The following is a 144,179-nucleotide window of genomic DNA, read 5'->3' on the forward strand; positions in this document are numbered from 1 at the left end:
TCCTGGGCAATGATATGCTCTCCTTGGGCATGTTCCAAGTAAGACAACTTCTGCAAGTGTCCACAGACTCCTCTATCTCCATAAGCTGACCTGGGCTAGAAAAATGACTTACTGTGAATTTGTCTTGAATTTCATGAGCAGAATGGTCTGTTGTATTTTTTAGATCTTTGTGAAAGAGATTTGATGCAGGAACTAGATGATAGTACTTCTTTCTGCTACTCTGACATGCTCAAGATAGCTTTCAAAACAACTGATCAATGAGCCAATATTTTCTGTTATGTTGGCATTCATTATCAACCTTAGACCATTCTAGGTTTTAGTGTTCTTGCACTATGCTTATAATATCCTAATATCCTTATTTACATTTTATATACATGTTTCATTTAATCTGAATCTGTTAATGAATGTCTTGTTCAGGCACACTGATTTCTTTAGATTATATAATTTCCTCCTCATTGAAATATATACATATATATGTATATATTATATATACATATGAACTTCAAGACATATGGTTTGAACTTTTACTCTCTTTTGGCATTATCTTCTCCTGCAGAATATGATATTAGATTATGATACTGAATCTTCTCTCTTCCCCCTCTGTACAAAACACAGGCTTATTAATGGGAACAAATTTAAAACACTATCTGAATCACACAAGTCAGATTAATAGAACTAGAAACAATGTATAAATAATGTAAAAATCTCTGGGACAAAAAGGCCCCAGGTACCCGAACCTGCCTCCAACCTAGCTCTGCCTAAAAAAACCACAAACTCACCAATACCTGAAATCCGTAGCTATTAGCTGTGTAATCTCTTCTGTTTTTGTCCGGAGGTCAAATATCAGCTGCTCCTCTAATTGGCTGCCTTCCTTCCTTTCCTATTTCTCTCAGAAGCCTCTGTAACTGTCTCTTTAACTGTATCCAACTGAATCTAACTGACTCCCCCACAAGAAGGGAAGGGGCAGTTCTTAGCCATGCTGAGTCTCCAATTGGTTCAGCACATCCACTTGGGCTGTCCCCATTATAATCTTGCCAGACCAGTTACTTAGTTTCAATAAATGTTCTCTGTGGTCAGAGTTCCTCTTGTGTGTTCAATTATCTCCCAAATTACACACCCAAGTTTAATTTTTTTAGTCTGACCATAATAAATCAAAGATAGGGTTATGAAAACCCCACATCACAATTAATTCTTGACAATGTGAATTTGATTTCCCCCTTTCTGGACTATGGTAGGTTTTGCTCTCCTCTTATTCGATGTTGGATGATCTCTTTTTTTCATTTTGATACTCTTCTGAATAAGATATTTCCATTAGTCAGGCAGTATTTTCAGATTGAAATTCTGAAAAAAGAATAATAATATATAAACTTTTATTTATAAACCAACTCTAGCAGTTTAGGAAGAAAGACTAATAACTGCAGCTGTGTTGATAGACTAGTCTACCTTGTGAAAGATGCTATCAAACATTTGATTATATGGCACTTGTACTGCTCTGGCATGAACAAAAGCCATGATGTTGTTGAAATGCACTGTTTTTAAACTCTTCTGAAATAACTGTTTAAAAATTGTAGAAAATTGGCAGTCTGTTGCTAGCAATTATCTGATCAAAGTAACAAATAATTTCTAGAAGAAAGAAAATACTTTGCAAAAGGCTTATGGAACATTGAACAGTATGCATGCATGTATGCTTATATTTATTATTATTATTACCCAGCATTTATATAGCACCTACTATGTTCCGGGTACCATCCTATATACTTTATGAATATTATCTCATTTGATTCTCACAACAGCCCTGGCACTTACTAAATGCTATAAATATTAGCTCTTCCTCCTCCCCCTCCTCTTCCTCTTTCTCTTCCTCTTTTTCCTTGTTCTACTCCACCTGTTCTTTCTCTTATTATTTTCTTATTAAACACATCTTAAATTACTTACACTTCCAGGAAAATTACACACATTGATAATAATACCATGAAAAACTTTCTTGTAACTATCTACAGGACCTTCAGTGGTTTATGAAAGCTACTTGGAGAAATACTCTTCTAGTTCATATGAAGATCAACAAACTCTTATTCTTGAGTGACACTAGTCAGATTTAGCAGTGATTGTGGGTAATGCTTTTATCATAAAAGTTAATAAGGTAACTGAGAGAAGTGGAAGAAAGGGCAAAAGAGAAAAAAGGAGGAAAGGTCTCAGTTCTATTACTTTTATTACATTATGAAAATTTGGACAAATTACTTTATCTCTTAAAGCCTCTGTTTCCTAATATGTAAAATGAGGGATGGACTACATGGTTTCTTAGAACACTTTACGTTTTAATATTCTTTAATTCTTTGGAGTCTAGTGATAGTTAACTGCCTTTATCATAAAGTAGACAATTCTATTTTTGGAGACTCCAAGTATTGGGACATTCTTTCCTTATATGGAACACCTTATTTCATCTCTCACCTCAGACACATGTTAACTATATGACCCTAAACAAGTTATTTAACCTCTCTGACCTTCAGTTTCCTCATATGGAAAATGAAAATAATCATACTTGGCTGTCATATATATGTTGTTAAGATTAAATCAAATAAAGTGAGCTCTGGAACTCACAACACAGTTGCTCCAAGATTAAATAAGAGTGTATGCAAATCACATAAAAAACTTTGTAGTATCTCTCAATTATTATGAGCAGAAGTCTACCTCTGTAATTTCAGTATATTAGTCTAGTCTTGTAATGTGGGAGTGCAAAATAAATTTAAAGGATTTCCCACATGGACAAGAATTCTTAAAAAAAAATCCATAGGAAATAGCAACAAGATTTTGCTGATTTGATTCAGCAATTTGACAATTCTGGATGGGAGCATTGTGGTGTTGGGACTCCATTGTGTAGTAACAGCTTTTATAAAATAAAGTGTCTCCAATTCATTTTTGTTTGTTTAAGATTATAAAGGTTTTTTCTCACATCCTTTATAAATAATAATAATAATAATAATAAAATTTCAGTTTAATTAATTACTTACTTTAAAATATTTTATAATACCTTCCTGTCACTTTAAAATACTTTAGAAGTATTCCTTAATATATAAACAATGGATAAAGTAATCATATATTGTTAAGATATATTTGAAAAGTTTGTGTGATGACTCAGATTCACAACAATTTAGGTTTGTGGTCTAGAGTTTTAAAGGCCCAAGTTCCTGTCTTGGAACTTAGGCAACCTATGAATGGCACCTGATTATGTCTTCATTTAGACACACAAAAAAACAAAAAACAAAACAAAATAAAACAAAACCTCAACCAAAGAGCTGGGAGGTTATAATCACAATTCTGCCCTAGGAACAATTACCCTCTTTTGCGTAGCTCCCCAAGCCATTCCACCCTTTCATTCTGCAAAGGAACACAAAGAAATGAAAATGACGGTGTTAATCACAGATATTTATGAGAAATAAGAATAGATCAGTCAGCTGCAATCTTTAACAGAATTAAATATGTGTATATATGTTTGTATATATGTATATATGTCTTTGTATATCTGTGTGTATACACACACATATACATGTATGCTTCAAAACAGGTGCCAGTAACATCTATCTCAAGCAAGTTTGAGTATAAGGACTACTACATCTTCTTTGGTGTACTCCACCCCATGCTCCAGCCACTTGAGCAAGCATTTGTGACTTAAGATGAAGTAATCTTATACCTTTATGCATAAGCTTCTTCCTTCCCACTCTCTGGAGGCAGGATGGGTTTGAGGAGAGAAATTTCCAATGTTGATACCACTGCCATTGTCTCTACAAAGAATGGCCATATGGGAGGAAGCACCACCATCTTCTCTTCTCTTCTTGGCATGGTATCTTCTCAAGAATGATCCTTAAAACTCCATCTATGGCAGAAAATTCTGCCTTCAGCTCCTGATTTCACATGATCATCCTCTATTCCTGAGCTTGGAAGATAAACAATTCCAAAGGTCTTTAACAACTTAGTCTATTTGGCAAAACAGCTAAGGGCTATTAGCTTGTTAAATGATTTTTGAATTATTTTTTACCCTTAGGGTCAAAGGAATTTAGGAAATTAAAAAAGTCAAACTCAAGACAAAAAAAATCAATTTATTTTCATAGTCAAGAATTGTAGCTTTCATTGTATATGACAAGCCTTTTCCATCTCAAATTGAATTTGGATTTAATAGGCTTGCAAAATAATATGGCTAATAAAGATCATGTTGGATTTTCCCCCTCTAGTAATAGAAAAGAGAAGTTGGTACTATTTTATTATTGGTAAAGATGTATGTGGCTGGGGTGAGGGGGTAGCTAGGTGGCAAAGTGGGTAAAAGAACGGGCCCTGGATTCAGGATGACCTGAGTTCAAATCCGCCCTCAGACAGTTGACACTTAAAAGCTGTGTGACCCTGGGCAAGTCACTTAACCCTCATTGCCCCATAAAAAAATGTATGTGGCAATGTGATATATTGAGGAAAGTCATTGGATTTAGGAAATCATAAGACATTTTTATGTCGTGACTCATACTATGGTCTTGCATAAGACACTTAAGACAATGCAGATTTTCTTTTGCTTCCACAGTGTGATTTTTAGGACAATCATTTTGCAAACTAACACACTAAATGAATAAGCATGGAATCTAACCATTGGTAGGAAGTTGAGAGGACATCTAGGATCATATATTTAGAGTTGTTAGGCATTTTAGAGGTCTTTTGGTAGAATCCCTTATTTTACCAGTGTAGGAAACTGTTGCCCAGAGATGCCCAATATTCTCCCCAGAAGTAAATAAAATTGGTAAAGTCAAAAGTGAACTCATCTTTAGAAGACCATGTGGTCACTGATCTTATATTTTGAGGAGCTAAATTTGAATTACAACTTTCTCACCAATTATCTGATAATCTTGGGCAAATAAATTATCTGAGCCTCAGTTTCATCATTTTTTAAAAGGGCACGGTTTATTTGCACAGACTGTTTCCCTTGTTTTGAATAGGCTGGCCACAACTATCTGAATACTCTTCCTTTTAAAGTTCAACTCAAGTGCTACCTCCCAAAGGAAATATTTGCTCCTCCAAGCTGAAAAATCTCTCCTTAATTGGTTTTTCCTAGTAGAACTTGTCTCTACTATTTTCTACATTGCATTATACTTATCTGTATAGAGCAGAATGTAAACTCTTTGAAGTCAAGGACTGCACATTTTTAAAAATTTCATATTTTCACTGTCTATACTATACCTTATACAACAGTTAATAAATGTTAATGCTAATTACTTTACAAAAGATAATCATAGTACCTTCTGGAAAGAACTTTAGAGATGATCTAATTCAACACCTATTTTAATTTTATTTTTAAAAAAATTATTTTGACACAATATAAACTTCAATGAACTGATAGTTAAACTGCCCAAAAGTAACATCTGAAATACAATTAAACAAATATGGAGTAAAAAAAAAACTGCTTTCAAATGAGTATACAAAGAACTTGCCTTTTGCTATTTTATTTCTTGTTAAACAAAAGGAAAAGTGTCTACTTTAGCATAAGTTAGTATCTGCATTGTTTATTGTATCTCATCTGAGTTTTGTTAAGGTTTAAGCATTTGTAGTCATTGTGTACATCAGTGTTTCAGATTTGCTTCTTTATTTTTTTACTCTATCTCTTCATGTAAGTCCTTTCCCTTCCCTGAAGTTTTATAGAGAAGGAAACTGAGTATGTTCTTATCCCATTGATCACATTTAGGATTATAGGGTTATACATTTAGAGTTGGAAGGAGCCTTGGAGATCATGCATTCTTGCTCCCTCCTTTTACAAATGAGGGGACTAAGGCTAAGGGAGTTTAAGTAACTTTTCCAAGGTCACACTGGCAGTAAACATCAGAAATGTGATTTGCACCCAGGTCCTCTCACTTGAGAGCCAGCATTCTCTCCATTAAATGCCACTTTGTAGACCAATTTAATTTTAAACTTTTTAGTTTGATTTGTTTGGATTTTGAGATTGAGTTTAGATTTAGCTCTCTTTAAGAGAAATTTGCACAGGATATAGTATATATAAAACAAAACTTGTTAGGCAGCATTTTCTATAAATATCTTGGAACAATGTTAAATGCAAATATCTAAATAGGATACAATATCTAAAAATGTTTGCAAATCCAACTTTCCTCTCAAGCTTCTGTAAAAATCTCCAAAGAAATTTTATTATAGATTTTCAGATTTAGAGTAAGAAGGGAACCTAGAAATCATCTTTCTGGCTCAACCTCTTTTTTGAGAGGTTAAAGAGCTTACTTAAGTAACCAACCTTGAATTTGTGCTTGTCCTAGAACACTGTGACAATGTTCTACTCTTCTCCTCCAATTTCTATGGTAAATCTTCCATATTGAGAGAAATATAATAATGTTTGGGAAAATATGTGCAGAGCGACCTGATTATCATCTTTGAGATCTTGAGGAACAATGCTATTTATTCCTATATTTTATCCATATTGTTTTTATTTATTTATTTATTTATTTTTGGTGGGGCAGTGAGGGTTAAGTGACTTGCCCAGGGTCACACAGCTAGTAAGTGTCAAGGGTCTGAAGCCAGATTTGAACTCAGGTCCTCCAGAATGCAGGGCCAGTGCTTTATCCACTGTGCCATCAAGCTGTCCCCTATCCATATTGTTTTAATAGACTATGTGGTACAATGTGTTATGTCTTCTTAAGAACACATAATGGGAACTAGAAAAGACCTGGTGACATTTAAAAAATATAATTTGGTTTGTCTACAGCTGCATTTTAGCCTTGCTATTGCAAGCTAGGCACACAGATGGTTAGATTTCAATAAATTATTTGAAATATATCTAAAACCAAATGATTGATATTCAGAAATATATTATGTCCATAATATCAAGGTGGTCAAGCATTCTGGCCAGAGTTTGGTCTGGTAAACTTGAGGAAATCATGGATTATAGCAGGAAACAGAAATATGCTTTGTCTGGTAGTTTTTGTCCCTAATTTCCCCTTAACCATGTAGATAACTCTGCCCTTATTAATCTTTCTTCCTTTTATTTTATGCCCATCAATAGATGGCTAATGATAAAGTCATGGAAGAAGATTTATAATGAATACCAATGGTACTGTAGGGGAGTGTTAGCAAGGCAGCTCACTGCAATATTGGGGCAAGGAAGGAGACCAACACTTAACAGAGCAGGATTTATTTAACAGCAACGAATTAAAAAAACACAAACAGGATCAGTAGGATCAAGGGAAAGGAAATAAAATGGGGAAAGGGAAATAATACCACCTGAATCACACCACCGCCCAGGAATCAGCTTAGAACTCACAGCAGTGTCCTGTCGCCTTCCAGCTTCAAGCTAGAATGGCGAAAAACCTCCCTTCTTCCCAGCAGACCTCAGGCTGACCACACATAGCCCCAAGCCAATTGGCTGGAAGCTCTGACTGACAGTCACATGACTGTACTCACTAGGCTTCCAGTCATTATAATTTTGTTAGGCCCATGTAGGCGTAGGCAAGTGGTGATGACATGAAGTGCTAGCGCCATGGCGACTGCTACAACCAGTGGGTGGAGCACCATGCAGTTTGCAGAGGCACTGCGTCTGAGCCCCAGGCCAGTGCATGCACTGGGGTTTTTAAAATTCTAGCCAAAAGATGGGGTCATAAAAACCTCAAATAACAATTAATTCTATACATTACCTAAAGGAAGAACCTGATTAATAGTCAAAGCTTATAGGAACATGTTATCCAAAAAAATCACTTTAATTCTTATACAACAAATGTTTTCAGATTGTCTCAGTGCTTTTTATTCTATATGCTATTTAAAATTAGAAAAAAATGTCTTTAACCTTACCTTTAAGTTCTTTCTCCTTAATAATACCTCATTTAATATGTAATCATAGAGGAATAGATCTTCAGATTTAGTGGTAAAATATGTTCCTTTTAAAGGTTATAAATCAGGAAATCCTGTAAATATGGTACTATACCATATTGACTTAAAAGAAAGGAAGCAGCTGAGGATGGGACATTTGCATGTCTTCTATTTATCTTCTTCATATTATTCTTCTCCTCCAAGCAGAGAAAGGTTACCTGGGTTGCTTAACATTTAGAGAGCTTTGGACTTGGAGTCAGGATAACATGTTTGAATCCTGACTGAGAAACTAAATGTGTGGACTCAGTTTTCTCACTTGTAAAATGGGAATAATTATAATAGTTATCTCAGGGGATTTGCTGTGAGGATCATATTGATGAGTTATATAAAGCACTTTGTAAACCTTTGACAGCAATATAAGTGGTAATTAATATAGAACAATATTGCTCTTGACTGTGGAAAGTAAGCTGAGTTAAGGAAACCTTAGATGGCTATTTGTGACTTTGCTCTCTTGTTCCAACAAGCTGCAAGAGCTTTTTTTCAGAACCCTATACACTGCTACATAGGCAAAATTCCAAACTCTATGCAGTTTCATTGTGATACTCTCTTCTCCCCAATTCCTCATTTTGATTTTTTCTACTCCATATCCTCTGTCTTTCACACCCAGTGCATTCATTATTCTCTCACTCTCCAAAGTTCCCCTCTTCACACATGTAGCTTGAAGAATTGGTAAAGGGTTGATTATAGAGAATTCTTAACCTCAAAGCAGGAAAGAATTTTTTTTTTTTTAGTGAGGCAATTGGGTTTAAGTGACTTGCCCAGGGCCACACAGCTAGTAAGTGTTAAGTGTCTGAGGCTGGATTTGAAATCAGGTATTCCTGACTCCAGGGCTGGTGCTCTATCCACTGCACCACCTAGCTACCCCGGAAAGAATTTTTAAGATAAGGAAATCAAGTGTCTATGGAGGTAGGGTGTCTTGCTAGTGGTTTTAAAGTTAACAAGGTCAGGCCTCAGATCCACACATATTGATTTGAATCTCACTGAATACTAATATGGTTCTTATTTCAAGTACCAATGTTGCTCTTTTTAATCTCTTTTCATGATATAAGCAAAAGGGTTATCCATTAAAAAAAACCCTTAATAAATGCAGAATTAACTAAATTCCTAAGGAAAAAACTAGGAACAAAATCTATCAGGCAAAACTATGCCCTATTTCCTAATTTAATTTTCATTTGCCCGTAGCCCCACACACCAAACTTTGACAATAATGCCTGAGCCATTTTGATCTTACAGGAATTTATAATATCCCATTTTTCTTGACAATTGACACAGTTCCCATTTTAGTGTTGTTAATCTTAATTACAGGTTCTGATTTTCCTCCTTTCTTTGCAGAGGTCAGAGTTTTTGGGTATGGAACATTGTACATGACATTGGGATTGTTTGGTATTTAATCATTTTAATAAACATTTTTCCCCTACTCTTTTTATTTTTAAGAGATGACTTGCTGAGAGGATAGATATAGTGGGAGAGTGGGAGATGTTAATGATGTAAAAATATATTCATTATTTTTCAAAACAGTAAGCTTATTAACCCAAAGGAAGACAGAGGGACTATGTGTACTATAGACCTCTCTTCTTAATTTCTATATTCTTCCCAATATTTTTTTTTCCCTTGCACAGGGCAATGAGGGTTAAGTGACTTGCCCAGGGTCACATAGCTAGTGTCAAGTATTTGAGGCCGGATTTGAACTCAGGTCCTCCTGAATCCAGGGCCGGTGCTTTATCCACTGTGCCACCTAGCTGGTCCCCCCAACATCTTCTCTCAAATCCAGTCTTAAAATGAAATACATGAAATTGATGTTTTCCTTATTCATTCAAATTTCACAATTAATTAAGCTCAGAATTTGTCAGGGACCATATGGAACATTTAGTATTTTGCTAAGACATGTGCTCTGCTGCTATTATGGATCTTACAGACTTGTAGGGGATCACACCTAGAAACATAATGTAATTCAGACTAATACATGACAATTGTATTAAAGAGTTATAAAACAAAATTTAAGAAATTTTTAAAAATGAAAAGTCTTTATGGTGGTGGATTAGACATAAAAGGATGAGTTAGGAATTCAGCTGCTGAAACATGGAGACTAGCCTATTTCAGGCACATGGTATAGCAGAAATGAAGATATGGTGACTGAAGAAGCCAGGGCATAGTCATAGGAAGTTCTAGTCGGGGCCTTGTGTATATAACATAACAGAACACCAACACATATGTAGGCTATGGAACTGATTATAGAACCTACTTCACCCCTAAACACTGGGAATTAAGTTCCTTACAAACCCAGTGTTATTTTAAATTCTGGTCATATGCTGAAAATTGAAATAACTCATACCTTTTCAAAATGTTATTGAGATCAAGAAAACTGATTTGGAAATTCAGATTAAATAATGGGTCAATATAAACATTTGCTTAAACTGAAAATTGGTTAAGTAATTAGTATTATGTTAAAAAAGAATTTATGTTTGATAGTTGTTGATTTTTAAGTCTCACTTGATTATAAATATTGTGAATAACATTTTTTAAATATGAAGATTATAACTAAAATACAACCAAACTTCCACAAGTGGCAATTATAAGTATATTTATAGGAACTTTTTAATCTATAAACTCAACCATTTAACCAAACAATCAAATGACAAGATTGTGCCAAGTACTCTGGCACAGAAATAATATGGTTTTTTCCTCAAGGAATATATATTCTGCTCAGAGAAAACAGCATGCTCACATTCATGTTAAAAGAATGGAAACAGAAAACTGTGAAGGAAAAACATAGTATGGATTGTAGTCCTAAGGAAAGAGATTGTTTGATTTTTCTTGATTTTGTTAAGTCATATGGGATACATTGCAAGATTAGTATATAGGTTGTGCTCTTGATGACCTGTTTAAAAACAAGCACAAGGGGCAACTAGGTGGTGCAGTGGATAGAGCACTGGACCTGGAGTCAGGAGGACCTGAGTTCAAATTCAGCCTCAGACACTTAACACTTACTAGCTGTGTGACCCTGGGCAAGTCACTTAACCCCAATTGCCTCAATAAAAAAACTCCAACAACAACAAAACAACAACAACAACAACAAAAACCAAGCACAAAACCTGATTGATACTTCTGTGATTAATTACATATGTGTTGCTTGAAATGCTAATAACTCAGTCTCATTATTTCTGTGATATAAATTTTATAGCCCTCAAGTAAGTTTGCCACTTCCATGGTACCACCTAAAAAGGAAAATTGTGTAGTGGAAAGAGAATAAGATTTGAACACTGAAACTTAAGTCACAGAACACGGTTCAAATACTAGTTCAACTATTCTCTGTATGACTTTGAAAAGTTAACCAATCTTGCCTAGGCCTCAGTGTCCTTATCTATAAAATGACAGGGTTGAAGTTGATTATTTTTATGATCCCTTCCTACCCTAAAGCCATGATATTATGTATTTGTGGACTTCAGATATTATGCTTTGAGCTACTGTAATGGTATTTCTATGTACTCGTAGTACAGTGTGTATTAAATTAATTTTAACTGAATATTTATCTGAGTTGTAAAGTAAATTGAAAAATACATTTAATCATCTTATTATGTAATTATTTTCTCTGTGATTTTTCCCATTAATAATTTTAATATTCAATTTATTAATATATATGTTTATGACATATATTCGAATGATTTTTGGTTAGCTCAGGTAAAGTACTAAACAAAACAAACAAGTATTCTTTCACCTTGTGAATGACCTTTACATTTATAGAAGCTTATTTGATTTGTGCTTAGTTCTGTCTTGGCAGTTCCAAGACATATATTCCTTCTTTTTCATGATTCCTTAGGCTCAAAATTACTGTAAGATTTTTATGGTCACACTGACTTTTGAGAAATCAGGTCAGTTTGGAAGGTGATTTGGGAATTCAAATCCCCTTGAATCCAGAGTTTCAGGGCCATCCTGGGCCAAAGAATTCAACTTCTGTAAGCAAATTTACTGGAACCAAACATAATGTCCCACCTCCTTTGAACAAAGGATGACCCATAATTTATTTGTACAGTACAGGATTGCAGAGGACTAGATAAGTTCATAAAAAGGGAAGTCTACCTCTATAAATTTACTAACATTTAACAAAACTGCCACAAATTAGTGAGTGAATAAGATCAATGCCCCACATAATTTTCTATCAAGCTCATGTTTTTGATGTTGTAGTGTCAGTAAAGCATTGATTTCAAGTCGTATTACTATTACAAGTGAGAACACATTTATATTTGCATGAATATAAATTTCATTTAGTAGACTTACAAGTTCTCTTTAGAAATTTTTCAATCCCTGGCATTGGAAGTACAATTGTTAGTCCTTATGTGAATAAGTATCTATATGAGTTACCATGTCCAAAGGAAATATAAATATATAATAACACATATATTTATGTGCACACATGCATACATGTTTACACATACCCTTGTATATGTATAGGTATGTATATATTCATGTGTAAGTATATGAAGTATTTTTATGACCTTTTAAAATAGTCCTATAACTTATCATCATGTATAACATGCTTGGGTGTGTTTGGTCATATTGTTTTAATCATAGTTTTGATACCTAAAGAACTATCACTCTTTTTACAGCCTTGAATCTAGTACTGCAAATGACAGGAAAGGTGTTATATATTGCTCTCTGTTTCTTGCAATGCAAGGATTAGGAGAATCAATTTATGTCCTTGGCTCACTCCATTACTTGTTCCAAAGGTTAGTAAACATTATGAATGGGTATCACAATTGAATTTTCCATCGATAACTTAAGACACTGAACCATATGTTAAAATGAATAGTTGGAGTTTCCTTACAATGGCCACATAATCCCATTAGTTCTTTGAAGATATATTATAGATAGGAAATATAAATACAAAACCACACAGCACTATATTGTCTTCAAATGCCATTGTAGTTCATTCTTCTGAAGGACCACTAAAGTCAACCAGAATGCTTTTAGCTGTAAAATGCTGGCCTTATACAATGATTTAATTTTTTTTGGATATACTCTGAATTATCTTGACTTCGAGTCACTGTTATAGAAATGCAGGTAGTAGAACTTCAGGATTGTTCCAAAGAGATACATATACACATATCACATAATCTGGTTTTGTAAAAATGGTATCAGAATGACTGTCAGGATATGTGAAACTATGTCAAATTAAATGTTTCTGGGCCAATCACTTAACTTTTTAGATTCTCTCTTTTTTCTCAGCTGAAAAATTACTTGCATTAGAGGATATCTATAGTTTTCTTCTCACATTCTGTAATGCATTTAAAATATTTTTATAAGATTTTGTTATAAATTCAAGTGTTATAGTGGGATATATTGTTGTTAAGAAGATGATGTTGTTAAGAGCACAATTAAATATGCCATGAGCCACATACACTAAATTCAAAACTACATGGAATTGGTTTTTGACACAGAGACCTCTGTGTTCTTTTAGCAGATTATGAAGCAATATCTGGAATGATAAAATTTGTGGGTGCTTTTAGGTTGATGCAATAGCCAAATTGAACACTGGACCACTTGTAAAGAAAAAAAATCTACTTGAACCATATTGGTTTTCATGTTTGGATTCTCAGTGACTAACAAAGTAACTTTTTAAGTTCAGTTATTATTTAATAAAACATGCTTCTATAGTTGTAGAAAAATATCCTTTGACTAGTATTGTGTAATACTTAAGACTTTTCTGTCTTTTACCTCCTATGTCTAAAATGTTTTGTTTTGCTACTGTTAGTTTTTTTAAACTTCTGTAGATAAAGGAATTGAGAAGACATATGTTTGCTTCACACTCAGTGTTGAATAAGGTCTGTGTTACTCTATGAAAGGCCCCCCCCCCCCGTTTTGTTGAAACAAAGAATTTTCTTCCGTTGTATAAAATCCTGTATTGTTCGAGATAACATTTCTGGTTAATGGGTTCTAATTCTGGACATGGAAGTATTATTCCAGTGCAATGCTACAATGCTCCTAAACAGCAATCCAGTTAACCAAGGGAAAATGTCATAACAATTAGAATTCTAGGACCAAGGAGAAAAAAAAGGCAAAGAGTTACATAATACCTTGATGAAATCTTGAAAATCAAATGATCAGAGACTATTATTTATCTAATTTTAAAATCTCCAAATATTCTTTTGTTAGTTTATTGTTCAATCATTTCAGTTGTATATGACTGTTGTGACCCAATTTGGGGCTTTTCTTGGCAAAGACACTGGAGTACTTTGCTATTCCTTCACCAGCTCATTTTAAAGATGAGTAAATTGAGGCAACCAGGGTTAAGTTACTTGCCCAGGATCACAGAGCTAGTAAGCGTCTGAGGCTGAATTTGAACCCAAGTTAAGTCTTCCTCACTATAGGCCTGACACTCTATACACTGAACCACCTAGTTGCTCTTTTTTGTCACTTTAGAAATGATAAATGCTATAATAAGAATAGAAAACCCTAAAAGCATATTCTTCTATTATATAATCTCTCTTGGGGTAGGAAAAAGTAAGGTAGGATTGAAGAAAATGTAGTCACATTTGAAATATCACTCATTATCTATAGTATCTGGAAATTAATATCTGTATTAAATCTTAAAGTGTTATTTTGTGAAATTAAAATTATTTTCACATTTACAAAAGCAATAGGAGATTCTGAGATAATCTTTTTATCACTTTTGAATAATTCTTCTTCTAAATTTTTATTTTTTCCTTGAGTTTTTTACCTGTTGACCTACTATTTCTGAATTCCGATATGAAGCAATTATTTGATAGTTGATCATGCATAGTCAATAATATATAATGTATTAAGATGAATGTCTATGATAGCCTTTTTCAGTTTGAGAAAAGTGTTTAAGTTTATTCTTTATATAACAGCATGGCATTTCTTGTCATATTTGATTTTTATTCCTTTCTAATTTTGTTTGACTAGACATAGAACATTATTGTAAATCACACTGCTTCTATTCTCACAGTATCTTGTCTATGGTAAATTGAACTAATTATAATTACATCAGGAGAAGCTTTATAACCTGCCTAAATTTTGTACTTATTCTTTAATAAACAGGCCTAGGTATTCATAGGTATTAGAACGTTTTTTTTTTTTCGGGACAATGAATGTTAAGTGATTTGCCCAGTGTCACACAGCTAGTGTTAAGTGTCTAAGGTCGGATTTGAACTCAGGTCTTCCTGAATCCAGAGCCAGGGCTTTAATCCACTGTGCTACCTAGCTTCCCCAGCACATGTTTTATAATTATGATATTGTTTGTATTTTGGAAAAATGATTCTATATTAGTCCTTGTTAATCTTATAACTTGGGAATTTTGTAATTTTTCTAAATCAACAACTGAGAATTAGTTCCTGGTAGGAAATACAATTTATACATACATTACAATAATGAATAAAATAAAATGAGTAAATTTGTTTATGTCATGGACTGATTTTTGATTATTAAAACCCATAAAAGTACAAACAAGATGCTCATTAGTTAAAATTTAGTCCCTGTATTTAACACAGCCCAGATTCAATTTTAGACAGAATACTATCATCATATCCTTCTTTTTATCCTGCATTCCCTTAAAGCTGGGCTCTTATGTTTTGATTTATGTACATATATGTTTGCAGTTATTTGGAAATATTTGTAAGTAATAGCATGCATCTATGTTCTGCTTTGGAAATAATCATAGATTCCACCATCATCTCAGTAAATCCTGAAACACTGGTATATTTCTCTCTGATGTTGCTGATATAGTACCTCGCATAATGGTCATGTCATTTCAGTTTATTTTCTATTTCATTTGGACATGATTCTTTAAAATTCAATTCAAGTTTTGTTTATAATTGTGAAATTAAAATATTTTATTAGGGTATAAACTACTAAAATATGTAATTCATCACAATTTTTTACAAAAAGTTTTCTTATCACAAAATAATGATTTAATATTTACATAGCCCTATTGCTGAAAAGAACTAATTGTTTACTGAAAATTTTGTTTCAATACTATAGTTTATTTTCTTTTTAATTCACATTCAAATAGACTCTTTTTTCATTGACATACTTTGAGTACCTTGACTAGTGCATTAGGCAATTTTTTGGTGAGATTTATTTAGTAAGTCACATAGGGAGTATGAAATGTCATTCTTGTTATTGAAACAAATGTATTTTCTCCCTCAATGGCAAATTTAGATTAGATTTTAAACAAAGTAAATAGCATTATGGTTCACTATGAACAGCTGTATTTATTCAGCTGAAACAAAAATAATTTTTCATTTCAGTGGTTGCTATTAGGTGTTCCTTCAGAACATTTATTTCATACAATTTTTCTAAGGAATCATTGCTTGAAATAAATTAGATTCTTCCCTCTAAGCCTTATCTACAATAGTTTTCAACGTAGATATGTGCAAAAGACAAACATGCAAGATACATGGGCAAGTTTTTGCTGACCTATACAGTACCTTCATCATAATAGGTCATATTTTTAGCTCCTCTATTTTTGACAAATAGCCTTGCTCTAAAAAGCTTTGTCCGTGGTGCTGAAATCTCCCATGATATATGAGCATGTCTCACTGATAAATTCTAATGTCACCCTATGTATGATGGTGATTCATCAGGTTGTAAAATGTGTGTTCAAGAAACACATTGAATTTGGAAGGTTCAAATTCAGAATGTTTTAAAATTAACGCTCTTTTTCTTTTCTCTCTTAAAGGAATTATCAGTTAATATCCAGATTACCAGAAATAAATAAGGTTTAATTAGAGACTATAATTCTCTCAATAATTCAATTCAGCCTGATTTCATAAATACTAATTATCTACTTTGTGTAAGTCATTGCATCAGAACCTGGGAGGTAAGGAAGGCAAATGTCCACTAATGACAGATACAATTACAGAAGTTCTATTCTGTAAATGTTTACAGGCCAATGATATTTTGATGGTATGCAGTAATTTGCTGTTATAATATTAAACAATTGTTTATGAGTGGGTATAGAAATAACTAACACAGAAACCTTGTAACTTTGCACAGCTAAGAGAAATTTTTTTCATCATTCTAGTCCATGTTAGGTATGTGGCAAAGATGTACATATTTTTGGTACATGAAAAAAGTGTAAAAGAAGTGAATTTTTTTTCTTGCAGCTAAATTATAATTTTTTCTATATGAAATGACCTATAATTAATCAGATTTTAAAAATACTTAACAACTCTCAAAGTTGCCCCCACATAAATACCTTTTCCATATTATTTTAATTACAGAAATACTTTGCATTGCTAACTACTTTAATCTAAATTGGCCATTTTGGTATTACTAAAGTTTTTTTGTACAAATTATTTAAAGTTTGAACAGAACAGAGGAATACTTGTTTTCCATTCATACTCCCATCAGGAAAGATTATATTTAAAAGCAAGTATTTTGGAATAAGAAATGTCAACATCTATCAGCTGTGTTTTAAAATGTAGTCTTGCTTTTTTTTTAACATCACAGAATAGGAAAGTATTTCACCAAGTTATATGTGAAAACATGCCAAATTATTAACCTAATTGTGCCTTCTTGTGACATTTAATCATAATATGGGTCTGGGTTAACAATAACATGTGGAAAATATTTTTGAGAAAAATAACTTTGAAAAATATCTTGTTAAAATTTGGCAGAAATTTCTGCAAAGCAAAACCCCTAAAATTGAGATACAAATAAATGTTAAATTTAATATTTCCTTTAATTCAGGTATTTTGTTTACATTGTCTGAGTCCAGTAATTAAATCTAGTCTTCAAGCTGCTGTGTGCGGAAAGGAAAAAAAATAACTCTGCAACAACACTATAAATACAAAACTCCCTCATGTATTTTCCCCTATATTCATAGTATAAAATTCTGTGTTTCTATTTTATAGAAGTATAAAAAATTACTTACAAAATATATTTTTACATATGAGGTGTAATTAAACAGCCCATTAAAAATTTTTCCCCTCGGAATTCAGAACTCCATTGTAACAGAATGATTTTTCAAATCCGCCGTTAAAATAATTATTTTTGTCAGATAGTATCTCTCAGAAATTGTTTTTATTTAGAAACAAAACAAGACAAAAGCAATTGATTTTGATCCAAAATGTATTTTTCCTCATAAAAAAGTTTCACATACTCACTGTGTCTATTCTACATAATTTGTCCATTTTGCTATACCATGTGCCAATTCAAGTTTATCTGGTCACTGCAAAAACTCGTGGCTAATATGTGTAATGAAACACAGGAGGAGGTATTGCTCAGTTCAACTACTCTTACATACTTAAAAAAAATACAGAAAATGTTCTTGTTCACTTGAGCTGTATTCCAGACAGAAAAGTCAAATGAAAGGTCTAGAAAGTGAAGTTGTTTTATTTGGTTGCCACTGTACCCTTTGAAGTCAGTTAATTAAAATACTTTTTTTTTAAATGCTGAACTCATACATGTTTCCATTTGTCAGCAGCAGCACTGATGAAGTCTAGACTTCTTTCTAAAGAATAGTATTTCTGTCCCTTTTATTTAGCACAACTGTAGTCTTGTGCTTTTCTTCACAGAAAGTAAGTTCTTTTTTTTTTTAAACCACCATTTTTAAGACATATTTGTTGGAACACCTATGACAGTTGCTTTTACTTCAAGTGCTGTGCTTTTCTCTTTTCTTGCATCCCAAAGGCTGATTAGAGGAGGATAAAGCTCAAATGCTGGCTTCTGTAGGTAATTCCGTACATAGCTGTGTCCAGCATCACAGTTCATCTCCTGAGAGATGCAGCTGAAAAGACATATCACACTGATTACCCCCAGAAGACCTCCTATGCAAGCAATGAATGCTGTTATGTTATTCCTTTCATAACCTTTCTGGTCAAGATCCAATCCTTTTGTGGTGACATTAATACACTGTTTTTTATTTTGCTGGTAGATAGTGGGGATATCAACGCAAATTTTATATTCAGTTGACGGATTCAGATGTGTGAGATTATATACCTTGATATCAGATGGTATCCGAGCACTTTGGGCAGCGTGAGAATTTTCAGTTTTAACAAAAGCAGTCCATTTAACACTGGACTTAAGAATTTTAGAATTTGCTTTCCAAGATACCAGAACTGAATTAGACTGAACATCTTTTATCTTAATATTCAAAGATCCATTATTATCCTGGGGGAAAGAACCATCAACTTTGATCATAATTGACTTTAAGTCAGCACCAACCAGGTTAGTTGCTATGCAAGTATATAAGCCACCTTCCTTCGGAGTTATGTCACTTATGTCTAATGTACCTTCTGAATGGACATAAAACTTGTCAGAAAGAGTATTAGGCAAGAGCTTGTGGCCTGATGGTGTGATCCAATAGATTTCAGGCTCTGGCTCTGCTGTAGCTCTGCAGTGTAATGAAACATAGCTCCCAGCTTCTAAATCCAGATTAGAAGGAAAACTTTCAGGTGCAATCAGAGGGAGACAAATTTCCATCATTTCCCTGAAATGTACTTGCCGAACATTCTGACCCTGAAATTCAGGAGGGTCCACACAAAGCAGTGAATCAGGCTCCATTAATCGAATGTTGGTTTTATTCATATTGATCCAGCGTATAACACAGTCACACCTGATAGGATTGCTGTGTATGCTGATTTCTTTGAGGTTAGGCAGGGACTCAATGGTTCCATGGTACAGGGCACTGAGGGCATTACTGTTGAGCATGAGTGATTCAAGTTTGGGTAGTCTGTAGAATGCATTTGGATGTATGTATGATAATCTAGGGTTGTTAGTAGCTTCTATTTTTCTTAGATCTGGTAAATTGTCAATAGCAAGACTATCTATAGAAATCAATTCAGGCATGTTATTTATCCCCAACTCTTTTAGATGCAACATGTTGCTAAAATCTCCTCTTCGTATTCTATTAATAGGATTCTTATTTAGATCCAAAAATTTGAGGTTAATTACCTTTTGAAGAGCCTCATGGGGCACTTTAACAAATCTGTTATCATAGAATGAGATACTTTCTAAATTGTCCAGGCCAACCAATGCATTATCTGGTATTTCAGTGAGGTTTATGCTAGCTATAACGAGGCTGCGCAAATTGATAAGTGGCTTAAAGTTCATATCTTTGATTCTGATGATTGGATTTTCTCCAATCATGAGAATCTCTAGATTCGGAATAGCTTCAAACCACTTACTGTTGATCATCTGCAATCTATTTGAATTGAGATGAAGTCGGAGAAGATTATGTAGACCAATAAAGGCTCCCGGTGAAATGGTAGAAAGGAAGTTGTGATTAATATAGAGTTCTTGTAAATTGTTTAGCCTGGACAGACATTTTTCAGGTAGCTCAGTAAGTTTATTTTCCTCCAGGTAGATGGAAAGAAGCTGAGGCATCCTTCTTATATTAATGTTGGTGACTGAGGATAGGTTGTTTTGTGATAAGTCCAGGCCAGTAAGGTTCACTGGAAAGTCTACTGAGTTTTCAATTTTTGCAATATTGTTGGTCTGTAGCAGTAGGATCTGTGTGTCAGCAGGCAATCTGTCCGGGAAATTAAAAAGACCTAAATCATTACAATCCACTGTGAGAGCCTCCATATAAATGGATCTTGGTGTAAACCAAGGTCTGATTTCACATGTACATGATGGTGGGCAATCCACTTTTTTATCTATAGCTTGTACCAATGCAGTGAGAGCTAGGCCAAGTAGCACCTGAATTTTGAGTGGCATGTCCTTCATCTTAGCTCTCAGTCTTCAGAAATACAATGAACCTTTAAACATTCCAAAGCAGCTGCTATTAAGTTCAATAAGATCTGATTGATAAGGAAAATGCCTGCATTTGTCAAATGATAAATACCAAAGAAATATAACGTTTGTCTTCCTGGAAAAAGGTGTCAAAGTTGCAAATGCATTGTCCAAAAATCCCACGCATATTGGAGAACAGAAGGTCACTATTGCCTTGATGAGATAAAATTGATAATTTTTGTGAGGATGGAGTATGTATAGATGATCATTGGAGATTAAGCTATTCATTTATTTAGGAGTGATAATTTCATATCCCATGCTTGATTAGTGTCTGCAATAATGGCAGCATAACCTACAATTTAAGCAAAGGAAATAATTAGTATAAAACGGCATAATAGATTTTAATTAATTTAGGTACCATTGAAAATTGTCATTATTATTTTTAAATGATTGCTCCCCCTCCCAAGCTTGCCATTGCTACTTTGTGGTTCTTGAAATCTTTTCTTCCTCTTTAAAGTTCACATTTTTTTTTTTTTTTTTGGTTTCTACTGCTCTTACTGCACTTTCATATTCTGTTTTCTAGAGGCAAAGTGTGGAACAGGAAGTCTTTGACTCTAAGTCAGCAGATGATTTGCAATCTTAACATTCCCAAGTTACTTCTCATAGTACCCTGGAGAAGTCATTCACTTCCCTTAGCCTCAGTTTCCTCATCTATAAATAGACATAATAGTAATAATAATACACTGCCTACCCTGCAGGGTTATTTATTGTGGAGAAAAATTAAAATAAACTTCAAATAATTTATAATTGAATGTAGAAATATGAGATATGTTGACGATGATGTTTATATAAATATCTTACGTTTGTTACTAGATTATTCTACTTCTGGAAGATAGGTACTATAAAGAAAAAATTTCTAATTTATTTTTCTACCATTCTCAGGAATTACCTCATAAGCTCTGGAATTTTATTGCATTTAGTATATATTTATTACTGTAGATGCAGATTGCCATAATGTATAAAGGATCAGTCTACAAGTCAGAAGGGAGGGGCTCAAGTTCTGTCACAAATACATACTACCCCTATTATCCCTGTGACCATGGGTAACCCATTTCAACTCTCAGTGACCCAAGCAAACCTCTGTGATTATAAATTACAAATATTTCTGCACTGGTGTAGTGAATTTCCATATCAGAGTCCTTTGCCCAGTGCAAGCCTTCAGATATATGTGTGTATGTAAGTATGCATATACATATATTTGTTTGCATATATATGTACATACACACATCTCTATCTACTGTTCATCTGCCTGCCTATCTATCTATCTATCTATCTATCTATCTATCTATCTATCTATCTATCTATCTATCTATCTATCTATCTATCATTATCTATCTAGAGATATACATATACTCAAAACATTGACTAAATGTTAAATGAATAAATACCTCATTTTGCACATATTAGACTATCATGTCTAAATGTTTGGACTTCATGAGCCTTTGAATACTTAGTAGTTAAAAGGTACTAACTATTCAAAAATTCCTACCACTGATTTTTTTCTGTCACCTATCTTCTTTACAATTACCTTCAGTGAATATGACCTTATCTTTTCAGAATTTAGCCTTGAAAGAAAAAAAAATGCTTACTATTTTTATTATATCCACATTTATTTATCTTTTCCAGTGAAACTGACATTTTTTCTCTTTATCACACAGATTTCCCATCTGCTGTCACTGTGCCTTTGTACCTGATGTCCTCCATACCTGTAACGTTTCCTTTCTCACCTCCAAGACTTAGAATCAAAAGTTTGAATCAAGCACCATAATTTACAAAACATCTTTCTTTCTTTCTTTTTTTTTTTACAAAAGATCTTTCTTGATCCCCCATCTAATAGTGCTTTCTCCACAGTGAAAGAACCTCATGTTCACTTTTTGTGTGTATATGTATGCATACATATGTATAGATAAGTAGACGATAAATAATATACTTATATGTATGCATGTTGTTTACTTAATAAAATGCTCATGCCTTGAGGGTAAGGACTATTTTATTTTTGTCTTTGTAATCACAGTGTCTTGTTAAGTTCACATACTGGATTCTTAATAAATGGTGGCTTGGTTGATTTCTATGCTAAAGGAATAAAAGTAAATAATCCTTTCAATAGAAAGTACAAAGCACAGTGCCTGGCACATAGTAAAAATTAATACATGTTAATTTACTGGCTATAATTAAATAATCCTATTCTCCTTCAAGTCAGCTTGCCAAACTCTAATGTCATTCTCTTAAGGGATGCCAGAGTTGTTCAGAGTCATATTTGTTCAGTGAACAAGCAATATTGACCTTCAGTTGGTTTTTCTATTGTTTTTTCCACAGCCCTACTTCTAGAAGATGTTTGTTATGTAGTATTTTGGATAATTACACCTAACATTTACATAGCAGATTTCTATTTACAAAGCTTTCTTAAATCTGTTGTCTTGATTGTATCATCACAACCATCATCTGATATTTTTAATCTCCTTTTATAGATGAGGAAACTGAGGCTAAGCCATTTTAAGTGACTTGCCTATGTTCACCTGATATAAGAATCTGAGGCAGTATTTGAACTCAGATATTTGTTATTCCACGTTTAGTTCTCTAAAAACTATATCACATGATGCTATCTCACTTCTTCCCAAGTATTGAAGTTCTACCTTTATGCACATGGTTCCCACTTTCATTTAATTTAATACTATAAATCCTGACCTCTCTTCTAAACTCCAGAGTCAATCTCTAGCTATCTATAGGACAATACTTAATACCTCCTGCTACCTCAAACTCAAAATATCTCATCACCTTTGTTCCCTAGGCTGATTTCCCAATTTATTTGTGGCTCCATTAGTCGTTCTGTGACCTATGTTTATAACTTTGTGGTTCATGTTTTTGTCCTTTCCTCCTCCATCTCTCTTATCTAAATTCCTTAAGTCCTGTCAATTCCACCTTTACAAAAACCTCTTTTTCACCATTCTCTTCAGGATTTCCCCTGCTATCATTACAATGCACACACGCATCACTATGCTCCTTATCTTGCCCCCTCATCCAAATTCCTGTTTTTATGTTCTACCCTAGCCCTCTAACACAACCTGTGTAGCATTCCCAGATTAATATTTTTTACATAAATTTGTTTTGATCACTCCTCCACTCAAAAGTCTTCACAGTCTTCCCTCATTTACTAAGTATATCCAAATTCCTTTATCTAAAATTCAAATTCCTCTACATTGTTCTGGCACCTGGCCTTTCCTTTTGAAGACTTACCTCATTTTACTCCATGCATAAGATGTAGTTCTACTTTGTCCCAATGAATGTCTTTTTTCATGTTGCTCCCCAGGGCTGAAATATCCACTCTTCCCTTCTTTATCTGCCCACATGTTAAAGTACAGCTGAAATGCCACCTGATCTCTGAAACCCTTCTCAACCCTACATTCCTACCCCCTCACATTTTCTTTCATACTTCACATAATCCTTGGGTTGCACCATCCCTAAGAAACACACACATCATGTAATAGTGACGATCATTACTATTTGTGCATTTTTTTTTTCTCTTGGATAGATGTGTCAAATCATTTTACTTGTTCTGAATGATTTCCAAAGCAAAAATTCAGTATAACCTCAGACTGTTTTATTTTTACCCAAAGATGACTTGTATTCTCTTAGTTATTAGCAATGAGCAAATGCTTTTATTATGTAAATCAAACATACATATATGCTGCTTCTTTGAATGAACACTCATGTCTTTATAACAGAAACATGAGTAAACTGACAGACAGAGCTATGATTTCTATAGATGTTACTTTAAAAAACAAACAACTTTTTTGAGACATGCTATTTTTAATCAATCACACAACTAACAATTTTTGCTTCAACTAAACAACTTCCAAATCATTTTTGTAGTAATGATGAGATATTTAATTGCAAAGTCTGTCTTGAAATAATGATCTTAAGAAATCCCATTTTACTATATGCCTTTTCTCTTTTTTCTCCTTTTGAAACCATTGTGGTGATGTAAGACTGCATAATTACTTTATTGATATTGATAAATAAATTTTAAAATGTGGCTACTATGGATGGACAAACACACTATTCTTTTGTTTGTTTTGTTTTGTTTTGTTTTTTTCAGGGCAGTGATGGTTAAGTGACTTGCCCAGGGTCACACAGCTAGTAAGTGTCAAGTGTCTGAGGCTGGCTTTGAACTCAGGTCCTCCTGAATCCAGGGCCAGTGCTTTATCCACTGCGCTAGCTGCCCAAACACACTATTTTTAACTTAAAAGAAACATCTTAAACTTATGTTACTGTGTCTCTAGAAATAGGTTGATAAATAGATAGAGGTCTTTGTTGTACTTTTACTATGGGCCAGGTACTGTGCTAAGTGCTGGGAGTACAATTATAAACAAGCAAGGAAATCCCTGCATTCAAAAAGCTTCCATTCTTATAAGAAAAAAAGAACACATAAAGAGGAATTTATTCCTTTAAATATTTCTGACATATAAAAGGGAAGTTTGAGGGGAGAAATGAGTCTTTGTGCTGTGGCATGGCTTGAAGTTATCAGGAAGTGACTTTATAAGCTTTGTCCCCTATAAGATAAAGCAAAAGTTGACCTATGAGAGCCAAGGGACCTAGGGGAAAATCAAGGGTTCCGCTGGGGAAGATATTTTCCAAGCAAAGGTAACATAAGTGGAGTGGACCAGGAAGATAGGCCTAGGTTTCATTCTTGTCCATCATCAATCACTAGCTCTATATCTTTAAATGGGCTTGTGATTTCATTGGCATAGGGCTTCTCACAGGAGACCAAACCCTTTTTTCCTCATCAGCAGATATTCTTTGAGAGTTGCCTGAGGTTTAGTGACTTGTCTAGTATCAAAGAGAGAGAGAGGCAAGACTTAAAATTGAGTATTCCTGCTTGAGATTGGCATTTATTTTACTATCCCATGCTGTACTTTCTTTTCTTTTCTTCTTCTTCTTTTTTTTTTGTGAGGCAATTGGGGTTAAGTGAGTTGCCTAGGGTCAAACAGCTAGTAAGCGTCAAGTGTCTGAGGCCAGATTTGAACTCACGTCCTCCTGAATCCAGGGCCAATGCTTTATCCACTGTGCCACCTAGCTGCCCCCACATGCTGTACTTTCACAAAGATTTAAATCCTATATAGGCTGAAATAGTGTTGTTTATTGTTGGGCTGTTGGGCAGCTACATGGTGCAGTGGATAGAGTGCCAGTCCGGGAGTCAGGAAGCCCTGAATTCAAATCTGGGCTTAAACACTTACAAGCTATGTGACCCTGACCAAGTAAATTAATCCTATTTCCCTCAGTTTACTCATATGTAAAATGGGGTAGAGAAGAAAATGACAAACCACTCCAGTATCTTTGCCAAGAAAATACTAAATGAAGCGAAGAGTTAGACACAACTACTTGACAAAACAATGACATAGGCTGAACTAGCATTAGATCTTCCCATTGTCCTTTGTTAGTTGTCAGTGCAATTTTATCAGTAAGAGTAACTAATGAGTTCCAGATAACTACCGTTTTAGACTTGCAATAAATGCAATATTGAATTATAATTGCTGCAGTTAGGAAGGAAAGAATATTGAGGTTCCTTGGTCAGTTTCATTATCTACTTAATTTGACTGAATCTTGTGCCTGATTATGCCTGACATACTTATTAAAAATTTCAAGTTTTTCCTTTATGCTTGTTTAAAATAATTTTTATCTCCATATTGTTAGCATAAAACTAAACTAATTTAATTTAAAATATTTCCTGTCACAGTGATAGACATATAATATGTATTCTCATCTTTCTCCAATTTATGTGTACTAACTATATGTATAGAATGTATAAATTTGCATTAAATTGCTAAAGTCCATATTAAGGTAGTGAACAAAAATATTAAAGAAACAGCCAACACAGCATAAATCCTTGCACATAGTAGGTGCTTGTCAAATGTTTATTGATTGATTATTGATTCAAAATGCATTTTTATGAAAATGGTTAGGATTAATAAGAGAAAATAAAGATGAAAGAAATTCTAATTCATCATTCAAGGAAAAAATGCTTGATTTGAAGAAAAATGCACTGGTACTAGAAAGTTTAATCTTCATCAAACTATTATAAGACTGACCAATGATTAATTTTTTCATAAGGGAGAGTATGAAATTTGTAATCAGAAGTCTTGGGTTCCAGTACTCTCTGCTAGCTTTGTAACCTTGGGGGCATACCTTTTCTTTTCTGTGCTTAAATTCCTTAATTGTGAAATAATAGCAGATACAGGATCATAGATGGAAGAAACCACAAAGGTCATTTAGTTCAATTCTCACATTTTATTTTATTTTATTTTGATTCTGGATTTGAACCCTGAATCCAGGGCTGGTGCTTTATTCACTGTGCCACCTAGCTGCCACCCCAATTCTCACATTTTATAGAAGAGGAACCTAAGGCCTAGAGAGGTTAAAAGTTTTATTGTAGGTTTCAGATATAGAAGCAATAGAGAGAAAAACATAAATAAACCCAAGGCCATCTCTAATTTCCTTTCATTAAAATAAGAAATGTTTAAACAAAGCACTTAAAAATGCATCATTTTATCCCCACAAGAACCCCTTTAAGGGAGTTGATGAAAGATATTATACTTATTTTACATGTTGGTTGTGTGATTTGCTCATGATCACATTGCTAGTCAATGCTGAAGTTGAGATTCAAACTCATATGTCTCCAGTTGTTTTTTTTTTTAAAGAGACCTCATTACTCTTTTCTGCCATATCTTTCTTGTAAAATTAGGGATCCGTACTAGATAGCAGCAAGGTTCCTTCCAGCTCTATTATTCTATCAGCATAATTTATTTTGCAGAGAGACTGCTATATCTTCCTTCATGGGAGACAAATGAGAACAAAACAAAACAATGTATGATGTCCTTTTAGCATTTCTTTGGCAAATGTTGTAGTTGTTTATTGTTTCTGGCAGGTCTAGTAGACAATTTTTCCTTTCATTCATTTGCTTGTTTTACATATTTTTTATTATAATCTTGATACTATTTATATAGTTAGGTGCCAATAGCCATTTCATTTTCAACTAATCTGAGTTAGAAAATGTCTACAAGTAAGTAAATAACAAAGATCTCTAAACCAATGATGATCTAATGAGGTTCATTTCCCTGTAGTCTGTTGGAAGAAATCCCCAGCATAAAAAACATTATTGAAGGCTAGTTTGAAATTTAGCATTATTTATTGTAATACTGATTATTTCATGGTCCCTGACAAGATTAGTAATCTCTATCACTAAAAGATTATTTGAAAGGAGTCAACCTCAAAAGTAGTCAGAAGGCAAAACTATTCTTTATTTCCTCTACTGGATTTGTATGTCTCATCTAGATTGTAAAGTCTATGAAAAAGAGAACTGTGCTTGCTGCTAACTCCATAGTTTCTTTAGTATTATATGAAGACGTATTGTGGACCCTCAGCAAGTCACTTAACCCCAATTGCCTTAAAACATCTGGGGCCATCTCCAGTCCTCTTGATATATATACATACACACACTGGACTCACATGGCTCTGGAGGAGAGAGTGACGTTGGTGAACTTGCAGACCCCTCCTTCACTTAAATCCAATTTAGTACAAGTCATGACATCACTGTGATGTCATAGTCCTCTTTGAGAATGAAGGACAAACACCACCACCACCAATGAATATGTTTATATTCATTCAAATAATATTTATAAATGACAACTTAGATGTAAAAGTATTCCTGAAATGAGTTAAATGTGCTTTGGTGTTATGTTACCTTTTTTAGATTTTACAGTAGAAAAATTATAGACAATAGTGTATTTAGCCCTTTTTAAATGCCTACTTTTTTGTGCTCCTTTTGGACCAAATGTGTTTCTGTCTCTTCTTTTTATTTTGTTTAGTTTGGAAGTTCCTTAATATCTGGAACCATTTCTGGTAGGACTTAGGGTCAGATACAAACAAGTTACCCTACAAATATCTCTTGATTAATATTTTCATTACATGGAAATCCTTATTGTTTATAGCATGGGTTTCAAAGGGTCTATGGATAGATGTTAAGGATTCCATTAACTTGGCTGGGGAAAAAGCACTTTTAAATTTTCACTAACCCTTGGTTTCTTCCATAGCCTATGTATTTGATGCATTTAAAAACATTATTCTGAGAAGAGGTCCATATGTTTCACCAGACTGCTAAAGGCATCCATGACACAAAAATTTTTAATAATTCCTGGCTTGAAAGAATGCCACATTATCTCAAGTTTTCATAGTTACTATTTGTTTAACAGGGTTGGTAATTATGACCTCATACTTAATAGTTGGAAGAAGAATGCAGGAAAAGCTGACTGAGAAGAGCTTTCCAGGGCATTCCAGGAAAGCAACTTGGAATGCATTACATATATCCATTGTTTATGAGATAATATGTATTTTCTAAAATGTGACTTTTCTTAGCAGATCAGTTTGGATTTTACTCATAGAACCTCAGAGTACTGATTATTTTTTCTACTTTGTAGATTAACTTTCAGCCCCCAAGATGAAGAAACAATTTAGGCACTCCAGAATAAAAAAAAAATCATTTTCATTATAAAAAATAATAGATTGGGGTTTTGTACTCAGTATCTTGTGACACTTTTCATGTTAAGTTTTCCTTAAGTTATAGAAATGTCATAATTATTACAAAATTTTATTTTGGAGTAGAATGTTATTAGTTATTACTTCACTGGGGTGCCTGTCCATATTTTTGCAAAGTGTGCATTATATATTAAGAGAAATTTAAAACACAAATGCAGTCTGGTAAATCTGTCATTCAAGTTCTTGTGTCTTTAGATGAAATGATTATTTAAAATCTCTATCATTTGTATTAACATAGCAAAATGAAGCATGGTGATTTTTTAAAGGCCAAAATAAATTTCCTCTTAAAAGTTGAAATGAAAAAAAAAATTAAAAAGAAAGTTGAAATGTTAAAATGTAAAATAGTCAGTTGATTTTTTTTACCTGAAATTAAAGTTTTTAGGAAGGAATTATTATTTAAAGAAACAATGAGGGGCAGCTAGGTGGCATAGTGGATAAAGCAGCAGCCCTGGATTCAAGAGGACTTGAGTTCAAATCTGGCCTCAGACACTTGACACTTACTAGCTGTGTGACCCTGGACAAATCGCTAAACTCCCATTGCCCCACCAAACAAAAACAAACAAAAACAAACAAAAAATGAAATAAGGAGGACCTGAATTCAAATTCAGCCTCAGAAACCCTGGGCAAACCACTTAACCCCAATCGCCTCCAAAAAAACAAAACAAAACAAAAAAAGAAATAAAAAAGAAACAACGAGGGCAGGCAAGATCAAAAATCAAAGAAAGGATGAGAAAAAGTAGATGAGAATTTAATGAAAATAAATACATGTCAGCAGGTTGTCACATCTCCTAAATCAACTAATTTTGAATGATCTGGTTCTCTTCACTTGCTAGATCCTATATACACTATTTCAAAAGCTCCTGTTACTCTTTTCTCTTATTTTCAAAGTCAAATGGTGTTTTCATGTCATAGTAAAATAAATATCTAATTAGATTTTGATGAAAGGTCAGGAAGCCAATGTTGGTGAATTATCTACTGTTATTTATATTATTCAGTGGGCTGAGTAAATGATTTCTACAAATCAGACTGAGCAACAACATAATTGTCACATAAATGATTGTTTTTTTCAAAAATATTATGTATTCCTATAAAATTTTAAGTATTACTCCAAATCCATTTTGCAATTTAAATCACCCTACAAACAACAATAGCTACATCCTGAACTTTGGAAATACTTGGCAAGTAAAGTGAATACCTTTTGATTTAAAAGTTCCAAATACACTAATAGGAAATTCAGAGGAACAAAGGGAAACCAGAAGAATTCATTTTGTTCATTCAGAACAATATATTTAAAAATTGTTAAATCTTCCACAGAGTATATAGTAAAATAATTTTCATTTACATGTAGAGTAGATTAGATGATGAATTTTCTTCATGTTCTATTAAATAGGATTTTCTCCTTTTGATCTTTTAAATAGATAGCTAAGATTTTTTTTGTCTTTTACTATTGTGGTGTAAAAAATGCCTAATGGAATGGAACAAGAAAAGTAACTGTTCACTGATTTAGACTTGATTAGATAATGTAACATGTCTTTAGATGTTATCTATTTGCACAAATCTTACTGAATTTGAAGTCTTTGGGTAAATTACTAAAGTTCTTTTAAATCTGATGTGTGTGTGTGTGTGTGTGTGTGTGTGTGTGTGTGAGAGAGAGAGAGAGAGAGAGAGAGAGAGAGAGAGAGAGAGAGAGAGAAGAGAGAAAGTTAGAGAGGCAGAGAGCACATACCACATTTAATTGCTTTTACTAATGTGCTCTGAGCTACTTTGTATTTTGCAACCATAAAAGCACTAGTTTTCTTACAAACAGTGCCCAGTTTCATTTGATTTGGTCTCTTTTAATTGCACTCCTACAATGGGTCAACTCACCAAGGGGCATCACCATATTTAGGGGTTGATGTTGCCTACGGAATATGAATACCCTCAACATTGTTTCTCATCACTGGAGTAACGGGCATCTAAGAACAGAATCAGAAAGACAAAAAGGGAAAAATACATCAGATTTTGGCAATCTTTCTTTTTCCACTTCAGTGGTCAGACAGTGATAAAAGTGGAAATGTAGCAGTTACCCTGCAGTGGGCCCTACTGGCAAAAGGGAAAAGAGTTCACTTTACAAGGACCAATTTAGAGGTGGAAGTACTTTCAAAACACAGCTGCTCCTACAAAGCTGCCTTTCAGATTTGTTCATAGAAGAACAGTCTCTTAATTTCTGCTATCGCAATCATTTCAGAACTTTTTCTGGAAAATGGCCCTGACCACAATGTTGAGTGGAAAAAAAGAAGAAAAAGGCATTTTATATATTTATTTTTTATCTCTGCCTTTGTGTGTATCACACAAAACATTATGAAGCATTTATGAAGTTTTAAACATTTCAGAATAAAAATAACAAGGTAGAAAGTTTTGTCATATATTTTATTTCTTGTCACCAGTAAAACATGTTCAGTTAAATCCCCATTTTTAATAATGGTTAATTTTCTTTCTTTGTTTGTCTTATGACTTATTGAGCACATAGGATGAGAATTTAGACCTTTAATACATTTTCAAGCTTAGAAAATCTCTGGATAAAGGACATACTCTACTTGTTCATATAATACTCATTCTCTTTCCTATATGCTTTGTCCGCAAATATTTTACTCAAGATGCCAATGCAGAGCCTTCAGAACTTCAAAATTGTAGCTGCTTCTTCTGTTACTACTTTGAATGACATGCCACCAGGGAAGAAATTATGAGGAAGGGGAAATTACAGAAATATTCTGTATTTTCTTTTTAAAATGAAAATAGGGAGACATGAGAGGAATGAATAGAGGGATAGTAGTATACTATTAAAATGTATGCACTTTTATTAAACTATCTCCTTTCCATTGATTGAAACCTTGCCTCATAGATTAGCAACAACTAGTTTTCCATAAACTGTTATTTTCAGTTGCTAGGCCCTATAATATTAATTCAGTAGATACAATTGTCCTCCTTCTGAGTTTTGGAGGCATCTGATTCATAGGACCATGTAGTTAGGGATGGAAGGAATATCTAAATCAATCTCTTCATTTTTAAAGTGGTGAAACTGAGGCCTACAGAATTTGTCACACAAGATCACATTGACTTAGTAAGTGGCATGGGGAGTGTTCAAAGTGCAGATCTCTTAATCTGAATCTAGTACATTTTCCACTGTATTAAAAATCAAAATATTGAGGCAGCTAGGTGGTGCAGTGGATAAAGCACCAGCCTTGGATTCAGGAGTACCTGAGTTCAAATCCAGCCTCAGACACTTGACAGTTACTAGCTGTGTGACCCTGGGCAAGTCACTTAACCCCCATTGCCCCACAAAAAAGGAAAAAAAAAGTAGTATTAAATGATGGCACACATTTAAGGCAATATTAGTTAATTTTCATGACCTATTAAAATGCATTTATTATATACTATTCAATAGTCACACTGGTGGACATAGTGTATAAAATTTAGCAGCCAAGGGACGAATATTTATATGTCTTCATTGAGCATCAGGTTAATTTTCTAAGACATTTTAAATATATTGAAAATACAACTAATACCACTAAATCTGTCATTTCCATCCAAGTAGGTTTTATACAGGTAAAATTTGAAAGATATATTTTCCTTAGAGTTTGCAAGATCTATTTTTTTTTCAGTATGTCTATTAGCTGCATAAGACTATTCAGTGACATAAGACATGGTTTAAAAGGATGGAATAGTTTCTCTAATTCATATGTCTATTTTTATTTTGTGAATTTCTCACTATATCTTTTCTTTCTCCTTTTTGGCTCCCAGACACAGAATTTGCCTGAGGGAGAGCCAAAGGCTTGAAATGTTTTATATGAGAGGAAGACAAGATAAAGTCTCACATTAGAGGCCATTGCAGGAAAACAATATTAGAAATTCTCTTATACTGAATGCCTGATACTTGTAGATATTCTAATTTTCTAAAAACAAAAATTATTTCTAGGAACAGTTCAATATAAAAGTTACTATGGGAAATATTGTTTCCTTCTGATTAAAGAGAATTATTTTTTAGTTCTCTCAACCAGCAATGATTCAAATGTTCCTATGTCATCTTTCCCAGTCTTTGGAATAAATGAATTAAAAGGCTGAGAAAATGAAGTAGGCAAAGAAAACAGTAGAATCAACTTCAGTGCTTAAAATTCTAGTGTTCTTATACTTTTTCACCATCAAATCTAAGCAACTAGGGGGAATATCAGCACATTCTGTCACAGAATTTATATCTGTGAAGAATATTACAGATTATTTGGTCAGCACCCTCATTTTATAAAGGAAATGAGGTCCACAGATATTGCAGAGCTGATTAGGGGTAGGATTGGGACTAAAACATAGGTCATAATTTATTCACCACACTTTGTGATATTCTAGGGATAGGAAATATTTTTTTTTCCTTCAAAAATCAGTGGAAAAGAGATATGCTAATTGGCTTAAGTTCGATGACTAATGAAGACAAGGAGTTGCCATGACTACATTAAGAAGCTCAATTTTCTTCTCTAGCAAATTACTATCTGAATTCATTTGTGTAAAAAATTTGAATTTACTTTTACCATTATCTGATTTTATATTCCCTTGTTGTAAGAGTCAGGCTTTCTTTTCTAGCATAATTGAAGGTTTCATATCCCTTGGGTATGGTTGACCATTTGAATGTATGCCATGACATAATAGTTGTAACAAATGGGTCTACTTGAAGACCATTTCCTTTTTCCCGGATATTAAACCCAGGAGAAATCCATATTTCTTTTACTCCTTAAGTTCTTTTTTTTTCTTTTTCTTGTGGGGCAATGGGGGTTAAGTGACTTGCCGAAGGTCACATAGCTAGTAAGTGTCAAATGTCTGAGGCCAGATTTGAATTCAAGTCCTCCTGAATCCAGGGTCAGTGCTTTATCCACTGTCATCTACCTGCCCCTTATTCCTAAGTTCTAATTCATTTTTAAAATTTGAATTTATTATTCTTAAGATCTTTGTGTAGACTTTAAAAAATACTCTGACAGGTATGATTCTTTAATGGTGAAAAATTAAAAACTGGAAATTTAAAAGAAAATAATCTAAACCAAAATTGATAAAAGAACCATAAAATCAGATACCTGATTCCTCAATTTATTAATATGTATCTTACCCTCTCTCTAGTCTCATGTAGTAAAAACACTTGGAACATTGCATTTTAATCATGTAATTTGAATGATTAAAGCATTTATAATACCTTTTGGTTAGTTATATGCAATTATTCTGGTAAAACTAACCTTGTTTATGGTCCTTTTTATATACAGTAAAATAAAGGATAAATTTTTTAGCTATCTAGATAATTGTCACTTTAATAAATATGAAACAAAATCTACCATGGAGCATAAATTGTTGGGACTAACTGGTTTCTTTGGTCAAGTTGATTAAAGTGCTGTCAGTAGAGACTAGTATCTAATTTTGCTAGGTTTTTCTGTTTTTGCAAACAAATAATAAAAATACTTGTCTACATTACAAGCTTAATTCTCAACAGAGTACTTTTGACAACAAATTAAATATTTGATGAATTTTATTTCCTGTTATTTATAGTGTACTTTTGTGTAAAAAGTTAGTTGAAGACCTGATTGTTTTAGGGTGTCCTCCCTCTTGTGGATTTACAGGATGGCATAGGCAAGAGTTTGGATATGCAGGGATGGATCTAAGTCTGCATTGTTAGAGTTCACAGTCATGAGGTCATAGGTCTGTTAGCCAATTAGAGAGTCACTCCAGAGACAGGTAGAGAGACTGGAACAACCCTAGAAGTCCTTAACAAATGGCACACTTTGGCTCCACCTTAATGTCAAACCTAAACTCATTAGATCACCCGAGAATTGAATGAACATGTAAACCACCTATGGAGGTTTAGGACTATTTTAGGACATTCTCCAGTTTTTATATAATATTCCATCCCTGGATCCACCATAGGTTGGGTTTATAGTAGTTCTGAACCTGGGCTGAAAACAAAATGCCCCCTCTTCTCAGGGAGGTATACAAAGTACTTTCCATCTATCATCTCATTTGATTCTTACAATTGTTTTGTGAAGTAGGACCTAGTATTATTCTAATTTTAAAGGTGAGAAAATAAAAGCTAAGAGGCCAAGTGACGTCCCAGGGATCATATAACTAGTCAGGACCTGAGGCAGAATTAGAACTCCGGTCTTCCACTGAATCTAGCAATCTACCCACCATCCTCACTACACCCTTAGGATGCAGAAATAATATTAGTTTGAGATTGAGCTCACAGTATTTTGTATTAGAAAGAAAGCTTTGGGATAAGAGAAAGAAGCAGCAAGTTGGAAACTCAGGGAAGTTAATAGCAAAATCACTATGTGACTTTAGGATGGGCCATGAAAACTCTGAGTCTTCATTGCCCCATCTCCAAAATGAAGGCATCATCTCACTTAGCGATTTCTGAAGTCAAGCAAAAAGCCTATATTAAATGCTTTAGCAAGGTATTATTTTAGCATTTGTGGATATAAATACAAGGAACAGAAACCCTCTTACTCCAAGGACCTAAGGATGAGCTGCTGCTCATCTCCTGATGGGAGAGAGAAGAGGTGCGCATACATATTTATATACACATATGTAAACACATGTATGTGTTTAGGTATATGTATACATATACAAATATACATATTCATGTGTATATGGTGCACAAACACATATATGAGGTAATTTGTTAGGGAGGGAACCAACAGTTGGGTGAATCAGGAAGGGTTTCACATAGGTCCATTCAAGGTCTAACATTATGAAATATAATTTGCATAAATTAATAAAAGAAGGCACATAAAACAGCCTACAATTTATTAAAGTATATTGTTTTATTTTAATTTTCATTTGTTTGTTCTCTTCACTGTACAGATTACTTATACTGAGATTTGGAAGATAGATAGATAGACAGATAGATATGCCCACAGAAATGTATATATGCAATAAAAGGATATTTGCCTTTAAAGAAAGCATTATTGATCTGGGTTCAGTAGTAAATTTCAAGATTGTGAACTTGGATGATTTTTAATAAAATCTTTATTACAATAAAACTGACTTCCTTTAAAACCCCTCTTTATTTTATTCCATGTATCTTAAAGTATTATTCTGAGAAGGTGTCCCTGGGTTTTGTTCTAGGAGACATGCAAAAATGTTAAAAATCCTTGCTTTAAAGATCCTCTTAATCTCTGTTGTTTTTTTTTCAGCCTTCTAGAACTGATAGCTTTTTTCCTTTCATTAACTTAATGCAGTTTTATATTTTTATGCAAAATATCCTCTCTCTTTTTCTTTTCCCACTTCTCTTCCTTTATCCTTACCATCTTCCTTCTTTTCAATTTTCTTTTTTCCCCTTTTTAAAAATGAAAGTATTTTATTATTTTCTAGTTACATGTAAAGATAGCTTTCAGCATTTGTTTACATAAGATTTCCAATTTCAAATTTTTCTTCCTCCCTCCCCTCCCTTCCTCCCTCCTTCAGACAGCAGGCAATCCAATATAGGTTATAGATATAAATATAGATATAGATACATACACACATACACATATACATATACATAACAACATTAAACATATTTCTGCAATTTTCCTCTAGCTCTCTCTGAACCTCTTGGAGCCTCAGGTTTCTAAATATCTTCAAAAGGAGGTTCTTAGCCTAGATTACATCTTTGGTACCTTATACTGTTCAGCCTTAGATCTTGTGTTTTTGTGGACCTTTCCAAAGCATTGTTGTATGAAACAGTATGGCATAGTGAATGGAAAGTCAGATTTGAAATCGGGAAGAACTCAGTTTTGCTTTTGATGCACACTGGTTTGGTGATCATGAACAAGTCACGTCACCTCTTGATGCTGTAGACATCTTTCTATGACTAACAGTTTCAGAGAGGGCGTTAACCTCTATTGACAAAGGGGGTTTCCCATATTAATGAAGTCACATTCCCCTCTTTGTTGTGCTACCCTGGGGAAAGACATGCTTGAGATGTTAAGGTGCTACATAAATGTCTGTTGTTATTATTGACATTATCATGACATATTTTATCTGAATAAGAAGAAAACTGAAAGGTGAGAAATGAAATAGATCACGTCCAAATTTTAGATAGGCAAAAATTATTAATTTTAGAAATAATAGCTCATTTTCGAATACTTTGCCCAGTTGACAAAATGCTGTCTTTACAACAGTTCTGTAGCATCAATAGAGATGACATCATGTGTCTAGTTTAGGAGCAGCTTCAACCTCTTTCTTGGTTGCTGACTCCACTATTTTGGGTGGGGGTTGGGAATGGAGGGAGGAAGAGAAATTGGAACACAAAGTTTTAAAAGTTTTATGTTAAAATTTCTTTTTACATATATTTTTGAAAATAAAATTCTATTCAAAGCAAAAATAAATAAATAAAAGGGTTATATTGCCATAATCCATGAGAGAAAACAGATTTGGATTTCTAACATAAGATATTTATAACTTCGTGGTATTTACAAAAAAAGTTGCATAATTTGCACAGTAGAAATTATTCAATTATAATTGTCTTTGTAGAGAGAGGAAAGTGGAAGTCCAGATCTTGGCAATGTTTCACATCAGTTGGAGTGATTTCTGCATGCTTATGAATTACCAGCTTGGGGGTAGGCTGTCATTTTTAATTATGAAAAGCATTTTGATTTGTATTTCTTTTTAATTATAGTTTTTGCTCAACTGAGCACTTCATTAATGACATTACGCGTAAAGTTGATTTTTGTACATGATTAGCAAAACAAATGATATTTCCAAACCGAACTTGTCCTTCCATGCTTATATGTTGTCTCTGAGTGAATATACTAATGCTAAATGTAATAGGGAATACTAACTGTCATGATAGCATTATAGCAGCTTATTCAACTTGAATCCAGAAGCCAATGGATTGTAATTGCATGATTCACTTGTTTTTACTTTCTTTCATTTTTTGCTTGTTATTTACTATTTTTACAGTGCCAACCATTAGCCATCTGTTGCAGGGTACAAAAAAAATAAGTATTCATTCACTGTTTTTATTTTTTAACACTGGCTTATCCTATATGTAAATGAAACCATTTTGTTTTTCAAATGGGGAAATAGAGGCACATTGGATAGTTTAAGTTATAAGAGATATATAGGTTAAATTGGGAATGATGTCTCCTTTTTAGTATCTAGCATATGGCACTATAGGGCAAGGGAAAGAGAATGGCTTCTATGTCACAGCTTTGCTACTAGCATGTGATCTGAGGCAAAGTCATATCATCTCTCTGCTTCTCAGTTTTCTTAGCTGTAAATTCAATCAGGCTTATGATATCCAAAGTGCCTTCCAGTTTTAAAATGTAATTATTCTATTATTCTGTAATTAATTTGAAAAAAGGAAACACAAATAAATAAATTTGTGTACCAAAGATTTATTTTTGAGTACAAATTTTGATGTGTCCAAAAGCATATTGCCAATATGGCTTCAAAGATTTTCTATCCATTGTCATGTACATTGCTTATTGTGACAGCTAACATGCTTTGCACATGTCAGGGCACAATATTGACAGATATAGACATTTGCCACTGAGCTATAATTCCTAAATGAAGAATCATTAATATCTTATTTACTTGCACAAATTCATGGAAGTTATGAAGATTTTTTAGAACATTCATCTGCTAGGGTAAGATTTGATATGTTACAAAGTCCTACATTTAGATGTATGAATAGCTGATTCATATGGCAAAATCAGTGTGCATATTTTTGTCTAATTTGGATCATAGTCAGGAACATGATTTCTAAGGCCATATATTTGATAAATCTTTTAAAAGTTTTTCTGTAATTACTTGTTGTTTATTCATTGGCTTATTTTTTCTTCTTTCTTTTTCTTTCTTCACTGATTTAGCTACATAATAGTTTGTAATTGGAAAAATAAACCCTGTATTAAGAGGAATTGTAGACTGAAATATTGTATCTTTCCTAAATCAAAGGTTGTTGGTTAATTCTAATTTTTAATGGGAGAAAAGTACATTTGAACATCTGATTAGGCATAAGTAAAACACAATACTTTGTATACAGAGTCACAATAGATATGTCACCTTCAATCGATGTCCTCCCATACCAACATTAGTCTTTTTTTAAAAATTGCTTTCTATCCCATTTCTTGATTAAAAAAAAAAAACCTGCCAGTGTGCCAATTTACAAAGTTCAGATCACATCTTGCGAACAATAATTTGGAAATTCATGTCTCACACATACCTAACCTGAGTCATAAGGCATTTCTGGTGGTATACCACTTTGAGGGAAATAACTAAATAATTTTAAGTTCTTATTTTTCACTCCACATTTTCTTCTCAGGCAAATGCCCAGCATCTTTGAGAACACAATGCACCTTCATCTTGTAGTTAAAAGAAAGTAATGCCAATTTAACAGCAACACTGACAAAATAAAATTTCCAGATGAGCTACATGTCAAAGTTTGCCATGTGTTTCATAGATTTCACAAGTAGGAGTCACCACAGAAAGTAGGGTAGTTTTAATAGACTATATGGCAGAAAAATATTATAGGAAAAATGTATCTTTTCATTTATTAGTTCCCCCTAGTAAATACTTTCTTATCACTAACTGGAAAGATATTTTTTTATGAAACAAAAATTGTATCTCAGTACAGAGAGCATTGAAAAGGTCTTCATATTTGAACTCTTGATTGAGTAGTTCTGTTCATTAGAACAAAAAGTTATTGGCTTTTGAAGAAGATAAGGAAGCCCCTTGACAAGAGTCTATTGATGTACTATTGATATAGGGCTAAAGAAATATTTTAGTTATAATATTATTACTGAGAACTAGAAATTCCATCTGAGAAGAGTATTATTTTAACAAGATGGAGTAGATGGTTTCTGAACTGTTCCTTTCTGTTTTGCACATACTACTAATTTGGTATATGGTTATAAAATAAAATACTGTTACTAACAAGTATATTTTCCATTTATTTTTATTAAGGATCAGAAAATTTAAAATAGCTATTTAAATTAGGTTAAGTACGAATGCATCGGAATTCTAATCAAATAAGTTCATTTGGTCAAAGAATCTATTTGAATGTAAAATTTTAACAATTCCATGGAAAGATCACATTTTCTATGTAATAAGGATTTCTACTATCAATTATATTCAAATATTTAACATTCCAATATTCTGTGACATATTTATATGTATGTGGATATATTAAAATCTTGTTATGGTTAAATTACTCTTCAAAGAAGACCTGCTTTTTCTCATAATACTCTTAAATTACACATGCAAATATTTTCTTTGACAAAATGAACTTATTTTAATTATGATTCTAAGGGCATTTATATTTAACCTAGTGAAAATACCTCTTTTTATAGTTCTGACCCTTAGTTGAAAATAGGGGGAAAATATTCCTGAGAGTAAGTAGAAATTATCAAGATCAGAGAGGGATATGATCATAAAAAAATGTTCTCCTGTATAGTTTTATAATTTCCCACTCTATCTGGCATCTGAGCAGCTGGGTTCTAGTTTCTTCTTCAACTTGCTATCTTTGTGACTTTAGCCAAGTCATTTAACTTCTCTAGGCCATACTTCCTTCACTTCTAAAATGAGGTGATTGGACTACATGACTATCAAGATGTCTTCTAGTTCTAAATCTAAGATCTTATTAAAACATGCAACCACTCTTCAATTTTCACTTGAAAATGATGATTAACTTTGACCCAAACTGATGATATTTTCTGTATTCCCTACCAAAAATATACCTAGCAACTGCTTCCATACTTAATTTTCCATGCTTTAATGTCATATTTTTATATTAGAGGCTATGAGTCTTGTCATCTCCCTCAACACGAATATGGTTAAGCATATGTCATAGAGGCTATACAGAAAGCTTTAAAATTGAATTACAATAAAAATCCTACTGATACACCTAAAATATATTACGAAACTGTATTTATGGTATTCCTAAATGTCACATAACACCCTGGGGGAAGTTTTGGGGTTTTGCAAAATTTGCAAAATTAATATCTGTAAAATCTTATTAAAACTTTTGGTGACACACTTATCCTGATTTTCCTAAAGGATGATTTGATTGGGAAGACCCAGCTAGGTGGCATAATGGATAGAGTCCTGGACCTATAGTCATGAAGATATGAGTTCAAAATTGACCTTAGGCACTTAACAGCTGTGAGACACTGGGCAAATCACTGAACCTCTGCCTGTGTGATGGGTATAATAATAGCACTACTTTCCCCAGAATTCTTTTGAGGGGCAAATGAGATAATATTTGTTAACCACTCAGTTCAGTAACTGACATATAGTCAGGACGTAAAGCATCCTTATCTTTATGTATCTGGGGAATCTGAGGACTAAAATTTCCTAGATAATTCAATGGATTTGGAAATTGAAATTTTGTTTTCAAATTTCAACTCTGTTAGTTGTTTTGTGGCCTTGGAGAAAATGTTTAACTTTTCTTGATTTCAATTTCCTCACTTATAATATGAAGGGATTAGGGCACATCTAAATTACTAACTTGGGGTTTGCAAATTTGTCTGCGAAAATATTTTAAACTCTATTTAAATATGATTGGTTTCCTTTGTAATTCTGAATTTTTATCTTGTGTATTTAAAAACATGATTCTAAAACTGCTCAAAGGTCCATCTATCTCTCTGTCTCTGTCTGGCTGGCTGGCTCTCTCTCACACACAAACATACACACACATACTCACACAAAAGCACATACATACATAAAAGATAGATTAGGTGATCTCAAAGGTACTTCTAGCTTTAAGTTGCAGGATCCTACAATTGGCCTGTTTTATTATCAATTCTACTTAATTTAGATTCCACTATACCATTCAGGTATTGCAGTATACCTAGCTAATCAATACTTTGGGAATTCTAGAGAGGCAATAGAGTGTAGGACATACAGATCTAGCCTTAGAATCAGGGCATCTTGGGTTCAAGTTTCACCTCTGAAGTAGACTGGCTGTCTGACCCAAATCATTTAAGTGTCCTAGGCAACTAAGTGTATAAGTTGCTAAGCATGTATCATCAATTAATAGTGGTATATTGAGTATCCTTAGAAGTCCTTTACCTTGATGAAATTACAAATATGATTAAAATGAAAAAATAATGGGAGCAGCTAGTTCACCTGCCCTGGAGTCAAGAGGATCTGAGTTCGAATTTGACCTCAGATACTTGACACTAACTAGCTATGTGACGCTAAGCAAGTCACTTAATCCTGATTGCCTTGAAAACAAATAAACAAACAAAAATTTTTAAAAATGAACAAAAGAAAAAATGCAAGGGTTTTTTTGGGTTGTTAAATAGAAGGCAAGTTAAATAGAAAGCAGATTATAAGAATCAGGAAGAAAAGGACAAGTTAGAAGTAGGGATGGAGATTAAAAAATAAAGCATAATGCATATTTCTCTATGAATTAGAGAAAGCAAAGCAGCTGAGATGCTGCATTGTAAGTGGCCCTAGAATTAAGGATACTTTAGCTGTACTATTTAAAAACTATTTTAATTGCAAATTTCTGCACATTTAGTTGACTTACATTAATTTGATCTGAGTTCATCAGTAAGGCAAAATGAAACAAATTGACCAATTTTTAGTCAGGTCTTTTTTATTTCTTAAGCTAATAAAGGCTAATCCTCCCTTTCCCCCAAGGGAAAAAAAATGTAGAACTTTGGGTTTTTTTCCTCCAAAAAAACAAAGATGGAGCCTGGAAAATTAGGAGTAGACTATGAATCATTCTAAATAGTATTAACCATAGTTATTTCTATAATTGAGGGGCTGGAGGAGAGTACTTTTTGAATGTACTTTGGATTTTTAACTTTCTAGAACCTAGATTCATAGTGGGTTCAACTATAACACACTGTATTATTGTACTGGAAACAATTTAATGTAAGAAATAACTTTCATCCTTCAAAGAAAATTTTCCTTATTAATTTGAACATTATAAAAATAAAAAGAATTCTAGGTCAAGCAAATATAAAGGACTCTCTTAACAACAGGGTCACAATACAATTTAAATCATTTTTTCTTGCACATCCCACATCAAGTATAAAATAGCTAGAGTTTCCCAATGAGAATATGAAGGACTCACTTGCCTTTTTATAACTCAAGCCCAATTCTTAAGTGAACATTTCTCATTTTATCCATAAAAACACATTTCAATTCTATCCAGTGAGGCTGCTATTGCATTATGCAAAAGTCGGAACTTCTCCTAGCTTAAGCAGATAGTAACATATTCCTTAAATTATCTCTAGGCTGAATTTATAATAAGGAATTCTCCCCAACAGGTTACATGGCACCTAGTTGTCACCTAGTAAAGCTTCACAATATGAGGTGAAAACTAGGAACCTAGGTGAAAAGAGAGTGCAAATTCACAACTCAGTTTGAAAGAATTCTTACTTCTCACCCTAGATTGAGAATTCGCTTTCTGGAGGCTTCCCCTTTAGCCAAGTAGAATCTCCAGAAAAATCTTGGAATGGCATGTATCCAAAACCTCATTGTGCCAGCTGTTGTAAAATAGCCCAGAGCTTATTTTAATGTTTGCAAGAACTTACATTTTCTTATTAGCCTTCAATGAGAAATTCAGAAAAAAATTAAAAGTTTGGCTGCTTTTTAATAAATGATAGAAGATGTCTTTTTTGCTTTTGTTAGATGCTCATATACTGAACATAATATGTACATTTTATCATTCTTGGAATAACTGCATGTGTCCCTCCAAATGTTGAAAATACTATGAAGACCTCAATGTTTTTATTCATTTCTTACTCTCTAATTCTTATGTTAAGTAAGGCAACTCACTAGGTTCCTTTTACTGAAATACATTGCATGTCTGCATACATGCAGAAGTCATCTTGAAACCTTCAGTTTATGAAAAAAAAACTGAATTATAACTTTTGCTCTTTTTAATTTTCTAAACAGTTTTGGATATGGAATTAAAGTAATTAACAACACTATGATGTGCATTCTGTCTGAGAATCTGCTTTCTCTCAAATAGCCAAATATTGGCTTTATTTTAAGGAGTTTTCAGTAACAAAGATATTTATGCATCTTGAGATTGAAAATGATGGTGTCTGTCATCAGCATATGGATGGGTTGGGATTTAGACAGATTCTCAGAGAAAATACATACACACAGTTACTTGGCACTTTTGATCTATCATTTTGATTTGAGAACACTCACCTCAAAAACACAGAAATGACCTTGTTTCCTTGTTCATGCTTTCCCCTAGTCGCCCTGTTTCTGCAAATTAATCTCCACCACTCATTTTCTCATCTAGAGTTTAGACTCATTTCAGATTCCAATTTAGTCCCTAGAAAAGGAAAATCGATGGAACTAGAGCTTCAATGTTCATCACCAAGCTGACCTTGTAACCACAACCACAACCACAACCACAACAACAATTGGAATTAATGGGATTATGTCTCTCTATCTCCAAGATGGTCTTTCTCTAACCTTGGAATAATAATAACAATAATACCAATAAAGTTACTTTCCCAAGATCAAATGATTATTAAATGCCTGAGGCTACATTTGAACTCAGGTCTTCCTGACTGCAGGCCAAACACTCCATCTGCTGTGCCAGATGGCTGTACTCTGGTTCTTGCTTTGTTTCTTATTATCAAACCCTGCCTTATATCCTAGTTCCATTAAATGGGTCCCTTATTCCCCCTCCCATGTCTGAGTCTAATTCTGAATAGTTTTGATTTCATCTATTCCTTGTGCCAGACATCCCTGGTATAACCTCTTGACTGTGACTTTTTCCTGTTGCTTACTGTTCAGACCTTCATTTATCATTCCTGTTTCTCTTTGATTCCCTGCAATATCATTCCTATTGTTTCTACCTTAAGACATATATAGTCCTGAGAATTGATCATTACCAACGATAGAAAAAAGCAACTGCTTTCTTACATTGCTAGGTCCTTGAAATAACAATATGACCTTTCAAGGAAAACATTATTGTTTTCTCACACCTTTGTCCATGTGGAAGAGCTGTTTGCAGGTGAAATGATGTTAAGGTCTATGACGGCAATCCAAAGCACTGTCATCTTACCTCCTTTAATTTACCCAAAGTCAGACTCTGATATCTTAATGCATAATGGTGTGACCTTGGATTCTTGAAAGCTACACCAGCATAGCATAAGCTCTGCTAGGTTCATGCTTAAAAAAAGACTGGAGTATAGTCCCAGTAATAAACAGTCTGCTTTATGAGGATGGCCTAAGTACAGAGAGCCTTACCACTATTAGTTGGCCACCTGGTGATGAATTCTTTTTCAGGGGAATCCATGAAACAATCTAACTAAAATGGCCTTCATTTTTCTGACCTCCTTCCATTTCTTCAGTGACATTGGCGGAGTAGTGAAAAAGAAAACATAGTTTATTAAAAATCAAAAATTTTATACTATCTGTAAACTATAATTTCATGATTTGAAGCCAAAGTATAATAACCTTATTTAATGTCCACTGAGTAGTTATAATGTTGAAGGAATGGATATTATTGCTATAAATGAAACCAAAAAAAGCTCTGATTCAAATCACCATGCACTTTGATACTCAACAATTTCAGTGTGCAGGTGAGACTATACAAAGATAATGAGAAATATATTAGAAAATATGGGTAAGGAAAAATCAGGGAGACCAAAATCTTTTAGAAGCCTCATGATTTACATTATAAACATTTACTTAAAATGAACTGGTAAGCACTAGATAGGGTGAGTATCAAGTTACATATATATTACATATTAACCTATAAGAAAGGATTTATCATTATGTAATTCTTGTAGCAATTGTTTTTGCACAATACAACACTGAATAGTTAGAGAATACAGAAACAAACATATTTGCAAAAATAGAAGAATAGTAAAGAGAAAAAATATGGCATGCATTTGAAACAACTCAATTTTGTATTATTTAGATGAATTATAATTAGTAACAATGGTTAGTGTACAACAGAAATAGCAGTAAAAGGGACATCAAAAGTAAGGAACCATTTAGCTAGCTAAGCAGAGAGAGACAGTAGCAAAAGGTGACTAATTTAAAATATGCACTTGTTTGTCATATTTTAAGGAGGATGATGAATTATTATAAGCAGTATCACCTCATAAAGCAAAGAGAATCAGTAGAAGATAAAAACAATTTTAAGAAAGCTTAGCAAAAGATCCAAATTAACCCTTTCATCCTGGAGGCATTTGAAAATAATCATTGGAAAAAAGGATAATGAAAAAATGAAAAATGAAAAAAAGAAAATATCTGTATGATAAGATATTCTCACAGTCAAGGGCAACAGCATCACCACACTTGAATTCTAATTTCAGAGTTTGAGACATGCTTATGGGAGACATATACATGACACTAAAAAGAAATAACAGGAAAAAAGCAGTTGAATTGGACCAAATGTAGATAGGAGTGATCCATTTTGGAGTTGATACTTTTATGAGAGTGTCGCTAGATTCACAACTTTTCTGAGGGAGAAAAGATACCAAAGGCACAGAGAAAATTTTGTACTTAATAAATGCCAAAAAAAAAGGTGCATGTGAGGACAATTATCATTGGTGCTTAGATGCCTGTTTTTTCAGCTATACCAAACAATAATGAGGCTCATCTACAAAACAATTAAGGACATCCTCAATGAAAGTGTGAAAGATGCAGGATTTTGGAACTGAGATTCTACAGTGGACCAAATAGTTGTAATTTAACCATTGCTTGAAAGATGTGGCAAATATCATATTCTGTTGTGTATATATTTCAATTGGCTATGAAAAAAGGCATTTGATAGAACAAAGCCTGTCATTAATAAGGTGTTTCTTATCAGTAATCAAAATCACTTAAGATTCCTCTTTTTTTAATCTATCATCTATCTATCTTTGAAATACACATATTCATTGATCTTCTTTTCATAATCATAAAGCAAAGCATAAGACACAGAAAAGCATGTTCACCACTGTTATAGAGATCTAGTGCAGAGTAAACATTGAAGGGCTCTTCTATGGATAATCTGCCCAACCTGAGGCTCATTAGTACATACCATGATATGGATATCATCAGAACTCAGAACATTGTAGAGTTTCCTAGAACAAAAAAAAAGATTCATAACTACTCAAAAAATCTTGGCTTGCCTGCCCAGGTAAAGACCACTTAGATAAAGTATGTTTTTGTCCATTAGTTAGTGTGAACAACCTATGGAACTTGTTTATTAGTATGTATATTTGGGAAAGAGGCATGTTGTATTGGACATAGTTAAGCAGAAGGAGAACAGAATGAATTTCCTCTCTATATTTTAATATAAATATTCTTTTGGGGTTGCTGTATGGTTAAAAGCCTTCTAATAAAAATATATGTTGAGGAACTTAAAGTGAATATTGTATAAGAAGAAGGGGGAGGGGGCAGCTAGGTGGTGCTGTGGATAGAGCACTGGCCCTGGATTCTGGAGGACCTGAGTTCAAATCCAGCCTCAGACACTTGACACTTACTAGCTGTGTGACTCTGGGCAAGTCACTTAACCCTCATTGCCCTTCAAAAAAAGCAAAAAAGAAGAAGAAGGAGAAGGAGAAGAAGAAGGAGGAGGAGGAGAAGAAGAGAAGTAGATGACGATGACAATTGCATTCAAGGTTGAAATGAGCAGGGTGCACCTTAAACCAGTAAGGAACTTCCAGGAATAGTAGTGAAAGATGTCATGAAGAAAGTGTATGATAGGAAGAGAGGGTAGACTAACCACTCAGTAAGAGAAAGGCATTGCAAGTGGTAAGCCTTTCTCAGGATGATAGAAGGAAATAAGAGAGAAGGTTGGAAAAAAGAAGAAAGGAAGGAGGAAGGGAAGGATGAAAGTTTGAGGAAAGGAAGGAGGGAAGGAAATAGGGAAGAGCAGTGGGGGTGAAGGAAGGAGGTAGAGAAGAAAGAGAGAAAGAAAAGGAAAAAAGATACCATGTTCTAGGCACTAGGCTAAGCACTTTACAATTTTAACTCATTTGATCCTCAAAATTACCCTGGGAGGTAGTGACTATTATACTCATGTTATGGTTGATGGAACTGAGGAAGACAGTGGTTTTGTGACTTGCCCAAAGTAACACAGCTAGTAAGTATCAATGTCCAGTTTTGAATTCAGGTCTTCTGATTCCAGGGCTGGCATTCTATCCACTGTGCCACTTAAAGCAAGTAAGACCTTCAGGAAAATTAGATGGAGCCCATATAATGAGCTTATCAGAGGACATGTACAAGAACTGTACAAAATGGGCAAGCACAAATGGGTTTTGATCTGTGTTGTTGGAGGAAACATTTATATCAATGAGTTCCTAGAGGTATTTAAGTAAATGATCTATTTGGCCTGATTCTTTCCTTTTCCAAAAGGGTAAGAATTGAAGCTACCTAGGATAGAACATTACATTTGGGCTTCTTGTGAAAGAGAGAACTAGATTTTCCTTCCACCTCTTTGTGAACTTAGAGGCCAATGACATGTGATCAAAGTCTGCCTCTGCCATATTGCTGGCCTTTTGAGGATTTCTTTTCCATATCTGTAAAACAGAAGTTTTGAACATGATGACCTCTAAAATGTTTGCCATTGTGATAACACCCTATGGTTCAGACATTTATGTCAAATATCTGGATTATTACTGGGGCATCCTAAATGTTCTTTTTACTAGTGTCTCTTTCCCATTTATCCTACATCATGCAACCAGACAAAGCTGCCTGAAAGCCCCGCAACTCAACATATTCCCCTGCTCAGAACCTTTATTTTTTCCCTTTTGCTTATAGTTGAAAATCCAGGCTCTTTAGATCTCTATAACCTAGTCTTTATAACTATCAACCTTAACTTGCATTCCTCTTTAGCAAATATTCTTTGCAAAATGTCTAAATTTTTAAAATGTTAGAATTGGGAAGTACCATAAAAATGATCTAGTCTAGGCTAAATCTTTGAGAAATGTAGGGGCGACTAGGTGGCACAGTGGATAAAGCACTCGCCCTGGATTCAGGAGTACCTGTATTCAAATCCAGCCTCAAACACTTAACAATTACTAGCTGTGTGATCCTGGACTTAACCCCAATTGCCTTACAAAAAAAACAAACAAAAAAATCAAAAACAAATCTTTGAGAAATGTAGAAAAAGAGGCTTAGAGAAATAATATGACTTACCTAAATTTAAAGAGTTAAGTCACTGAGAGAGGTGACAACAGAACTCAGATCTCTGAATGATGGACCAGTTGTATTTTCAATATATCATATTGACCTTTATGATATTCAACATTGATTTATGACATTTTGATATAAAATTAAGTTTCTACTATATCAAAAGAAATGTATCATGATGAAACAGTGAGTCCTCCCAGAGTTAGAGCTAAGTTCAAGTCTTACCTCTTGGTACTAGCTGTACCACCTTGGACAAGTCACTTAAACTTCAAATATTCCAGTTAAAGTTTTAAGACTATAATTGCAGAACCATTTTTTTATATGTGCCAGTGGAGAATTTCCTTGCCAGGAGTTCCCTATATGAATAATATCATAGGTCTGGAACCTCCTCCAGCTCCTCCAAATTTCAAAGCATTCTTAATATAAAGGTTTGAGCTGAACATGGAAGGAAGGTAAATATTTCCTTAATCCAGGCTTATCTATATGGGATGCTATGATATAGTAGAAAAGATCTGAACTTGGAGGTAGAAACTTTGATGGTTCAATAAATGCATTTTGAATATTTATTTATGTAACCTTGTCTCTAATATGCTTTAGAAAATAATAAATACTACTACTCTCACCAAAAGCACTTTTAAATTAACGAAAGTATGTTGTTATGTATTTAATAAACAAGGAAACATTTAGAAAATAGTAAAACCTATTTAGGGCAACAGCAGTTGAGTTTTCCCCTGTATCTTCCTTTAGATGTTGTACATATATACTTTTTCAAGGTTTTATTTGTTACATCTGTGCACTTGATTTTTATATTGCTATTTTAATCTCCAAATTCTCCACAGAAATTTAATCTCACATTTCAAACTCTCTGCTTAATATTTCCACTTGGATGACTTGCCTGCAGCTCAAACCCAAGATGTTCAATGTTAGACTCATTATCTTTCCCCTAAAAACTTGCCCTTCTACCTATTTCTCATGGTAACATCACCATACAACCAGTTACTCAGGCCTGTAACATTATAGTTACCACTGTCTCCTCCTCTTTCCCAGTCGACATACTTTAGGAGTTGCCAAGTCCTGTTCATTCTGCCTTTGCAAAATCTCTACCATCTCTCCCTTCCTTCTTTCAGCTCTGCCATTCACTTTTACATCTCTTCTTACTTCTGTTACTGTCAGAGCCTTCTTGTCTTGATTTCCTTTTCAATCCATCATTCAAATCATTGGTGAATTAAAAACCTTCAGTGGCTCCATATTGCATCATAATAAATAAAATATAAACCCTTGATACTGACATTCATTGTCCTCTGCAATTTGGCTTAAATCTCCCTTTCTAGCCTTATCTCTCATTGCTCCTCTTTGCAGGGTCTACTCAGATCTACCATACTTCCCTAAGTTCCTTATAATTTTCCTTCCTTCTTCTATGTGTATTCCCTCAGTTACAACATCCTTCATGCTTAAAACAGATTTCCCTATTCCATCTTGATTTTCATCTGGTGTAAGTCTCATAAGCATGTGTATTTGTAAGTGGGAGGGCAGACCTATAATTTCATCTTCATTTATGCAAACTTCTTCTACTGATGCAGAATAGCAATTTAGTAGTAATTTAGAGACTTGCCTTAGAAGTTGCTTGGAGTAATAAAGGGGTTGTGATAGGTATGTATGCATATATGTATATATGTATGTATGCATGTTTGTGTTTGTAGATGTGTACATGTGCATGTATATACATGTGTAGATATGTGTATATATGTGTATGTGTGTATAAGTATAGGTATAGGAATAGGTATATGTATAGGTATAGGTATACACACAAATATAAACCCAGTCAACTAGCATTAAAAAAAACCAAAAAAACCTTCCTATGTGTCAGGCACTTCACTTACCACTAAGAATATAAAGAAAGACAATGAACAAACCCTGCCACTCCCCAAAAAACCCAAACACATCTCTGCTCTTAAAGAGCTCAGGCTCTAATGAAGGTGATAACATATAAACATCTGTATAAGTTGGGATACAGGGTAAATTGGGTATGATATAGAGGGAAGGGATTAAGATTATGTAATACTGAGAAAGGTTTCCTACAGGTGGTGAGATTTGGGCTGAGACGAAGAAATCAGGGCAGCTTAAAACTACAGAAAGAAAAAAATGGAATATGTTTCTTTGAAGTCAGGAATTATGCATCCTCTGACATTGGGTAATATAGAAGAAAGGAGGTACTTAAAATTTTTTTAAATGTTATTAGAAACGAGAACATATATAGATTGAATCTTTATTTCAGGTCACAAGAAAATGCTATTTAATTCTATAAACGTTTTTTTTTTATTGTGAATTGTAACAAAATTATTACATATAACAAGTAAGTTAATGTGCCATCCACATCATTAGTACTTTTGGACTTGTTGATGAATGCTAGATATGAATTCTTATGGATAGACTATTGAATCAATACATAAACTTGGCAAACCAAGGAAAGAAATATTTGCTATCTGGGGACTACAGAACTGTGACAAACATCCACTTTAAAATAACAGCATGGTTAAAAATCCAATAATAAATATGGATTATTCTCAAGAAAATCATAAAAGTAACTCCATGCAATCTCTTCCTTATGAGACAGACTTAAATAAATCTGCTGTGGTGGAACTAATGAAGATATGACCTCTCTGCCCATCCTAGTGTGCACCTTTCCACTTTAAGATAAGCTTTGTCAGTTGCTGTTTAAAGATATGATCTGAAGAATGGATTATATTAGGTAAGGACTTGAGTCCTAAGTTTACTTTAAAAAAAACCTTATATCATTTCTTTTGGAAAATGGTTATACATAGAAGAGAGTATAAAACTGATGGTGTTTTAGAAATGTTGGTCTTAACACAAATTCCTGTTGAAAGAATGCAATGTCATTTTTCTCCCCAGATGTAAGATGAAAGAAATCTGACCAACAAGGTAATTAAACCGTAAGCTTCTTTGAGAAAAGTTCTGGAGAAAAAATTGGCATGCTTTACTAATCGACAGTGGAAACTTAATGCAGTGTTCAGTTCTTATCAGTGTCTAGAGAGCACTGAGGTCTCCACATTTGGTGTGGATGGAGGTCTGACCTTGCTTGTTTCTAGCTGAATTATGCTGTTGGAGAGAAGCCCAATGGTGTTGAAATGGAAAGCAATCATTGCTACAACAATCTGTGAGATTGAATTTAGAAGGGCCTGAGTGCTAGCATGGAGGAATGAATTTTCTAGAAAATATGAGATTGAAGGAAGTTTGTTTATCACTGTTACCTTATAAATAATCTCTCCTTGACAAAGTCCTTGAAACCTAATACTGGGTTGGGGGTAAGGAATGAGGGCAGGAAAAATGAATGTAAGCAAAAATTGTAGGGTTTTATGTTTTATACTCTGAGGCTGGGCAATATTGCTAGCCCTGATATTCGTCTTGTGAAACCAAAGGATGAGATGAAAGTAAAATGCTTGGCTCAAAGCTTTGAACTGGGTTTAGGAGATTTTATGGTCCCAAACTAATTGTATTATCTGCAGGAATGGAAGTCCAGAATATGAGTCAAAGCTTTGAAGTGGACAACAGAGTGTTGTCAATAAATCTTTGGGAGTTCATTATTATCCAACAAAATTATTGCTCACTAGCTCTGAAATAACAAATCTGTGGCCTTGACATTTAATCAGAGGAAGAAACACATTTATTGAATCTCATATTCAAAATGATTACTTTAGTAACTCACCAATTAAAGCATGCTATTCCCCCCTTCTCTCTCCAACAAAGTCAAATTCAAAATGCATATTATCTTTCATTTAACTTTTTTTTCTTATTCACATGCTATTGTCATTTCTTGCAAATACAGACTGAGATTTTAATGTTCTAACACGAGGATTCCAAGGACCAATAAATATTCACTAGAAACATATATCTTGCAATCATGTGATTTTATATGCATATATGCACATATATGACATAAGTGATTTGTGTGTCTCACATATAATTTATAAACATCCATATATGTGTACACATACATATATGAGAGTAATGTGAATGAGTAGAATATTGGAGTTATCCATGTTTCTTTCAGTTAATTTATTCAGTAAACATTTCTGAAATACTTGCTATTTACAAGGCACCCTGCTAGAGGCTGGATGTATAAAGACCGAACTTAAATAATCGTCACTGGTCAAAAAATTAACTTTCTACTTGGTCGAATTCGACATGTACAAAGTCAATATAAAATAAATTCAAAGTAATTTTGTATATGTGAGAAATTATTAACAATTTGGGGCATCCAAAACGGCCTCATTTCATAGGTGGAAGTGAGTGAAGTCTTGAAGGAAACTCAAGATCCTAAGAGGTGGAAAGTAAGAGGACTGGCATTCCAGGTGCAGGGTAGAGCATACGCAAAAGCACAGAGAGAGACAGGAAATGGAATTACATGTATAGGGAACAACAAGTAATTCACTTTGGCTGAAATGGAGAGTACACAACGATGGGGATAATAGGGAAGTAACCAAAACTTCTTTACTCATATTCACAGAATGATTTTTTTATATTAATTATTTATAAAAAAGAATTTTCAAAAGAAAACCCTACTTGTTCTAGGCCTCACTTTATGGTTATATTTGTTTATATATATATATATATAGATAGATAGATATAGATATAGATATATAGATATATACATATATCTATATCTATAGATAGATAGATAGATAGATAGATAGATAGATAGATAGATAGATAGATAGATAATTCACTTCCATGAGGCATTTAAAATGACTAAACTACTTTAACCAAAAAACCCCCAACTTTTGTGTTCTGTGTTTAAAAGTACCAGTAAAATGGCGCAGTGGTTAAGCACCGGCTCTGGATTCAGGAGTACTTGAGTTCAAATCCAGCCTCAGACACTTGACACTTACTAGCTGTGTGACCCTGGGCAAGTCACTTAACCCCCATTGCCTGAAGAAAAAAAAAAGTACCAGTAAAAAGCCAAAAACAAAAAACAAAAACCCTAAACCTTTCCTTTCCGTGTTTTACCCATAGAGAATAATTGCATGTAAGTATTATCTATTCAGCAGAACTGCAAATCACAGAGTAGTTTAACTTTGCCTTTACTTGTTTAATGGAAACTTTGATTGTTTTACTAGGATTTATATCTAGAGTAATTGTTTTGCATTTTAATATAGAAAGAAGTAGATTGAATAAATGCATAGCATATTAGAAATACTATTAAGCAAATGATTCTACGTGGAACTGTTGAATGAATGTTTTGCTTTTGTGTTCTAACAAAACACAAATTTTCCCCAATTATTTTAGAATTGATTGCCCTATATTGTTGCCTAAGGAAATGCCAAAAAAAAATCTATGTGTGTTAATTCCATTTCTTTAGTATGATTAAATTGAACAGCAGATTAATTGTGTTCACAAGAGGTGAGGAGGCACTTCTTCTTAAACCAAGACTTGAGGGAATATTTATTTATACTCTGAATATATTGGATTTTTGCACATTGACATTTATTATTTATGTTATCTATCTATCTATCCATCCATCCATCCATCCATCTACCCACCCATCCATCTATCTATATCTCATGTATCTGTTTCAAGTTTTGATCTGGGGAACTATGGCCTATTTTCATTGACTGATTAGAGAAGGAAGACATCTTAGACATACGTGAGACAACAAAGTGAAATTAAAAGAAATGATAGGTGGGGGCAGCTAGATGGCACAGTGGATAGAGCACCGGCCCTGGAGTCAGGAGTACCTGAGTTCAAATCCGACCTCAGATACTTAACACTTACTAGCTGTGTGACCCTGGGCAAGTCACTTAACCCCAATTGCCTCATTAAAAAAAAATTTAAAAATTAAAAAAAAAAAGAAATGATAGGATTTGGAGTCCTGGGGCCAAGGGGAAAATCCTAAATCTGCCACTTACCCTGGGAAGGAACCAGACATGACTGAGCCTCACTTTTCCCATTGATAAAATGAGAGGGTTGGATTTGACATCTCAGGCCCTTTCCAGCACTAAATCTATGAGCCTGTAATAATTTGATAGCAGGCTCTCTGAGGTTCCTGAAAGGAAGATGAGGCCCACTGAGGTTTGCTCAGGGTAACATAGCTAGTTCTTGGAGGTCTAGGACCAAAATTAAGAAGTTCTCTCTTCAGACTCAGAGTTCTTCCTAAGTGTTTTTGTTGTTGTTTATTTTTTGTTTTTCTTTTATAATCTTTTAAAACCAGACCTGGCATTTCATGTGCAAAGAGGGCGCCTGGTAATGAATTTGCTTCAATTGAAGTATATGGACACTTTCTTAGTAACTTTTTCATTACTCTTTGTAGCAGCAACATTCTCCCACACACAGGCCTGCAATCTCAGTTTCATCCACTCATAAAACTCCTACCCTAGTTCATTCCCAAATCCATTTTTAATTGGACTACTATTCTAACTGTACTCTTACTGGTCTTCCTGACTCAAGCCTCTTTCCATTCCAATCCTTCTTCCACTCATTTAGAATTCTTTGCTCACTCACCATGTCTCAGTTTCACTGGTTTCCTTCAAACCCCATCTTCTGCAGCACACTTTTCCTGGGCACTGCAGCGGCTTCTGCCATCCACTTTAAGATCACTACACAGGACAAATTTCCTAAGCATGTATTGACATAATATCTCCCCCATTAGAATGTATACTGCTTGAGATCAGAGCCTGGGGTTTCATTGTTTTATTTGCTTCTGGTATGGGGGCCTTTATTTGTATACCAGTGTTTAGTATGATGTATAGCAGGTAGTAAGCTTAATAAAGTCTTATTGATTGACTGACAATATTTAAAGAGTTGCCTAGAGCAGTGAGAGTCTAAGTGATGTGTAGGAGGTCACACACCTGTTATCTGTCACAGGCATAACGTGAATCCAGGTCTTACTGGATCTGTAGCCAATTCCCCATACACTGTGAAAAAATATCCAGCCCATTTTTGTTAAATTTCTTATGCACAGTGTACCCGTGAAAAGACATTGAATGGAAGATAAGGTTGTTGTTTTTTAATTTTAAATTAGTAATAACATTCAATTATGATTTCATTATATCAATAATGGTAGTAAGTAGAATATTTACCAAAAAGGGGGGGGGTAATTTCCCCCCCATGGAATTTTTTTAACATCTAGGAAAGAACAGAAATTTGGTCTCTTTGAAAAATAATTTAGCTTTTAAATGATCTTTGCATACTTGACTCATCTATAGACTATCTATAGACTATTTTATATTCAAATCTGAAAACTTTTCTAACTATATGTTGCTCCAAATATTTTTTTACTCACAAAGTAATTCACTTACATCATTTCACTTTCCCTCAGCATTCACAAGAAGTATTGGTTGAATGTTTTGTTTCCCTTCTTATATGATATATTTCAAACAAAAGGTCAATAGAATTTTTTTTTAATCTGTCATCTATCTACCTATCTCAGACCTATGACTTTATTGATACAGGAACTCTTGGTATGGTAACTTCCTCTACTACTACTACAGATCAGCAACTCATCTCCAACCCATCTCCTTTGAATGTTACTCAAGGCCACTGAGAGATTAAATGATTTGCTCATGTTCACACAGTATTTTGGAAGGAAGGCTGGAAGTCAGCTTTTCCTAAATCCAAGACTGCTCCTATATCTTCCTCTCTTCCTCCTGTGCCATGTTACCTCTTTAGTGCATTAAATAATTTTCCTCAAGTGACAAAGATATTAACAATGTGAAATTTATCTGTTGATATCCAGCCCCATGTTCTTTCTAATTGACTATGTTATCAGCTACTGTGGGATGTAGGGCTCCTTACAAATTGGATTTATTTTCAAACATAATTATTAAAATCTCAATTGCACTTTTAGCAATAGTTTTCTGGTTTTTTTTTAGTGTTTTCAGTGTTCAACTGTGTGTGTGTGTGTATATGTGTGTGTGTGTGTGTGTGTGTGTGTGTGTGTGTGTAATGGTGGTAGAGTGGGCAAGCATGGCATATCTTAAAAAAAAAAACAAAAAACGCAAACCCTGGACTCATTGAGCATCAAAATTATTGGGTTTTATTCTGGACAAGGGGAAAATTCACTTAGATAAGAAGTTGATGAAAAACAATGTGAATGTATAATTAAAGGCAATGTTTACATCAGATGCATCAGATACCTGTGTCTTCATTTCATTTGCGGCAGCATGGATCTTTCCTCTATTTTTTTTTCTTTTTTCCATTTTAGACAAATTGTTGGGATGCATAATATAAATGGAAAGGACATCAAAAGGAAAAAAGAAAGACACTTTTAAAGCTATGAGAAAATAAAACCACTGTCATGAGATCTGTTCTCCTGGGGTGGGAGGAACAATAAAAATGCATGCTGTATTTGTCTCTTAAAAGGCGCTTTGTGTGTGTGTGTGTGTGTGTTTCTCCCCCAGCAAGCTAAGTAACACGTGGCCGTTGCTACGGAAACCCATTTTTGTGATTTGCAGAATAAGAGAGTAAACCAGATGTAAATTGTCAGTCAATAAGTTACTGTTGTCATGGAAAATGTTAACATATGCAGCCTAATTTGATCAATTTGTATACTTCTATAATGGATAGCACTCATCTCCTGTTTTCAGTAGACTGTCCTGGATAACGATTCTATACTCCAATGTTACATATTTCTGAAGTTATCTGGGCTAATCGCCAGTCCATGGAAGGGTTGGTTGAAAATAAAGGTTAGTGATATAATTTTGTGAGTTTGGGGAATAATATTGTTTTTTAAGAACTTACGACAAAGAATAAAATTCAAGCTTATATAGGGATTCACATAAAAGAATTGGTTGCATATTAATTCTGTAGCACATAATTGTAAGGTAAAGAGGTTATAACATATTCTAGTCTTTTATGAAGCTATTTGTTCAATCTAAAACAAGAAATCTTTGTGAACACACTTTCTTACAATTTGATCAGTAGTTATTATCTGCAATATGTTGAAAATCCATTTGTAGAACTCCTCAAAGACAAGAACAATCTATTCCTCTTCCATTTCTTCCATCTATTAGCTCTTACTAAAACCTGGCTTCCCCCTCATGACACAGTCTCCCTGGCTATCCTTTCCAGTACTGGCTGTGCCTTCATTCATTATCCTTGGCTCACTGGTTAAGGGGAGTTGGAATAATCTTTGCTCCTTATTGAAACTTCCACGTTTTTTCCCCTTCCTCCATAGTTCAGTAACCATTCTTCCTTTGAAGTTCATGATATTTATATCTAACACCCAAACAAAATCTCAGTAGGTCCCAAGTCACTCTCCTTCCTTCTTCAAAAAGTTTGACACCTGGCTTACACTTTTCATATCCTCCCCAACTCCAGCACTTATGCTAGGGGACTTCAACATACATATTGATTCTCTCTCAAATATCCTAACCACTCAGTCCCTCAACCTACTCACCTACCATCAATTATTCCTCCACCAACCTCAACTGCACACAATGATGGCCATAGCCATGATCTTGCCATCACCCACAAATGAACCACCTCCATGTTCAAGAATTTTAAAATCCCCTTATCTGACCATAATGTTTGACTTTTCACTTCTCCCTTGACCCCTCAATTCTCTCCCAAATGAACTCACCTATACTAGCCACTCTTTTCTTCCCATCTTGACTCCTTGGTGATCCAATTCAAGTGGACACTTTCCTCTTCTTTGAATCCCTAGGCCCTATCATATTGCCTATTATGCCCAGTCAAACCTCAGCCTTAAATCACTCCTCCCATTCATTGCTTTTGCAGGATTTTTCGGAACAAAGGTGGAGAAAATTACCCAACCATTCTGACTAGGTCCAGAACAAATTTATGTTATATAACTTCAACTGTGTCCTCCTTACCACTAGGAAAAACAGTCTATATCTCTCTAATCAATTCACTATCCTACTCTCCAGATCAGCTCTTCCAAACTTTTTTTTTTTTTTTTTTTTAGTGAGGCAGTTGGGGTTAAGTGACTTGCCCAGGGTCACACAGCTAGTAAGTGTTAAGTGTCTAAGGCCGGATTTGAACTCAGGTACTCCTGAGTCCAGGGCCGGTGCTCTATCCACTGCGCCATCTAGCTGCCCCACTTCCAAACTTTTTAACCCTCCATAAACCTCCATTGGTTTCCCCTCCCTCCGTGCTCTAAGTTGAGAACCTTGCCTCATATTTTACAGAAAAAATTGAGATCATTCACCATTCACCATTCATCATTCACCTTTCCCTTTTCCTTGTCTCCTATCTCTCAGGTGCCTTCTGCTCCTTTCTCAGCCTTCACCTGTCTTACATGATAAAGTAGCCTTTCTCCTTACCAAAGCTCATCTCTCCACTTGTTCAAGTGATCCCATCCTATCCCATCCCATCCCACCTCCTCCAACAAACTGCCCTCTCTGTCATCCCCACTCTTTCACTTATTTTTAATTTCTCCTTCTCTACTGGCTCATTTCCTACTACTTACAAACATGCACACCTCTCCTCTATCCTGAAAATACCCTTGCTGCTTCCTTCCAACCCTTTTAACTATCATTATATATCTCTTCCACCCTTTGTAGCTAAACTCCTCAAAATGACCTTTTGCAACAGATATCTTTAATTTCTTTACTCTTTCTTCTTAATGCTTTATAATCTGGCTTCTGACTTTACCAAACACATTCTCTCCAAAGTTACTAGTGATATCTTAGTTGCTAAATCCAGTGGCCTTTTCTTAATCCTCAATCTTCTTGACTTCTCTGTAGCTTTTGACACTGTTGTGCACTCCTCCCTTCTCTCTATGTTTCTCGTCACTATTCTCTCCTGATTTTCCTCCTACCTATCTGAGTATTCCTTTTTTGTCTCCTTTGCTGCCCTCTCCTCCAGGCCATGAACTCTTTTTTTTTTCTTTTCTTTCTTTCTTTCTTTTTTTTTTTTTAGTGAGGCAATTGGGGTTAAGTGACTTGCCCAGGGTCACACAGCTAGCAAGTGTCTGAGGCCTGATTTGAACTCAGGTCCTCCTGACTCCAGGGCCGGTGCTCTATCCACTGTGCCACCTAGCTGCCCCAAGGCCATGAACTCTTAACTGTAGGGATCCATCAGGGTTCTCTCCTGGGCCTTTTTCTACTTCTATGTCACTTCACTTAGTGATTTCCTCATATCTCATGGATTTATTCAGTATCTGTATGGGGATGATTTTCAAATCTATTTTTCTTGACCAAATTTCTCTGCTGATCTTTAATCTCACATTTCCAATTGCCTTTCAGATATATCAAACCAGATGTCTAGTAGATATATGAAACTCATTATGTCTAAAACAGAATTCCCCTAAACTCTCTCCCCACTCCCTGCTCACTTTCCCTTTACAACAAAACAATGACACCCTCTTAATCTCCCAAATTCATAACCTAGGTGTCATCTTCTAGTCCTCAATCTCTCAGCCCTTATAGCCAAGCTTTTGCAAAGGCCTGCCTATTTCTTGAATATCTTGAATTTCTTCAATATCTCTTGAATATGCCCTCATCTTCTCTGACATCTTCACCACTCTCTGTGTGCATGTATACACAACAAGAAAAAATATCTGAGAGAAAATAATAGTATTATGTTGCTATTAATGATTAAATCCATGATAGACTTAAAATTACATCAAATGAACTTTGAGTCATTTGCTAAATATGGTGTCCCAGACATCTTAGTATGGTTTGACTCTTTGCTATTAAAACTTAAAACATCACTAAGACTTTTTGGACACAATATGTATATGTAGGTGGAGGTGGAAGATAACAGACTATGCAAATGATTGCTAAATTTTACAGGAACTCTGGGAGTTAAAGAGAAATTTTCTTTCTGTCTAAAAGGAGGCTTAAGGTAGCATATTTGTTAGGATTAAATGAGATAATATATGTAAAGAACTTTCTGAATTTGAGAGCCCTTTATAAATGTTAGCTATTCTTCCTGTTATTATTATTTTTATTCTAGTAAAAAGAATCACAAAAAAGTTGGGTTTTAAAAGTCTCATTTGAACAGAAGACATTCTGGAAATAGAGGTTATTCCCTTTTCTGAAAAAAGATGTGCTTCAATAGTTTAAAAGTTGCATCTGCATTGAAAGGTCATGTGTCTGATTCTGAACTTTCCTTTTCCCACATCTGAGTTGCTATTTCCAACTCTAAAAATGGGAAGGAGGGAGCACAGAAGGGAAGTTGACAAGTCAAACTCATCCACAGACCATAAGTGTTACTACAGACTTCAGATTCTGTTTACAGAAGGGGTAATTGAGATGAAGCTAATATGAAGGGGCATAAATTGTGATGGATCACTTGGGGAAGATGATAGAAGTGGCTACTACTAAGCAGGGAAAATTGGGATATATCAGTTTTTCTAAATGAGATAATGTATATAAATACTTTGCAGACCTTTAAAGTATCATTCAAACACCTTTATTCTTCCAATACCAGATTTTCCTGTTGCAAAAATCAGGTTGCCAAAAATAAATATTTGTAATAGGATGCTTGTATGTTTAATTCTAATTTTTTTGTAAAATTATATACATTTTTTTGCTTTTCCTTCTAAAGCATATAATTGTATCTGTTTTATTTCTCCCCCATTTATCCTGTCTCTCCATGTCTATTTATACCTTTCCACATATCTTCCTTTCCCTTCCTGTCCTCTTTTCTCTGAATCTGTAACTATGTGTAGTACCCTAAAGTCAGGGTCCAGAAATGACTGTCCAGTTTGAGGAAGAGAAATGACAAAAGTGAAGAGATAGGGTATAAATGCTAGTGATTCTTTTCACAAACAAACATTTGTATTAATTTATTTGCTTGATAATATGAATTTTTGTTAATTTAACAAGGATCATTAAGTGTAATATAGTATGTAATTAAATGTAACTTTATAGGCATGAGCATTATCATTATTTCATGTTTTTATCTAGGAGGAAGAAAGGCAAAATTTTTCCAGAGCTCAGATAGATGGGGGTGATGAAGGCAGGGGCTTAGGATAAGGCAGATTATAGCATGGAAGGTAGCATGTAAATTTTTTTCTTTGGGAAAGTGAAAACTTTTTGATTAAGAAAAATGTACTATTAGTATTATTAATGATTTTACATGTCTAACTAAGGTAGAAGTGCACTATTATAGGCAATGCCAATTGAGACATGTTTTGTGTTTTAAAGGAAAGAATAAAGTCTTGATGTGTGTGGGGGGAGTGTGGGGGTGGGCAGGGGGAGAGGAATGGTTGCAATCTGAAGCTATGGTTTGATTATATAGGGAATTCCCAGTGAAGAAATTCCCCTTACCAATGAAGATTAGAACCTGTTCTGAAACTTAGTTTTAGAGAAATTAGGGGAAGGAGACCTGAAAGGAGGTGAGGAACTTGGGAGGTTAAATATCTTTTCCATTCACACAGTCTTTACATATCAAAGGTAGGACTTAAAACCAGATCTTTTTGATTCAGAAGCTCCTCAGTAATCATTATGCAACAGTACACCTCATAAAGAATTTTGAAGGGACTTTTTAAGCTATACATTGCCTTTAGATTAATGGAAAAAATGAAATAAAGGAGAGAAAGTAATTTATGTTTTTAATAAAATCTATGAAAATTTTGGTCTATGCGACGACCTTGGGCAAATTAATTAAACTTTCATTATCTCAGGCAATTCTCTGGACATCCCTCACCTCACAAAAAAGAAGTTAAAAATTAGTCAATATCAGTGAACTTTTCATGAAAATTAGAATATGTGATGTCACTTTTAAAAAGTTATCAATTTAGAGTCACAATATATAATGTTCTTTAGCAGCTTCCTCTCTGTCATTGTGCATTAAAATTGGAAAAACACTAATAACTCTAATCTTAGCAAGTTGTATTTACAATAGGATTTGTAAGTGAATATTAAAAGAATTTCACCACAAGTTTAACACAAATGTGGATGAGTCAGTCCCTCAGCCATTCTTCCTTAAACCTTTTTGTTAAGGTGCCTTAAAGGGTTTTTTGGCCCAGGACTGAATCATCTCATATTTGTATTAATCCAGAATCACAGAAATTGCTTGTCTAGCAGTTTTGTGAGGTTAGCAGTGATATCGCATTTACATTTCTGCTTTGAAAAATATTTAAAATCTGCTATTTCCAAATCTGCTTTCTTTTCAGTTGTAATACTTTATTCATTTTTTTTAGTTTATAATCTTTTGGTAAAAGTCACCTTCAAGCACAAAACATTAAAAAACACTTTGATCCTAAGTAATTAATATGCATGATGCTTAACAGCAACAACAAACATATTACTTTAAATAAACTGCCAATTTATAAAGCTACACCTTGAAATGTGACTGGATGATCACATTTGGCAAGAGCCCAGGAAGTTGGGTCTTTGCCAAATCACTGCAGTCAGGGAGTTATGTAAATGAGAACCCTTTATCTAAAATACCCTGTCTTTATTCCCAACCAGTTGAATTTTGAAACTGTCATCTGTTCTTAACTGTTAGTATGGTACTTAGACAAAAAGGTGGTCTGGCAGGTGGGCTATACCATCTAGTCTGCATAAACTGGTCTGGTCTATAGTCAAGAGAGTATATGAAATAATCTCAAAGATCTTTTTCCCTGGGAAAAAACTGTATCCATGCATTCCTAACATCTTGAATTATTGGATTACTTGGGAATGGGCATATTTTTAGGCCTAGGATTTAAAGGTTAAAGGGATCTTAGAAATCATCTTATCCAACCTCCTCCTCATTCCATAGATGAGAGGAAACTGAGGTCCATGGATGATTAGTGACTTGTCCCAGTAGTAATCTAATATATTTTAATGAGCTCTGTGCCATACTCAGACCTCAGTTAAATTTCTACATTCTCTATCAGCTATTGTTTCTGTGTGGTCTTTCTAGGGACTCCTATATTAAATAAAAATCACAAATCTAGAGCTGGAAGAGATTTCTCAGGCCATCTTGTCTAACCCCCTTATTTTAAAAATGAAGAAACTTAGAGGAAAGTTAAGTGACTTGCCCAAGGTCATACAGGTAGTATGAGAGGCAGGATTTGAACCTAGGTCTTCTGATCCTAGTGTCAGTGTTTTTTTTTTCTTGCAATACCTTAAAGTTACAGCTGTGTGAGACATATGTATTATATCTTTTTATAAGGGAAATACCTTTCAGGAGCAGATAGCATTCATGGACTCACCAATCAACTCAAATATCAGTAGAATGCCAGAAGGAAAAAAAAAAGATTCTGTGTTTTTTGAAATTTGTGAAATATACTCCAGAAATCAGTTGTAAGAGAATACCCTCATCTTATTAAAGCATTTAAAAAGGATCATCATAAATGCCTCTTATCTGAATTGACTCAACCAGGTTCCTTTCACACAGAAATCTTGATAGAGTGCTTGTATGCATTGATGAAATTAGAAAAGGATAACTAATAGTAGAATGTATATTTTTGTAATTTCCTCTTTAAAATATAGACTTGATTGGCAGATAAATTTACATAAACAAGGGGTGTTAGTAATTTGAATTTCCAAACTGAGATGCATCATAAAATTTATATCCAAGATAAATATTTCGCTGGAAAAATACCAAAGAATGAAACAATTAAAGGAGGAAAAATTTTTAAAGAAAAACAACTTGAACCTTTCATCTGTAAAAGTAATACTAAACTGCATTCTGGCATTAACAATCACATGTAGTTATAAATGCTGAAACCTCATTAGTAAAATATGTTTGATGTTAGTGATAAATTTAGTACCTTTTACAACCTGTAGTCAATTACACCTGTCAAGACAGTGATAGGATAATTTGATAGCTATATTTAATATGTGAGGAAACTTTGGACTAATGACAACTGCTTCCAAGTAGATACTCCATTTCTCTTTCCATGAACATGAATGAATAAAAAAATGTATTTATTAAATACTTATTAGGTAGAAAGACACTGCACTAAGCACTGAAAATAGAAAAAACAAAAGAGAAACAATTTCTGACCTCAAGGCATTTGCATTCTAATAAGGGGAGACTACACATATAAGGGAATGATAGATAAGGAAATGTGTTTTTGCTTTCCTAGAGAGAGGGATAGACAGTATGGAGTTAGGGCAGTAAATTCACAGAGTAGTTCCAGAAGCAATAAAAATGTGCATTTAACTACATTTCATCTTTCTACCCCCAACACAATAAATTCCAGTGGCTCCCTAGTACCTCTAGGATCAACTGTAAACACTTTAGCAGTTTAAGTGCTTTACATGGTATCCCTTCCAGTCTTCTTGCACATTACCCCCCTTTCTACTCACTGTACAAAGCCATCAATACTGTCCTCCATGATATATCTCACACATCATGTCTCACGTCTCAGTGTTTTGCATTAACTGTCTCTTCCTCCCCTCCTTGCCTATAAAGCACCCCTTCTTCACTTCCACTACTAGGAATCCCTGGTTTTCCTCATGACTCAATTTAATCACCATTTGCTCTACCAAGCCTTTCTTTGTCCTATACCACCCCCTGGGTGATAGTGCCCTCCACTCCCATTCTGCCTTGTATTTTGTTTATGTTCTGAACTGATCAGTATTAATATGTATATGTGTGTGTGTGTGTGTGTGTGTGTGTGTGTGTAGTACTTTCCTTCAACAAAAAAACTTTTATTTACATTTTTTCATAATCTAAGTGATGAAAGTGAGGGATAATGGAGAAAGCCTCTTTTCTGATATACTCAAATAGTAGCACAACTGCTTGTTAGAATAAGTCCCACTTGAGTAAACAAGGGAAACATTGGCATTTAACGACTCCTTTTAATATTCTTCAGAATGAAGATACTTAAATCTATCATAGCTAAAGACTTTTATTTCTATAAATAGAAAGTGTGTGTGTGTGTGTGTGCGCACACGTGTGAGAGAGCGAGAGAATGAGAGAACGAGCTTTTTGAGTGAGGAAAAGAGATAGTCTAGTCTAGAGTAAATTAACTATTTCTATGGCATAGGATTCCCTCTTAATACTATGAACTTAAGCAGTATGAAATAGTAGATAGAGAGATGACCTTGGAATGAGGATGACCTGGGTTCAAATCTTTCCTCTGAAACTTAGTAAGTCTGTTACCTACTACATCATTTAATCTCTCTGAGTTTGAAAGTTAAATGGCTTGTTGAGAGCCATAATAAAGGCCTCCTTAGCCCCCTTGCAAGTGGAAATCTATGATCCTAGGACTTAATAAAAACCATAACTTGGACACTTCTTTTAGTTGACATTTTGACAGAGTCTATGATTTCCAGAATGCATATATTCTCTCCACAGATATAAATTATAGTCCCTCAATGGCTTAACAATGTGTGTTGCTTAAGACTTTTTTGGTCATTCATTTCCTAAGTAAGAATATTACACCACATTACACTTAAATTGTTGCTGGTCAAGTGCTACAGTCTATTTATGCTCATTATACATTTTTTCATTGCTCTTGAAATTTTTGAAACTTTAATTGTGAGATTATGGTTTTCCATTGAATAGTGTTTTTATTGTTTCCAAAGTAAAACAAACAAAAAACAAGCCCTATCTTTAATACTAATATTCTCTCAGTATGACATAAGATACCAAAGCTCCATGATCAAAGTTTCTTCATGTTTGGTCTCTGAACTTTTTTTTCTTCAATGTTTTATAATGATTTCAATATAAATGATTTCCTTTTAAATCCTATGTATTTTATTTTATTTCTTTAAAAACATGATTATGAAGATGAGGGAGGAAAGACATTAAACACATAGAGCTCCTGACACAATTACCCCCCAAACAGCAATAAAACAAGCCCTGGAGCAGCAAAACCCACAAAAAAAGCCTGAGATTATTTTCCAGATTAAACAGGGCTATACTGGGCTGTGAGCAGAGTCCAACCCCCTGATTGAGCTGGCACAGACTCCAAACACCCTGCACCAGAGAAACTTACCCCTAGCCTCCAAATCAACTCCAAAGCAGGTGTTATCTTCTGGAACTAAGCTTGAAGTCAGGTGAGAGGGCTGAACTGCTGGCCCAGGGTATGGAAAATACAGAGGTGTCTATAGGACCAGAGGAGGAATTTGGCTATCCCACCCCAGCAGGGAACCAGGAAGAAATCTTGAGCAGAGGGAGGCCCAGGTCTGGGAAGGGTGCAGGCCTGTTGAAACTAAGAACCACCTCAGTACTCTCCTGGCTGGTTAACTAACAACTTGGCTTGAGGTTACCTTCAGGATAGAGAAGAGACCAGGCAAGAGAAAAACCTGCCCTCCCTCAAGCCGAAACTCCTGAGACCCTCTAAAGCTTTGAACAGTATAGCTTGGAAGTAGGGCCCCACTGTAAGAGGGAGTTAAAAGTCAAGAAAAAAATGGCAAGATGAGCAAACAAAGAAAGTCAAGAACAATAGAAAGTTTCTTTAGCAACAAGGAAGATTGAGGCATACCCTCAGAAGAGGATAGCAACCTCAGGACCCCTACATCCAAAGCTTCCAAGAAAAAATATGAATTAGTCTCAGGCCATGGAAGCACTCAAAAGGGACTTTGAAGAGAAAGTAGAAGAGATAGAAGGAAGATTTAGAGAGGTAGAGGGAAAAATGAAAAGAGAAATGAGAGCAATGCAGGAGAGCTATGAGAAAAAGGTCATCAGCTTACAAAGCCAAATGGAAAAGGAGATAAAAAAGCTGTCTGTTGAAAATTATTGCATAAGAACTAGGATTGAACAAATGGAAGCTAGTGACTTTATGAGAAACCAAGACACAGTAAAGCAAATCCAAATGAATAAAAAATAGAGGGCAATATGAAATATCTCCTTGAAAAAAACAACTGACCTAGAAAATATATCTGGGAGAGATAATTTGAAAATCACTGGACTACCTGAAAACTGTGATGAAATAATGAGATTTAACAGATACTCAAAGACCCACCTGGAGATTAATCTAGACTGATTGAATCAAGTGAGAGTGATTAACTGCTGATTAGTCTACTTCAAGTTAACTGGATTGTAATCACACCTTGAGAACAAATTCAGAACCAATGGATTTGGATGATGCCAACCAATCAGTTTGAAGCAGTGTGTAAGGACCACCTCTGTTCCAGACCTATAAAAAGCTTCCACAGTCAGTTTCCGAGAAAGAGTACATGATTGAAGCAGGTGTGTGGCAGAGGATTGAGGAAGAACCAGACTAGGCTGGAACTCTAGGCTAAATAGGTTTTTTTCTTAACTTTCTGAACTCCATGGGAATATCTGTATGTTTTCATAAATGTTTAATGCCCAAGGAGTGGTGCTAAAGCTTCTAATTTAAGGCGACCATAATTTAGATTTTAAACTTCACAAAACCATGACAAAAATAAGAGTATACATAGCATCTTCCAAGAGATTGTCAGGGCAAATTGCCCTGATATTCTAGAAGCAGAAGGCAAAATAGAAATTGAAAGAATCCAACAATCACTTCCTAAAAGAGATCCCAAAAAGAAAACCTCCAGGAATATTATAGCCAAATTCCAGAGTTCCCAGTTCAAGGAGAAAATATTGCAAGAAACTAGAAAAAAGGAATTCAAATACTATGGAGCTACCATAAGGATAAAACAAGATCTAGCAGCATCTACATTAAAGTACTGGAGGGCATGGGTTATGATAATCCAGAGAGCAAAGGAACTGGGACTACAGTCAAGAATCACGTACCCAGCAAAACTTGTATAATATTTCAGAGGAAAAAAATGGGACTTCAGTGAAAAAGAAGACTTTCAGTCATTTGTGAGGAAAAGATAAGAACTGAATAGAAAATTCGACTTTCAAATACAAGACCCTGGAGAAGCATAAAAAGGTAAACAGGAAAAATAATTCATGGGGTATATTAAAAGATTAAACTGTTTGCATTCCTACATGGGAAGATAATATTTTGAACTCATAAAAACTTTCTCAGTAAGCAATTCACAGAGGACACAGGTCTGAACTGAATATGAAGGGATCATATCTGTAAAGCATTTATGTTTTGTTCTTTGTGGGGCAAACAGGGTGAGGTGTCTTATGTCTGGAGTGAGATTTGGGCTCAAGGCTTCCTGGGTCCAGGGCTGGTGCTTTGTCCACTATGCCACCTAAGCTAACCTATGAGGACATCTATAAAAGAGGGTTGAGGGGTAGGAGGAATAGACTGGGGGAGGGGAAAGCGGAAAGGTGGACTGGGGATAGATAGTTCACATGAAGGTAATAAGAAAAAAAGCTTATGGAGGGGAGGGGAAGAAAGGAAGGAGTGGGGGAATGGGTGAACCTTACTATCATCAGAAGTGGCTCAAAGATGGAATAACATATATACTCAAGTAGGTATAGTAATATAATTTTGCCCTGAGGGAAGGTGAGAGGGAAGAAAAATAAGGAGGGGGAGAGAAGAGGGTAAGGAGGGAAGGGCAGATAGGAGGAGAGAGCAGTAAAAAGCAAAACACTTTTGAGGAAGGTGAAGATGTTCTGCATAACTACACAAATATGACATATTGAATTGCTTGATTTCATAGGGAGGGTTGAGGAGGGAGGTAGGAAGAAAAATTTAGAACACAGAATTAGCTCAAAGACCTTAATCTCATCAGAGTGGGCTCAAGGAGAGAATAACATTCACATTCAATTGGGAGGAGTGAGCTATTTAACCCTACAGGAAAGTAGGGGGGGGTAAGAGGATAAGGAGGGAAGGGTGGAAGAAGGGAGGGCTGAGCAGGGGAGGGCGCAGTCAGAAGTAAAACACTTTTGAGGAGGAAAAGGGCAAAAGAAGATAGAACATAGACTAAATACCATGGGAAGGAAATAGGATGAAGGGAAATAGTTATGATGATTGACTATAATGGCAAAATGTATGGTACATACTTTGTTTGGCTAATGTGAAGAAAATTCTTTGTCAAGTTTAAGGTACTATATAAAAGTTATGATGAACAGGATGCTATCAGAAAAGCCTGCAAAGACCTACATGAACTGAAGCAGAGTGAAATGCACTGTATACAAAATAAAAGCAATAGTGTTACATGATCTGCTGGGAGGCATGTGGTTATTTCCAGCAAGGCAATGGATCCAATATAACCCTGAAGGACTTATGAAAATTGCAACCCATCTACAGAGAAAGAACTGATGGCATCTGAAAACAGATTGAAACACATTTAAAATTTTTTTCTTTGACAATTCCTTAATCTGAAGGGTTTTTTTAAACCTGTTTTCTCTAACAACCTAGCTAATATGGAGATGTTTTCCATGACTATGCATCTATAACTTATATTGAATCCCTTGAGTTCTTGGGGGTGGGGGATGGGAAGGGAGGGAGGAAGAAAAGTTGGAACACAACATTTCAAAAAATTGATGTCAAAATTTGTTTTTTACATATATTTTGGAAAATAAAATTCTTAACAGAAAAAACCCAAACCAAAACAAAAACCAAAGCCATGATTACAAGAAGGGTTACCAGACTGCCTAAGGAGTTCATGATACAGAAAATGTCAAGAACCCCAATTACAATTATTTCAATAGAATGTTTTCATAAAAGTTGTTGAGGGCCATGATAAGTTATTGCAGAGCTCTCTACAATTTTGAAATTAAAACCTTGTCTTTACAATTTTGCTAAAGTGGTGCTAAGCAATATATTTGTCACAAGTTTAATTCTAATAGGAGACAGAAAACTAACTCAAGGTACACATTTCTAGCATTTCCTTTTCTGTCTAGAATCTCTACTAATTTCTGGGATTGCAAAAATTGTGATCTATTCTCATTAATAATTGTACTTTAATTCATTAACTTGGTTAATGAGGTATATAGCCTATGTGAACTACCGCTACCCAAGAATCTTGATAAATTTCCATTATCCTAGATCCTGGGCAAAGCTTCGACATTTGAGACATTCAGAAATTGTTGAAACCGATAGACACATTAAAGGGATAGGGGAAGTTTAGGAAAAACCTAGCTTCTTCATCTCACACCCAGAATCAAAAAATATTTAAGTAGGTTTTTACATTGTTTATTAGAGTAATTCAACTCTGGTGACCGACATTTTTATTAAAATTGAATGCTTAGCTAAATAGTTGATTTAATGAAATGCAGACCTTATTTTTATACACACTATTGCAGGATACTCATGGTGAAAGAAAACAAAAACCTATAAACATCAGTCTTTTCCCTGTGTGCTAGAAAGAGTTATATTTCTTTACCTATGAGATGGACTTCTGGATTTACAATAGATATTTTCTACCTGCATTATATGCTCTATGTAGATTCAAAAATCTGTTGGACTATTTAAAATAGGGGAATATCCATTGATAATTAGAATTCTTTCTTGTATTGCTAGTTGCATTACTTTTCTATGATTTTTATTAATTAAATTTCATACAGAATGATTAGCATATAAGGTAGTCCATGTAAATTTTCTTATAACTACTGAGTAGTTTAAAGTTTAATTTTGTAGGTATTAATCACTATAATCATAAGGAATGTCTAGTAAATCATATAGCCGCAACATTAGTGCATTGAATGGGTTGTATTTTAGAGAAAAAAAAGAAAACAGAATTATCACCAAATTTATTCTTAAAGGGCTAGTTATCTAATCCAAGAAATAGCAAAAACATCAAATGAAATGCAAAAATACACAAATATTTGTATCTATATTTAATATTGTATGCTAGCTTTTAAATCGCTGAATTAAATCAATACTTAATTTTTAATGGATTCATTACTTGAAATAAAGAAGCAATATCTTAAGCATGAAAAGGAAACTAATATGGGTTTATAGACCTAAAGCTGCTCTCTTTTTTTTTTCCATTACACAAGAGTCCAGTGATTTTTTTTACCCTAGTTCCTCATTCAGATTTTTCTCATGTAGTATAGCTCCATTGATGGCCTTTTAAGGATGTTGCTAACCTGGGAACCCTCAAATTCAGCAAACAGCTAGTGTATAAAACTGCTGTTTATTTAAATCCTGGCTTAGACAACTGAGACTTCTAGGATACTCCCATTAAGGAAAAAAAAAAACACTGGAAATTAAAAAAAAATTTTTTTTCTTGCAATTTATAAAATAAAGGGATTAGAGTAGATGATTCTCTAAGGCCCTTTCTACCTCTAACGTTCTTTGATATTTGTAGGTAGTAACTCTAAAATTGTGTGATTGTGTGGCTAGTTGTCAAATCCTCTATTTTCCAGTTTTGCCCATGATGTGTAAATTATACTATATGGATGTTAATTGTACTGTAATATGAATAAGTACTATAAAGGATGAAAAAAAAACCTTTGAATTACAATAGTTATAGGTAGAATCTTTACATTTACTGAAATGACAGACCTGATCCTAAGTATGTTTGACTTAAAAGATGAGTTATATTCCTCGTGAATTCTCTATTTAAAGCTAGAAGCTTATTAACATTGAGCCGACTTGGTGTTCCTCACTGAGGAATTAAGATCCTGATAAAAGTAGGATGAAATACTGTCATCAATTTCCTCCTCTGTTTAAAAGAAAATGCATGACTAGAGAAGGGTATAGCCAAAGTAACTGAGCTTGTTAAGGGGAATGAAAATGGAGACCTATGAGTTAAACTATATATTATGCTTTCGTATCAGTGATTATACTGCATGATTTCAAGTAAAGCAGAATGTTGAATTTGTCTTTTCTTGATGGGAAATGGTGAAAGGAAGAGCATATAAGCTGCCAGTTCAGAGAGTCACTTGTGAAGGGACTGTAAAAATTGTTTTGTCAGTTAATCAAGTGGAGAATAATACTGAAGTTTCTTTTAGATTTAGCTTTCTATAGAACTAAGAACTAAGTTAGAAGGATAGAAGTAGAGGGGAATGCACTAGAATTCATCATCTCCATCTCAAAAAAAAAAAAGGAATCGAATGAAGGAAGTTTGAATTCAAATTTCTATTATACTGTAAACTGGATTATATATGTGTATATTACCTTGATATGAATAGAATGATTGTCCCACATGACATTTAAATAATCAGTGGCTTCATTTATTCACTTTTTTCATTCATGATCATCATGGGGACATGAGGAAAGAAAAAGGCCATGGATCACTGTCTCCTGTGTCACTTCCTCCATAAAGCAATTGACCAATATGTATGATATGCCCTAAGGTATAAGTTCTTTGCTTATATTAACTCAGTTAAGTATGCCAAATGATTTTATTTAACAAGCAAAATATGAAAATATTCAGACAAAAATGGAAGTTCTTTGAATTAGGAAATTGTCAGGTTTCTCATTAAAATAAAACAGTTGAGTAATGAAGCACTAAGTTGTCAGAAACATCACTGTTTAAAAAAAAAGTTGGGGAGAGGGCTGTATCACTTCATGGTATGCAGTAAAAATATGAGCCATGTTTGATATTAAAAAGTGTGGGTGACAAAGTACAGATATAGGGAGTAGTATAAACTTTATGTTTGGTAGGTGAATCAGTTCAGTCATTCATAAAACAAATTTTCTTGTCAGATAAGTGCTATTTAGTCTTATATAATAGTATGGTACTTTATGTTCAGAGGCCTTTCATTCAAGCACTGCTAGGAATAGAACTCAGAACACTAAATTGTGTTCAATATTAGACTTGATTCCCTCTTCCTGTATCTTACATGGTGGTAACATTTTGCCTTTTCTTTGACTACATTTTATGAATTGTGTTGCAGAATTGCAAGCTAGACTGAATCCTGTTTTAGCTCTTTTCCTTGTTCTTGGTGCCTGAGGCAAATACAATGTAATAGGATCCACCCCTTTGCCTTTCAGAAATCAAAATATCATGTCTTTGGTTGTGTATTAAACTCCCACCCTATAACGATTTAAATTCCTATAAAGAGAAAACATGGTGATTGCAGTGTTCTAAAAATACTGAATACCCATGTTTAAGATTTGTTCTGTATACATGACTATTGTAGCAATTGAGGAAATTGATTGAGTTTGGAGTAGATGGAGTTGAGATGGAGTAGATGGTTTAGATTCCTAACATTGTTAACAAATTATGGTAAGTTTAATTTCCCTAGGACTTCTCTTTCTAACCAATTAAAGAGGTCTATTTTTAAAGTCAATGATGAAGAATCTCAGAGAATATTAAGACCAATGTGAATCACAAAGCCGAATATATCTATTATCTACTTATTTATTTCATTAAATTTTTGATATTATAGTTTTCTCTGAAAAGTAAGCTTCAGATGAAATGGAAATTTAATTTCAAGCTTCTAGACCTGAAAAGTATAACTTCTGTTTGCATGTACACAGATTTCATGAAACTAGATTTTATTCCAGTAGAAGTTAAAAATATATATATGTATGGCTATATCTACCAATTTTAAGAAAATAACCAAGGACCAAAGTGCAAAAAAACCCAAAAACCAAACAAAACAAAAAAACAACCAAATTAATTCTCTGTGATCACAATGTAATTTTTTAGAACTATCATAATATAGTGAATAGCAAGCTAGCCCTCTGAACCAGGAAGATCTTGGTTCAGTCTCATCTCTGAAACATGATGGCTTTGTGGACTTCAGAAAGGCACTTAGTCTCTTAGTGATATAGCCCAGTAGTGTCAAACTCAAATAGATAACAGGGCCATTAATTGGTATATAAGGATCACCGTGATCCACAATGTACTTTTAAAATGCAATATTATCAGTATTTTATTGTATTTTAATTTATTTTGTGAAATATTTCCAAATTATATTTGCTTCAGGCTTCATTCAGGATTCTCTTGAACTACATTTTTGACATTTCTATTCTTTGCGACTATATACCAAGCTATGTTGGCAGAAGGAGTTTCCTCTCCCTGGAATTCCTTATACCAATTAAATCACCAATGCCAGTACCTATCATAGTCTAGTTACCTACTACAGGAAAAATAACTCAAAAGTACTATACTCTTTGGGAATTTATGAATCTTCAGAAAACTGTAGGAACATTATAAAAGGTCATCAATGAGTTTGTCACATGCTAATAGGCTAATGTGGCTGTGGTCAGTGAACTTGATCTCTGATAATGTGTCTCATATAATATATCACCTATGCCTTTTTTTAAAAGATTCAGATCTCAGCTACTCAGTTATCCAGAGGATAATTTTGTAGATGTTCAGCTATCTGTCTCACTCTATGATAAAAGCCTATAATGTAGCCAGCAAGCATTTTAAGAATCTGCTGGTTATTATGATACAAAGTTGTAAAAATTGTAATTATTTTATGCTATCACTGACATATTGTAGGTACTTCAAAAGCCTTGTTGACTCAGTGGGTTCATTCCCTACCTCACCCTTTTTATGAACCAAAGAGTTGGTTATCCCAAAACTGCCTAATCTAATTAAAAATCAAAACATGTGCTTGTATTTTAGAACATGTTTTTAGTGATTGCCCTTTATTTTTCCATATCATAGCTGTTATTGATATGAAAACAGTACCCCTTCCTCCCCTTTTCAGGTAACTCTTAGAATAAAATGAATTTTGAAGTGATTTTGCTCACAGTATTTTAGGCTCCCCCAAGCCTTAACATATGTATTTTTCTCCTCAAGGAAGCCTAAGTAGCAAGGCTATAACTATGTAGCTGTTGTCCTTCCACTGTTTGTTTGGTGCCTCCAGGATTCTTGAATATATAGATCACAATTTTTCACCAATGAGTTTGGTGTGCCCCTGGGTCTAAACCACGAGAGGTTTTTTGCTCTCCATTTAAATTAATCTGACCTATATTTGATTATGTATTTACCAGATTGGTAAGTGCCAGAAAAAAAAAAAACAGTAGCAAAACAAACACACGAACAAACAAAACAACCAACATGAGCAAGTAGAAAATTTTGTGTTATTCATCTTTTTTTTTCCCCATTAAGAGTAGTTATAGGCTAAATTCTCAATAAAAATGTTTTCAGGCTGACTTTTCCCTATGGTTTCATAGAACTCTAGCAAGAAGGGATCTTAAAGACTATCTAAGAAAACTTTCTCTTTTTACAGATAAGGAAACTGAGACCCAGACAGTTTGAGGGACTTATTTAAGGTCATATAGTAAGTACATGGAATAACAGCTCTTATTTCCAGTTATTATCATTAATTGTCATTTTTGTCAAGTTAGGTCTGACTTAACATGACCCCATGAATGGTGTCCCTGTGGTTTTCTTGGCAAAGATCCTAGAGTATTTTGCCATTTTCTTCTCCAGTGTGTCCCCAGTTTACAGATGAAGAGTTGAAATGATCAGGATTAAGTGACCTGCTCACAGTCACACGACTAGTAAGTGTCTGAGGTCAAATTTGAACTCAGATCTTCCTGACTCCAGGCTCAGTGCTCTATCCACTACACTGCCTAGTTTCCCTATTATCATTAATACTTTAAGAAAATTGGAACAAAGTTCCTCTGACTATAGGTTCGTTGCTTAATTGTGCCTATTAAAATGCTATTTTAAAACATTTCTTTTTTGTCCAGATGCGATTTCTTTTTTTGGTATTGGGAACTTCTTATGAATAAATTCCCTCTACCAATGCAGATGGACATGGATTTCAGCAACTTGGAGGTTAGATATTTGCCTGGGACATTGATAGATCAAAGGACTTCACCAGGACCATACAGGCAGTATATGTGAAGCCCAGTATTTCCTGATTCTGAAGCCAGATTTCTAACTTTTGTTCCATTTTCTTTATCTAAACAGAAAAAAAGAACTTAATTCTGAGTAATACATTTATGATAATGATAATAGGTAACATTTACACAGTGCTTTGAGGTTTGAAAAATCCTTTCCTTATACTTTCTAATTTGATCTAAATTATAATGGTTAGTAACTAAACAACATGTAATTTAATGAATTTTTTTGTTGTTCCCATCTTATATCACAACATCTATGTTCATTATCAGTTTTATGTGGTTTATATTTTTATTGCTACACTATGAAATAAACTCATGCCTATAATTGAAAAATGTCTTTATATTAAAAAAGGCCTTTCTTCCAAATTATGCCATGCCAGGTGGAGATTGTAGAAATATATTTTTAAAATCTGCAAAGATATGGAAAGCCATAAGAAAACTGGTAGTAAGCAATACATTTCTTGTTGTTTTCTAGCACTCAAACTTATACAAAATCCCTCTGTAACAATAGCTTTTTATTGTCTTATTAATGAAGGTTAAATTACAAGCAGTTGAGTATTGATATTGGCTTATTTATGGAAGGACTGTGTGGCCTTTAACATGTGGACTTCTGTGAAATTAGACAAAACTAGTGTGGAAGAAAGTGATGAGATCAAACATTATCACCACAACTGGAAAAAGAGCTCCGATCTCAAAATGGTAGCTCAGTAGTTTCTAATTTGAATAGCTATGACTCGGGTGCCTTTCAAATGGCAAAACTCTAATTTTCTTAAAGTATTAATAAAAATAATTGTTGCCATGGAAATAATGTTCTAAAGTCTGCAAAACTGTTTACATACTTTATTTCAATGTAAGGGAACATAGGTAAATATTTGATTCTACACTTGACAGATATGTTGGAGACCCTGTGGGACTTTATGTAATTTGTGAAATGAGATAACTTGCTATTGAATTTATGCTTTTTATAGTTCTCATATATTAGGGTACTTTTTTCCTTGAGTTTTTTGGAAGTTTACTCCAATTTTTTGGAATCTACATAGACTTTAAAAATGAGTTATTTTGTTTTAGCTTGACATTCAAATACTGGGGAGATAGTATAGTATAATAGAAAGAGCTTTTGGATCTGAGATCAGAAGACAATGGCTATAGCTAATTAGATTTGCAACTACAAATAAATCATTGGTCCTTTCTGGGAACCAGTCCTCCAATGTAAAATGTGAGAGGTGAACTTGAGAATTTTCAAGGTGCCATTCAGTTTAAAGATGCAGAGATCCCATTAATATATCTTTGGTTTTAATTTATTCACATTGAAATTGTCCAGGGTATATTTTTCAAAATGCCTTTAAAAAGGCAACTCTCATCCTAACTTTAGAAGATGAATTACAATAACAGCAAGCAAGTGTTTACAAACTTGTCAAATATGCAAAATCACTGCATTGCAAGGAACGCATTGTCTTTCTTCACAAAGGCTTGTGTTTAGTAATATTTCATCCAGTATCATAACAATACTTTCATGACCTCTCAGAATAATCTGCTAACTGATTTCATATTATATTGCAATACCTTCCTACCCCCCCTAAATAAAATTAATTTTTTAATTGTTCTTTTCAACTTTCCCCACATCCTTTTATTTGTCTGATTTCTTATTGCCAATGTAAAGATTATCTGTTTTAAAAATTTTTGGCCAAAAGAACGACTCTTATTTAACTCATTACTTCCTGGGGCCAACAATAGATAAACCTTTGTTTGTGTTAAAGCTAAAGCAGGTGTGTTTGTGTGTGTGTGTGTGTGTGTGTGTGTGTCTGTCTGTCTGTCTGTCTGTTAGGGGTGTAGATGTTAAGGAAGCTTTCTGACAGATCTCTTTTCAGTTGCCACACTGTCAACTTTTCCCAAGTCATCTTTGCAGAAGCACCATTATAGTAGTTTATAGAATTTCTCACTGATAGCATTCATGAAATGCATATATCTCCTGGTGTTTATTTTCTTTATTTAGTTTAATGTACCATGGAGTGTGACACAAGAATGATTGAACTATTAGAATCAGGTTTAGGTAGCCCATTTTAAAATACTACTTGATTGCACAGTGTATTTCTAGATTGAAAGGAAGCACATTGTTTTAAATTGGTCATTAGGGACATCCTTACTGAGCCACGAAGGGAGGAACTCATTCTCCACTAAATCTTTCATTTTCCATTAATGATATTATTTAAGTTCATAACCAATACTATACTTTTTTCAAGGTAATCTTTATAATCTAATTTTTCAATAATAATATGTTAAGTTGTTGTTTTTGAGCTTTTTAATGAAATATGTGCATTTAATAATCAGCATTCATACAGCAGGCAGATACCTGCTGGGCATCCCAAGTTTGGCCCTTTTGTTATATGTTCTCATGTTGGCATGCAAAGCAGGTTCTAGGATTTATTAGGAAACTACCCACATAGCCAAAATACCCACATAGTGTGTACTTGGCATTCTAACCAGGCTTGTGGCTTGTGATGTACCCTGAAAGGTTGGTCCTTTGAAGACTGCTATCAAGATAGGCAATCGTTGTGTTTTTCCCTTTTTTTCTTTCTTTCATCATTAAACTATTGGGGGAGATGATGGAGAAGTCTAGCCTTCCTTATCATTTGGCATTGTCATGGGCAGACAAAACACCCTTGCTCACCACAGCAAACCAAGTATGGAGGTTTCTGAAGTTATATGAATTTTTTAGAATCCATCCACCAGGCACATCATTGTGGCACTCAGTGGTACATGAAATATATATAGTAGTGTTACTCAAGATCGAAAGAGAGCAGAGATTTTTGCCATTCTTAAGTGCCACAGATTATAATCCTGAAGCAGGTTTGGGAAACATACGTTAGTAATACTTGGGGGTGAACATTTTGCTTGAAAAGTTTATTCATAACTGTGCCCCAAAGCTGTCCAAAACAGTCTAGAATCAATACTGCAGTGCTACACATTGTACAGGACTTTCCAAGCAGAAGGTTGCAGGTCTACTCAAAAGGGGTGGGTGTTTGTTGAACCAAATATCAGGACTGCTCTGTGGCTAAAGCAATAGTTTTAATGAATAAGAAAACAGCGAGTAGAGTACATTTTCTCTCAGATAATAAATCATGTTGTTTTTAAAACAGATTGCACGTAGCATTTGAAGCTGAGCAACTAAGCTTGCCAGTATCAAGAGCTAATGCTTCAGCACCTTTCATTTTTCACTGTGAGCAGGAAGCCTCTTCTTAAGCTCATTCATTTTCCAGAGGGAAAATCGAAGACAGTGGCATATTGTCAGAGCTGCTTTATTGTCGTCATTTACAAAGGTCACCTGAATTAATTGACTTCTTACCTTACCTAGTGTAAAGTGCCTCAGTTTTTGACACATTTGTGGGAAAGTGGCAGGCTTTGAGAAGAAACTGTCCATCAGGTTTTCCTTCTGTTGCAAAGGAATACAAATTCCAAAATTCCAATTGTAAAAACAAGCCATTTCTTTTCTATAAAGCATTTTCCTTTGACTGTTTAGTGAATTGAACATAATGGGTGGGTAAGGAAATGGGGGAATAGAAGAAGAACTCCAGGAGGCCAAATTTCAATGCTTAGCTTATTGTCTATAGAGGGTCCATAAAAGGAGTAGTGAGTATTTCTGCAAGATCCTAAATTTGTCCTGTCTATTTGAAAACATGCATTAAATAGTTAGGTGCCCTTTGCAGGGTTGAAAAGTATCAATTAGCCAAGCATTGTATTTCATGAATCATTCTTACAGGGCTGTTGACAGACTTGACTGAGCATGGTTTTGGTCTCAGGGGCATTGCTTCTGAAATTAGAGAGGGTAAATAGAAGACACCAAGTATTGCTTATAGCTAACTACTTCAGTGTTTTGGTATTGAGTGGTGATTTTTGAATACTCACTTCTTCCTTTCCTCCTACTCTCCATCTCCTTTTCCTCTCCCTCCCCCACTCCCCACCTCCCACCCCCCCAGAAAAGAAGAAGGTTGTGTTCTCATACAACATGCCTCTTGGGGGTGGGGGAAAGGCATATTGGTTTTGTTTCGAATAAATACATTTAGAATAGCATTGAGCCTCCCAGCTTGGTTTGAGCCAGGGGAATATAATAACAGTTGGTTGGAACAGTCTTTTCAAATAGGAAATGTATCAGAGAGCCAACCTGCTGTGACCCTGTTAATTACCAAAGAAGATGAGAACTCTTCTGGTTCATGGGATCCTTTTTACCTAGGCTGTACAGTTCCAGCTGCATTAGCAATCAGACATTCTCACTGTCCCTTCTGACAGAGAAGGGATTTTATTAAAGGGAAGTCATTTACCACAATTCTTAAGATATAGCCTGGCAGAAATTCAATAACTGATTATGATATGCTCATTCATCCTCTGTGCTCAGTGGTTTGGGGTCCTGACATATAACAGCATTTGCCTTAATCCACCTATGGTTCGGTTGGGGGGGGTGGATAGTGGGGGGTCCCACTTGATTTTTTGTTGTTATCGTTTACCAGACAGTTATTGTGTAGTTTGTTTATTATATTAAGTACATGAAGGAAAAAATCCTTTCCTTCCTTTATCATCGCCTTTCCCCCTTTCCCTCTTAGATCCTTTGATGGTCTTTCAAGCTTGTATAATGCATGTTGGAGAATTCCACAAGCACCACTAGACAAAAAAGGGGGAGGGGGAAAGGAAGTGTTGAATTTTTATTTTTCTTTAAAAGTAAAATTTGAGATTAAAGCCTATTAAGATGCAATCAAGGAGAAAATGCCAACAGGAGGTTTGAAGCACAAAACCAAGTACCAAATGAATGATAAACGACACGTATTAATATATATCTATTTTTTAAAAAAGCAAAGCAAAGCGAAACAAAACGAAAAAACTTACCCTGCAAATGCAGTTTCTGGGTAGTAGATGACTTCTTGTATCTCTGGACCGTGGATTCCTTAGTTCCTTAGATGTGATAATCACAGAGTTGCAGTCTTCCCTGGGTGTGAAAAGGTGCATATGTATATGTGTAGACGGAGCATAAACAAATAGACACTGCATGCATAGACATGTATATATAGTCCTATCTGTGTATCCTACAACATGAAGGAAAGCAGCAGACTGCACTTGAGATCCCGGGTTTTTGCCAGCCGCTCTCTTTGCCTCTCTGTCAGACTGGCGGATGCTTGCGATCCAGGAAAGAGAGATGCTGCTAGCTCCTTTTACTTCCCCTTGTTTCCATGGTGGTTAGTGGTGCATCGTTCACCCGATCAGTTGTCACACTGACATGGTGCTGCCTGCTCAGCGGTCATTAATAACTGAACACCCTCCACTCCCCAGAGAGGAGCCAATCGCTTCAGAGTGCCAAGATGTAGCACTCGCAGCTGCTCGAGTCTGGTTGGCTGCAGCAGCCTGTCTGTTATATGACACTGCTGCTTAGGGCACAAATAAATGAAACCGGCTTACATATTTTTTTTCCTGGGTATCATTTGCCTTCTTCCCCTTTTTGCACGGGGGCTTTTGGGCAAGTTTTCTATTAAAAAAAAAGTTGTCAGTCATGGAGACGCTGGATTCCAGTTCTGAAATAGGAAAAACATATTTACCAAGATTCCAAAACAGAACGAACACCTCATAGATACAGTGCCTGAGCACCTCTCTCTGAAGTTCAACAAAGGATGATCTGATTCAACAAAAACAGCTTGAAGCTGTCTTGGTGACATTTGGTTCTTTACTTACCCTACTTAATGTAGCACAGGTATTTTCTTGTCAGTGCTCTGTTTTGATTTTTTTGTTTGTTTGTTTGCTTGTTTTTACTTTTTTGGACATTGCCCTTTCCTATAGAGGTTGACTGACTCACATAATCCATTTTATATTTCCTAGTCCTTGATTCACACCACTGACATATATTAAGGAAGAAGAATAATATAATTTTAAAACCTTGATTTCTGATTGTATCTGCCAGGTTCCACCTCTCTGGTATAACGAACTTGTCAATTGTAACTCTGTGTGTGTGTGTGTGTGTGTGTGTGTGTGTGTTTAGAATGCAGGCTCTAGTACTAGCAAATATCACAAATCTAAAAATATATGATTGTTATTCCTATGAATTTATTTTATACATACTGGAAAATTCAGTAGATCATAAAAACTGCTCTTAAATTTTAGGCAAGTTTAGAAAACATTTCTCATTTGAATAGGAAAAAATATATGGAAGTTTAACACTACATTTTTTCTGACAGATTTCCTGAAAAATAGACAATCATAATTAGGAGACTTTTTAAAAAATATGGTTGGTTTGTCAGAAAAAAAAAACATCCTGTAGAGAAGAATAGAATGTGAAAATCAGTTTATCAACAGGTTAAAAGCATACTGAATTCATAATCCCATCCCTAGTTTAGGAAGGCTACCCTCTAGTGGACTAAAAAGAAAAAAAATATTTACGTTTCCCCCCCAGGTTTGTTTTTTAGACATCATTTGATTTATAATAAGCTGAACATTTTTTTTAAATTTTGGAAATGACACAGTTCACTGTGGTTTTGGAAAGCTGAAAAAACTCATAAAGCACTGGTATTATTTTTAAAATCCATTTGTGCTTTTAAAAAACAACAAAAAAGCAAAACTTACAAAAGTGCTTATGTGTATATGCAGTCATGAAAATGATGCACACATTTTCAAATAATCTAGCCTTTGAATAAAAATGACCTTGCTATGAAAGTAGGCATTATATTACTTACTCTCACATGTAATAGATTATACTACAGTAATTGCCTTTTGCTGTCACGTCAGTTGTTATACAGAAAAATGAACAAAGCTTTGAAAAATGTTATTTATAAGTAGTTTAGCGTTTCATGTACTTTGAGTGGGTGGTCTTTTTTCTCCTACCTTCAGCCCATCCATATGCTTTATAATGCCAGTGGTTTCACAAATGTGCTTATTTTTTCTTTCCATATAATTGAAGTAATATGATATACTAGAATGAATAGTGGATTTGGAGTCAAAATACCCAGGTATAAATTGTAGCTCCATTGCCAAGGGGAACTTGTGCCAGCCACTTACCATCTGTGGACCTTAGTTTCCTTATCTGTAAAAAGAAAGGATAGACTTATAATGGTAATCTCTAAGTAGTTTTTTTTTCTCTTAGTCCTATGACTAAACCTATATCCTATAAAAGAATAAGGTTCAACAGTGGAGAGTGATAATATAATTTGGTAAATAAGTTTTAGTTTCTATCATTGGTGCTTAGTGATTTAATTTTGGTTTATTGGTATTGCATATATAATTGATAAACACAACAATTAGACAAATTAACACGCACTTACATAATTCTAATAAGTTGTGATAATCAAATGGATGTATGATTTCATTCTTGATTTATAGATGAAACTAAGAAACATACTTGATATGTAAACTTGAACGTTATGTTTGAAAAATCAAAGAGAAATATTTTAATTTCAAGTTTCATTTGTATCAAGGAATGTTTTATGTACACTGTTTTCCAGGAACTAATTTTAATTTGGTCATTAAATTACAATTGAAGATTAAAATTATGTAGAGTCTTTCCTTCTGTTGTCTGCAGATTTTGCAACTGGACATTTAAAAGCATTTATGAGAAACTTATGTTTTGCAATACATTTAGTAAATCTATGCTGTCCTGTTACCTATGACATTAGGAGATAAGTATCAATAGATTAAAGGATAAAGTAATCACTCAAAATGCAGAAAACAAAACAATATTTCTCCCTCCCTCTCCCTCCTCCTCCCCTCTCTCTGTCTCTCTGTCTCTCCCTCTCTCCCTCTCTCCCTCCCTCTTCTCCCTCTCCCCTCCCTCTCCCCCTCCCCTTTCTCTCTCTCTCTCTCTCTCTCTCTCTCTCTCTCTCTCTCTCTCTCTCAAATCTCCTTTATCTATGGTTGTCCTTTGGTAACAGCATCTTTATTAAAATCTAATCAGCATTTATAACCATCTTTTCAAGTGACTGCAACAGTACGTTGGTTCAACCACTGAAAAGAAAGAAAGCAAGAAATACACTTTATTCCTTCTTTTTGTTAATATTTAGACACGACCTTTATGAATATGGAACTGCTTGAAGTGGACTATTTGAAATTATGGCTAATGAATGTGTCTGCTGAATATTCTTCTTTTTATTAGTTAATACACATCAGTGTACACTGAGCAGGGAACTTTGGGAACTACAGAGGGAGTTAAGCCACTTTTCTCAGCACTTCATGGGACCAATGAGTCCTCATCATTGCTCTGAATGTTTTCATCCCTGCTCCCTACGATGTCTTTATCTCCATACCTCCATTCCTTTCCCATCTCTTTCTCTGAAAACTATTATCAAATCACTTCTCTGGAAAGGGTTTGTTAATAGATTACTCTACCATTCAACTTCCCTATCCAACAATACCCTACAAGTGTTTTCTCCATTAGAATCTCTTTGAGAGCATGGACTGTCTTTTTTTTTTTTTTTAATTTTTATCACCAGTATTCAACACAGTCCTTGGAACACAGTAAGCACTTCGTGAATTGATTTATTTATTCATTCATCCATTCCTGAGCCAGGGAACATATTCTGTTAGTAGAAATAAAAAGTGTTTATAATCTGAGAGGATATGAAAATATATAGTTTTTATCTAGCATCAATTGAATTCATTTAAAAAATCAGAATTAAAGTCAGAATGCCTTTTCATAGCCCAGACAATTCTTATTTACTATAACTTGCAGCATAGGTACCTGCTTCCATAGGGGCATTGCTTCTGAAATTAGAGGGTAAATAGAAGATACCAAGTATTGCTTATAGCTAACTAGCTCTTGGGTAATTTTGTATGGCAATGAAATATTAATATTGATTTAATAATCATTAATAATATTAACTAGTATTTATATAACACTAAAGATTGCCAAGTGTTTTAGGAATATAAATCTGATTTTTAAAAATCAAACCATTCTATGTCTAGAGTAGAGCAACAAGAAAAATCCAAAGACTAAAAATGATACTATACATGAATCTATTGGAAAAAATCGGGATGGACAACCTAGAAACAAGAGGACTTTGGTAGAATGTGATCATTCTGTCAAAGTATTTGAAGAGCTCTTATGTGAAAGAGGGATTAGCTATCGTTGACACATAGGGCTGACCTAGGAACAAGTGGTAAAACTTGAAGAATGGCAGATTTTTGGCAATATCTAAAAGAACTTTTCTAACAGTTTGAACATCTGGAAGTAGAATGGGTGAATTTAATAGAATATAAATTCCTTGAATGCAAGGATTGTTTATTTTTTTATTTGTATCTTCATTACTTAGTACCATGTTTACTATATACCAGACATTTCATAAAAATATCTTGATTTATTATTGGTTCAATTAGGTTATAGTGATTTCCTATCAGTAATGATATTTAAAGTAAAATCTATATGAGCATTGACAGGAATGCTGTGAAGGTGATTGAAAATACTTTCTGAATCTGAAATTGTTTAATTGTATTTCTACTTTTATGGCATATCACATTTAAATTTCTATTATCAGTTTTGAATATTTGTATTTTATATCTTATTTGACTATTATAATTTTAAAGTTAAGGGATACAGCTTATTCATCTTTACATTGATTGCTGTGACTTTACACATAGTAGGCTATTAAGATATATTCGTGGGTTTGAATTTGTTTTCAAAACTCTATATTCAACAGGTATTTGCTGAATGATTTATGAATTGCCGAATCAACTGATTTGATATATAGTCAGCAAGAAGAATTTCAGTAAATGTACTGGGGAAGAAGAATGAATTTAATGCACCAGACAGTCAATGCTCTTGTATAGTTACGGTTGTTCAGTCTGTTGATGACAGAATTTTTGTTGCTTGCACTGTTTGAAAAATAGAGCTCTGAAGGAATGCAGGGCTGACTTGGAAAGACAAGTTGATGTGCTGAGAAAGCTAAATAAATATGAGTGGGCCATGCATGATAGATGGCTGACATGTAGTAAAAAGGTACTGATCTGCTTCGTGAATTGCATATTGTGAATTGCAAATCTGCTATTTGATTAATCCTCATTTAAGTTGGAAATATGACTGCAGGGGTGTGTAGGATTGTTGTATGATCACATGCTAAGTTGAAAGAATGTAGCAGTTCATTATAATCATAGAATTAAAGAAGACAACAAGATCGCTAGATGAGAGTCTGACTTGTAAGGAAAGACACATGACTTAAATGTAGAAGCATAAGTATTTCAGCCTTTGCCATTTGATGAGAAAATCACAGTTCATCCTACTTCTACTGTTATGATGAGTTGGGTCCCAAGCCAGATAGCTATCAACAAAGCCAGAAACTTAATTTATTTATGTATTAATTAAAAAAATAATTATTGAGTTCTTTTTAATGTTTAAGGCCCTTTCAAACAATGTAGTCTTTTAAACTTAGGCATAGCTGGCAGAGGCATCCATTTTTTTTTTTGCTTTTTTAGTTCTTCAAAATGTTCATACTCCTTAGTCTTCTTCAGAAATATGAATTTAATCAACCATTCAACCAACAAACATTTATTCAGTCAATTATCCACTCAAGACACTGTGGTAGGGGAGATAAAGTCAAAAGAGAAATAGACTTTGGCATCAAGGAGCTTATGCTCTAACTATGGCAGATAAGATGCCACATATTACAGCATATACAAATATGAGGCAGCTAGGTGCAAAGAGCACTGGAATTGGAAAAACTTGTTTTCAAAACTAGACTCAGACATTAGTTAGCTGTGTGATTCTGAAAAATCACTTAACCTCTGTTTGCCTCAATTTTCTTATCTGTAAAATGACAATAATAAGAGCACCTATCTCTCAGGCTTGTTATGAGTATCAACTGTGATAATGTTTGTGAAGCTCCTAGCACACAGAAAGGTCTATATAAATGTTAGCTACTCTACTACTACTGTTGCTACCACCACCACCACCATAACCATTACTATTACTGCTGTTACTACTACTACAAATTTTTTCCTTCATTTTCTCCTCTTCCTATTCAAAAAGACATGAAAAAATTTGGGGAAAAGGCTTTAGTAGCTCAGAGGATCAGAAAAGCCTTTAAGCAAAGATATTGCTTGAGTGAGTCATGAAGGACACGTGGGATTCTAAGACTCAGAGATGAGGAGAGAGTGGATTCCAGGCATGAGGGACAGCCATCGAAAGAATAGAGAAAAAGTAATAAATCGAGGGATGAATCATCCTTGAGTGTGTAAGCTGAATTCTAATTTAGTACCTCTCGAACCATTATTCTTTTTGACTGCTTATATGATAAGAAGACATTTTGTCATCACACAGTGCCAGCCCCTTAGTCATACATGGTTGACAAAAGTCTTCTCCCAATTCTTCATGTAGTCATTTGAGCTGGAAGAAATGCCTCAAAGGGAATCAGGGATATTTGCACTTTTTTTTTTAACATGGTAGACCTCATTGACAGTCTTCCTATAATACTTGCTCTCCACACCTCCCTTCCCATTAAATACATTGGCATAAAATACATTGACTTAGGGTCATTTTAAAGTCATTGTCCATATTTTCAGCCCAGGTGAGTTCTCTGTGGTCCCAGGGAGGCTTAAGTACTAACTAAGCCCCACTATTATACTAGCATATTTAGAATAGAAAGATTGGATGCATCTAAAAAGTCTATATAGAAGAGAATAATATTCCTCTTTAGTAATGTGTTTTTTTTTTTCCTCCATTCAGATTTAGCTTGGAAAAGTCTTTAAAGCCAGACCCATTTATCCCTTTAATTGTTAAATTAACAAACCCAAATTCTATTTTTTTTTTTTTGGTGAGGCAGTTGGGGTTAAGTGACTTGCCCAGGGTCACATAACCAGTAAGTGTTAAGTGTCTGAGGCTGAATTTGAACTCAGGTCCTCCTGACTCCAGAGCCTATCCACTCTATCCACTTTGCATCTAGCTGCCCCCCCAAATTCTATTAAGCAAACACTACCTACTCTATTTTTATCTATCTGCAAATTGTATGTAGTCAACACTTGATTGTCCCTGAAGAAATTATCACCTCATATAGAATTCATTCATTAAATGTCTATGACACTTTATAGTACAACTCAGTTTGACAAATATTAAAATTTTTACTCTTTGTATAATACTATGATAGGCACTAGGGGAAATGCAAACTTTGAAATGAGACTCAGTCCTTCTAATAAGGGAGCTTTCATACACACACACACACACACACACACACACACATACACACACACACAGATCCAAGATGTGTACACTAAAAAGAGGCACAAAACTAAGTACTATGCCAAAATCAGGGAGGGAAGGCCATTACTAAATGAGCATGAGGAAATTGGGCTTCTTAGACCTGTCATTGCCCTTCCATACCCTTTGATTAGTGAGGAGAGGAAGAGAAAGCAAGGAATACCAAAAGGTAGGGGCCTTAGTCTTTGCAGTTATGCTTTGAGTCCAATCCTAGAAATAATTCATAAGCATTTGTTCCTCACAACTACTCTCTGAGGTAATAATTCTCTGATACAGTGGAAAGAGCATTGGTTCTAGGGTCCTGGCTTCAAATTCCTCCTCTGATACTTCCTATATGTGTGACCTTTGACAAATAACGTAAGCTTCCTGAGCCTTAGTTTATTCTTCTCTAAAATGAGAGGATTGAACTAGATAATTGTGATGGTCCCAGCTAACACTTTGGCCTAGGATACTATTATTCTAGTAGTTGACATTTAAAAAGAGTTTTAAGTTTTGAAAAAAGCACCATTAATATATGAATTTCTTTGATTTTGAACACAGAAATCTAATATATCTCAGAATCCAGTCCAGAAACCAAACCTTGGAATTAGTTACCTTAGGCACCCACTGATCGTTATTTGGCCTTTTGCAAATCTTTACTTTATAGCCCCTCTCAGACTAATACTCAGCACTGGAATCATATTCCAGCCACAGACACCTTGGGCAAGTCACTTAACCCTGTTTACATCAGTTTCCTCATCTGTAAAATGAGCTGTAAAAGGAAAAGGCAAACCACTTTAGTATCTTTGCCAGGAAAACACCAAATGGGGTAACAGTTGGACACTACTAAAATTACTGAACAATAACAAAATGGTTCCATTCACTATTTCATTATCATTCTAAACCCAAATATTTATTCTTGGTGACCACTCACCCATATATGTTAGCTTTCTCTTTAGAATATACGCTCCTTAAGGGCAGGGACATTTTTCAGGGGGCAGCTTTTATGTTTATACTTCTCACACTTATCAGAGTTCTTCGCACACAGTAAGCCTTAATACATGAATTTTTTCTCCCTTAATTCATTGATTCATTTTTCATCCGAAGCCTGACACAGGCTATCATTATCACTGGGATCTCATTTGTTATAAGTCTCCAGTGTTCCTTCAGTTCATTCCAGTTGGGTTCTGTCGCAAAAATTTCTAAGTCCAATGAAGAAAAAGAAACAGCAAAGTGTCCAAGCAGTACAAAATAAGTTTTTGAGAGAAGAGCCAGAACCTGGGTTTTACACACATAAAGGGCTTAAGAGTATTTATACTCTACTATTTTTAGACAAAATTCCTCCCATTGCACCCACCAACATTATCTATATTATTAACATTGCTAAGCTATGTAGCTCATGACTTCACATTGTGGCAATAGAAAACCCAACAAAAGATTTAGAAGCAGCCATCTTGGGCCTAGCTATTACACAATTCTGCTACTTGATCAACTTTGAGGGTTGTTATCAAGGTTTTGCTTTACTTCTTATTCTACCAGTACTGATTGGTCCAGAGCAAATCTAGAGTGGCTCTTTATTGGTCCATCCTAACCACAGAGCTTTAAAGGTTTAAAGGAGAATGCTTAATGTATGAGAAGACAAAGCAGTTGCAGTCAATTCTATATGCGAGCATTTACAATCTATCTTCTATGAGAGGAAAGACTGATTCAAGCCTATATCTAAGGGGTAGAGAAAATTTCACTCACAGTTCATTGCAAGCTTCCTTATTCCAGAACTCTAAAATTTATGGATAACATATCTTTCTTGTTGCTATCTCTTTTGTGCCTTCTAGTCTTGGTGGTACAAATATTGTGGGAAGAATTATGTACCTCAAGTATGTGCCTTGGGGGATTTCTACAAATCCATGTCACCATCCTGGGGCAAAGCCCTAGTGGTCCTATCTAGTTATGGCTCTGTTTAACTTAAATTATCTGTTCATGGATATCTGATTATGACTCTATTCATGCTACTTAGATAAACTTTCTTTCAGAGTAAGTGGTTGTTGGAGGTTCACTGGATTATGTTTATTATATTACTGACAGAATCATTTCTGTCAAAAATATTATTTGAACAGCATTTGTGTTCTGGAATGGAAGTGGTGGTGCATAGGCATGGCCCAGAGATAAGGAAGGAAATAATTAAACCTACATTTTGCTTAGTAGTTATCTGTGTAACATCTATGGTAAATTAGGGAAGAGTTTGGTTAGAGGAAGCATTCAAATCAAGAGAGTGACCCTGAGGGGTGGATTTTTGTCAACTCTATGAATTCAGAGATAAATTAGATTATTCATGAGAGTTCCATTAATAATGGATAGCATAAAGTATGTCCCTTAATTTGACCTTTTTTACCTGTTAATCAGTTTCTCTTTTCATCCATACCAGTTAATATTTATTAAGTGCCATTGGGTTCTTGGTGGTAGGTTAAGAACCACTGAAATTTTAGAGAGCATTGAAAAGTTCTTAACTCTAATGTAACTCCAGAAGATTGGGTGGAATCCTTATCAAGTTCCCATCTTCATTAGATGTGTTCATATATAGCATTATTTGCTTTGATGAAAGGGCTACTTGTTCTTTTATAGAATAGACCCAATGAAAGTTGACAGGGTTACATTTGAGGGTGCAGTATTATCATTTCTAAGCAAGGAAAAGCATGCCATTTGTTTTAGAAGTGGTAAGACCATGCTACTTCAGAGGTTAAAAGGTTGCTTGGATTTCCATGAATGTTTTGTCATTTTTATCTGGCTTACATAAAATGGAAGAACAGAGGGGACTGCTGTCATTCTCACTTGTTTATCATACTTCAATAATGTGGAGTATGGGAGGGTCAGTATTAAAGTTCTTTCAGTATATAATCTTCTAGTGATTTCCCTTGTACTTTGTTATTTTAAGGATAGAAAGGAGAATGTTTTAAAGAGTGAAAGGAGACAGATGAGTGGTGTGTGTGTGTGTGTGTGTGTGGGGGGGTGTGCACAGTATACATTAAAGCTTCCTGTGGTTGTTAACTACATTCTTTCTACTTTATTTCCTTTAGATTTCAGATTTCAGTCTCAAGACTACAGTTGAAATTATCTCTAACTTTATCAACAATCCCCTTGTAGTCTACAAAAATTTTTCTTTCAGCAAGAATGTATAGTAAAACCTTGACTCTCCATTCTACCGGAAAGGAACAGTGGTATAGATAATCCAAAGTAGCAGATAATACAAAAGTAATTTGCTGTCACTCACACATATTTTGTCAGCCCTTTTATCAGCTGATTCTTGGAATTCAGTAGACAGGATGAATGGAGTGCACGGTAGCATGGACATATCAAAATGAGTAAATTATATATGAATAATGGAAACTGCACTATATATAATTTGAAAGCAATTTTAATTCTTATTTAGTAAAAATCAGATTTTCCAGTCAATGATCCTTTTATTTCTCCTATATGCAGAGCTTCCCCTTTTCCCCCCTCACCCCCCCCCCCAGTTATTTGAGTGTCATGTGGCTAGAATGCTGGCCTGGAAGTCAGGAAACCCTCGGCTTAAACTCTGCCTGACATGAACTGACTATTTGACTCTAGAAAAGATATTTAACCTCTCACTGTTCTAGGCAACTCTTTTAAGATTGAAGTGTGCAGAGAAGATGGCAACCTGCATTGGTAGGAGTTGTTTACTTGGGAGTTCTTTATATCAAAGAAATCACAAATCTAGTTCCTATCTTTATCCCTTTTGAGCTATGTTGGGAATAATAATAGTGATAAACATTACTTATATATAATATTGTCAGTTTTGAGAAGTACTTAATTTCTTCTTCACAAAACCCTGTAAAATAAGTAGTATTCCCACACCTATTTTATAGATTAAAAAAAAATAAACTGAGGCCAGGAGAGGCTAAGTGAAGTAGCAGGCAAAATCCTTTATGACATCAGTTCTACCTTTTTTTGTTTGTTTGTTTTGTATTTTTTTTTGCAGGCAATGGGGGTTAAGTGACTTGCCCAGGGTCACACAGCTAGTAAGTGTCAAGTGTCTGAGGCCGGATTTGAACTCAGGTACTCCTGTATCCAGGGCCGGTGCTTTAACCACTGCTCCATCTAGCTGCCTCAGTTCTACCTTTAAAAAGATGTGAGTAGTTCACCATTTTATCTAGGCAACCAAACTATGAATACTGAACCTATCTAAACAGAAATTTTTGTTGTACCGAAATAAAACTCATGAAAATTCATTTAAAACATATACTTAATTATTACAAAAAATAATAGTCATAATGAACAGTTTGTGTAAATAAGTGTTGTGTCTATATATAGACCTATATACATACACATATATTTATTTATCTGTTGTGTATATATATATGTGTGTGTGTGTATATATATATACATATATATACATGTATACATACACATACATATACACATATATTTGTTTATTTAATGTAACAAAATAAAGTCTTCCTGGAGATAATAAGTGAAAGGTAGGGGGAATTGGCTAGAATAAGTTTTTTCTTTGCCTTTCTGAAGATCATCCTTTAATCCCAGGTGGCCAGCCTTTCCTACTTCCTTCACATGGGAAACCCATAGTTCATGTGTTTTGAGAGCTGCTATCAAACAATAGTTTCTGTGGAGTCATAGGATGTTGGAGCTAGAAGGCACCTTAGAGATCATTTCATATAAGCTCCTCATTTGATAGGTGTGGAGATGGAGGTCCAAAAGGTGAAATGATTTGTGCGATATTACATAGGGAGTTAGGGGCTGTGTCTAGTTGAGTTTCAAATATAATAACTCCTTTGTTTTCCTTCTGGAAATTACCTTATGAATGAATATAAAATGAATTAGTTCTTTCTATGTGCAAAGTACTGTGCTAAGCACTGAGGATACAGACAGAAAAGCAGAAACGCTCCTTGTTTTCAATGGAGTAGGTTTCAATTGCAATGTACATTGGAAGGTCCTCTGGTTCTTGGGTTGCAGTAGCAAAGCAGATGTTAATACATAGTCTTCAATGCCCTTTCCACTAATAAAATCATATTCATTTCTGATTTTGAACCACATGACAATTCTGAGAACTTTGCTGATGAGAATTTGTTTTTCCCTGTATCTTCAAAAGCTGTGGCTGCTGAAGAGGTTGGGGCTGCAGTAAGTGCAGAAGAAACTGCCAGTTTCTATCATCACAGAGGTTGTTCCTCTTTGGGGTCTGAAATGGAAATAGGGCCAATGGTCAGGAGGATATTGCTCCAGGAGTTTGGGGGCTTATCTTCTCATCAGTGGCAATTGATTGGTGCTGGTGGTGTCAAGGTAGGTGAAACCCTTATTCACAGTGTTTATTCCCCTTAATTATAGCTGCAGAGGGACCATTGATCTATGGAGTGTTGATATTCCCAGAATTTTTGAGGGATCTTCAGTGAGTTCTGTGGTGGTCATGATAATTTTACTCTTTGTCCAAATGTTCCTTCTTATCTCTTCATCAGAACTGGCTTTCCTGTTCCATAAATATCTAAATAGTATCTCATGGGGGCTTGGAGCCCAGGTTTCACTAGAGGGTAGAAGCTGGTAGGTGTCAGGGAGCACTCTGAGTGATGATAAATTTCCTTTACACCACCATCCCAAAGAGCTAGCTTAACATGCATATTAGACTAAGAGATTTGATATAAAGGAAGACCCCTCAGTTCCCTAAACCACATTTTCTTACTGAGTTTTTAACCATCATTCTTCTAGTCACCTAGGCTCAAAACTTTGGAGTTAGTTTTGCCTTCCTATACCCTCTTTCCTCTTGTTACATATAATTGCTAAGTTCTGTCATTTTTTTTCTTCAAAATATGTAGCAATGTCCTTGTTTCACATTGTATTAACCAAACAGTTTACACTGCCTCTTCTACCTCCTACCTCCAATTCATCCTTTACTGTATCACTAGATTAATATTTCTAAAAAATATTGCCTTGTTCCTATTGCTTTTGTACTCAAAAACCTTCATCATGGAACTACATGGTGACAGATGTATGTATACTCACCCTTTCCCTTTGTGGTCCAGCTACTGGGATTATATTTCTTTTTTTCTTTTTAATTTATTTTAGGCTGGGCAATGAGGGTCAAATGACTTGCCCAAGGTCACACAGCTAGTAAGTGTCAAGTGTCTGAGACCAGATTTTAACTCAGGTCCTCCTGAATCCAGGGCCAGAACTTTATCCACTGTGCCACCTAGCTGCCCATGGGATTGTGTTTCAAGGAAGCTACTGATAGGGAGAAAAGACATCTATGAACAGATATTCCTAGCAGCACTATGTTATAGCAAAATTGGGAAATGAAAAAGGTGTCTGTCAATTGAGGAATGACTGAATAAATTATGGTACATGAAGGTAATGGGACAGTATTGCACGTTAAGGAATGACGGAGAAGTGAAGGATATATGTGAAAATTAATATGAAGTGAATCAGAATAAAAAAAAAGAATATCCAACTACAATCAGCTAGCTAAGGGGGAATAAAGCAATAAATTCATCACATAAGTATAATAAAAATGGTTAAGAAAAGGACCAGGAAAATAAGAATAAATGGGATACTATTATGGTAAAGTCAATTCACACATCTTTTGGAGTAGGGTCAGTGACATAAATAATAGATGTCTAAGGTATGTATGATATAAAGTAATGGTTTGTTTCTGCTCACCTGCTCATTCTTGTTATTTTCTTATATTTTTGTTCATATGTTGAAAGCCATATGTGTTATTGGAAATAAAAATAAAGGTATATTCTAAAAAATACCTATATAGTATCAAGCTTTAACAAGCAATAACAACAACAACAAAACTTTTAGCAGTTTTTCATTTTTCCAAATTAAGTGTAAATTCTTTAACATGACATTCAAGGTCAGTCAAATTATTGCCCCTAGCTATATTTCCACCTTTATTTCTCAATATTGTCTTTTGTGAAATTGCCACTAAGCAAAGTTGATCTAAGTGCTGTCTGCTAATATATATAACATGACATAACATGGTATAATACAACATAATACATTACAATGCAATAAAATAAAGAAAAAGAAAATGTGATATGTTATAATAGAATAGACATACTTAAGAAAATATATCCATAGATTTGTCATTCATAATGTATTATGTGTATAGAATATGCTTTGTTTATAAATATGTGTATATAGAGGTGCACACATTGCTTTTTTTCCCACTTCTCCTTACCTAATTCCCTGAATGCTTCTTGTACATCTCTACCTATTAAACTACCCATATTTGAAGGCCTTGTTGCATAATGCATACCCGATCACCCAGCTGGAAATATGCTCAACTTCTGAAGCCTTTGTTTCTATCCCATCAATATTAGCACTTAGCACCTTGGATTATAATTGTTTGTATACATGTTTTATTTCTCCTCATAGAGGGTAGGACAGGAACAGATATCTTACACAGCTCTGTCTTCTTCATAGTGCCTTGCATATAATAGATGCTCAATATATATTGATTGAATGAATAAATTTTGAGCTGGATTTTAAAGGGCAGGAGAGACATAACTTGACAGAGAGGTGTTCCAGATGGGGGAAAATGGAATGTGTAAAGGTATGGTGATGGGAACAGATAAATCTTGTGAAGGCCAGAAAACTGATTTGCCTAGCTGAAGCAAAGAGCTTGAACTGGTTATAATAAGAGGCAAAGATAATTAGATAAGGAGAGTAAAATTGTTGGAGGGCCTTTGAAGGTTAAGAAACAGATATTTAATACGGACTACTTTAATATGAGAGCATACAAAAAGGTTACAGGTTTATGCTTAATTTTTAAATAAAAACGATATCTTGTGTGCTTTTTTCTGTTTGATTATTTAAACATCTTGAAGTAACTGGTAATGAAATTTTGAAAATGCTTGAGGACTATAGTATTAAGACTTCAATTGTATATTTAATTAATGTATTCCACTAGTGTTTAATATTCCAGTGGTTTAAGCATGGTACTAATGAGGCCAAGGTCATGGGCTTAATTGTGTATGCGCCAATTAGCTTTATTGTCTTCTATGGCAAGTAACTTTACCCATCCAGCTCTCTTAAAGATGCCTGCTATTGGTCACACTAAGAGAGATTGTGAAGAGATCAGGATGAATTAATCAATGCTCTTAGAACATATAAATCAAAGTTAACAGTGGAAGTTCTTTTGTATCATATCTCTCTACAAAGATAGAAGATAGTTTTATCATTATTCTAGGCAAATATTTGAATTTCTTGAGTTGTCAACAAAATACAGTGGAACAGATCAAAAGAATGGATTCTGAATCTTGTGAATCTTGTACACTATGTAAATTAAAACTTTTTACTTAATTATGTTTTACCCTTCTAGTTTACAAAGCACTAGATTGTTAGCTTAAAATTGATTCTATCAAAATGTAAATGTACTTTTGTTTAAAGATGTTTTTTATTTTATTTTAGAGACCAGCAAGAAAGAATATTAAGATCAATGGATTTTAAATATATTAATTATATTCTGAATTATATATAATTATATATATAAACTATCTTATTAATTTTAAATATATACATTGGATTACATATACACATATATATGTATATGTATATATGTGTGTGTGTGTCCTGGCCTCTAAAATAAAGTTTTAAAAAATTGAAGTAATATATATGTATAATATATAACCACACATATGTGTTATATAATCCTATACATGTATTCTAAATAATCACATATATGTTATATATGTGTCACATAATCACATTACATATATGTAATATGTATATGTGTGTATATTTATATCTATCTATATGTGTATATATATCTATCTATATCTATATCTATCTATATCTATATCTATATCTATATCTATATCTATATCTATATCTATATCTATATCTATATATAAACTTATTATGTGCCAGTCACTCTACTAAATCCTAGGAATACAAAAAACCCCCAAAACACTAGCAAGATAGTCCTTTGTTTTTAAGGAGCTTATATCTTAAGAAGGGAAAACAATAATTACTGAGCTAGTACCAGTTATAATAAGATGAAAGCAAACTTACAAATTAGAGCCCAGGTTCTTGGCTTGATTCTAAGTTCTAGTGGGAGGAGGCCAGAGCTCAGGCAGTATGACTAGGAGATGGAAAGGAAGTGGTGTGGAATCTTGACAATCAAGTCTTAACTCTATATTTGGAACTGACTAGGTCCAAAGAGACCTTGATTTGGGGCACTTCTAAGATTTCTCTTAGCACTTTAACCATAAAAGAGTATATTGCTACAAGTTTAACAAATTCTTACCCTTTACAAATGGTTAATATTTTACATGTGCTTGAGACAATAAATATACCCAGAAAGAAGCACTTCTACAGGAAAATCACAGATCTTAGGACAATGTTCCCAAAGATGAATGTAGTATGCCTGCATGTCAGAGTAAAAGCTCCTGTTTGGCCTTGGTGACCTTTCTATTGTAATGTGATTTGTTTTTATTGGTGAAATGTGATTCTCAGGTTTTCAGGTCTTAAAAAAAGTTTTAGGAACAAATAACAGTAGTTAAATTCTCATATTTGAAGTATATTTCATATCTATTGGGGTATGTGGAAATGATTTTATTTCTTCTAAATATAGGATGTCCTAATAGTTTTAAATTATGCTTAGAATTGCATTAAGGCTTTGGGGAACCCTATATAATTATTATAACTCCACAAAAAGGTACTGTTTTCTATTCAAAAGCTTCCTGAAACCTATGAGGTTAGATCCTCAAAGAAATTCTGCAATCCTATGATTTTCTTGATTAAAATGTTGAATATTTCCTTATTGTTTACTGATCAAACATTAACAGTTCTCCAATTAATCAGCCAATACATATGTATTAGGTATCTACTATGTGCCAAGCACTGTGATAGTCATGAAAAATTATCCTTGCTCACAAGGAGCTTACATTCTAATGGGGAATATAACCAGAAAAAAAATATTTATAGTACATATGTAAATGAATATATCCAAAGTATTTAGATAAAATGTAATTTTTGAGGGAAGGCACAAACAGTTATAGGGGTCGGGAAAGGTTCCATGTAGAAGATGATGCCTGAGTTTCAAAATAAAGAAAAAGAGGGAATCTATGAGGCAGGGTTAAAGACAGCATATTTTCCAAGCTTTGTGAGATGGTCAGAGGGCTTTGTGTGAGTAATGGAGAGAAGCCAGTTTGGTTGTATATCAGGTTGTGAGGGAGGGATACATGCCCAATGAGGCTAGAAAGAGGTTAGAGCCAGACTAGGGAAGACATTAAAAGGTAAACAGAGGAGTTTATATTTCATCCTAGAGGCAAGAGGAAGTCATTAGAGTGGGTTGACTATAGGAGTCATAGGGTCATATATGAATTAAAGGAAAATTACTTTTCCAGCAATGTGTAGGATGGAATAGAATGGTGAGAGAATTGAGTAAGAAAGTACGATCTGGAAGCCTTTGGTATAATATAAGCAAAAAGTAATGAATTCCTGAACTAAGTGGTAAACAGTGTGAATGGAGAGAAAGGGTCAGATGTGCTAGAAGTTCAAATCATCTGGTCTCAGTCTGTCTTGTGAAATAAGCATAAGAGTTAACATCATTTTTACAGACAAAGGAACTGAGAGTATGAAAAGTGATGATAATATGTTTCAGTATAAATTACATTTGAGTTGATATGGGTGCTGTTTTCTGTGGTCATTGAATACAGATGAGGGTGAAGAACAGTCACTTCCCACCAAGAAACTTTCTTAGACCTCCACCAATATCGCTGTTCTGTGCTGGCTCTCAGCAACAGTAGCCACTCACAGTAATCTAGCCACATAAATCCAGTTCCTTAATTCTTTCCAAATGCCCACAGGTAAAGATAGAGTAATGATTCTCCTGCCCAGGGGCCTTCACTTTCCTGGAAATACTGATATGATTTCTAGAATCAAGGCCCATATGGTTGAGCAATCAGGGAGTCATATCTATTCATATAATTAGTCAATAAATTGTGGGAAACCAATGATGTGAAAGAATAGTTCCCTGTGTCATACAATTTTGTATTATTTCAAATTGTAAAGGCTAAGTGTTTTTCATGATGATTGTATGCCTCAGACCAGAGGATATATTAAGTTTGTTGTATTACCTCATTAGCGTCAGAGATTCTTTACCAATGATTCTAATAAGCAAGTTAGTTCTTGGCAATGAAATCACCAACATATAACAAATATTTCTATGAAAATAACTATGGCTACTTCTTATCCTTTGTTCAAATTTGAGATTTTTATGACCTATCATTTCTGACAACTTCCATTTTACATATTTAAATGGTCAGATTTTTTTTTTTTGTCAAGTAACCAGCTATCTAATCAGAAACGATTTTTAGCATTATAATACCTATCCAAACACTTTGTGGTGTGATGGCTATCCCATATGCAAGTCTTACCTCATTGGGGAACATCAAGTCCCATTGCATTTGAGTCTTTTTTCTTTTATCAGCAGCTAAAATTTGGATTAGAGCAAGGCATATTGGAAAGCAAAGTACTACCATTGAATTTTGAGCCTTTTAACCAGAGGTGTTAAATTATATGGAGAAAACTGTCATTATAATATGGAATCTAGATAGTTGAAGAGAATAAAACATAAGATGAAGATAAGAAATACATAAAAGTCCTAAATGTAGATAATTGAGGTCTGGAGAATGACATAATAACTCACCTTAAACATCTGAAATGTTATCATATAAAGGATTACGGCCAGATGTTCTCTATTACCACTGATGATTAATAAGAGTAATTTTACTGTAAATTATAGTTTAATTGATTAAAGCAAAATATAGTGTGTGAATGTCCTTGAAGCTTGGCTTGTCTGATATTATTATGTTACCTTTTTGTTAAGATAACTTATTGAAAACATAATCTGTGAGTAAATTTAATAAAAATAAGAATAATGACAGCTCACATGTATATAGTGTTTTAATGTTTATAAAGCTCCCTTCCTCCCTCCCTCCCTTCCTTCCTTCCTTCCTTCCGTCCTTCCTATTTCACCCATGCTGGATGTCTAGTGATCACTCATGGTCTTGATTCCCTTACTGACTGACATGGGAGCATTGAAACCTGCTCTGTTTCTGACATGGACTAGTTCATTCCTTCCTAGGTGGCCCAGTACCTTTTGAGCCCCAACCATACTGGTATCATGCTTAATATGGAGAAAAAAAATGTCTTATCTATTGTAGCACAGAACTCCTCAGCTCATGTAATCCATCAGTCAACGCCCCTGGGAATAGGGATTATAGCGTGTACCACCAGATACACAGATACAAAACACTTCTCATTTATGTTATTTACAGCAGTCCTGTATATTATTTATCAGATGAAAAAAAATAAGATTCCAAGAGGTTAAGTGACTTGCTCATGAGTTTACAGCTATTGAGTGCATGAGGTTAGATTTGAATACAATCTTCTCACTCTTTTTGAAAGCAAGAACAAGTTTTTGTTGTTGTTGTTGTTTGTTTGTTTCTTTGTTTTTCCTATAACATCATCTGGCTTCCCTTCATATCTAAGATTTCTTTGGTTGCCCACCAATGTACCTGTGCATCTAGATAGAGCTTTCTTAATTGATGAATTATTTATTATAGTTTTAGAGCATAGCGATTTTATACCTCGTTGATATAATATGTTAATAATAACATAGCTCTACCCATTTTTTTTATTTAAAAAAGAGGAATAAGTTCATTCTTGATCTTCCTGTTTTTTGGATGATCTGAATATGCAAGGAAACAACTGTGCATTTTAAAGCTTGAAGACAAGCATTAAATATAAAAAGACAGTATTGTATTTTATTATTTTTAGTCTGACTTAGTCAACTAAATTTGGCTTTCATTGACAGATAAATGAGAATTGTATTACTGTTTTGAATGTGCTTCATCTTCCTAAGTACTGTGTTGTTGTCCCAGAAACATGTGTGTAGACACAGACACACAGAAACATATTTAGTTTAGCTAAAATGGCTTTATATATTTTATACTTTGGGAATTACAAAGGGGGTAGAATTTGCCCCTTTCATAATAATTATATCTCAAAGTTCTTTCAAGGATGATTGCTACGCAGTATATTAAAGCATCAGAAGCAACAATCTGCTAGTATGGTGGGAGAAAAATAGGGCTAGTTTAGATTGCAACTAAGCCATGTGTTTTATAATATCTTCGTGTGAGACATCAGCATGCTCATTTAAGAACAATCATTTTGCTTTTATTTTTCTTCTGTAGGAAGGTGGCAGAAAACAAAATTCACCATTAGTGCATTCCTTATATCCTTAACCTTTATATAAAGGGTACATTTAATTAGAAATGTGATGAATATTCAATGGCTTATCCATTTAAGATTTGGGGCATGCTAGCCAGCTGTATAATGCTCTTTGAAAGCCTATGTGTGAACTACCAAACCGAAAGAAAACCCTGACTAGTAGGAGGGGTTGTGTTGGAGGCTTTCACATAGACCCCATTACTAAGGAAACCACTCGTTTTGTCTGAACATGTTCTGAATAGATGTCTCATTTGAAGTCTAGTGCTCAAACCATGAACATTGCATTATGGCACTGAGAAAGAAATGGAGAAACAAACAAACAAAAAGCCTAAAAATACTACGAAATATTTACAGAGCATGTTATTGTAATAACATAGCATAATAAATAAGATACATTTACTTGTTTCTTAGCATTCCAAATTATATTTGTTATAAAACAAATTCCTTTGCCTACTGACACTACCGAAATAAGCAAGGCAGATATTCTTCTGACCTGCTCTGAATTCTTCGTGAGGGCAATGTTATACACTTTGACAGAGCCCAAGAAGGGCAAAGCATGGTCTCTCATATTGATCTGGATTAGATTTGATTTACTTTGTTACTTAAAAATAGTTGTGCTCCCATGATGTCAATAAATGTATGTTCAGACTCACAATTTGAAATTCCTACATTACCACACTAAGTTTCAAGTTGGCAACTGGGATGAGATTTTATGAACATTTTTATTAATTTTTTTTATTGTGATTCCTTCTAGTCTATTTTATTCACCCCAATACATTTTTCTCCTCATTTTCTACCTTTGCCACATTCCTTCAGACTTCTCCATCTCTCCCCCCTCCCCCAGGAATCTTATCATCAGGAACTTCATCTTCCTGCCTGATCACACCACCCTTGGTATTAATACCTCATCAGTACCCTTTGCCCTTGCAATTGGAGGGTGGAATGAAGAGCTCCTCCCTAAACTTCATTTAAGGAGGAAGCTCAGTTCAGTCACCTCTTCATTACCTACTGTGTACTTCTTTATGCTTTTCCATCAATCCTGCATAAGTACCTTAGGAAGGTAGCTTAACTTTTCTTTATAACTTCCTTTTGTGTATTGTCTTCCTTGATTAGATCATAAGATTGTTGAGCAAAGAACTGAGGGTTTTTACCCCATATTTTTATACTCATGACAGCACATTGCCTTTGGCACAGTAGGTACTTCATTAATGTTTATTGATTAATTTTGATCATTAATTTCCATTGTGTCTCTTTTGAATTAAATTTCTCAGTCACATTTTCCTAACTGAGTTAATCATATACCGGATATGAGAGAAGTAATGCTAGACTGAATAGTAAAACTCATCAGCGTTGTCCCTGGATTAAAACAAAAACCCAGAGATTTTTGTGTATTGAAAATGGTGCTGTGTTTATTACCTCTAAAAGTATAAAAGCATTTAGCCTATTGATGATGTCTTTATCAGTTCTTATCATGACTCAACTGTTCCATGTCTGGTGTGTCTACTGAGTGTTTACTTACAACATGTGTTTAAGTGGTTATCCTGGGGAGCTATGTGGCACAGTGGATAAGAGCACTGGCAATATATTTAGGAGGATCTGAGTTCAAATCTTGTCTCAGACACTTGACACTTACTAGCTGAGTGACCTTGGGAAAGTCACTTAACCCCAATTGCCTCAAAAAAAAAGTGAAAGTTTATACTACTATTATAAGTACTATTCTCAAACTGAAGCCATATTCAGAATTATTCTATTTTACAGAAGTAATATAAACCAGATATATCTTTTTTTTTTGGAGGGGGGGGTCAGGCAGTGAGGGTTAAGTGATTTGCCCAGTGTCACACAGCCAGTAAGTGTCAAGTATCTAAGTGTCTGAGGCCGGATTTGAACTCAGGTCCTCCTGAATCCAGGGCAGGTGCTTCATCCACTGTACCACCTAGCTGCCCCCCAGATCTATCTTGTTAGTTCTGATTATTTGATGGGAAAGAAAAATGACTGTGTTTGTATAGAGTACATACTATTAGTTTGAATTAATTGAGTAAATTCTGGTAACATTAAATATTTAACTGCACACGACATTTATCTGATGAAGTTCAATCACATTGTCAATTTTTGACCTTGTGTTATACTTCTAAAATGATATTTTAAGTGTATGGAAGGAATAAAACAACATTATGTTAACTACTGAGTCAAATCTAACTCATTGTTTTAGCTTTATTTCAAACCTAACCTGCTTTTGTTTGCCTTTCATTTTCATAATGGGAGAACTCTCAAAATGTCTCCAGGTATTTTGAAAGCATCAGCTTCTCATTATCCTTTTATTTTTACCTGCAGCAGTAAGATATGCAATGTATGGCAAAACTGACATGTTTCAATTAAAAATCTAACCTTTTTTTTTGGAGACACTATGAGTTTGCCCAGGAGCTAAGTGTGTTATGGTTCCAGTTTGTTGGTGGAACAAAAGGATTATAAATTGAGCAAGAATGAAATATTTATAGGTGTTTCCCCCATAAATTTATATTTTCCAGATTTATTAATGTTGGTAAATCATTTGATAGTTTTTGAAGTTAAAGTGAGCTATGTATTTGAAAATTTGAGATTTTATTTCGCAGGTGTATGCATATATGTAAGCATTGATTTACATTACTAGTTCTCTCAGACTTTATTTTTAAGATTGTGTTTAGATCTGTGGTGAGTAAAACTATATGTGGTCACCTTATTTCTTTCCCGAGTTTGGGGAAAATTAGCTGGGGTTTTGAGTATATTTCTACTTGTAATTTAGAAATTTTAGCAGTTTTGGAGCATTAAGCATTTATTAAAGTATATTAGATATTAGCAAAAAGAATACATATATCTCTGAAAGTTGAGAAGGCCTATCTAGCCTAGAGGAGAGAGTAGAGCTCAGCCTGGCCTCCTTCTTCCTCCAAGTCCTCTGACACCAAGAGCCCCTTAGAGAGAGTAACTCTCTGTGGAAGCTTCCCCAGGGGGTCTGGGAGAGAGGCGGTCTTTACATACTACTTCAAGCTAATTGGCTAGAATCACCCAATTATTTGGTTCACTGGACTTGAGGGTGGTCCATGAGCAGAATGTGCTGAGGTCAGAGTTCAGAGAACACACCCCCTGAAGGCCAGACTCTCAGGTAGGTGTGGTTTCAATCAACTTCAAGTGAGTCAATCAGCAAAGCGAATCCTATCAATCTTTTTTTTTGGGGGGGGGGGCGGGACAATGGGGGTTAAGTGACTTGCCCAGGGTCACACAGCTAGTAAGTATCAAGTGTCTGAGGCCAGATTTGAACTCAAGTACTCCTGAATCCAGGGCCGGTGCTTTGTCCACTGCACCACCTAGCCCCCAAATCCTATCAATCTTAATATTATCTCCTTGAACAGGGGGGGCCTCCAGGTATTCCAACACCCATTATTTTCTCACAGATCAACATTGGATAGATTCTCCTAAGTGAAAAAAGAAAAAAGAAATCTTACTGATTATGAGAACATGATAAAAAACCATATGAGGATTACCTAGGGTACTCAAATGGAATGCCAGTGAAGTCTAAGCTTTAAAAGTTTCAACTGCAGAATAAAGGTGTTGCATATGTTCTTTTTGCAATATACTGAGGATGCTTTCAAAGGACCACCCAAGCTAAGAAGGAAGATTCAGCACAAGTAGGTTGGCAATTTTGTGATGGATTTTTTGGCCCATAGTAACACATGAAACAAACAATTATCTTCTGATTCTGGGATATTAGCAGAATGATATGAAAGAATCACATGGTTTTTAGACCATTTGCAAATTTTAATTTGTTTCTTAGTACTCCATATGTGATATGCTTGTCCACTGACCAATGAATGGACATACCACTGCAGAAACTGATTTGTATTAATTCTGAGTCACTGGAAAAATGCCAAGAAGAATGGAGTTACAGTTAAAAGAAAGGATGGCTTATATGCATTCCTTAGAAAGAAGTAAAGAAAGGAGTTGGTTTTATTAATCACAAATCTAATAAAAAAGTACCATAACTTCATAAGAGAATTGGTCATCTCTTATTGAAATAATCAAAAATATTTTCCAAAAATATCACCGTTTTTGATGGAAGTAATTGTGGCTTATTCACCATCATTGGTTTCAGAGGATGTAAAGGTAAGAATTATGTAAAAAAAATGTTAAGACTCTCCAAATTAGTTGAGCATACGCTCTGATACTTGGTGACCTTAATATCAATGTGAGAAATAATGGTTTAAATATATTAGGAAGGATGGATCAAAAATAAAGATTTGAATACCCAAAGGGCTATAAAACTGTGAATAACCTTTGATCCAGCAAAGATCCTCAAAAAGGAAAAATGACCTATCTGTACAAAAATATTTATAGCAGCTCTTTTTGTGGTAGTTAATAATTAGAAATCAAAGGAATACTCATCTATTGGGGATTGCATAAACAAGCTATGGTATATGATTAAAATAGAATATTATTGTACTATAAGAAATGACAAGCAACTTCAGAAAGGCCTGGAAAGACATATATGAACTGATGTATAGTTAAGTGAACAAAACCAGGAGAACATTGTGCACAGTGAGAGCAATATTGTTTGATGAAGAACTTTGAATGACAACTACCATTAGCAATACAATGACCCATGACAATTCCAAAGGACAAATCATGAAACATACTATCCAATGCCAAAGAAAGAACTGATATTGATTGAACACAGACTGAAGCATGTTATTTTTCACTTTCATTTTTTCTTTTAATCAAGCTTTCTTGTACAAAATGACAAATATAGTAATGTTTTATATAACATTACATATATAACTCATATCTGATTGCCACCTCAGGGAGGGTTGCGGGGAGGGAGGGAATGAGGGATAAAAATTGGAACCCAAAACTAGAAATAAAAATGTTTATTACAAAAAAAAGATAAAAATTTGAGAGTACTCAGTCTTGTTGATTATGCTGAAGCTTTATGCCTCTCCCACATGAATCACTTTCTTCAAATAAACCTCTGTTGGGTATTTTGGAAATAATGAGTACTTAATATCATAAACTGAAATCAATGATAATTATGTTATAACTGAAAGTTAAAGCCTTATTATTATTATGGCAATCATACTTGAGTTGGCTACCTGTATAAAGTAAGATTACCAACTTGTCAGAAATAACTGAATCCTGACCTATTTTAAATTGTTTTTATTATTTATTTTTATACTGACCTATTTAAAAAAGTAATTGATAGTATAGAAAGAGAAAATGACCAGAGATGACATTGACACAAATATAATAATTTTATAAAGAAGTATAACATAAAATTCATTGCCATAATAAGGAAACCCAAAGAGTTTAAAAAGTACTTAAGAAAAGAAAAGCAGTGGTGAGAGAAACCAGTTTAAGAAAGTTTGACGAGGGGCCTACTTAAAAAAAATAGTACCATGGTCATTTCAAGATAGATTTGGAAGAAGAGTAAAAAGAAAAAAAAAATGGAAGAGTTCTGTTAAGATTTTTATAACAACAATAATGAATCAGGCAGTCAATCTTTTTTTTTTTTTAAACGGGGCAATGGGGTTAAGTGACTTGCCCAGGGTCACACAGCTAGTATGTGTCAAGTGTCTGAGGCCGGATTTGAACTCAAGTACTCCTGAATCCAGGGCCTCTGCTTTATCCACTGTGCCACCTAGCTGCCCCCAGCAGGCAGTCAATCTTAATAAGCATTTCTTAAATGCGTACCATGTGCTAGACACTGTGATAAACACTGGAAATAGGAAAAAATGTAAAAGACAATCTTTAACCTTGAGAAGTTCATAATCTTATCAGGAGACAATGCATAAATAATTATGTACAAACAATGTACCAGATATATAGATAATTAAGAGAGGGAAGCCACTAGGATTAGTAAGGACTGGGAAAGGTTGTCTATAGATGGTGAGATTCTACCTGGAAGTTGAAGGAAGCATGGCAGCCAAGAGGCAAAGAGGAGGAGGCAGAACATTGAATGCATGGGAGAAAGACAGGGAAAATAAGCAGTGTGGGGAGATGGAGGAGCTTATTCAAGAAATAGCAAGGAGGTCCATGTCACAGGGTCACAAAGTCCATTAGTAAGAGTTGTAAGGTGTAAGAAGACCAGGGATATTCAAGGATTTTGAACACCAAACAGAAAAGATGATATTTGATCATGGAAGTGAGAGAGTCACTGGAATTTGAATAGGAAAGGAGAAGGGGCATGTATGGTCAAACATCAGTTTGCTAGGTTAGTCAAGGATGGGCAAGGAGTTTTGGAAATGGTGCATTTAAGATATCTATAGATCATCCACTGTGAGATGTACAATACATACTTGGAAATGCAAATAGTATAAAGGAGAATAAAGGGGGTCCTAGGAGTGTCTCTCCCTAATATGCATATAGACACACCTAAAATTTTCAGTGGCTCCTTATTATCTTTAAGGTAAAGAATATATCCTTTAAACTGCTATTTAAGACCTTCTACAATCTTCTCATCTATCCTTCTTGTTTTAGTTCATATGACTCCTATTCATGAACTCTCCATTTCAATTAAACTGGCCTGCTAACTATTTCTATACATTGCATTCCATTTTCCTTTGTTTGTACAAGTGGTCCAGGTCTCTCATATTTGTAATACCCTGCCCTCTTGGGACTTCCTCATAGAATCTCTAGCTTCCTTCAAAGCAAAGTTAAAATGGTAGCTCTTATGAGAGGGAGGCTTTTGTTAATTGCTCTATAACCCCACCCTAGTTTTTAGCACTGTCTCCCTCCTTAAAATTGTTTTTGCAATACTTTGTATTTACTTCCCTGTATGTTTTTTGTTGTTACTTACCATGAAGATTGCCCTATTTCTAAGCCCTAGTTAATAGAAGTGAATCCATGTTTTATCACTAATTGACATATATATGTTCAAAGAAGCTCCTGTGTATCAAATAAGTAGTTTTACCTATTTCATTTGGTCAATTATGTAAGACTCTTCCAATAAGAATTAGTTTAGCAAATTTTACCTAGGTCAGGTGTGTAATGTATGTGAGGTTTTCCTAATCAAAATGGCCGTGTGTTCATTGAAATTAATAAAGGGGATGGCAAACAGGTAACCTGATTTTTCCTGAGGTCTCCCTCACACTTACTATGTAAATCTGATTAGCAACAGCAGTCATATATAGAGACACAAACTCAGTATTCTGGGCTTCTGACCTGCAGTACCCATGCCACTGTATACCTGAGCCAACACTAATGCTTGCCCTTGGGTCTGACAGACTAGATTGTTGCACTCATGTAATCTGTGAATAATGAATTTCCTCAGTTTTGATCTTTGAGTGCTTATGTTCCTTTTGGTACCTTTCTGACAATCTCATCACACTTACCTATGGGTATTTCAGATTTTACAAGGTCCTTGATGCATACACCTTCTTTTTATCTTTGAATAACCAGTGCCGGGTACAGTTCCTTCTATATAAAGGCTACTTAATAAATCTCTATGGAATTGAATTGTCATAATACAATTTTGTATTGTAGTTATTTTTGCATATGTCTGTCTTATTTACTAGTTAAAAACATTAGTTAGTAAACTCAGTGGCTATCTAGTTTTAGTTGTACCTGGAAAAGAATCTGCTTTATAGTAGCTCCTGTTAAGTGGTCACCTCTAGTGAGGGGGGACCCATTGCCTACTAAAATAGACTTTGAGACAGTTGTCAGTTCAATACCACTCTCCTCCCATTGTTTCTGGAAAGTGTGTCATTTGATTGCCATTTGGATAAACTTAACATCCTTGTTGTTCCCCAGACAGTCCTATCCTGGGCACCACTCCTATTAATTTGTTGTTTCCCGGTATTAGACCATAATATCTTTGAGCGCAGGGACTGACTCACTTTTAATTTTTCCCCCTAGGGCTTAACATAGTACCTGGAATATAATAAGCATTTAAGAACTGCTTTTTTCTCCCATTATTACATAATAGGTGGTCTACAAATGTTTGTTGAATGGATACTTTAAAAAAAAAATCTTGTGAGGCTAGGGGTAAATTTTAATGTTTTCCAACTCAAAGATGGGGAAACTGGCACATTGAGACTGGCAAGTATTTCTTTCTTTTATTTTTTTTTTGGGGGGCAATGAGGATTAAGTGACTTGCCCAGGTTCACACAGCTAGTAAGTGTCAAGTACCTAAGGTCGAATTTGAACTCAAGTCCTCCTGAATCCAGGGTTGGTGTTTTATCCACTGCACCACCTAGCTGCCTTTCTGGCAAGTATTTCAAAGGTAAAAGTACAAGTACCTGGGATAGGAATTATGGCTTTTGTGACATGAGAATACAATTTGTGAGGTCAATCAATCAATAAACATTTATTCATCACTTACCCTGTTTCAGGCACTGTGCTAGGTACCCAGGCTTCAAAGATAAAAGCAAAACAGAAATGTGAAACTTGGTGGGGTGATAATGATAATCATCATGAAAATGATAAGTTTAATGCTTGTCCTCAAGCTGGAAAATTCATACAAACAGATTTGCTCTTGAGATTGCTGGCAGTTCTGATTTTCTTCTTGGCCGAAAACACTGCAAAGAAAAAAAAATCTTTTCATGCTGAAATCTGGTATTTGTGATTCGGATCTTGGCCAGAACAAGAAGTGAGAGGAGACATAGGTATCCAAGTAGTTGAGGAATTTTTTTTAAAAAGTAATGGCTTCTAAGAAATTTGGGGAATGGATAAATCTTTTCTATTGTACTTAATTTCCTTTAACAATAGCAATGACACAAAGACACCAAAAGAATAAAATTCACTAGTGGCGTCACTATGGATTTGATGCTGTTTGAGTCAAACTTACTTTTCCAAGGTAATAAGAAAATTTCTCAGAGAGTTCTAGTTATTTGGCAGAGAGGAAAACATTCACTGCTTTAGCCAAGAATGGGAAGATTTACAGAGATAGTCTACATAACCAAGCACACTGTAGGGGGCCAAGATGAACTCTAAGGTCCTGCCCCATAGCCATCAAAAATGCACATCTTGAAAGATGTACTTGCTGAAAGTTTAAACCTTAAAGAGAATAAAGAGGGAGAAGGGGAAAATTAAGAGAAAAGATTAGGTTACTTCACCTTTTATTATTTTGAGCTGTTTATTGAAGTAGCATATTATAGTAGAAGGTATCATGATATGGTGAAATGAGCTTTGTATTTGGAGTCAGAAGATATGGATTTGAATTATAGGTTTGCCACTTAATAGCTGTTTGATTTGAGGGAAGGCATTTTATCTCTTGGATCATTGTATTGTTGATGGTAATTGTCATTCACAGTTCTTCATTAAACAATATTCCTGTCACTGTGCACAATGTTTTCCTGGTTTTGTTCACTTAACTATACATCAGTTCATAAAAGTCTTTCCAGGTTTTTCTGAAATCATCCTGCTTGTCATTTCTTATAGTACAATAATATTCCATCACAATCATATAGCACAGCTTGTTCTGTTACTCCCCAATTGATAGGCATTCCTTTGATTTACAATTTTGTTTTTCACAATTACTATTGTTACCTGTTTCCCTCCATCCTATTCCCTTCCCCATGATATTTGCTCTATTATCTATCTTCTTTCACCCTATCCCTCCTCAAAAGGGATTTGCTTCTGACTATCTCCTCCCCTTCTTTTGTCCCTCCCTCCTTATCCCCATCCCCTCCTATTTTCCTACAGGGTTAGATAGATTACTCCACCCACTTTTGTGTGTATGTTATTTCCTCCTTGAGCCAATTCTGATGAGATTAAGGTCTTTGAGCCAATTCTGATGAGTTTAGGGCAGAAGGTATTTATGTCTATCCCAATTTCCTTATCTACAAAATAAGGGATATTGGGTAAGACAGTCTCTTCCAACTCTAAAATTTGGTAATTTCCATGAATCCATTTGGTGTGATATCCTGTCTCTAGAAGGGAAGTAAGAGTCAAATTCAAAATAGTAGGCAAGAAATACTCTTTGCTTTTGTGTTGAGATAGTTGGGATCAAGAATTATATGTCATTTTTTCTTTCTTTCTAAGGGGAACCATTGTATGATAGATTCAGTCCCTGGACTGGCATAATAGGCTGCTATAGGATCATGAAACTTGGAACCTGAAGGAATCATTTTGGTTCCATTACGCCCCCCCCCTTTTTTTTTTACAGAAGACGAACAAAGACCTAAAACTTTCTTTAAGAACCATCCTTGTCCTAACATAGCTTCTGATGCAGTAAAGAAATAGGGATAACACTATCCATCTTTTGAAGTCTTCCAGAGTCTCCCAATGAGGAATCTGAAGGTTAATAGTTTAAAGGAAGTTTGTTTACAGACCATTAGAAACAATTATCACCTTATGAGCAGCATGCACAGGACTGCTCAGTAATTGGAAAGACAACTAAAAAGGCAGTTTAGAAAAGACCTTCATTTTAGTGAGCAACAATTTAAAGAAGATACGTCTCCTGGGAAGTAATGGAATCGCACTAATTTTGAGACACTAAAAAATGGACTGGAAACAGGACTAGAAATGATGCCATTGGGAACATTCTTGAATTGGCAAGTAGATAGGCTAGAAAATAAAACAGGGCTTTTCCATTTCTAATTATGATCCAAAGAATAAAATATCAATTTTTATGAGTTGTCCGAAAATTTTAAGATTTGATCTATACAGGGTTGACTACAAGGATTGATATTCAAATATGGATAGAATAACATCAGAAACAGTAGCTGTTAATTTCTCTAATTTGATCTGAAACAATTAGAATTTAATAATGCCCACATTTGTGTAGTGCTTTATGTTTAAAACTTTTACTGAAATTCTACTAATATTTCTTCATGGGGAGGAAATGATCTGAGTCTCTTAGAGTCTATACCAGTGGACAGTATTGTCATAGTAATAGATGACATATCCATGGACCAGCTTATCTATGTTTCTAGAGACCTTGGCTATAGGATGAAGTGATTTTTATGATGTGTTGGTGGAAGGAGTGCCCATACTGACAATTGCATGTCCTTGATTATTGAACTTTTATCGTTATAAAGTTACATGGTTATAAGGTTACATGAATTACATAGTTATAAAGTGCTTTTGAATATAGAATACTTGATTTTAGTTGATGGAAAAGTTGATTATTAGAGCTGTAAGGGTTCTCAGAGGACATCCAGAACAAACCTCTGTCATTTTATAAACAACATAAGTGTGATACCCCATTATGATAATAATTATCATTTTAAACCTAGTGGCAATATTATGGTTTCCTCCACATGGTTTCCCATGTTTTGGTTTTAGGGATTTTATTTTATACAAAATGATTGTGAATTAAATCACAATTGTTCTGAGATCCTAGTTAGGAAAATTTCTAACATTTAGGCAGATTTTAATCACTCTACCAAAATATAAATTTGTAGTTATCTCCAGTTAACCCTGGCCTCTTTTTTTTTTTTGTAGAGTTAAAATTAATATTTACTGGAAATGTGTGGATAATGAAACAGTAGATGATTTTATTGTATCTGTTGATAGAAAGGTACTACAGGTTGGGCCAAGAGTCACAAAGTCATGAAGGGGTTTCAATATTTAATAACTTCTTTATTCATTATTTTAAATTTATAATACCATAGCATCATATACAGCATGTGTGTATGTGTTTGTGTAAAAGTAATTTTCAAAAAGTTATTAAAACATCCGACCCTTTGTGACTTTTGCTCCACCTGGTATAAGGGTAATTTGTGAAAAGAATGGACCCTTTCTTTCCATTTCTCCCACTCCCTGAGTAGGTGAGTATATTGGTGGTACCAGTCTGGATCTTCTTCTCTGAGATGCCTATAAAGCTGACAGCCTTTCTTTGTCACAACTCTTTATACCATGGTGCCTTTTTATCTTGGGAAATAGGAATTAACCTTAAGTGGATGATTTCATTATAGCATGACATAAGGGTGAAAATAAAAAAAAAAAATTGGTTTCAAAAATGTTATTATCTATGATGAAATTTTATCAAAGATTCCTAGAAATAATAATAGAAAGGAGAAAAAAGTCAAACCAAGCTGTTTTAGGGCCACACAGATTTAGATGAAATTTGAAGATGTATCTAAAGCTGAATTTTCTATCCTGACCTACCTGGCAGAAGATACCTATAGTCCACCATGGGTCCAGTTAAAGTCATGTCTTGAGGGGAGAGATTTTTGCCAAGAATTCAAATCAACTTGACTAAAACCACCAATCCCAGAAAAGTGAATATTACTATTCAACATCGTGGATCAAAAGCCAATTATCTACCAATGTGTAAGGGTGACTTTTTAGTGAATATATAGCTTGAAGTCTAGTACCTGGTCAGGGAGATAAAAATCAAAAAAGGTAGAGGTAAAAGGTTTGTCTGAGGTTAGTAAATCAGATAAATCTTCAAAAGGGCAAAGTCATAATCGAAGTCAGGCCAAAAGAAACTGGCCACTATCTATAAAGTATTTTGTTTCTACAAGGAGCAAGAGTTAGGAAATATTAACAATCTGGATATAATTTTACTTCACTCTGTTTCTCGATGTGACAAACCTTTTAAAGCAAGGATCATGGAAGTAATTCCCTATTTCTACATGAATTTATTTAGGTTTCAAAATAGAAGTATAGTCTGTTGGCTGGGTGATCCAGATTCAGACTGGCATCCCTAATGCTCCATTGTAGTTAAGTCGACCCCAGGAATTCTAGCTCCCACAGAGAGGGAAAAAAATCATTTTAATGTCAATTTGTGTTTTCCTGACTTCATATTATAGAAAATCGGTTTAGAAAACTCCAAAAGTCATCTCCCCCAAAGATATACCTTGACTATTACAATTTTAACGAACTTTTTTATTAGCTTTAGCAAAAATCTGCCACCATGGACCCCCTTTATAGACAGAGAGTATTTTTATTCAAAACTACTTTTCTGATAATTCTCTCCCTGCATAATCATGTCTATGCTTGCTGTTATCCCAGGGCTAGATGATGTATGCTATTTTATCAAGACAATTAGCATTGCTATGCCACATGCTATTTCAAATCCACTGAAATGGTTTACAATGCCTTGCACTGTATTGGCTTACAATTTTCAATGAAAAGAATTTTGCTTTCAGGAAGAGCCTCTAACTTTTCACAGTAGGTAGGCATTATCATGCAACTAGTGCCTTTCTCATTGAATTTATAGATTTTCTTTTAGTATTCAAAGATTTCTTAGACTTTTACACTTTGGTTGTTACATTTCTCACTGTCATTTTACATTGAGTCTTCCTTTTCTAACATAAATGCAAAATTGCTTTAGCTACCAATTGAACTCCTTTTAATGAGTAAAAATCTATTGTCAAATTCTGGTGAATATTCTTTACACCTTTTTGATGAAATTCATGTTTGGCTCCACAAGAGTATCTTTCAGGGAGAATAGGAATGGTAGGTAGCTTGGACTAGAAACTTAATTGTCCTTTAACTACAAATTAAAATATTTTTGAATTCCACAGTACTTTAGAGAAAATGGAAAGCATTTTTATTGTGCATTACTATGTGCCTAAACAGGGGGAGTATAGTTCCCCAACATAGCTTGCACAGATGGTACGAGCTGGGGGAGAAGACTTCCTCTTGGCCTGTCCTATCTTCTTCTCCCCTACCACTCCAGGTTTCTCTTTTGTGCTACTATTTTGTCACTTAAAATTGGTCCTTTAAATTAAAACAAACAAACAAACAAACACATTAATGAGCATGTATTTTTCTTTATAACATGTGTCCCCCTCCATCCCACCACACTGGGAGAAAACTAAAAAGAAAAACAAAGACCTTGCCTTGTAATAAATAAGTATAATCAAGCAAAACAAATCCCCATATTGCCCACATCCTAAAACATAAGTCACCTGCATACTGAGTCCATCTCAATGTCCTCTCATTGAGGACTTAAGTAACATTCGTCATCATTGTTCATGGATGCTCATTGCATTGATCAGAGTTGTTTAAATTGTTCTGCTCACTTTCCTCTTCTAGGATTGTTTTTTAGCTATTGCCAATATCATTCTGTCCCTACAGGTGCCCAGGAAGAAGAAGGTGAGTAATGTGGGGGAAAAATTTCCAAAGGGAACCTATACCAGAGCCTGCCAACATAGATAACTTTCTATGTGCCCTGAAATCCACACACCTTCTTCTGCCTTTTGCTCTTGCTCATGTTCTTTGAACAATATTCAAATTAATAGTATTCTTACTAGAAAGATAATGTGCTGCCTTCAGAGTCCCCTGTGATTCCTAAATTCAAGCTCCCTTCCTTGGCCACAATTCCTTTATGTGGGTTGCAGCTCCCATCCCCCACACCCCAGTTAGAATGTAAGCTCTTTGACGGTGAGAACTATTTAAGTTGTTAATTTGTATCTATACTATCTAGCACTGTCCCTGGGACATAGGAAGCATTGAATAAATGCTTGTTGTCCAAGCCATGGTACCTCATAGTATTTCACAATGAGAGAAAAGCAAGGAAAAGCCCCTGACAAGAAAGTTAAGTGCAATGAGCAAAAGAGCTTTCCTCAAAGCCCTAAAAATAGCATTTGTAATATTCTTGGCCACAGGGCTCACAGCTTGGTTCAAATGAATTCATCCATCTGGAGGCACAGTTACCTCAAACTACTTTAGATCTTCTCTGACCTCTTCACTTGCAACAGTCCTGGCTGGTATGGTAGGATTAGAGGGGTGTAGTTCTACTTACTTGAGGCCTTCCCAGTTCAACTTGTTGATTGGTTTATTGCAAAAGTCTGATAGGTTGTATAGCTGGGTAACACAAGCTCTATATCAGGGAAATAGTTTTTATGACATAAGCTCTTTTTTGCATATACTGACCTAAAGGAACAGACAGCAGAACTGCTGGTGACCACAAACCTCTGCCTCTTCAATCACTACTCTCACAACTTTAATTTCTTTTTTTGTTTGTTTATTTATTTGTTCTGAAGGGCGATGAGGGTTAAGTGACTTGCCCAGGGTCACACAGCTAGTAAGTGTCAAGTGTCTGAGTCCGGATTTGAACTCAGGTCCTCCTGAATCCAGGGCCTCTGCTTTATCCTCTGTGCCACTTAGTTGCCCCCCATCACTTTTAGTTTCTCTCTACTCTTCTCCTAATTTTATATCCATATGTGTGTGAATGTATATATATTTGTGTGTGTGAATATATGTATGTATGTATGTATATGCATATGCACACACATACATGCTCAGTATGTACACATGTGTGTATATATGCATATACATTGTATATAGACATATAGATACAGGCATACACACATATATCATACACATACACACAAACACACAATACCCTTTTGCTATCCCCTCCCACAGCCTTCCCCATTCCCTCCCATCCCTAATTCCAGGCACCTCTTATATCATGCTAGAAGTACTTCATGCCAGATATGACTTTCTTTGGGCAACTAGGTGTCACAAATAGATGGAGTGCCTGGCCTGGAATAAAGAAGACCTGAATTTAAATGGGGCCTCCCCAGCTGCATGACCGTGGGCAAGTCAAGTCACTTATACTTTGCATCAGTTTCCTCATATGTAAAATGTGCTGCAGGTATTAACTTCTATTTTAAATACTTTGTAATGGCATGACTGGGGACCCTAAGATTGGTGGTATCGAAGAGAAAGAGGGCAGAGTAAATGCCCTAGCCTGCTCCTTCCTTTTCTCCCAACATAACTACTAGTTTCCCCAGTACAGACTCCAGTCTCCCCACCCCTTATCCCATTCTAAAGCCCCTGCACTACTATCCTACTTTTCATTTCAGAAGCTGTTCACTCTTGCCTTCTGTCACTTAATATCCTGGATGACAAGTTTTGTTTTGCTTGGTCTTTCACAGTCCTTTGTGTACAAATAGACAGTACTGATAACCTGTGACTCTAATTTTTCTTTCAGAGAGAAAGGTGAGGTTAAGGAGGAGGTGATGGGAAGAGGGACAAAAAAAGAAAGGTGCCTGTGTTTCTCAGTCCAGTGCTCCATCCACATTACTGTACTATCTTTTACTAAGGGCCTTACTTCATTACAAATTTAGCAAACCATTGGAGACAATGTTTTCTGGGTGACAGAAAATTGCAGAATTCCTCTACTTATGCCCCTGGGCTTCTGCTATGACAATTTGATGGACTTAGGCCAGTTGGTGGCATATAAACTAGCCTTTGTTAAGGGCTAAAATTCTAGCTAAACTGTCTAAAATATCTAATGAGTGGTCACCAATAAATTATAAGCTTTAGCAAGAGTTAGACTTTTAAGCATTTATTAAGGAGAATAAGAATTTGGTAAAGAGAGAGAGAAAGGCCTAGATTCCTATCTATTAAAGGGAGAGCACATTTCTAGCTCCCTTCTCCACCAGAGTCCAGAGGAAAGAGCGTGAGACCGAGCGCCAGTCTCTTCCTTCCTCCTCCCACTAGTCCGCGTCATTTCCTGAAGCCTGGTCTTGCCCTCAAAGACCTTTGCTTCATGGGCAGAACTCTTCTACAGTAAGTATCCAGCAGGTGGCGTCATTCCAATCGTTACACCTTTGTATCCTGTAGGAAAGGAAACATAGATGCAGTTCTCTGACATGTCTGCATACGTGAGGGTGGACATGGCTGTGCCAACTTAAGCTATATATACTGTTGTTTCATCAAGGGGTCCTCCAAACAATTATTACCCCCACATTTAGAAAAGATACTATTTTGGGGGGAGGGGGCTTCTTCAATATTGGAAAAATGTGTTTACTCAAAATTGAAAGTTAAATTTAAAAATACCCTTATAAAAATAAACATATGCATGAATTTGGATATGAATTCTCCCAAATATAAAAATAAGCTTCCAAGACTTTGCTCTTAGTGATGTTGTCATCATTTCCCAGTTGCTACTTATTGGTGAGTCACCAGCCCTTCTTTTCAATTCTGGTTCTGCTATTGAAGAAAAGTATAGGAAACTTCTCAGGAGCTCAGACTAGGTCATTGAAGTACTTAAAAGCAAGACTTGTAAAGAACAATTAAAAGTACAAAGGTTGTTTCTAGAAAAAAAAGACTGAAAGGACAGGTTGTAAACATTTTTAGAATACACTGATCCCACTGAAAATAATACTGAATCTTTTTAGAAGCAGAGGAAATGCACACCATCAAGAGGATAAGAAATGTATTAGACTTTGCATAAAATGTTGGGCATGTTGGCTTGGCTTCTTGTTATTCCAGGTTTCCACATGGAAGGGACCTAAACCAATTGGTCATATGTAAATCTGGCACATCAGAGGGATGGGCTTTCTTTGTTATAGTGGATTTCAAATCAAAAGACTTCAGTTTAAGACTTGGCTTTTCTACCTATTTGGCCATCTACAGATCACCCTGTCAGTAAAATTGGTATGGTAATACTTACCTACTTCAGAAGGTTGCCTTACTAGTACTTCTGATAAAGCCTTCTTTTCTAAAATATATTGGGAACTAAATCAAATTTATAAGAATCCAAGTCATTCCCCAATTAAGAAATGGTCAAAGGATATGAACACGCAGTTTTCTGATGAAGAAATAAAAGCTATCTATTGCCATATGATAAAATGCTCTAAATCACTATTGATTAGAGATGCAAATTAAAAAAAAACAACTCTGACACCTATCAGATTGGCTAATATGACAAAAAAGGAAAATAATAAATGTTGGAGAAGTTGTGGAAAAATTGGGACACTAATGCATTGTTGGTGGAGCTGTGAACTGATCCAACCATTCTGGAGAGCAATTGGAATTATGCCCAAAGGGCTATAAAGCTGTGCATACCCTTTGACCCAGCAATACCACTTTTGGGCCTTTTTCCCAAAGAGATCATAAAAAAGGGAAAAGGACCCACATATACAAAAATATTTATAGCTGCGATTTTTGTGGTGGCAAGGAATTGGAAATTGAGGGGCTGCCCATCAATTGAGGAATGGCTGAACAAGTTGTGGTATAAGAATATAATGGAATACTATTGTGCTGTAAGAAACGATGAGCAGGAGAAGTTCAGAGAAACCTGAAAGGACTTGCATGAACTGATGATGAGTGAGATGAGCAGAACCAGAAGAACATTTCACATAGTATCATCAACATTATGTGTTGATCAACGATGATAGACTAGATTCTTCTCACCAATACAATGGTACAAGAAAGTTCCAAAGGACTCATGATGGAAAATGCTTTCCAAATCCAGAAAAAAGAAAGAAAGAAAGAAATGTGGAATATGGATGCAGACTGAACCATACTATTTCTTTTGTTTTTGGTGCTGCTGTTTTTCTTTTTTGAGGTTTTTCCTTTTTGCTCTGATTTTTCTCTTATAACATGACTAATGCAGAAACATGTTTAATGTTATTATACATATATAACCTATATCAGATTACCTGCTGTCTTGGAGGGGGGAGAGAGACAAGGGAGGGAGAGAAATTAGAAATTGGAAATCTTATGAAAACAAATGTTGAAAGCTCTCTATACATGTAACTGGAAAATAATAAAATACTTTTATTTTTTAAAAAAGAAGGTTGCCTTAAAATACTTTGTTACCTTTAAAGTGCTACATAAAACTTATTAGAGTTTTCATTTTATTTAGTATTGACATATGTCAAAAGGCGATGCCAACTGATTGTATTGTTTGGCTGGATTTTAGCAAGTTAGGCTTCAAATTTGGTCATGGACAGAAATTCTGTGCTAGCTGAGGACCTTAGAATCCCCTCAATTTTCTTCCTTCCCGACTTTTCTATAGATCTTGGACACTGTTGATTACTTCCTTCTCTTGAATACTCTCATCTCCCTGGATTTTGGTGAATATAATCTTTTTATTCTCCTATTTACTATTTCTTTAAATTATCCTTTTTCTGGGTCATCTTTCAGATGTTCACCCCCTAACAATTGGTTCCATAGATCTATTTTGGGCCCTACTCTTCTTTTTATACCTTCTGATCTTGGCTGAACCTAAATTCAGCCATATCTCTGGGGAAAGGGGGGAGAGTTATATTTATTATTGGAATGAAATGAGACATTTATAATTCTGCAAGAGTTAACAAAGTTTTACTTTAGTTAGCCAAAAGCAGGAAAAAGATATATAGTGAAGATACCTCAGATTGAAATGAATGAAATTCCTTGCCTGAGCTGTCCATTTTGGTCGATAGCAATCCTCAGAGGTGCTTCGAGCTCCTCATGCCTGTTTTATATTCAAGAGACAAGGAAATGATGTCAATATCATGATACTTGAAACCTCTGAGCCAATCAAATCTTGAGGGTAGCTTCAATACCTTTTAAGGAAAATTAAAACCTATCTTAATTTTCAGAGGAGGAGGAAAGTAGATAGACTATAGCTCCAAAGATACTTTCTCACAGTGTTCTCATCTGGAAATGATAAAACTCTGAAGACATCCACAGATTAAATTTTAAGATACTTCAAATTGGGGAAGATTCCAAAAGAATTAAGTAGTCCATGAAGGGTCACATAAGTAACTATTGAGCCATATAAGTTCTTCCTTATTTCTCTTATTTCATGTCTAGTGGTCTAAACATGTTACAGGGGAAGGGAATAAGCATTTATATAATATCTACTATATGCCAGGCATCGTGCTAAGTACTTTATAAAGATTATATCATTTATTCCTAACAACCTGAAGTAGATTTGATTATTACCTCCATTTTACACTTGAGGAAACTGAAGCAAGACAGAGGTAAAATGTCTTTTCCAGAGTCATATAGCTAAATATCCGAGGATGAATTTGAACTGAAGATATCCTGACTCTAGGTCAAGTTCACTTCACCAGATAGTTGCACAGTCATTGAGTTAAAAAAATAATCCTAAAAATAGACCAAATCTTCACATATACAAATGTGTTAAAGGTGAAGAAAATATAAGATCCTACTGTTTTTAAAAAATTTTTGCTTATTTTTTTCTGTTATTCTTTTAAGCACTTGAGAAGTAGCAAAAAGAACAACTTTGTGGGCCTTTTTTTTTTTCAAAAAATTATGTCCCATGCATATTAAAAATCATATAATATTCTTTGATCTATTCAGTTACTTTGTCCAGTCTTTCTATGATTATCATTATTAAATAAGGCATACATCAGGAAGATTAATGGTCTTCAAAATTGTTTGCCAGTGTAATCGATGATTTACTGTGAAAAATCTAAATGGAAGGATTCCTTATATATGGTGAACTTCTCTAGCTAATGAATTACAAAGTACTGACTGCATGTAGTTTTGGAATATTATAGAGCTCTTCAGAGAGCTACTTGCCTATGGAAAGATAGTTACATAGATACTCCCTAAAAGTGGATGAAGGATTATTGCCTAAATTATAACATAGAGCTTAATGGACAGTCCATTGAGTGAGTTCATTCATACTTCTTGCTACCAAAATTTATCTTTTTAATGCCAATGTAATTCTTCTGTGTGTGAAAAAAGGAATAGCCTAGTCTGAGAATAAAATAAACTTGCTTGCATCTCAAAAGGCCCATGACTAGTTTATATAGATTGCATTATTCTTTCAAGTGAAAGAAGTGGTATAAAAGGTATCATGATCAAGGGTAAGGATGAATGGAAAAGGATCAGGCTGGTCATATAGTAAGAGTTATACATAATAAATGACCTGAATACTGAGATGGGGTCCAAAGAAAATTGCCAAGTGATACTGACAAAGGCTTCTAGCATGTTGGGTAGCTCCTTTGTCAATGCACTTTAGATTTCAATGGAGGTCTGTGCCCATACCAATGACATCTCAAGTACATTGAAGTATGTGTTATTTTTGTATTTTTGTTGGTTGCAGAATCTTTAAAATAAAAGTAAAAATTATCTATTTTTAGGAATATTGAAAGAAGTAAAATGACCAATTGTGATCCCTTCTAGCCTTGTGAATCCAAAAATCTAGATCTTAGTTGTGTTTGAGTTGCTTTTTAAAGGATAATATAATTGAAATTTTTCCTTTCTGCTTTCTAGATCCTAGCATTGTGAATTTGAAGAATTATGACTATAATTTAGAATGATCATAGTTTATAATTTATTGGTTGATTAATTCTTAGTCCATAGTATTTACCTAATTAGAGAAGGTTTGCCAGATTTCTACAACATACTAAGTGCATTTTTTCTTTTTCCAGAACTGGAAAATAACACTACTGTTAAAATGTGCATAAAATTACAAATTTAAGCTATATTTGGCTTCATGAAAATGAGAAACAATCATGTTTTTCCTGGTGCTTTTCTGCATATTAATTTACATCAACTTGGAAGTATGAAAAATTATTTCATGCAGAATATTTTTTCTCTGCCAAGGTTTATCATAAAATCTTTTTTTTTTCACATGCAAAAAATGCTGCCCAATAACCATGTACATTTTGTAAAAGTTTTACAGCTGATTATATTCTGCCAGTGATGTATGGAGTGATTTGGGTTTCTGTGTTCTCAGGGTCTTTCTCTTCTTCCTAGAGCTCATACAAAATTTCTTACCATAATTACTGTTATGCTATCTAAAATATTCCCATGTCTCTGCTTTCACTTTATTTCATTAATATCAGGAATATTTTTTTTACACACCAAACACAGTGTATTGTTTTCTCACTCTCATAAAGAGAAGATATCTTGACTCTTGGTTTGCAAGTCATATAGCTTCTTCCTGTTGGCACTGGGCTTCTGTTGTCTTTTTAAAGGCTTTATAAAAAAATGATTCATTATTTTTAGTATTGCTAGTATTAAATTAAGTATTGCATGAATGCTAAACCAGCATTGAATATATCTTTTTTTGGGGGGGTGTTAGAATTTTACTTTCCAAATTACATGTAAAAACAAATTTTGAAATCAGTTTTTTAAAACTTTGTGTTCCAACTTCTCTTCCTCCCCCCCTCCACATCCTCCCTCTCAAAAACTCGAGCAATTCAATATAAGTTATACATGAGTAGTGATGCAAAACATCTCCACATTAGCCAGGTTGGGAAAGAAAACAGACAAAAACAAAATATAGATTAAGAAACTAACAATCGGGGCAGCTAGGTGGCACAGTGGATAGAGCACTGGCCCTGGATTCATGAGGACCCTGAGTTAAAATCTGGCCTCAGACACTTGACACTTACTAGCTGTGTGACCCTGGACAAGTCACTTAACCCCAATTGCCTCACCAAAAAACAAAACCAAAACAAACAAACAAAAACCCTCTCTCCAAAAGTTCAGAAGAAACTAACAATCTATATGCAAATACCATAAGTTGTTTCTCTGTAGATGGATTGCATTTTTCATAAGACCTTTGGAGTTGTCTGGGATCATTGCATTGCTGAAAATAACTGAGTCATTCACAGCAGATCATCTCACAATAATACTATTCTTTTGTATACAGTAGATTTCACTTTGCATCAGCTTATCCAGGTCCCTCCAGGTCTTTCTGATAGTATCCTACTTATCATTTTTTTAAAATAGTAAGCTACAATTGTATAGTACTTTAAAGAGAGATTTCCTTACAATAAACCCATTAGGTTGATTATTACAATAACAGTTACAAATGACTTTTATATAGTACTTTAAACGTGACAAATATTTTTCTTCATAATAGCCCAGCAAAGTACCATACATTTTGCCATTATCATCAATCAATCATTAATCAATCATCATAATTGTTTCCCTCCATCCTATTCCCTTCCCATGATATTTACTCTATTTTCTATCTTCTTTTACCCTATTCCTCCTCAAAAGTGTTTTGCTTCTGACTGTCCCCTCCTCCAAACTGTCCTCCCTTCTTTCACCCTTCCCTACTTATCTGCTTCCCCTCCTAGTTTCCTGAAGGGTTAGATAGATTACTCCACCCAATTGGGTGTGTAAGTCATTCCCTCCTTGAGCCAACTCTGATGAGATTAAGGTCTTTGAGCTAATTCTTATGTGTGTAAGGCTCCTTCAATTCCCCACACCTCCCCCATCTTTCCCCTCACTCTATATGACCTTTCCTTGTTCTTTCATGTGAGATCTCACCTCATTCTACCATTCCCCTATCCCCTCCCCCAGCATAACTTTAAATCACTTTTTTGAATAATGTAGATAGATTTTTTAACCTTATAAGCAGAAAAATCATCTTTAAAAATAACATTGATCATTGATTTGTACTTTTTCACAGAGCCCACTAATCTTTTAAGGTTGTGGTAGATTATAAATCATAAACTAGGTCATAGCACCTTTTGGGCTTCTCAAATATCTCCACTAAAAATCAAGTCAAATCAACAAACATTTATTAATAAATGTGATGAATGAAACATCTGAGACACAGAGTTTCTGGGTAATTAATACATTTATTAATTAGGCTAGCTGTTTGTCAATAAATTGATGGTTGTTGGTTTCTCTCAGTAATCGGAGAACCCAAGGAAGACCCCAAAATGCCTGATTGCCAGGGCACTTCTTTCAAATGGAAGTATCTGGAGGAACCCATCAGTGGGATGAGGGAAGCTCAAGGATAGTGCGATCTTTGGGGATGAGGCCACAGAGGTAGAGGCAAATTGCAGATATGGCTACTGTGCCATGGTGGAGGAGTCTAGGGGATAAGGAGCAGAACTGAGAGAAAAATAAACCTAAGAACATTAATTTATAAAATCTGCCAAAACTAGACTCAATATCCCTCAGAATATCATTTTACCTGAGAGGTGCACTATGAGATTTTTTATCTTCATTCTTCAACCCCGACTCACTCCTTATCTTTAGATTTTTTTCCACACACTTTTAAAACTGTGTTAATTTTCATCCCTCTCCCAAAATTACAATCATGAAGGTCACCGATGACCCGCAATCAACAAATCTACTGGCTTCTTCTAAGTCTTTATGTTCTTTGACCCTTCTCTTGAGACTTATGCTCTTTACCACACCTTCCTTCCTTAATGCACTCTCCCTGTTTGATTTCCATTACACTATATGAGCCTAATCTTTCTTCCTCTTAGTCTATTTCATCCCTCTTCTCTTCAGTGACTTTCTGTTTTCAGCTTCTCTACACACAAATATTTCCCCAATGTTCTACTCATTGCCCTTTATTGCTCTTTATTTTTTCCTTGGTGATTCAATGTATTCCCACATAGTTAGCTGTCACCTCTAAATATATGAATCCCAAGTTTAAAATCTTCTTAACTGTAAAGTCAGAAGACCTGGATTTGAATCTCAGCACTTCTACTCACTACCTGTTTGATCTTGTCCTCTTGATTTAATCTCTCTTGGCCTTAGTTACTTATATGTAAAAATTAGGGGGTTGGCTCACATGACTTTTAAGTTCCCTTCTACCCATAAATCTATGATGCAATATGGCAATGATTTCTAATTCCAACTTCACCCGAACCCCAGTCCCAAATTTCTACTGAGACTTACCATTGCCACTTCAAATTCATAAATCACAAACTATAATTATCATCTCACTTCCCACCAATACTCTTCTAACTTCTCTGTTATTATTAGTGATAATACCCTATTGTCAATAATTCAAACTTGATAACTCAGAATTATTTTGACTCTTCCCCATTTCCTATTCAACACATTAAATAAAATTTCATTTTCTTCCTGATCTATATCTTCAGCTCATATCCTTTCTTTGTCCTTTTCAGTTATAACTAGCCTTACCCACACTGCCATAATATATCCTCTGGTTTGAGTTTGTAATTCCACCAGTTCACTTTATAAACTACTGCCACATTCAATTGAATGGCTCTGATTATGTCACTCCTCTACTCAAAAACTTTCAATGTGTACAACCTGTTTACATGTAGAATATAGTCCAACTTTGTTAGATGTTCCTTCATGATCTGTCTGTCCCTAGTCTACGTTCTCTGCAAATTGCACTTATTCAACTTTAATTTTGACTACAATATCACCTCATGCAATTTTGTTTAAATTTTTGCAGGGAAGTTTACTTGGGACCCTGAGAAATTAAATAGCTCACCCATGATTACAAAGCTAGTATATTAGAGTCAGTACCTGAACCAAGGATTTTCTCATTATGGTGACTTCTTCCTACTATACCATGCTGCTACACATGTGCTATGCATTACATAAGATAATCACCACTGCTTGAAAGAATGTGTAAAGAATAACGACTAAGGTTGTATGTATTATCTGTGTGTCCTACATTTGCTTACTTAAGTCTTTCTTCCTGGAATACCCCCTGCCTCCTCCTCCTCGTCAGCCCCATATCTATCAATTGAATCTTATTCTTCAAGGTCCAGCTCAAATGATAACTCTTTCATGAAGGTTCTTGAATTCTATAATCAGCTGCTCTTTCCTCTGAACTCTTAGAGGTTTGTTTTTTCTTTATATCTTTTGTGGCACTTTACTCTGATCTACCTTTTATGATAGTTGTTTCTGTGTCTTACTGCTCTAACTGGACTATAATCTCTTTCAAATTAAGGACAGTGTCATCCTCGTCTACCTACTCATCAGGGTAGAATAAGCCATAGGATTATATATCTCTTTTAGCGCCTTAGAAACCACCTAGCACAACCTCCTCATTTTATGTAGTAGATGAAGAAGTTGAGTCATTTAATATGAGGTTATGTGACTTCCTTAAATAAATGAAAGAACTTGGGTTAGAAAGGCTAAGTCTTAATTCAGCACTCTTTATAGCATGTTACCACTATAATCTAATTCATTTTTATAACTCCTCAAAACTTAACAGAAGGCATTGCAAATAGTAAGTAGATGCTTGACAGAGATTTGCTGAATGAAGAAAGGAATGAATGAATGAAGCAGAGAAACTCATGTGTAGTTATAGAATCAGATTTCTTTTAACTTGCCATGGGGAATACCATTGAAAAGATTCATGGAAACAAGTTTTTAGAAACTAATGAAAATAGACCAGGATAGCTGCCAGAAGAATGAGAATAAGGATTGTACATTTCCAGGCTAATTTTCTTTTTATTGCACATCACAAGATAATAGAAATGTTCTTACTATATTTTTAAAAAGAGCACTGAGAACCTAGATAGTCCTCAGCATATTGAGAAATGGAGCACCACTGATGTCTTTTTGCATAGGAGTCAAACTTTAACCTGGCTGCCAAACAATGTTACACACTTATATGTTGGTTATTTTGATAGAAAATAAAAAGAATATAAGTATAGTTCCAGAAAAAAGGTGTTTTTTTTCTTTTTTGGTAGTGTTTTTTTTAAATCAGGTGTAATTAATAAATGTAATTCAGAGGTCACAATGATAAAATGTATCATTTTTTTCTAAAATGTATCTCTGACTTTATTATTATAAGGAACCCAGTAAGAAGCTTTCTTGACCAATATAGGTTGTCATTTTCTTTGTAAACTTATAATCTTAAAGAACTACCTAGTTCTTTAATTGGAACATATGGTGGTGGGGTAGAGGGTACAGTGGATAGAGCACTAGCCCTAGAATCAGGAGGACTTGAGTTGGACCTCGTGCAAGTCACTTAACCTCTTTTGCCTGGAAAAAAAAAATTATGTGACTTTCCAAGACAGACAGTATTATTATACAGATATAGAACTTGAATCTAGGTTTTCCTCACTCTCAGGCCAGCTCTCCATCCATTATTCCATACTGCTTCTCCCATGGTATACTACTTAAAGGAAAGTTACATGCTTTTTATGGTATCATTGAAGAGAAAAGGGAACATTCTTATGCATTATTCACAGCACAAAAATATCATCATATATTAAATTTTTATAAAAAATTATGTATATAAGGAAATAACATGACTTTTTATATGAAATTCATATTGAATACATAAATAATTTATTAGAATTCTTCTTCTCCTCTTCCTCCTCCTCTTTCTTCTCCTCCTCCTCCTCCTTCTCCTATTATTTATTATCCTCAATTAAAGAACATCTTTTTTTTATTTCTAGTACTTTGCTACTACAAAAAATACTTCCATAAATATATTGGTGTATTTGGAATTTTTCTTTTTACCTAGCAGTATAATCTTTTGGGCAAAGAGATTCCTCTTGGACATTTTAGTGAGGTTTTTAGCATAATTTCAGATTGCTTTACATAGTGGTTAGATTAATTCACAGCTCTACCTATAGTGTATTAGTCTTCTTGCAATTCCACAAAGCCTTAAACATTTTCTTTTGTTTGCTTATCTACTCTCAGAAATCTCAGAGTTCTTTTCATTTATATTTTTCTTATTATTAGGGATTGCAAGCAATTTTGGGGAGGTCTTGATGGATATTTTTATGATTAGAGATTGGGAGCAATTTTATGCTCTCATTAATACTTTGTAGTTCTTTTTTGTTTTTTTGTTTGGTTTTAGTGAGGCAATTGGGGTTAAGTGACTTGCCCAGGGTCACGCAGCTAGTAAGTGTTAAGTGTCTGAGGCTGGATTTGAACTCAGGTACTCCTGACTCCAGGGCTGGTGCGCTATCCACTGTGCCACCTAGCCGCCCCCTGTAGTTCCTTTAAGAACTCTTTATTAATGTCTTTTTACTACTTAAATACTAACTAGTGTATTTAGTCATTTGTGTGTGTGTATTTATTTGGATTTGCTTTAATGTGTCTTGGTTTGTCATAAAGTCACTAGCTTCCATTTGTACAATCCTAATCCTTAAGCAATTCTTTTCTTCAGAGAGCTTTTCCATTTGGCTATTTCAAGCTTTTGACTTTTTTTCATGACTTTCCTGCATCACTCTCATTTTTCCCTCAACCTCTCTTACTTAATTTCAAAGTCCTTTTTGAACCCTTCTATGGCTTCATACCAATTAATATTTTTCTTGGAAACTTTGGATATAGGAGCCCTGACATTGCTATCCTCCACTGAGGTTGTACCTCAATCTTCCTTGTCAGCAAAAAAAAAACTTTCTATGATCCACACCTTTTTCTGCCTTCTCATCTTGGAAGCCTGTTTCTTGACTTTTGATTCCTTCTTAAAGTGGGTCACTGCTTACTGGATGCACTATCCCAAGCTTCAGGGGCTTCCCAGGTGGTAAGATATTTAAGGAGAGGCAAGTTCTCAGCTCACCTGACCTGTGTTCTGGTCTGTAATTAACCACAGGCTGCTTGCTTTTTTTTTTTAAACAAATATTTATTTTATTTTTTCCAGTTACATGTAAAGGTAGTTTTCAACATTCATTTTCATAAGATATAGAGTTCCAAATTTTTCTTCCTTCTTCCTGTTCCTGCCCCATCCACAAAACAACAGCCAATCTGATATATGCTATATATGTACAATCCACAAGTACTCTTTTTTGGTTTTGTTTTTGTTTTTAGTCTGTGTTAAATCATTATTAGATCTTTCTCTGGAAGTGGATAGTATGCTTCATCATTAGCCCTTTGGGATTGCCTTGGATCATTGGATTGCTGAGAGTAGTCAAGTCATTTACAATTGCTCATAGAAGAATATTGCTGTCACTGTGCACAATGTCTTCCTGGTTCTGCTCACTTCAAAATACATCAGGTCATATGAGCCTTTCCAGGTTTTTCTGAAATCATCCTGCTTGTCATGTCGTATAGCATAATAATATTCCATTGCACTCATATATCACTGCTTCCTCCATCATTCCCTAATTGATGGACATTCCTTTGATTTCTAGTTCTTAGCCACCACAAAGAGTTGCAATAAATATTTTTTGTTTATTTTTCCCCTTTTTCTCTTTTTCACATTTACTATTGTTAACTGTTCCCCTCCATCCTATTCCCTTCCCCATGATATTTACTCTATTATCTATCTTCTTTTACCCTATTCCTCCTCAAAAGGGATTTGCTTCTGACTGCCCCCTTCCCCAATCTGCCTTCCCTTCTTTTGCCCCTCCCTCCTTATCCTCTTCCCTTCCTATTTTACTTCATGGTAAAATAGATTACTCCACTCAATTGAGTGTGTATGTTATTCCCTCCTTGAACCAATTCTGATGAGATTAAGGTCTTTGAGCCAATGCTAATGAGTGTTAGGCTCCTTTACTGCCCAGTTTAAATAGATGACTCCACCCAATTGGATGTGTATGTTAATTCTTCCTTGAGCCAACTCTGATGAGATTAATGTCTTTGAGCCTATTCTGATGAGTATAAAGTTCATTTACTGCCCTGCTCCTCCCCCATCTCTTCCCCCACTCCATAAACCCTTTCCTGTTTCTTTCATGCAGGATTTCACCCCATTCTACCTCTCACCTTCCCCCTCCACCAGTGCATTAATCTCACCCCTCAATTTTAAACTAAGGATGTCATCATGGTACAACTAGGTGACATAGTGGACAAAGCCACCACCCTAGACCCAGGAGGACCCAAATCCAAATCCAGGCTCAGACACAAGATACTCTCCCACTGCATGACCCCAGACATGTCACCCAACTCGCAACAAAAATTAAATACTTTGCAGATACCATGCCCTCATAACCAATTCCCACCTGTGCCCTCTGTCTAAATTTATTTCTATCATCCTACTTAATACTGAGAAACTTCTTATGAATTAAATATAGCATCTTCCCACTTAGGAATGCAAAACCATTTAACATCCCTCTTAATTTCTTTTTCCTGTTTACCTTTTTATGGTTCTCTAGGGTCTTGTATATGAAAGTCAAATTTTCCATTCAGTCTTTTCATCACGAATACCTGAGTGTCCTCTTTTTCATTGAAGTCCCATTTTTTTCTCTGAAAGTTTTGTTGGATAAGTGATTCTTGGTTGTAATCCCAATGCCTTTGCCCTCTGGAAGATCATATCCATGCCCTCTGATCCTTTAATGTGCTATCCTGACTATGGTTCCACAGTACTTGAATTTTTTTCTTTTTGTCAGCTTGCAATATTTTGTCCTTGACCTGGGAGCTCTAGAATTTGGTTATAATATTCCTGGGAGTTTTCCTTTTGGGATCTCTTTCAGGAGGGGATCAGTGTATTCTTTCAATTTTTTTTTTTTTTTTTACCTTCTGCTTCCAGAATATAAGGGCAATTTTACTAAGCTCTTTCTTTGATCATCTTTTCTGGTAGTCCAATAATTTTAAAATTTTCTCTCCTGGATCTATTTTCTAGGTCACCTGTTTTTCCAAAGAGATATTTCCCATTGCCCTGTATTTTTTTAATTCATTTGGATTTGTTTTGTTGTATCTTGATTTTTCATAAAGTCATTAGCTTCTATTTGCTCAATCCTAATTTTTAAGCAATAATTTTCTTCAGAGAGCATTTGTACCTCCTTTTCCATTTAGTTAATTTGGCTTTTAAAGCTGTTGACATTTTTCTCACAACTCTCCTGCATCACTCTCATTTCTCTTTCCATTTTTTCTTCTACCTCTCTTACTTTATCTTCAATGTCCTTTTTGAGCACCTCTGTGGCCTGAGACCAATTCATATTTTTCTTGGAAGCTTTGGATGTAGGAGCTCTGATGCTGCTAACCTCTTCTAAGGGTGCACCTCTATCCTCCTTGCCACTAAAGAGACTTTCTGTGGTCCTCATCTTTCTCTATGTGATCATCTTGCCTGTCTTTTATTTGACTTTTACCTCCTTAAAGTGGGGGCACTGTTTTCATGCTGCACTAGCTTCAGGGGGTTCCAGGGTGTATGATTTAAAGAGGGGGAGGTTTTTCACTTGCCTGGCCTGTTCCCTGGTCTGTAGATAACCCCAGGCCAACTTGCTAATTAACTAGCCAACAAAACTTTGTGTGCTATGCTTGTTAGCTCCGATAAGCCTCCTCCCCTCCCCAACCTGGGCCACTGCTACTCAGGCTGGCTACTTGCTCTTTAATCCTGGAAATAAATTTGCTTCACTTTGGTTTGCAAGTGCCAGAGTGCCTGTTCCCCTCCCTGACCTGGGAACACCACCCAAGACTGTGTCCTGTATATAAGCCTAGGCAAAACATCAGAGTTCTACCTCAGTGCCAGCAGAGACACCTATAATCTCCCCCTGGCCAACTGCTCAGCCCTCTAACCAGATTGTGAGCTGAGTTAGCCATAGTTTCAGCTGATTGAGAGGCTCTGGAAATTTCTTTCTCTGTCATGGTCGAGGACTGGATCTGTGTCAGTGAAGCCATGAGGTTGGGCTCCACTCCCACCCTGGTATAGCAGTTCCCCCAACCCCTGCCAAAATTCTAAGCAGTCTTTGACTGGAAAATGGCTTCAGCCGGTCCTTTTGTGGGTTCTGTTGCTCTAGGAATTATCTTATGGCATTATTTGGAGTATTTTGGTGTGATCGTGTTGGGAGCCCTGAGAGTTTACTGCCTTTCCTCTACTATCTTGGCATTGCCCCCCTTTAGTAATATATTTTTATTAGTTCCCTATATATCATCCATATCAGACCCTTATCAGAGATATTTTCTGTAAATATTTTCCCTTTTGTGAAAATTTCCACGTCACAGGGTTAGAGGAATAAAAACCAAAGTCTCCAAGCCAAAGAAAATAGCTTTATTGAAAGAGGGATCCTGTCTCACAATAAGGATGGTCTCAGGTTGTAAGGGCCAAATTTTAATTGTGGAGGGTTAAATAGGTGGCTCGCCATAATATTGGGGTAAGGAAGGAGATTAACAGCCTCTTTCAAAAAAATGAAACAGGGTTTATTAACAGGAACAAATTTAAAACAGAAGTAAGATTAGTAGAACTAGGGACAAGGGAAAAAGGGAATAGGGGAAGGAAAATAATACGACCTGAAATCACACTAACTGGACTCAGTTGTACCACATCTCACCCTTTCCCTCCCACCTGCTGGAATGAACTGACTCCTCCCTTCTCTCTATCCCAAAAGGCCCCTCTTCCACAGGAAATAGGGTTCACATAAACATAGCCCCAAGCTAATTGGCTGGCAGCCATGATTGACAGAATCAACAGGCGGCTGTATAAATGCCAGCCACCCCAGTATCTGGATGACAGGGTCACCTGACTGCCTTCACTGTACTTCTAATCATTATAATTTGGCCAGGCCCACATAGGTGTCGATGCGAGGTGATGATGTGATCTGTAGCTCGATGGATGGAGCACCTTGATGAAGCAGAGGGGCGGGGCCTGAGGCTGGCCCAGGGTGCATCCCGGGGCTTCTAATTTTAGCCAAAGATGGGGTCAGAGAAACCTCAAATCACAATTAATTCTTTACATTCCCCCCTTTGTTTCGTCAAGAAACATGGGTGTTTCCTTGATGAAACAGTAAAAAAATAACAGAATATCATAACCTATGCTAACAAACAATATACTAATAATAACAATATACTAATAATAACAATACAGGAAAGGGAGAAAGGGAAAATTTTGTCCAGAGAGGCAGTCCCTCATGGACTCATGCTTTGACAATGTCTACAGAGGGAAGGCCTCTACAGAAAATATTTAATACAGCTGATGTATATAGTAACTGAAGGAAAAAAACAAAAATCTTCATTTAAAGTCCTTGAAATCTTGTCTTCCTTGAGTTTTAAGATGCTATCAGGGGGACTGGATTCTGATCTGGATTCTGGATTCAGTTTGTCTCTGGATACTTCTACTTCTTTAGCTGTTGAACTGCTGGTTTTCCAATAATCTTTAGTATAGCATTGTCAATGATCAAATTCAACAATGAGACTTCTTCAAAATATAACTTACATAGAACAAATTTAAACTTGATACATACAGCATATTACATTCCCCTCATGGAGGATACTTATACCCATATGCAATACAGAGTTGAGGCAGTTATGATATCAGTAACACTTTTTAGCACCATATGTCTGGATCAAGGCCAAATTTAGTAATATGTCTGTGATGACATCTGAAAATGTTATGGAAAGGTTACCATACCACATATCATGGTTCCATAGACATCCAGTAATTGTGCTAGGCCTCAGGTGGATGGATTCTGACCATGCCACCAGACTGAGTGAAAAAGCAAAGTTTAGTTAAACCAGGTGCATGTGTTAGGGTTAACATGACACCAGGCCATTTTTGAAGGGAGAGAGGAAGAAATTAGACTATGTCCAGTGGTTGTGCTCTACATAGCTGCCGTCATCAGCAAACTATGGACTTCATGAATGTATTTGGACTAAGGGAATCCCACCTCCAGGTTTTGCTGAATGGCTATTCTCTCGGCCATGGCTGTTCTCTCAGCCTCCATCAGAGCATTTTACCTGTACCTGTCTCTCCTCCTTTTGTACATATATTCTCTCCAGGGCCTGCATTGTGGAGCTCAACCATTTCCATCAAGCTCACTGTAAGTGAAATTAGTATCTGAAATGATAAGTTTCTATAAGCCATAAATCTCATATTAATTCTACCAAAGACAATATGATGGCAAAAATGCATGTTATGCTGCATAACTTAGAACATACTTGTAATATATGCAATAATCCCAAAATGTACCCAGAGGATACATAGTCACAATGATATATAAATGATAAATGAATGTAAATGGCTGATAATATTAAACATTATTACAGAATTAAGCAAGTAAACCACAACATCTTGTCCATGAATTCTCTATCTAGTACTATGACAATAATAGATACTTCAGGTGATAAACAATTTATCAAAAGAAAATAATACAGAAGTGTGACTCAATATGTTCATAAATTGCCTTACAAATCAAGCAATAAGGTTCTATAACTCTTTCTAGAAGCTAGAGCCATGTGCTCTTGGTGGAGAAGTTCTTCACCTGTAGAAGGAAAAGCTTGTTTAAGGTAAGAGCTTATGTGGCTAGGATTTGTGGTACACCACATTTTTAAACTGGTTCCCCAATTCTCTGTATGCCAAAGTGGCAGGGGTTTCCTAGTCATCATTGATTCTTCTAATGCTGTCAGAATGACCATTATAGTAGAAAATATGGAGTTCTTTAGCATTGGCTTTGTCTGTGCCACAAATTTGCCATAGGGGTTTATTCAAACTTAATTGTGAAATTACTGACTTCAGATTCTTATGAAACCTAAGTATGATTTTCTTCCATGCACTCAAATCATTTGGGCTGAATGGGCTGTATCTTTTAATCTCTGCGGGGATGGTCTGTAACATCCTGCAGGGGGTGCAGTTTCTGCTGATTTGATTCTAAAGACCAGTCTAAATCTGTTTCTGAACTCGTCATCTCCAGTAGAGGGAGCTGTTCTGGCGTCCCCCTGAACACGTGGCCTACTATGGTCATATTCCTTCCTCTCTTTCCAGTTGTTTAGGGGGAAATGTCACATTACGATAATGATAATAGTGAGAATAAAATTTATAGTCATTTGAGCTATGATTATACTATGATAGTAAGGTTCATATTTAGTTATAATGCTTCCAGTAATATTAAACATGTGCTCAGTGGGGAAGACAGGCTCTTTCATACTATTATTCCAAAGATCTCTTATTGTGTGAATGAGTAGAAAACCTGTAATACTATGATGAAAAATTGAATAAGTTATTCATTTGAGCTGGGATGTGATGTGGTGCGAAAATATTCCAATGAGAAAAAACAAGGGAAAAATAAAATATTCAATCATGGTGCAGTTTAAAATGGAATAGCTTTTCTCTGACCAGCAAGATAAGCACTAGTACTTTAAGATAAGGCTTTCAGAGTCTTTTAAGAACAAGAGAGATTGCTTAAGGGAGGCAGTGGGGGAGGGTTAATGAGATCCACCAGATTAGTTAGCTCCTGGCTAGGCTTGCCAATCTGTAAGGGCCAAATTTTAATTGGAGAGTGTTAATTAGGTGGCTTACTGTAATATTGGGTTAAGGAAGGAGATCAACAGCCTCTTTCAAAAAATGAAATAGGGTTTATTAACTGGAACAATTTTTTTTTTTTTTTTGGTGAGGCAATTGGGGTCAAGTGACTTGCCCAGGGTCACACAGCCAGCAAGTATTAAGTGTGAGGCCAGATTTGAACTCGGGTCCTCCTGAATCCAGCGCCGATGCTCTATCTACTGCGCCACCTAGCTGCCCCTACAGGAACAAATTTAAAACACAAGTAAAACACAAGTAGCACTAGGGACAAGGGAAAAAGGGAATAGGGGAAGGAAAATAATACAACCTGAAGTCACACCAACTGGCCTTAGCTATGCCACATCTAACCCTCTCCCTCATGCCCACCAGAATAAGCTGACCTCTCCCTTCTCTCTATTCCAAAAGGCCCCTCTTCCACAGGAAACAGGGTCCATATACACACAGCCCCAAGCTAATTGGCTGGCAGCCCTGATTGATAGAATCAACAGGAGGTTGTATAAATGCCAGCTGCCCCAGTTTCTGGATGCCAGGGTCACCTGACTGCCATCACCATGCTTCCAATCATTATAATTTGGCAAGGCCCACATAGGCATTGGCACAAGGTGATGATGTGAGCTGCAGCACCATGGATGGAGCACCTTGATGAAATGGAGGGGGTGGCACCTCAGGCTGGCTGGGGCACATGCCAGGGCTTCTAATTTTAGCCAAAGATGGTGTCAGATAAACCTCAAATCACAATTAACTCTTTACAAGGTCTAGGTCCCAAAGACCCTGAGGCTCAGGATCCATGGATGTTTATACACAATAACTCCTCCCACAATTTCAACACTGCCCTAGTGGTACATGTACAATAAGTCTGAAGTAGAGAGTCAGAAACCATCAGTTTTTCATCATCTGAGTTGCTAACCCCTTGTATTTCATTTTGCCAATAAAGACATTTCTACCTTGGTTGCTGGTCACTTAGGTGGAATACACTGTGCTTGGTTTCCCCTTAGGTTGCAGACCAGCTGATGATAAGCCAAATAGATGAATGCCAGTGAGATGGTTTCTAGACCTGATGGCAAGATAGCATTTGAATTTGCTCTACTAGTATATTTCTTACTTCACTATTCTTAGCTTAAGCTGCTAAAGAATACCTAAACATCTTAAATCAGTGTGTAGTCTATATACTAATTATTGCCATAGTCAAATCACTTATATCCAAGTGGTGGGGAAAATCTCACTTACACTTCCTAAACTGTGGGCCATGACTTCATATGGGGTCGCATAAGTAAATCTGGGAATCATGAAAAATTTGGCAATAGTAAAAAGTTACGTATACCTATTTTATATTCGTATATACCCAGGGTCATATAAAATTTTCTTGGGTGAAAAGGTGTCATGAGTGGAAAATTTTTAAGAACCCCTCCTCTAGGAGACCCAACCAGAAAGCAAGATGTGGTTGGGAGAAGCAAGGGTGCTAAACTGCAAGAAACAAAGCAGATATGGGGCAGCTAGGTTGTGCAGTGGATAAAGTACCAGACCTGGATTAGAAACAAAGTAAATTCCCATCAAATGGGAAAATAGAGAAGGATTATCATACCATACAATAATGGAATATTACTCTGCCATCAGAAATTTTGAATACAGTACATATTAAAATATGGGAATATAGATAAACTGATACCAAGTAATCAGAATTATGAAACCAGTATTCATAATGTCTACAACACTGTAAATGGAAAAAATATAAAACAAAAACCATGTAATAATTAAATCTCAATAGTGTAAAATTTTAATGACTAATCCATTCCCCAAGTGACAAATAGTCAAAGGAAATGAACAGGCAGTATCCAAGGGAAGCCATCCATATTTTTAAAAATGGTTCAAATCACTGATAACTGGAGAATTATAAATTAAGGCAATTCTAAGGTTTTACCAACACTTATTAAACTGACAAAATTAATAATAAAAATAAAATGGCAAATATTTAAGGAGCTATGGGAAAAATGTTACATGAATATATTATTAGTGGAGATATGAATTGGTCAAGCAATTTGGATCTTTGCCCCCAATTTATTAAGTTATGCCTACCTTTGATCTAGTGATAAGAGCAATTAGTCAATAAAGCATGTACTCTGTGCCAAACATAAGTACTTGGTCTGTACCCCCTTAGAGCTCAAAAAAAGAAGAAAATTTCTCATATTTGCTGTATATGTATATATGTATACACATATGTATGTGCATGTACATGTGTATATGTATACATGTATGAGTATATATGTATATGTATAGTAGTTTTTTGTGGTAGCAAAGAACTGGAATCTAAGGAAGTGCCAATTAACTGGAGAATGGGTGAACAAATTATGGTACATGAGTTTCATGGAACACTATTGTGCTACAATGAATGATCAAAGGAATTGTTTTAGATAAATCTGGGAAAACCTGCATGAAATGATGTTGACTAAAGTGATTAGAACCAAGAGAAAAAAAATATATTATTACATCAACATTGTAAAAGTCAACAATTTTATTTTATTTTTTTTTTTAGTGAGGCAATTGGGGTTAAATGACTTGCCCAGGGTCACACAGCTAGTAAGTGTTAAGTGTCTGAGGCCGGATTTGAACTCAGGTACTCCTGACTCCAGGGCCAGTGCTCTATCCACTGCACCATCTAGCTGCCCCAAAGTCAACAATTTTAAATGACTTAGAAAATATGATCAACCTTATGATCAATCATTTCATAGGACAGCTAATGAGGAATACTACTTACCTCTTGACAAAGACATTGGACATATTTTTATGCTCAACTATCATTCAAAGGGTTGTAATGTGAAAATGTCTGGAAAGGTAGGTTTGAGTAAAATTCATTTAGAGTTTTAAATGACAGTTGGAGGAGTATATATTTTATCTTAGAAGTCATAGGGAGCAAGTGGCATTTTAAAATTAGGCAAAAGACACGATCCTGATATTCTTTAAAAAAAAAATTGTATTGGTAGCTCTATGGACAATAGATTATAGAGAGATGATACTGAAAGTAGGGGGATCAAATAGAGAGTTATTTTAGTACCCCAGATGAGAAGTTATTGTGACTTGAACCTGGAAAGCAATCATATGAATGGATGAAAGTTTCTGAATGAAAAAGATGTTATGGAGGTAGATTTCTCAATACTTAGATATAGGAAAGAGTCAATGATAATTTCAAGTTTGCAAATCTGAATAAGTGCAAGGATAGTGGCACTCTCAATAGAAAAAACCAAGTCGGAAGAGGGGCAAGATTAATTGAAAGATAATGTGCACTATTTTGAACATGTTGAATTTGAGATGCCAATAGGACATCCAGGTAAAGGCATCCAATCTTTAGCAGGAATGTAAAAGTGGGGGGTGTTTGCATTAAAAAGAATCAACTTAAACATCAGTACCTACCTAAATTTTGTTAATATAAAGGAGCAAGTTGCTCACAATGTGATTCTGTATTTCCAGCAAGAGGTTTGAGTAGAAAAAGGTCATATTCATCATGGTAGCAAAATAATACTTATTCTTAAATGCATTTTCTTTCTTTTTTGGCTTCCTTTGAATTTAATACACCTGTGTTTACAAAAATAAATCAGTGAAGACTTGGCACATGTAGAGATCTGTTTTCTAGGCACTAAAGAACTGTTGGCTGCTTTTCCATTAGCTTACTAACTAATGAAGTAGTGTTGGCCACTTTCACCAGACTTAGATTTTTGGCAAGAAAAACACTTTACTATAAATAGGTATTTAGTTATGAAGTAGGTATCCATATGTGTAGAAAATTTACATCATTTATGGGCAACACTTATCTTTTATTTGATTAAGATTCATTCTTTTGAAAATTGAAGAAAATTTAGGCTATCCATATTGAAAATTTAGTTCTAATTTTTCTTATATTCATATCAATATTTCAGAATTTATATTGTTGTTTTAAAATACATGTATATGTAAATATATACATATATCTATGTCTATCTATCCGTCTGTCTGTCCTTCTCTCTGTGTCTGATCAAATAGATCTTTAGCAGGAGGGAAGAAAAAAGTGCTTGCCAAAACATGCAAATCTTGTCTGAGAATACCAGGATTCAAATACATTCAACAAACAATCCTTTACCACTTTATTATAGTTCTGCTTATTCCTCTGGCTATATATAGATAAAGCATAATGAAAAAGATGTTGAAATCTGCTTCTACAAGTGGTAAAAGAGAATAGATTTAAAAAATCTAGTGTATATACATTACTTAATCCAAAATTTCTCTAATTTAATCAATATGGGTTTTTCCTTCCTACATTCAATAACACCATCATCATGTTAGAAAATCTTTACGATTTTCTGTGAGCCAAAAGTCATAGAAGAAACTAGATGTTGGTTTCTTCTATTCATAGTAATTATTTAAAATTGTCTTAACCTTTTTGTTTTGGCAGAGCAAGAGGATATATTGTTAGAAATGGATCCAGCAATTCTCAAGGCACCTTGAGATCTTCTCTTCGAGAAACACTGATGATATGTCAGGCAATAATATATTAGGTCCTTTGTTTATTCATTTCATTCCATAAACCTAAGAAAGGCGAATAGTTTATGTTTATGTATGTGTGTGTGTGTGTGTGTATATATATATATATATATGTATGTATGTATGTATGTATGTATTTTTTCTTAATCTACAGAGTTTAGTTATATTTTCCCTTTACTATTTTTTTTCAATTTTATAACTGCAAGTACTTCTTAAATTCCTAATTAATTGAAGATAAAATTCTCATTAATTTCATTTTCATTCATGTGCATCATGATATGAGTTTACATTTAAGTGAGAATAGATCATGTCTTCCTGACACTACTGAAGTATTTACTTAGGTGTTTAGTTTCTTTTTCATTTAAATCATGTGTTCTTCCTTTCAATCCAAGATTGAATTAGCTACAGGAGCACTGACCCATGCATGTGAGAACTGTCTCATACGTGCATTAAACACTTTTGAGGAATGTCTGTGCAATTCATCAAGTATGAAAATTTATAGAGATGTTTTCATTAATTGCTCTCCTTTGAAACCAGGATGACTGGAAATTGTCTTTGACTGGGCTGACATCCTGAATTATAAAGGACAGGGATTTAATCTCTCATTGAGGCAGCCATGTCTTTTTTTTTAAGTATGGATTTGAAAAGTGACAAAAGAAGATTAATTAATGTGTTTATGCAAATTATAACAATTACAATTTTTTAGCTATACCAAATTCTGTCACACAGGAAATGGAATTGCTTGCCCCCTGGACTTGAGGTTTCAGATGATGAGAGGCCTGTGCAAGCACTCCATATTAAGAACTAGGATTATATTTTAATTTATAAAAAATATATATAAAAAGTTTGATGGCTGCTTTCAAAGAAAATAATCTTTATGATAATTATGTATTTTCTTTTGAATAAGCAGGATTTTGAAATTTAGAATTTCCAATGACATTTTCGTAAATCTGAAAGCATCACCTTATAGTTGTTGAGCTTCTAGGTGATCAGAACATTGACCTGCCTATTAAACCTCACATGTATTTCTTTACAAAGTTATATTAATTAGGTTTTGTTGATGGGAAGGTGGCTTGATACCATTGACAAAAATTATTTTATTGATAATTCTGAACTTGCAGAGTTATCCATGTGTAGTTCATTCTAAATGAACTAATAGTTTTTATTAACAACTAACCCCTTGATAAAATTAATATCTGGTGAACACAGACCATTACATTTACTTTTATTATTCATTTTGAGATGTTGAAAAGCCAATTCTTTGAGAATTTCTCAGTATTCTTGTTTATTTTTGTTATATAATAATTTAAAATATTAACAAAGACTGTATTTTAATTATATTAACAAAAGACTGTCACACTTTTCAATTATTATTAGATCACAGTTTTATATTTATTACCCTTCTTATGACTTTATCTTACTTGTTTCCTTTTCTAGAGATTCCTAGACAAAAGTTTGTTCTGCAAATCTGATTAAGATAGAGATAGCTACAAGGAATCATCTACTATGAATTAAATTGCCACATAGTAAGATTTTTGCTTGGATGAGTCAGTGAAAGGCCTGTCTGTTAAGGCCAAATCCTACTGTCAGTATTATTATTTGATATACTGCTAGATGTTCTAGCTGTAGTGATAAAACAAAATGGCATAATATCAAAGGAATAAGCTTAAGTAAAGAAGAAACAAAACCACTACCTTTTCAAAATCATATGATGGTGGACTTAGAGAACCCTGGATAAAGAACTAAAGACTTAATTGAAATAATAATTAGCAAAATTGCATAATATAAAATATGTACAAAAATCATCAACAATTCTGTATAATATCAATAAAACACAGCAAGAAGAGAAGGAAATAATAATTAAATTTAAAATAACTATAAAACATATAAAATACTTGGTATTCTGCCTATCAAGACACACACACACACACACACACACACACACACACACACAGGAACTATATTATTTCAACTATAAAATGCTTTCTATGGTAACAAGGACATATCTGAATAATTGTAGAAATAGAAGTTGCTCATGGCTGTAGTTTGTAGTATCATATTGCAATCTACACTACAGAGTAGTAATCATCAAAATGATTTGTTAAGGTTAAGAAAAATAGAGTTTTATTATTGGAAAAGATTAGATACACAACATACAGATGGAAACGAACCTACTAGCTGTATGTTTTATAAGGCTACAGAGTCTAATTAGTGGGGTCAGAACCCATTATTTGACCTCCCCCCCCAAATAAAATGCTGGGATAATGGAAAGCATTACTACAAAGTAAGAGAAGAAACTATGTTGACACTAATAGTTTATATTATCTATTAGGAAAATCTAAATGAATAAATGACACATCTAAAAGGTGACATCATAAAGAAATTAGATGTTCAAAGACAAAATTGCTTTTTAGATAAAGGTATAAAACTAGTGACCAAATAAGGGTTTGTTAGGATCACAGAAGATAAACTGGACCATTTTGATTATATTAAATCAAAATATATTAAACAAACTACATTAATGCAGTCAAAATTATAATTGAAAAAGTTAACTGGGAAAATATTTGCTGCAAAGTTCCCTGAATAAAAGTCATTTCTCAGTTGTTAAAGGATTAAAGGATGTGAGCAAGAAAGTTTCTAAAGAAGAAACCCAAGGTATACATAGTCTTGTGGGAAATAGTACAAGTCATGAATAATCAGAGAAGTCCAAATTAAAGCAACTCAGAAGAGTGCATCTTTTACTGTTAAGTTTAACAAAATTGACAGGGAAAATGTTGTGGGGGGTAGGGAAAAGAGCACTTTAGTGCTCTATTGGTGGATACACGAACTGTTACAACTATTAAGGAAAGCAGTTTAGAACTATTGCAAAAAAAAAATGTGCCTACCCTTTGACTTAATAGTAAGACCAGAAGTAAAATGATATAATT

The 144,179-nt window shown here is 34.8% G+C and overlaps 1 protein-coding gene across 6 annotated transcripts; it reads right to left on the reverse strand.

Moving 5' to 3' along the window:
• Positions 1–17,917: 17,917 nt before the first annotated feature.
• Positions 17,918–82,109, reverse strand: LRRN3 (leucine rich repeat neuronal 3). 6 transcript variants are annotated; one of them, XM_043969027.1, is made up of 4 exons: positions 81,680–82,109; positions 47,243–47,285; positions 31,105–31,193; positions 17,918–20,941 (listed from the first exon to the last, which is right to left on the reverse strand). In XM_043969027.1, exon 4 carries the CDS (start codon positions 20,581–20,583, stop codon positions 18,466–18,468), a length of 2,118 nt encoding a protein of 705 aa, XP_043824962.1. In that variant the 5' UTR covers positions 20,584–20,941; positions 31,105–31,193; positions 47,243–47,285; positions 81,680–82,109; the 3' UTR covers positions 17,918–18,465. The 6 variants fall into 6 exon arrangements, with proteins under 6 accessions (XP_043824962.1, XP_043824961.1, XP_043824960.1 ...); XM_043969026.1 differs by lacking the exon at positions 47,243–47,285; XM_043969025.1 differs by lacking the exon at positions 31,105–31,193.
• Between the last annotated feature and the right edge of the window lie 62,070 nt (positions 82,110–144,179).

Source organism: Dromiciops gliroides, chromosome 5 (assembly GCF_019393635.1).
Source record: "Dromiciops gliroides isolate mDroGli1 chromosome 5, mDroGli1.pri, whole genome shotgun sequence".
NCBI classification, from domain to species: domain Eukaryota; kingdom Metazoa; phylum Chordata; class Mammalia; order Microbiotheria; family Microbiotheriidae; genus Dromiciops; species Dromiciops gliroides.

What these genes read in the sequence shown, in the direction of transcription:
- LRRN3 (XM_043969024.1), bottom strand. Translation starts at nt 20,583, where the DNA reads ATGAAGGACATGCCACTCAAAATTCAGGTGCTACTTGGCCTAGCTCTC.